Raw genomic sequence first — 110089 nt, 5'->3', positions numbered from 1 at the left:
ACGCCGAAAAGGCGTTCGACAGAGTAAACTGGGGATTCTTGGAAGCGACACTAAAACAAATAGGGCTGGGCCCCAGGTTCCACGAGTGGATCCTGGCTCTCTATAATAACCCCTCTGCAAAAGTGCGAGTAAATGGGAAACTATCAGAACAAATACAGATTAGGAATAGAACGAGACAGGGGTGCCCCCTGTCCCCCTTCCTATACATCTTAGTAATGGAGGCCCTGGCGAATGCCCTCCGGGCCAACACTGATATCAGGGGGGTCCAGGTGGCGGGCGGGGAGCAGAAAGTGGCCCTGTATGCCGATGATCTGCTAATCTACATCTCAAACCCTAGAATAGCACTACCGAGTGTCCTAGAGGAGTTCCGCAAGTTTGGTTGCCTCTCTAACTTTAAGGTCAATCTGAGCAAATCAGAAATCCTTAACATCAATATACCTGACGTAGAGGAAAAAGCACTGAGAGCTGCTTTCCCGTTCCACTGGAAGGGAGACGGAATCAAGTATCTTGGAGTAACGATCACTCCTAACACAAAAGACTTATTCCAAGCAAACTACAAGCCACTAATAACAAAATTAGAGGAAGACTTAGATAAGTGGCGGACAGTGCCCCTCACCTGGTTTGGGAGGATCAACTCAGTTAAAATGAATGTCCTACCCAGATTTCTGTACATCCTCCAGACTGTCCCGGTGCGCCTCCCAGGAGCGTATATGAACAGGAATTGGAGAGTAATAATGCGGTACGTCTGGGGGGAAAAAGGCCCAGACGCAACTGGAAAACCATGGTAGGCCCCAAGGAGACTGGGGGAATGGGGGTCCCGGACATCTCCCTATATTATAGAGCGACGCTAACTAGACGAATATTAGACCTTCTGGAGGAGAGACCCCAAAAAAGATGGGTGCTCTCGAAACAAGATTCGGTACCGTATAGAGGAGCAGGACTGATATGGATTCCAGGAGCAGGGAAACACAAAAACCTGGGACTTTCACCATTCATAGAAGAGCTCGTATCAACATGGGTGGGACCCGCAACTAAAACAGGAATGATCAAAAGACCGGGCCCTTTAACCCTGATAGTGGGAAATATCGATATCCTGACCTTCTATAGAGGTTCGACAATCACCGACATATTAATAAAAGACCAGACAGCCGATATCCCTAGGATAAAGGACATGTTCGGGACAGGAGGCCTTAAATCCTTAAGGGAAATACTGGGGGGTCACGAGACACCAAAAGGAGCATGGTTCCAATATCTCCAAATTTGCCACTACATTAAAACACTAGGGAGTACCCAAGCGATGAGACCGCCACTAACTACCTTTGAGACACAGTTTATATCCACTAGAACATCTAAAAGGAAAATCTCAGACTTATACAAATTTATGAGAGAAAAGAATAGAACAGAAAACAGACCAGCACTAGAAAGAGAATGGGACAAGGATCTGAGTGCGGTACCCCCCGGGGAGTCATAGAGGAAGGCCTACATCCTTACGCACAAAATAAGCATTTTCAGCAGGCTCCAAGAATTGAATTATAAAATCCTCACAAGGTGGTACAAAACGCCGGCCGGGCTGGCCAGAGCCTTCCCCCAGTACCCGGACACCTGTTGGAGATGTCTGACTGAAAAAGGTACCTTATTCCATATTCCATATTTGGTGGTCGTGCTCCCTGATTGGCCCCCTTTGGCAAGAGGTAGGTGCCCTTTATTCATGGGTAATTAGGGAACATACTCGACTGACACCAGAACTAGCACTTTTGTCCATGTTCCCCGGCTCCTTAGCCCGAACTAAAATGTCGCTACTACGATTCTTTATCATGGCTACTCGACAGGTAATCCCCAGAAAATGGAAGTCCAACTCGCCACCCACCAGGTTGATGTGGATGGAGGCGTTGGACAATATCAGCTATATGGAGGAAATCTGTGCAAAAGATGAACTGAGATACAACGGGTACCTGTCGACATGGTCCGCTTGGGTGACTCACAGAGACTCCCCAGAAGTGTCAACATAGGTCGCAAATGGCCATATCCCAACCCCACAAATAAGCACTCTCACAACGTAGGCAAAAACGTTGACTTTCGGGTCACTTCGTCCTCTCACCCTACCCCCCCCTACCCCTTGAGTCAACCCACCCCCATCCACAAATCTTCTTTCTACTAAACTGTCACTCTCTCTTTCTTCCTATTACTTCTGCATGTCATCCTTTTTCTTGCTAAATTTCTTTTTTCTTACTTCCACGGTTATTAGACAACAAGTTGTACTAGCTATAAATGTTCCTAACAATCTGAACAACATGGCACAGTCTTGCCTCGGGAGCGAGGTAACACGCAAGAATGAGACATCATAATATGGAACACGTATTACTGTTTATTACATGAAACGTTTTAAGGTGACAATGTGACAAATTTCTTTGTCTAGTTATAATTGCTACATTAATATAACTGTACAAATCAAAACAAATAAAACATATTTTGAACCATAAATAGGAAGGCTGAGGCTGCTGCTAAGTTTGTGCAAGGAACTAAAGGGTTAAGGAAAAGAGGTGTTGCCTACAGAGTCTATGTTAGGGCGGACTTAGGGCGACTCTCTCGGTCGTTTGGTTAGTCAGGCACTCTTACATGCAATGGGTGGAATGTTGGGTGGTGGCCCGCCATGGTGGTCGGGCCCTCGGTTTTATGAATATGGAAGTCCATTGGAGAGGCCATATGGGGTCTCAGTTGGGCCAGATTTTTGTCGGAAATTGTGGGTATAAGTCGCCATTCCCTAGGTCGGGTGATATTAGGGATTCAAGTGGGCGGAAATGATTTGGGGAAAGGTTAAAAATCATCGAATTTTCGCCCAATGATAAAACAAGATTTGGGTTGTTTTGGAGATTTGTTTGGGAAGCTGTTTCTCGGCTGGCGAGATATTATAGCCAGAGGTTTCTGGAGGCGTGCCACAAAGCATGCAGCTATCGAGAAATCATGGGTAATGTTAAACGTCAGAGTGCCCAAGTTTGGGTGGCATCGGTCATAGAGAGCTAGAGAGAAAAGACAAAAACTTATTAAGGCGGGATAGAGTTCACTTGAAGCCAATCGGAACAGATAATTTTCCTCTCAGGCCTTCAGGATGGCGTTGAGAGAGCTCTAGTGCTTGCTGGTGGGGTTGGTTGGTGAGCAGTGTCCCCTTCATGTCGGAGTTTTGGTCCATGCCTGGGAGGTTTAAATAGAAGGACCTCAAGGCGGGGCTTTTTAGAAGGGTTCTTCCGTGGCTAAAAATAGTTACAGTTCAATGGTTGGAGGCGTGGATCAAGGATACGTAAAAATGTTTGTTTTAAATAAAGTTAATAAAGTTGTGGCCTACCCCACTTACCCACAAAGTTGGTGTAATGTTTTGCATTTGCAGTACCCCAGAGGAGTACTCCAGACACCTGACATACGTGGGGAGCTGGGAGGGTTAAGTGATGGCTTGTCACGGCGGCACTTACCATACTCTCTTCTCTGAGGGATATCACACAGCCAAGGCCAGTGTGTACCTGCAGAACACCAAAGACACCCCTTGGATATCGAATGCCAATAAATAGTAGGATGGGGTAGTAGTTATCACGGGTGACGCCACCGTTCCAACACACTGGTATTCTACGCGGCGGAGAACAATCACAGACACGGATTTCTAGTACCTTGGGTCCCTAGGAATGGTTAGGGCCCGGTATGAACTTTGTTTGAATTAACTTATAGCAAACAATTATTACACGGCAATCTTAGGTACAATCTTCACAGTGCAGGTAAGATAAGAGATCAGAGGCCAGGGAGGATACACAGGATGAATCCGATCCTGCAGTCCACGTTATCTGTCAGGTACCGCTCCTTGACAGGGAACACTCCGGAGGAGGAAGGGATCACTCCACAGACACATTAGTTTGACTTTCAGTATTTGCATCTCGCACTTGGAGATGCATGGGTGTAACTTGCTAGCGTACTTCTACGCGGGGATCCTAGCTTTGGACAGCCGCATAGGAAACTTGTTAACTTGAATTTGCACCTTTGCAGTGGGCTCGTCTTACAGAATTACTTATAAATGCTCGCTCTCAGATCTGGGCTCACTGCATTCACATCCAGAACACAGTCGCTACGGGATATCTCTCCTCCTCCATCTTCACCACAAGGAAGCTGAAGGTGCTTCCATGTGGCTCTGTGTTAGTTGGCACTACTGCTACTCCAGAAGATGGAACACAGGTTGAAGATAAAGACTCCTTTTCCCGCTCTCAATCACTCCTATTTATACCTTCACTCTTAGCACATGACATGACAAACTGATACATTTACAGACAGACTATGATTTTACAGACGTTAACCTCTCAAGCGCCGTGGCTGTGCAACACACATACTGGAAATGACAAGACAGGCTTGCACGATGCATCTACATGGGACAGACATGTATGACATTTATGGAGGGGACCAGGATGGTGTACTGGGACACAACACTTTCGTTATGGGATAAAGCATCCTCAGAGAAGTGTAAAGTTGGTTAATATACCGGCAGTCATAGACATGGTGTGGAAAGATGGTGGGAATGGAAGGAGGGGTAACAGAGCAGGGTCCATGGTCTATAGAGTTTTTGAAAATGGATTTTCTGAACCAAATAGTCTCTTTGACCACTATATTGTCAGTAGTCAACCTGTTGGCCAAGGCCCATTTTATATGCAGATTCTGTAAGTAAGTCTCCTGAGACCACATTTACTTTACTTGTAATGTACTCAAGCAGAATATTCGCTGGCACAGGCCTACCGCATAGCATATACTAGTAATATCAGTACTGCAAAAAACATGTAGTAGAGCCATAAACCCTGACAGAGGCTCAGCCTGCCTAGATCGGCTCTGAGATCAGCGTTGTCCCCACACCCCGTGGACGCTAGTTTGTACTTATTATTTTCTCTGGTGTGCATAGATTAAAAATGGATGCTGCATATAAGATGTTGGAAACTTTTACGGATATGCCCTTCACAAGGCAGTTAGTCATGTACAGTGCTACATGTAGTCAGAGCTGAAGGTTGTAGTCATCAAACATGGCAGAATTCATAAAGCAAGAGCTCGTTCAAATCGCGTTTGCTGCTGCTAACAGGAGAACATGGGAAGTAACAGCGATGCCTATTCGGCACATGCCAACCATGCTGGACAGATCCCATTGACTATAATGGAATCTGTCCAGTTTCCGCTGTAGTATACTATTGGAAAAAACTATTGCTAGTCCAGTACTTGTAGTAGTGACCTCCAATCCGCAGCTAGAGGAACTAAGGAAAACTGCAAGGAAACTCCATCATACCCTACACAAGGATGACCGTCTGACCAGCATATTCCCGGACCCTCCGCTTCTGTGTTACAGGCAACCTCCAAATCTGAGGAACTCTATAATCAGGAGTGCATTGCCCTCAGACACACAAAAAGGAACTTATCCCTGTAATGTAAGGAGCTGTAAGACCTGCTCGCATACAGTACCATATAAATGTTTTAGGCGGGTGTGAAAAAATTCTGCAAAGTAAGAATGTTTTTCAAAAATAGAAGGTGTCTGACTCCAAATGTATTCTGCATCAGGACAACGGACCTCCAACATCCAGCCAATGTCATGAAGAACTATCTTCAGTGTAAAGAAGAACAAGGAGTCCTGGAAGTGATGACTTGGCCTCACAGAGCCCTGATCCCATCATCATCCAGTCTGTCTGGATATACATGAAGAGATAGAAGGATTGGACAAGCCGACATCCACATCTGTGCTTGCTTCTCCAAGATGTCTACAACACCCTCCCTGCTGAGTTCCTTCAAAAACTGTGTGCAAGTGTACCAAGAACTGATGTTGTTTTGAAGGAAAAGGGTGATCACACCAGAGTGATGATGAATCGTAGTGGCAGTGATAAAGCAGAGGAAGGGGCAATAAAGTAATTTCGGTAATCTATTACTATGTGGAGGGATATGGGTATGACTTATTTTTGCAAGGAGATGAATATAATTGGTTTTATCAGATTGGCCTCTGACACTTTTCTGATTAGTCCATGAATATGTTGTCATGGGTTTACTTTGTTTTTTTCCGATACAAGAGTATTTATCGAAATCACTGGATAGCACAGATATAGCATGTTGTTACCCTGTTTCCCTGAAAATAAGACATAGCATGAATTTCCAGAATTTTTTGAGGATGCAAAATGATTTTTCAAGCCTTTTGAGGATGCTTGAAATATAAGCCCTACTCCAAAATTAAGCCCTGCTAACAGTTAATTAAAAAAGTCAATTTAAATAGTGTCCAGGCAGCTATACATGTAAAAAAGTTAAACCTTTTTGAACAAAAATTAATATAAGACACTGTCTTATTTTGGGGGAAAAACGGTAGATGCTTGTTACTGCTGTTTCAATTGTGGCAATGGATCAGTAGTATGGGACGAAGGTTTGTTACTATGATTGTTCATCCCCATATAGAAGTACATCCTGTTTACACAGGGAGCTGTCCTGCCAGTAAGTAAGCCTTTTTGTGCCCACATAAATGATCCAATCAGATGATAAATGTGTTTCTGCTCATTCATTGGCTGATCATTCAGAAGGACATATTTGTGCCCAAGCACTGACGTCACTGCTAAGTTCTTTAGCGCTTGTGCAGTCCTTTCTGCTTCTTGCTCCCCATTCAGCGCTTCCTATGGGAAGCGTTGTGCTGGAAGTAGAGATGAGCGAGCGTACTCGGAAAAGCACTACTCGCTCGAGTAATTGGCTTTATCCGAGTATCGCTGTGCTCATCCCTGAAGATTCGGGTGCCGCTGCGGCTGACAGGTGAGTCGCAGCGGGGAGCAGGGGAGAGCGGGCGGGAGAGAGGGAGAGAAAGATCTCCCCTCCGTTCCTCCCCGCTCTCCCCTGCAGCTCCCCGCTCCGTGCCGGCACCCGAATCTTCAGGGACGAGCACAGCGATACTCGGATAAAGCAAATTACTTGAGCGAGTAGTGCTTTTCCGAGTACGCTCGCTCATCTCTAGCTGGAAGCTTTCACACAGCACGATTAGCCAGCGAGGTAGTATAAACTGACAGAAAAGTCAGCTTAAACGACTGCTAACAACAAGTGAGCAATAGTTTCACTTTCACACATTATCGCTCACTTCGGCCATTTGGATGAATTTTGAGCGATAATCGTTGCGTGTAAAAGGGCCTTTAGTCGCTGCAGAGGCTGTGTATACCTTTGTCAGCTTAAAGAGGTTATCTTAGAATTATGTTTCATCACCTGTCCCCAGGTGATAAAACTCTAATCTGTGGGTCTCACCATTGAGTCCCCACCAATCCAGAGAACAGGAATCCTGTGCCCCTCCCCTTCCTCACTGCACCCCCTTACACGCACACACAGTAAGGAGGAGCTTGAATGAAGCGATGGCCAATCATGTGCATTGTTGCGCTATTTGTCAGGGTTGTGGTGTTGGGACGTAGATTAAGATATCAAATATTAATGAGAAGCAGCGTGTAAAACCATACTAAAGCACAACAATAAGAACATGACCAGAAATGTACAAATAATGTAGTTAAATAAGGGTTACATCGTAAATGACTGGAAAAGGAGAACACAGGATCCCAAATAGGTTAAATAACCAGACATAACCAGGTCGGCCAAAGAGGAAGAGACAAAATCCCCACGCGTATCGCCCTATGCAAATAGCAGGGTTTCCTCAGGCAGATTAGGATATGAGGCAACAGAAGGCTACAGCGATCTAAATCCGAGGATTATTAGAGCTTTTAGCACAACAAGGACTAATAATACTTTGTATTCAGTACTAAATAATAACAGCGCTAACAAGGCAGTACCAGTAATGCTGTACTCAAGTCAGTTCCGTCTCAATCCACATCCATAAGCTCGAGTCCAGAATTGGTAACAGATCTGTGAATGCCCGCTAATGTCTGTCCTTGATTACAGTAGGCCTGTTGCTTATTTTCTGATCTTCTGTGGTGTGCACACCTAGCAGTTTTACTGAGGCCAGCCTCACTTACAATATGTTGTGCAGGAATCGTGACCTCCACTGACTCATACTTCCTTAGGTCAGGGGTGCAACTCCACCACATCATTCCCTTGATTCTGGTCACAGTCCAGATATTCCACTGCGTTGCCATAGTAAGGTGACTGTTTTTTCTGTTCAGGCTCCAGACAGCTGTCAGACCAAGTGCCGCTGTACAGCGCCCACTGCATATTCCACACAGCTACTTCTGCAGACTATTGCACATCTTTCTCTTGGTAGCCCCCGCAGCAGCACCTCAACTCTATTTCGCAGTCCCTGCTAATGCTCCCACTTGTTCAAGGCTGGCAAGTGCTGTAACTTTTTGTGTTTCATGCACCTAAATTAACTGCTATGCGTCTGATTCTGGCACATGGCTATTTCTTTCACTCCACTCCATTGCCTTGTTTGACAGGGGAGCAGAGCCTTACATGGCTCATGCAGCTGCACGTCAGAACGCCTGCCAGCCGCTGTGGTAAGAGGGGTGAGTGGGGTATTGTTCTCCCTCTTTATATATTCACTTTCAATGAGACTGCTGAAGATAGCACTCGGGTACCACTCCATTCAAGCTCTTCCTCACTACTATGGGTGCAATGAGGCAGGTGTGGGGGTAGGCACAGCTACCTTGTTCTTGGATTGGTGGGTGTCTCAGCTGTGAGCCCCCCTGATTAGAGTTTAATCATCTACTGTATCCTGTGATCCTTTAACTATTGCCTCCACTCTGTATTCAGTGACTTGTTCTCACTTGTATGCACTTATTGGCACCACTGCACTAATGATGTATACATTCATGTTGTTCTGGTATTGTTGGTCCATATGCTATAACTCACTACCAATTACTGATCTCCATATACTGAGGCTTGTTTGGTCAGTATCTACAATCTGATTGCACTTCCTATATAAGCCTAGCCCTGCCACTCCTTCAGTGCGTGATTATTGAGCTCCCAGCCTGTAACCAAGCTCCACTGCTGCCTGCTCCTCTGCTACTACAACCGTGACCACCTGCAAACGACCTGGCTTCCACTTGACTACACTTCCTGCCTCATCTTCTGTACTGCAACCGTGACCACCTGCTAACGACCCGGCTTCCACTTGACTACGCTTCCTGCCTTATACTCTGTACTGCAACCGTTACCACCTGCTAAGGACTCGGCTTCCTCCTGACTACTCTTCAGTCCGGCTCGGTTTATACACCTGGGCTCCAATCTAGTGCCAGTAAGACCTTACACTATGAAAATTAATAAACACAAGAGAGGAAAGGATAGATCTGGATAAGTTGGGGGCAAAAAAGTGACAAATGAGGTTTAACACTGATAAATGTGCGGTTCTGCACATGGGCAGAGAAAATACATGTCACTATTACACACTTTATGGGAAACCACTGGGAAAAACTGACTGTAACAAGGTGGCAATCTCTACGTCTAGAGGAAAGAAGGTTTCTACTCCAACATAGAAGGGGGTTCTTTACTGTAAGAGCAGTGAGACTATGGAACTCTCTGCCTGAGGACGTGGTGATGGAGAACTCACTAGAAGAGTACAAGAGGGGCCTGGACGCCTTTCTTGAGCAATACAATATTACATGTTATAGTCACTAATTACTTCAGAAGGGTTGTTGATCTGGAGTCAGGAAGGAATTCTTTTTTATAAAATGAGAAAAATACACTTCTAGCTCATTGTGCTTTTTTTGCCTTCCTCTGGATCAACATTGGGGGGTAATAGGCTTAACTAGATGGACACAAGTCTTTTTTCAGCCTAATATACTATTTTAATATACATATTGTGTATGAGATGGTCATCTGCTGGTTTCTGTGTATGTACTGAAATTATGTGTTTAAGGGTGTATGGGTTGTGGGGGATACAGTGGGATGAAAGGATCAGCTTCTGATGGAGAATGAGAAGAGGGGTAAATTAAAAAGCATTAGGTTAGGGTATGTGGCAATGCTTCCTAAAGACAATACCACTGAAAATGATATACAAATCGGTAAGAAGAAACCATATCACTGAAAGTGGAAATGCATAGAAATACATTAAAATGTAACCTTCATTAAGACATTAAAAGGTATTGGCCACCGAAAAAGTTAGATAAAATTCCCACAAGGCATTCAGGAGGGGAGAAGGAATAGATGTAGAGTATAAGCCATGCGCTTGTCGTATAAGGCCCTAGCTAGAGATCCCTGATATGCAGTGTGATTGCCCCAAAAAGGGTGGCCACATTTTTTCGTACTTTTTTGGTGGAAATATCTAGCAATCCTTACAACAGTAGTATAGGTCCTCAATCACCGGGGCAGAAAAGATTCAGAAATCGCCAACGAAAACCCAACTCACTGAAATTAATGCTTGAAAATATAAGTTTTATAATAAATCTATTAAACTAGAAGGATTGAGCAGATAAATAGACAAAAGTGAATGACTGCTGTCTATACATAATTCTAGTTTCTGCACAATTCTCGTTCAGTTGCTTCATGTGTTTCCACGGAACCAGGGGTATAACTATAGGGGTGCAGGGGATGCGGCCCAGAAGCCTTAGGGGCCCCTTAAGGCCTCTCTTCTGCATATAGGGAGCCCAGTACTATGAATACAGCATTATAGTTGAGGGCCCTGTTACAGATTTTCCATTTGTAGTGGCCCAGTACAACGGGGCTCCTCCTAAAAAGTGTGTATGCTCAATATTGTATTGTCAGTGTCTTTTGTGCTGTGTGAGTGAAGTGTATTGCCTACTTTGCAGCACTGAATGGGTTAAGTGTCTGGGCAATGTATCTTTTGTCTGTCACGTTACCGTGTATTATTTATTGGTATGAGAGGAGTTGCGAGGGGCTTTTGGTTTTTGGTCACTCCTTGAGCGAGAGAGGGCCAAGGCGGCTGTCTGATACAGATACAGAATGGAGGAGGCCGAGAGGATGGCCTATCGCTTGTGAGAGCAGAGGATGTTTTCCAGAGAATGCAGCGTGGAATAACCAGTGAGTGTGGACCGATAGAGAAAGAGAGAGTGTTGAGGAAGAGTGGAACAGGGCCAGGGCATCCCTATGAAGTCTCCCTGCCACACCACTTGGTAAAGCTGCTGCTAAGTTGTACTCTGTTGGAAGTTCAGTTAAACGACCAGTCGCCCATCCGTTTCTGGAGGCTGTGTCTTAACCAGTGCCCCGGTATGTGTGTGACTTTACTCCACCAACTGGAAATTTCCCCATGAAGGCTGCACAAGAGAGGGTCTACTCCACCATCCCGGAACCCTCCCTCCACTGCAGAAGAAACAGTGGCGTCACGAGTGACAAATTTAACTAAGGTAATTCAGCATTGGGTTCCCTGATTTATCCTCCTGTCCCCGGTCCTTGTTCGTACCTTAGTTACCCTATGGGTGGGAGACGGTAGAGCCACCATGACAAGGCCCAAATTCCCCCCCACCATCTCCTAGGTCGTGCCCCGCTCCTCGGATGCCACAGGGTTCTGCACATTGGGGCCCCTGAATCTTTAAGTTACGCCTCTGCACTGAACAATTATTGTTTAGATTCCCGCGGGAACATAGGAAATTGAATGGTTCTGAACAATAATCGGCCTGTGTAAAAGGCCATTACACGGTATTGTTATCAAGTGTAGTTAGGCAACAAAACCTCACCCAAGGGAGCAAACAATAAATACAGACACAAAAGCACAAGAGCGATAGTCAATGACTGTGCAGAAAAACCTCTTAAATAGTATTTGACATACAGAAGGAAAAGGTTGACAAAAGCGCTCATTGATGGGAGCACAGAATGGCCAATAGTGAGGTTTGATAACACAAACACCAATAAACAGATAAGTTCAAAAGGATGAATCACGAAAGTCCAAAAACTTGTGGATTCTGTTCAGATAATTCAGCCAGATATAAATGCTATAAATCTTATTGTAAAGCTGAATTGTTTACAAATCGGAAAAAAAATAAATTTGGTTTAGCAATTAATGTAACAATATGATTAGTTGCCTATTTTATATGCCGGTTCTTGCTGGAAATTCCAGCAACCAAATACACAGAGAATAGAACCCAGTATTACCAATGGGTTCATTCTCACTAGTATAGTGTATTTGTTGGCGGGAGTTCCAGCACACAAAAACATAGGCACTGATCTATATTTTGGGCGTATTACGCTGGCAAACATGGCCATTTATATGAAAATGGCCATGTTTGCCAGCATAAAAACAGGTGGGGCGCTATGGAGACAGGGACAGGGGATGTGATTGCTATACTTACCGGGGTCCCCGCTGACTGTCGGACCTCCTCTAGAGCTGGCGACATCTCGCTTTAGTATAGTATAGTTAGAAGGCGCTGCTGCAGGGGAGAAGATGGGCTGTCAGGAGGGACCTGATGAGTAAAAACACATCCCTGGGTGCCTGTCATGTCCCCACAGCACCATAGCTTAGATTAGGGGGCTGTTGGGACATGACAGGGTAACAAATGCTGTTTTTTGCCATTGGTATCAGAAAAATTATTTTGGTCAGCCAGACCCCCCTGGCCATGGGTAGGGCTGCACCCTCACCCCCACGTGGGGGGCATAGTCCCACCTGTATATGCGGACAAGCCACACAACCACTACAGCAAGCATAATTCTCAACCGCAGGTAAGACACACCAGAATGATTTACCGCAAAATGATTGTGGAGCATTCCATCCTGCAATGATCTGCCCCATCAATATGGTGGGACATGTACCCTCTGCTCCTAGCAGGTCTGGGTCCATATATAATATGTCACAATGTCGATTAATCACATCAAATGTGGTGAGCAATCTAATGGCTTGTTCAGACTCTTTCCCTCGCTGCGAATCGCTCAGCAGAGTAATCCTGTCCTTTGAAATGATCGGCGCAGAATATGATCGGGGTAACCCCAGTCATGAAATAGCTGTCTCATTTCTGCTGCCCTTTTTCTCAAATCCTTTTCTGGGTATACTCTCCTCAATCAGGGTATTGGTTGTATGGTATCCCTCTCTTCAAAGGAGCAGGGTGACAGCAGCAGCGGTGGAGATTAATATCAAAAAGTATGGATTTCCGTTTTTCCTTACTTGACTATCTGTCTGACCGATGAGGTTGACGTGTCTTGAATACATTTGTGAGTTCTCTTTTTGATACATGATACAATTATGGGATGCTGAGCATAAATAGGAGTCAGTGCTACATTGTAGCAAAGTATTTGTTAGCTTGTATTCACTCCATGCCTGTATCTAACTCAGGGTGGTTTCACAGCTGAGTTGGAACCTCCGATTCAAGGTTCTGCCGCAGAACCAGCTCAAGATTCCGAAAAAAAAGCGCTGCATGCAGCACTTTTTTGTTTCTTTTGTCTAAATGCCGGGCAGCTGAGCAGAAATAGAACAGACTCCATTATAGTCAATTAGCTCCGTTCAGCGCTCTTCGGTTACATCCTAAGACAGAGCCATTCGGCTGCAGGGATTCCCCTTTCCTGATTCCCGAATAGAGCAGGAAACCGAAACCCCCACCGCAGATGTGAAACCGCCCTGTTAGTACAACAAAGGTTTCAGGGTTGGAAGCTGTATATTCTACTGCAGTTATGGAGGACAAGTGATTTGATACTGAGCCAAAACCAATAGCCATTTCCCGTAAACGAGCCAGAAGTAGCAATGAGGAATGACACCACATCACCTGATGTCCTTACAGCAAGAATAAAGACGTAAAAGGCTAAAAGTTCACACATTTATGGGCAAGGATCATTACAGACAAGGGCATATATAAAAAAAACTCATAATGGCTCGTTAATGTCCATCACACTTTCTAATATAGGCTAATAGGAATGAGCTGCGGTTCTTATGTATCCTGCTCCCCTTCACACACTCATATAGTTAAAAGGGTTGTTCCAATATTAGTAGTTATCCTCTATCTTCAGGATAGGGAATAACTTGCTGACTGGTGGGGGTATCACTGCTGAGACTCCTGCCAATTTTGAGAATGAGGGTCCTGTGGGGTCTCCCTCTGCCTGTCACTTCGGAGATTGCTTATCTCCCCACAAGGATGTGAAAATGAATGGCGCGGAGGTCAAGCATGCACAATTGGCACTCCATTCATTATAATGGGGCACAGGGAAATATTCCAGTGCTTGCCACCCGGCTATCTCTGCAGTCCCATTGAAAGTGAATGGAGCGTTAGTGCACTTGCGCAATCAACACTCCATTAAAGGGGTTGTCTCGCGGCAGCAAGTGGGGTTATACACTTCTGTATGGCCATATTAATGCACTTTGTAATATACATCGTGCATTAAATATGAGCCATACAGAAGTTATTCACTTACCTGCTCCGTTGCTAGCGTCCCCGTCGCCATGGTTCCGTCTAATTTCGGTGTCTTCTTGCCTTTTTAGACGCGCTTGCGCAGATCCGTCTTCTCCCTTCTTCTCCCTTCGGCTCCGCTCGGCAGCATCGGCATTTTGGCTCCGCCCCCTTGTACGCATCATCGCGTAGCTCCACCCCATGATGTGTGCCGGTTCCAGCCTCCTCCTCACTGCGACAGTGGAGTAATCCCACAGTGAGGAGGATGGGGGACACAGGACCTCCGTTCTCACGATCAGTGGGGGTCTCATTGGAGAGAATCGAACTGATCAGCAAGTTATTCCCTATCCAAGGTTAGGACATACACTCAACAGGACCTATTGACACCAAAAATCACACACAACAACTTGTGACAGACTTCCATTTATAACCACCTATAATAACCTGAGGCATAAAGGACAGCAATTATTCGGAAACATTGGCCTTTAGTAGCAGATTCTAATTTGGCTGTACCTGAGTTTAGTGGGTTTCCCATGATGGCATATAAGAGGGTCCCAAACATCGGTAATAGATTGGTGCGATCACTTTTCGAGTGTGGGACTAAATCCACACAAAGGGTGCTTGCAACTACCAAGAAGGGAAATTTTCCCTGTCTTAGGCCTCATGTCCATGGGCAAAAGATGATTTTAAATCCGCAGTGGATCACCCGCACGCGGATCCACATCCCATAGGGATGCATTGACCACCCGCGGGTAGATAAATACCCGCGGACGGTCAATAAAAGTGAATTTTAAAAAAATGGAGCATGAAAAAAATGGACATGTTCCATTAACCTAAAATAAAAATAACTTACCCGCAGCAGACCGGGCAGGTCTTCTCTTCTTCACGGCCGGATCTTCTTTCTTCGGCCCGGCGGATGTGCCCGGTGCATGCGCGCAGCATGCTGCCGACGTGCCGAGCACATCCGCCGGCTGAAGAAAGAAGATCCGGCCGTGAAGAAGAGAAGACCTGCCCGGTCCGCTGCGGGTAAGTTTATTCTTATTTTCGGCACTCATGTCCGCTGGGCAGGAGGGATCCGCTGCAGATTCTCCATGGAGAATCCGTAGTGGGCCTGATTTTCCCCGTGGACATGAGGCCTTAGGGCTACTGCACGCGGCGGAAATCCGTGGCGTTACACCACAGCTATTAGGTTCTATTGAACCTAATAGCTGAATGTTCTCGTTGCGGAATTCTGCAGCATGAATTAAACTGCGGTATGTCCTATATGCCCCGGGAATACGTGCGGCCGGCTTCCATTGTAGTCAATGGAAGCCGGCCATCACACTATATTTCGCAGACGGAGTCCGTCATGGCCCTGAGCATGAGCCCTTAGTTGTTCAGTCTGCGGCAATCTCCTGAAGGGGGATAGTTTTCAACATCCACTTTATGGGAATAAGTATTTCATCATAGAACGCTTTTCCTGTGCTTCTAGTTTTGTGGTTTATTTGATCACCTGCCCATGTGGTCTTGTCTATGTGGGCCAGACCACAATGGAGGTTTGTTCCCGCATAGTTAAGCATAAATCAACAATACGCATTGGGAACAAGGATTTACCACTCTCCAAACATTTTAATGAAAGTAATCATGCTGTATGTCAATTAAAATTTTGGGTCATAAATAGGTCTGAGCAAGCATGCTCGTCTGAGCTTGTTGCTCGTTCGAGCATTAGCATACTCGATAGTACTCGTTACTCGAGCAAGCACCACGTGGTGCTCGAGAACATTTCACCCTTTCCACACTAAATTGTTTTCAATGGAGCCGCTGCTGCTGCCGGCAGTTCCATTGAAAACAATGGTCTGCCGACTCCCTGCATTGTTTTTCATGGAAAGGCTTTACATATAAGCCCTTCCCTGAAAAACAAGGATTTTAGTGTAAAACAATAAATAAATTAAAAAATAAACTTACCTGTCCGCCGCTGCCGTGTCCCCCCGTGGGGATGAAGTACACATCTGCTGTATGCGGCGGATGTTTCCTTCACCCCTGCTAGTAAGAAGAATTCCCTGCTGCTACATCTGCCACATCTGTGACAGATGCAGCAGAAGAATTCTTCAATTCCCTACCGCAGCTGTCACAAATGTCAGCTGCAGTAGAGAATTCTGCTACCGGCACCCGTCAATCGATTTCAGGGAAGGGCTTTAAATATAAGCCCTTCCCTGAAAATCCAGTAAAAGTAGTGTAAGAACAAAAAAAATACTCACCTCACTTCAGCTGCTGGGGCTCAGCAGCATCCTCTCCTGCTGTCCCCGGCTCTGTAGTGCTGATCTATCAGCAGGCGGGGATTTTTAATGCCCGCCTGCTGAAAGAGTTGATTGTGATTGGCTGAGGCGCTCAGCCAATCACTGTCAGCTCTCGCCAAAGAGAAGACGTGTTCTTCATCCCCGCGGGGGACACGGCAGCGGCAGATAGGTAGATTTTTGGGTTTTTTTTTTATACTAAGATCCTTGTTTTTCAGAGAAGGGCGTATATGTAAAGCCTTTCCATGAAAAACAATGCAGGGATGCTGGCAGACCATTGTTTTTAATGGAGCTGCCGAATTATACCTGTCTTTTTCACATGTGCTGCTGCTTAGCCCAATTCTTAGCCCTCCCATTCTGTATGTGCTTTTTTCATTTTTCTTGCCCAGATGTAGGACTTTGCATTTCTCCTTGTTAAATACCATTCTGTTAGTCGCTGCCCACTGTTCAAGCTTTTCTAGATCTTTTTAAAATCTCTCTCCTCCCGAGTGTTAAGTATCCCTTCTAGCTTTGTGTCGTTGGCAAATTTGATCAGTTTACCATTAATTTCCTCCTCCAGTTCATTTATAAAAATGTTGAACAACACTGGGCCTAGGACAGAGCCTTGTGGTACCCCACTTGATACATTCTTCCACTTGGATGTGCAGCCATTTATGACCACCCTTGAGTACGATCAGTAAGCCCGTTGTGAATCCACCTAACATTTGTCTTGTTCATCCCATATTTGGTCATTTTTCCAATAAGAATGGTATGAGATGATTTGTCAAATGCTTTACTAAAGTCAAGATATACTATATCCTCCGTATTTCCCTGATCAACCCAGTCGGTGATTATGTCATAGAAGGAAATTAGATTAGTCTGGCAGGGCTTGTTTGTTACAAACCCATGCTGGTTCTGGTTATTTACTCCATTCTCATCCAAGTACTTGCATACATGCTGTTTAATAATTTGTTTAAAAACCTTTCCCGGTATAGAAGTCTTTTTTTGTCCTAGCAGTTAGGGTGAGGTTGTCCCTTCCTCCTTTTGTTTAGAATATATGATATTTTACTCCATTTCGCAGTCTGCTCCCTGTGTGAACAGAGCCTTACGTTCGTCCTGGGCGTGGTGCGTCTTACACTCGAATGTAACATTGATATGGTACGCATTGAGGCATACAGGTTCCGTATGGTATCCTACAGCATCTCAGTCCACATTTTCTAAAACTGAACCTCTAGATCATGCAAACTTGTAGGCTGTCAAAGTTAGCATCCGAGATGGTCCCCTACATGTTCTATAGGTGATAAATCTGGTGACCAGACAACCACAGAAATGTGACAATTTAGTGGAGGCTTCCTGTGACACCCTTGTGTGCGGCTGAGCATTATCCTGCTGCCTCTTGGAAGCCCTGGCATGAGAGGCAAGACACGTGGCTGCAGGATAGAAGCAGAAACGAAAGCAGAAACAGGGCCGCTAGGTGTGGGAGAGAGAAAGACGGGAAGGCCGCTAGCTGTGAGAGAGAGAGAAAGACGGGAAGGCCGCTAGCTGTGAGAGAGAGAGAAAGACGGGAAGGCCGCTAGCTGTGAGAGAGAGAGAAAGACGGGAAGGCCGCTAGCTGTGAGAGAGAGAGAGAGAGAGAGAGAAAAAGACGGGAAGGCCGCTAGCTGTGAGAGAGAGAAAGAGAGAGAAAGACGGGAAGGCCGCTAGCTGTGAGAGAGAGAGAGAGAGAGAAAGACGGGAAGGCCGCTAGCTGTGAGAGAGAGAGAGACAGAAAGACGGGAAGGCCGCTAGCTGTGAGAGAGAGAGAGACAGAAAGACGGGAAGGCCGCTAGCTGTGAGAGAGAGAGAGAGACAGAGAGAGAGAGAGAGAGAAAGACGGGAAGGCCGCTAGCTGTGAGAGAGAGAGAGAGAGAAAGACGGGAAGGCCGCTAGCTGTGAGAGAGAGAGAGAGAGAGAGAGAAAGACGGGAAGGCCGCTAGCTGTGAGAGAGAGAGAGAGAAAAACGGGAAGGCCGCTAGCTGTGAGAGAGAGAGAGACAGAAAGACAGGTAGGCCGCTAGCTGTGAGAGAGAGAGAGAGAGAGAGAGAAAGACGGGAAGGCCGCTAGCTGTGAGAGAGAGAGAGAGAAAGATGGGAAGGTCGCTAGCTGTGAGAGAGAGAGAGAGAGAGAAAGACGGGAAGGTCGCTAGCTGTGAGAGAGAGAGAGAGAGAGAGAAAGACGGGAAGGTCGCTAGCTGTGAGAGAGAGAGAGAGAGAGAGAGAGAGAAAGACGGGAAGGCCGCTAGCTGTGAGAGAGAGAGAGAGAGAGAGAGAAAGACGGGAAGGCCGCTAGCTGTGAGAGAGAGAGAGAGAAAGACGGGAAGGCCGCTAGCTGTGAGAGAGAGAGAGAGAGAGAGAGAGAAAGACGGGAAGGCCGCTAGCTGTGAGAGAGAGAGAGAGAGAGGACGGGAAGTCCGCTAGCTGTGAGAGAGAGAGAGAAAGACGGGAAGGCCGCTAGCTGTGAGAGAGAGAGAGAGAAAGAGGGGAAGGCCGCTAGCTGTGAGAGAGAGAGAGAAAGAGGGGAAGGCCGCTAGCTGTGAGAGAGAGAGAGAGAGAGAAAGACGGGAAGGCCGCTAGCTGTGAGAGAGAGAGAGAGAGAAAGACGGGAAGGCCGCTAGCTGTGAGAGAGAGAGAGAGAGAGAAAGACGGGAAGGCCGCTAGCTGTGAGAGAGAGAGAGAGACAGAGAGAGAGAAAAAGACGGGAAGGCCGCTAGCTGTGAGAGAGAAAGAGAGAGAAAGACGGGAAGGCCGCTAGCTGTGAGAGAGAGAGAGAAAGAGAGAGAAAGACGGGAAGGCCGCTAGCTGTGAGAGAGAGAGAGAGAGAGAGAGAGAGAGAGAGAGAGAAAGACGGGAAGGCCGCTAGCTGTGAGAGAGAGAGAGAGAAAGACGGGTAGGCCGCTAGCTGTGAGAGAGAGAGAGAGAGAAAGACGGGAAGGCCGCTAGCTGTGAGAGAGAGAGAGAGAGAGAGAGAAAGAGAAAAAGACGGGAAGGCCGCTAGCTGTGAGAGAGAAAGAGAGAGAAAGACGGGAAGGCCGCTAGCTGTGAGAGAGAGAGAGAAAGAGAGAGAAAGACGGGAAGGCCGCTAGCTGTGAGAGAGAGAGAGAGAGAGAGAGAGAGAAAGACGGGAAGGCCGCTAGCTGTGAGAGAGAGAGAGAGAGAGAGAGAGAAAGACGGGTAGGCCGCTAGCTGTGAGAGAGAGAGAGAGAGAGAGATAAAGACGGGAAGGCCGCTAGCTGTGAGAGAGAGAGAGAAAGACGGGAAGGCCGCTAGCTGTGAGAGAGAGAGAGAGAGAAAGACGGGAAGGCCGCTAGCTGTGTGAGAGAGAGAGAAAGACGGGAAGGCCGCTAGCTGTGAAAGAGAGAGAGAAAGACGGGAAGGCCGCTAGCTGTGAGAGAGAGAGAGAGAGAGAGAGAGAGAGAGAGAGAGAAAGACGGGAAGGCCGCTAGCTGTGAGAGAGAGAGAAAGACGGGAAGGCCGCTATCTGTGAGAGAGAAGGAAAGACGGGAAGGCCGATAGCTGTGGGAGAGAGAGAAAGACGGGAAGGCCGCTATCTGTGAGAGGGAAGGAAAGACGGGAAGGCCGATAGCTGTGGGAGAGAGAGAAAGACGGGAAGGCCGATAGCTGTGAGAGAGAGAAAGACGGGAAGGCTGATAGCTGTGAGAGAGAGAAAGACGGGAAGGCCGATAGCTGTGAGAGAGAAAGACGGGAAGGCCGATAGCTGTGAGAGAGAAAGACGGGAAGGCCGATAGCTGTGAGAGAGAAAGACGGGAAGGCCGATAGCTGTGAGAGAGAAAGACGGGAAGGCCGATAGCTGTGAGAGAGAAAGACAGGAAGGCCGATAGCTGTGAGAGAGAAAGGCGGGAAGGCTGATAGCTGAGAGACAAAAAGACAGGAAGGCCGATAGCTGTGAGAGAGAAAGACAGGAAGGCCGATAGCTGTGAGAGAGAAAGACGGGAAGGCCGCTAGCTGTGAGAGAGAGAGAGAAAGACGGGAATGCCGCTAGCTGTGAGAGAGAGAGAGAGAGAGAGAGAAAGACGGGAATGCCGATAGCTGTGAGAAAGAGAGAAAGACGGGAAAGCCGATAGCTGTGAGAGAGAGAAAGACGGGAAGGCCGATAGCTGTGAGAGAGAGAAAGACGGGAAGGCCGCTAGCTGTGAGAGAGAGAGACAGAGAGAGAGAGAGAGAGAGAGAAAGATGGGAAGGCCGCTAGCTGTGTGAGAGAGAGAGAGAGAGAGAGAGAGAGAGAGAGAGAAAGACGGGAAGGCCGCTAGCTGTGAGAGAGACAGAGAGACAGAGAGAGAGAGAGAGAGAAAGACGGGAAGGCCGCTAGCTGTGAGAGAGAGAGACAGACAGAGAGAGAGAGAGAGAAAGATGGGAAGGCCGCTAGCTGTGTGAGAGAGAGAGAGACAGAGAGAGAGAGAGAGAGAAAGACGGGAAGGCCGCTAGCTGTGTGAGAGAGAGAGAGAGAGAGAAAGATGGGAAGGCCGCTAGCTGTGTGAGAGAGGGAGAAAGATGGGAAGGTCGCTAGCTGTGAGAGAGAGAGAGAGAAAAACGGGAAGGCCGCTAGCTGTGAGAGAGAGAGAGAGAAAGACGGGAAGGCCGCTAGCTGTGAGAGAGAGAGAGAAAGACGGGAAGGCCGCTAGCTGTGAGAGAGAGAGAGAAAGACGGGAAGGCCGCTAGCTGTGAGAGAGAGAGAGAAAGACGGGAAGGCCGCTAGCTGTGAGAGAGAGAGAGAAAGACGGGAAGGCCGCTAGCTGTGAGAGAGAGAGAGAAAGACGGGAAGGCCGCTAGCTGTGAGAGAGAGAGAGAAAGAAAGACGGGAAGGCCGCTAGCTGTGAGAGAGAGAGAGAGAGAAAGACGGGAAGGCCGCTAGCTGTGAGAGAGAGAGAGAGAGAGAGAGAGAAAGACGGGAAGGCCGCTAGCTGTGAGAGAGAGAGAAAGACGGGAAGGCCGCTAGCTGTGAGAGAGAGAGAGAAAGACGGGAAGGCCGCTAGCTGTGAGAGAGAGAGAAAATCGGGAAGGCTGCTAGCTGTGAGAGAGAGAGAGAAAGACGGGAAGGCCGCTAGCTGTGAGAGAGAGAGAGAAAGACGGGAAGGCCGCTAGCTGTGAGAGAGAGAGAGAAAGAAAGACGGGAAGGCCGCTAGCTGTGAGAGAGAGAGAGAGAAAGACGGGAAGGCCGCTAGCTGTGAGAGAGAGAGAGAGAGAGAGAAAGAGAAAGACGGGAAGGCCGCTAGCTGTGAGAGAGAGAGAGAGAGAAAGACGGGAAGGCCGCTAGCTGTGAGAGAGAGAGAGAGAGAGAAAGACGGGAAGGCCGCTAGCTGTGAGAGAGAGAGAGAGAGAGAGAGAGAGAAAGACGGGAAGGCCGCTAGCTGTGAGAGAGAGAGAGAAAGACGGGAAGGCCGCTAGCTGTGAGAGAGAGAGAGAGAGAGAAAGAGAAAGACGGGAAGGCCGCTCGCTGTGAGAGAGAGAGAGAGAGAGAAAGACGGGAAGGCCGCTAGCTGTGAGAGAGAGAGAGAGAAAGACGGGAAGGCCGCTAGCTGTGAGAGAGAGAGAGAGAGAGAGAGAGAGAGAAAGACGGGAAGGCCGCTAGCTGTGAGAGAGAGAGAAAGATGGGAAGGTCGCTAGCTGTGAGAGAGAGAGAGAGAGAGAGAGAGAAAGACGGGAAGGCCGCTAGCTGTGAGAGAGAGAGAGAAAGACGGGAAGGCCGCTAGCTGTGAGAGAGAGAGAGAGAGAAAGACGGGAAGGCCGCTAGCTGTGAGAGAGAGAGAGAGAGAGAAAGACGGGAAGGCCGCTAGCTGTGAGAGAGAGAGAGAGAGAGAGAGAGAGAGAGAGAGAGAAAGACGGGAAGGCCGCTAGCTGTGAGAGAGAGAGAGAGAGAGAGAGAAAGACGGGAAGGCCGCTAGCTGTGAGAGAGAGAGAGAGAGAGAGAGAGAGAGAAAGACGGGAAGGCCGCTAGCTGTGAGAGAGAGAGAGAGAGAAAGACGGGAAGGCCGCTAGCTGTGTGAGAGAGAGAGAGAGAAAAAGACGGGAAGGCCGCTAGCTGTGAGAGAGAAAGAGAGAGAAAGACGGAAAGGCCGCTAGCTGTGAGAGAGAGAGAGAGAAAGAGAGAGAAAGACGGGAAGGCCGCTAGCTGTGAGAGAGAGAGAGAGAGAGAGAAAGACGGGAAGGCCGCTAGCTGTGAGAGAGAGAGAGAGAGAGAGAGAGAGAGACGGGAAGGCCGCTAGCTGTGAGAGAGAGAGAGAGAGAGAGAGAGAGAGAGAGAGAAAGACGGGAAGGCCGCTAGCTGTGAGAGAGAGAGAGAGAGAGAGAGAAAGACGGGAAGGCCGCTAGCTGTGAGAGAGAGAGAGAGAGAGAGAGAGAGAAAGACGGGAAGGCCGCTAGCTGTGAGAGAGAGAGAGAGAAAGACGGGAAGGCCGCTAGCTGTGAGAGAGAGAGAGAGAAAGACGGGAAGGCCGCTAGCTGTGAGAGAGAGAGAGAGAGAGAGAGGACGGGAAGGCCGCTAGCTGTGAGAGAGAGAGAGAGAGAGAGAGAGAGGACGGGAAGGCCGCTAGCTGTGAGAGAGAGAGAGAGAGAGAAAAAGACGGGAAGTCCGCTAGCTGTGAGAGAGAGAGAGAAAGACGGGAAGGCCGCTAGCTGTGAGAGAGAGAGAGAAAGACGGGAAGGCCGCTAGCTGTGAGAGAGAGAGAGAGAGAAAGACGGGAAGGCCGCTAGCTGTGAGAGAGAGAGAGAGAGAGAGAGAGAGAGAAAGACGGGAAGGCCGCTAGCTGTGAGAGAGAGAGAGAGAGAAAGACGGGAAGGCCGCTAGCTGTGTGAGAGAGAGAGAGAGAGAGAGAGAGAAAAAGACGGGAAGGCCGCTAGCTGTGAGAGAGAAAGAGAGAGAAAGACGGAAAGGCCGCTAGCTGTGAGAGAGAGAGAGAAAGAGAGAGAAAGACGGGAAGGCCGCTAGCTGTGAGAGAGAGAGAGAGAGAGAGAGAGAGAGAAAGACGGGAAGGCCGCTAGCTGTGAGAGAGAGAGAGAGAGAGAGAGAGAGAGAAAGACGGGAAGGCCGCTAGCTGTGAGAGAGAGAGAGAGAGAGAGAGAGAAAGACGGGAAGGCCGCTAGCTGTGAGAGAGAGAGAGAGAGAGAGAGAAAGACGGGAAGGCCGCTAGCTGTGAGAGAGAGAGAGAAAGACGGGAAGGCCGCTAGCTGTGAGAGAGAGAGAGAGAGAAAGACGGGAAGGCCGCTAGCTGTGAGAGAGAGAGAGAAAGACGGGAAGGCCGCTAGCTGTGAGAGAGAGAGAGAAAGAAAGACGGGAAGGCCGCTAGCTGTGAGAGAGAGAGAGAGAAAGACGGGAAGGCCGCTAGCTGTGAGAGAGAGAGAGAGAGAGAGAAAGACGGGAAGGCCGCTAGCTGTGAGAGAGAGAGAGAGAGAGAGGACGGGAAGGCCGCTAGCTGTGAGAGAGAGAGAGAGAGAGAGAGAGAGAGGACGGGAAGGCCGCTAGCTGTGAGAGAGAGAGAGAGAGAGAAAAAGACGGGAAGTCCGCTAGCTGTGAGAGAGAGAGAGAAAGACGGGAAGGCCGCTAGCTGTGAGAGAGAGAGAGAAAGACGGGAAGGCCGCTAGCTGTGAGAGAGAGAGAGAAAGACGGGAAGGCCGCTAGCTGTGAGAGAGAGAGAAAATCGGGAAGGCTGCTAGCTGTGAGAGAGAGAGAGAGAGAGAGAAAGACGGGAAGGCCGCTAGCTGTGAGAGAGAGAGAGAGAGAAAGAGAAAGACGGGAAGGCCGCTAGCTGTGAGAGAGAGAGAGAGAGAGAGAGAGAAAGACGGGAAGGCCGCTAGCTGTGAGAGAGAGAGAGAAAGACGGGAAGGCCGCTAGCTGTGAGAGAGAGAGCGAAAAACGGGAAGGCCGCTAGCTGTGAGAGAGAGAGAGACAGAAAGACAGGTAGGCCGCTAGCTGTGAGAGAGAGAGAGAGAGAGAGAGAAAGACGGGAAGGCCGCTAGCTGTGAGAGAGAGAGAAAGATGGGAAGGTCGCTAGCTGTGAGAGAGAGAGAGAGAGAAAGACGGGAAGGCCGCTAGCTGTGAGAGAGAGAGAGAGAAAGACGGGAAGGCCGCTAGCTGTGAGAGAGAGAGAGAGAGAGGACGGGAAGGCCGCTAGCTGTGAGAGAGAGAGAGAGAGAGAAAAAGACGGGAAGTCCGCTAGCTGTGAGAGAGAGAGAGAAAGACGGGAAGTCCGCTAGCTGTGAGAGAGAGAGAGAAAGACGGGAAGGCCGCTAGCTGTGAGAGAGAGAGAGAGAGAGAGAAAGACGGGAAGGCCGCTAGCTGTGAGAGAGAGAGAGAGAGAAAAAGATGGGAAGGCCGCTAGCTGTGAGAGAGAAAGAGAGAGAAAGACGGAAAGGCCGCTAGCTGTGAGAGAGAGAGAGAGAGAAAAAGATGGGAAGGCCGCTAGCTGTGAGAGAGAAAGAGAGAGAAAGACGGAAAGGCCGCTAGCTGTGAGAGAGAGAGAGAAAGAGAGAGAAAGGCGGGAAGGCCGCTAGCTGTGAGAGAGAGAGAGAGAGAGAGAAAGACGGGAAGGCCGCTAGCTGTGAGAGAGAGAGAGAGAGAGAGAGAGAGACGGGAAGGCCGCTAGCTGTGAGAGAGAGAGAGAGAGAGAGAGAGAGACGGGAAGGCCGCTAGCTGTGAGAGAGAGAGAGAGAGAGAGAGAGAGAGAGAGAGAGAAAGACGGGAAGGCCGCTAGCTGTGAGAGAGAGAGAGAGAGAGAGAGAAAGACGGGAAGGCCGCTAGCTGTGAGAGAGAGAGAGAGAGAGAGAGAGAGAGAAAGACGGGAAGGCCGCTAGCTGTGAGAGAGAGAGAGAGAAAGACGGGAAGGCCGCTAGCTGTGAGAGAGAGAGAGAGAAAGACGGGAAGGCCGCTAGCTGTGAGAGAGAGAGAGAGAGAGAGGACGGGAAGGCCGCTAGCTGTGAGAGAGAGAGAGAGAGAGAGAGAGAGAGGACGGGAAGGCCGCTAGCTGTGAGAGAGAGAGAGAGAAAGACGGGAAGGCCGCTAGCTGTGAGAGAGAGAGAGAGAGAGAGAGAAAGACGGGAAGGCCGCTAGCTGTGAGAGAGAGAGAGAGAGAGAGAGAGAAAGACGGGAAGGCCGCTAGCTGTGAGAGAGAGAGAGAGAAAGACGGGAAGGCCGCTAGCTGTGAGAGAGAGAGAGAGAAAGACGGGAAGGCCGCTAGCTGTGAGAGAGAGAGAGAGAGAGAGGACGGGAAGGCCGCTAGCTGTGAGAGAGAGAGAGAGAGAGAGAGAGGACGGGAAGGCCGCTAGCTGTGAGAGAGAGAGAGAGAGAAAAAGACGGGAAGTCCGCTAGCTGTGAGAGAGAGAGAGAAAGACGGGAAGGCCGCTAGCTGTGAGAGAGAGAGAGAAAGACGGGAAGGCCGCTAGCTGTGAGAGAGAGAGAGAGAGAAAGACGGGAAGGCCGCTAGCTGTGAGAGAGAGAGAGAAAGACGGGAAGGCCGCTAGCTGTGAGAGAGAGAGAGAGAGAAAGACGGGAAGGCCGCTAGCTGTGTGAGAGAGAGAGAGAGAGAGAGAAAAAGACGGGAAGGCCGCTAGCTGTGAGAGAGAAAGAGAGAGAAAGACGGAAAGGCCGCTAGCTGTGAGAGAGAGAGAGAAAGAGAGAGAAAGACGGGAAGGCCGCTAGCTGTGAGAGAGAGAGAGAGAGAGAGAGAAAGACGGGAAGGCCGCTAGCTGTGAGAGAGAGAGAGAGAGAGAGAGAGAGAAAGACGGGAAGGCCGCTAGCTGTGAGAGAGAGAGAGAGAGAGAGAGAGAAAGACGGGAAGGCCGCTAGCTGTGAGAGAGAGAGAGAGAGAGAGAGAAAGACGGGAAGGCCGCTAGCTGTGAGAGAGAGAGAGAAAGACGGGAAGGCCGCTAGCTGTGAGAGAGAGAGAGAGAGAAAGACGGGAAGGCCGCTAGCTGTGAGAGAGAGAGAGAAAGACGGGAAGGCCGCTAGCTGTGAGAGAGAGAGAGAAAGAAAGACGGGAAGGCCGCTAGCTGTGAGAGAGAGAGAGAGAAAGACGGGAAGGCCGCTAGCTGTGAGAGAGAGAGAGAGAGAGAGAGAAAGACGGGAAGGCCGCTAGCTGTGAGAGAGAGAGAGAAAGACGGGAAGGCCGCTAGCTGTGAGAGAGAGAGAGAAAGACGGGAAGGCCGCTAGCTGTGAGAGAGAGAGAAAATCGGGAAGGCTGCTAGCTGTGAGAGAGAGAGAGAGAGAGAGAGAGAAAGACGGGAAGGCCGCTAGCTGTGAGAGAGAGAGAGAGAGAAAGAGAAAGACGGGAAGGCCGCTAGCTGTGAGAGAGAGAGAGAGAAAGATGGGAAGGCCGCTAGCTGTGAGAGAGAGAGAGAAAGACGGGAAGGCCGCTAGCTGTGAGAGAGAGAGAGCGAAAAACGGGAAGGCCGCTAGCTGTGAGAGAGAGAGAGACAGAAAGACAGGTAGGCCGCTAGCTGTGAGAGAGAGAGAGAGAGAGAGAGAAAGACGGGAAGGCCGCTAGCTGTGAGAGAGAGAGAAAGATGGGAAGGTCGCTAGCTGTGAGAGAGAGAGAGAGAGAGAGAGAGAGAAAGACGGGAAGGCCGCTAGCTGTGAGAGAGAGAGAGAGAAAGACGGGAAGGCCGCTAGCTGTGAGAGAGAGAGAGAGAGAGGACGGGAAGGCCGCTAGCTGTGAGAGAGAGAGAGAGAGAGAAAAAGACGGGAAGTCCGCTAGCTGTGAGAGAGAGAGAGAAAGACGGGAAGTCCGCTAGCTGTGAGAGAGAGAGAGAAAGACGGGAAGGCCGCTAGCTGTGAGAGAGAGAGAGAGAGAGAGAAAGACGGGAAGGCCGCTAGCTGTGAGAGAGAGAGAGAGAGAGAGAGAGAGAAAGACGGGAAGGCCGCTAGCTGTGAGAGAGAGAGAGAGAGAGAGAGAAAGACGGGAAGGCCGCTAGCTGTGAGAGAGAGAGAGAGAGAAAAAGATGGGAAGGCCGCTAGCTGTGAGAGAGAAAGAGAGAGAAAGACGGAAAGGCCGCTAGCTGTGAGAGAGAGAGAGAGAGAAAAAGATGGGAAGGCCGCTAGCTGTGAGAGAGAAAGAGAGAGAAAGACGGAAAGGCCGCTAGCTGTGAGAGAGAGAGAGAAAGAGAGAGAAAGACGGGAAGGCCGCTAGCTGTGAGAGAGAGAGAGAGAGAGAGAAAGACGGGAAGGCCGCTAGCTGTGAGAGAGAGAGAGAGAGAGAGAGAGAGAGAGAGAGAGAGAGAGAGAGAGAGACGGGAAGGCCGCTAGCTGTGAGAGAGAGAGAGAGAGAGAGAGAGAGAGAGAGAGAGAGAGAGAAAGACGGGTAGGCCGCTAGCTGTGAGAGAGAGAGAGAGAGAAAGACGGGAAGGCCGCTAGCTGTGAGAGAGAGAGAGAAAAAGACGGGAAGGCCGCTAGCTGTGAGAGAGAAAGAGAGAGAAAGACGGGAAGGCCGCTAGCTGTGAGAGAGAGAGAGAAAGAGAGAGAAAGACGGGAAGGCCGCTAGCTGTGAGAGAGAGAGAGAGAGAGAGAGAGAGAAAGACGGGAAGGCCGCTAGCTGTGAGAGAGAGAGAGAGAGAGAGAGAGAGAGAGAGAGAAAGACGGGAAGGCCGCTAGCTGTGAGAGAGAGAGAGAGAAAAAGACGGGAAGGCCGCTAGCTATGAGAGAGAAAGAGAGAGAAAGACGGGAAGGCCGCTAGCTGTGAGAGAGAGAGAGAGAGAGAGAGAGAAAAAGACGGGAAGGCCGCTAGCTGTGAGAGAGAAAGAGAGAGAAAGACGGAAAGGCCGCTAGCTGTGAGAGAGAGAGAGAAAGAGAGAGAAAGACGGGAAGGCCGCTAGCTGTGAGAGAGAGAGAGAGAGAGAGAGAGAGAGAGAGAGAGAGAGAGAGAGAGAGACGGGAAGGCCGCTAGCTGTGAGAGAGAGAGAGAGAGAGAGAGAGAGAGAGAAAGACGGGTAGGCCGCTAGCTGTGAGAGAGAGAGAGAGAGAAAGACGGGAAGGCCGCTAGCTGTGAGAGAGAGAGAGAGAGAGAGAGAAAAAGACGGGAAGGCCGCTAGCTGTGAGAGAGAAAGAGAGAGAAAGACGGGAAGGCCGCTAGCTGTGAGAGAGAGAGAGAGAAAGAGAGAGAAAGACGGGAAGGCCGCTAGCTGTGAGAGAGAGAGAGAGAGAGAGAGAAAGACGGGAAGGCCGCTAGCTGTGAGAGAGAGAGAGAGAGAGAGAAAGACGGGAAGGCCGCTAGCTGTGAGAGAGAGAGAGAGAGAGAGAAAGACGGGAAGGCCGCTAGCTGTGAGAGAGAGAGAGAGAAAGACGGGAAGGCCGCTAGCTGTGAGAGAGAGAGAGAGAGAGAGAGAGAAAAAGACGGGAAGGCCGCTAGCTGTGAGAGAGAAAGAGAGAGAAAGACGGAAAGGCCGCTAGCTGTGAGAGAGAGAGAGAAAGACGGGAAGGCCGCTAACTGTGAGAGAGAGAGAGAAAGACGGGAAGGCCGCTAACTGTGAGAGAGAGAGAGAGAGAGAGAGAGAGAAAGACGGGAAGGCCGCTAGCTGTGAGAGAGAGAGAGAGAAAGACGGGTAGAACGCTAGCTGTGAGGGAGAGAGAGAGAGAAAGACGGGAAGGCCGCTAGCTGTGAGAGAGAGAGAGAGAGAGAGAGAGAGAAAGACGGGAAGGCCGCTAGCTGTGAGAGAGAGAAAGAAAGAGAGAGAAAGACGGGAAGGCCGCTAGCTGTGAGAGAGAGAGAGAGAGAGAGAGAGAGAAAGACGGGAAGGCCGCTAGCTGTGAGAGAGAGAGAGAGAGAGAAAGACGGGAAGGCCGCTAGCTGTGAGAGAGAGAGAGAGAGAGAGAGAGAGAGAAAAAGACGGGAAGGCCGCTAGCTATGAGAGAGAAAGAGAGAGAAAGACGGGAAGGCCGCTAGCTGTGAGAGAGAGAGAGAAAGAGAGAGAAAGACGGGAAGGCCGCTAGCTGTGAGAGAGAGAGAGAGAGAGAGAGAGAGAGAGAGAAAGACGGGAAGGCCGCTAGCTGTGAGAGAGAAAGAGAGAGAAAGACGGGAAGGCCGCTAGCTGTGAGAGAGAGAGAGAGAGAGAGAGAGAGAGAGAGAAAGACGGGAAGGCCGCTAGCTGTGAGAGAGAGAGAGAGAGAGAGAGAGAAAGACGGGAAGGCCGCTAGCTGTGAGAGAGAGAGAGAGAGAGAGAAAAAGACGGGAAGGCCGCTAGCTGTGAGAGAGAAAGAGAGAGAAAGACGGAAAGGCCGCTAGCTGTGAGAGAGAGAGAGAAAGAGAGAGAAAGACGGGAAGGCCGCTAGCTGTGAGAGAGAGAGAGAAAGAGAGAGAAAGACGGGAAGGCCGCTAGCTGTGAGAGAGAGAGAGAGAAAGACGGGAAGGCCGCTTGCTGTGAGAGAGAGAGAGAGAGAGAGAAAGACGGGTAGGCAGCTAGCTGTGAGAGAGAGAGAGAGAGAAAGACGGGAAGGCCGCTAGCTGTGAGAGAGAGAGAGAGAGAGAGAGAGAAAAAGACGGGAAGGCCGCTAGCTGTGAGAGAGAAAGAGAGAGAAAGAGAGAGAAAGACGGGAAGGCCGCTAGCTGTGAGAGAGAGAGAGAGAGAGAAAAAGACGGGAAGGCCGCTAGCTGTGAGAGAGAAAGAGAGAGAAAGACGGAAAGGCCGCTAGCTGTGAGAGAGAGAGAGAAAGACGGGAAGGCCGCTAGCTGTGAGAGAGAGAGAGAGAGAGAGAGAGAAAGACGGGAAGGCCGCTAGCTGTGAGAGAGAGAGAGAGAAAGACGGGTAGACCGCTAGCTGTGAGGGAGAGAGAGAGAGAAAGACGGGAAGGCCGCTAGCTGTGAGAGAGAGAGAGAGAGAGAGAGAGAGAGAGAAAGACGGGAAGGCCGCTAGCTGTGAGAGAGAGAAAGAAAGAGAGAGAAAGACGGGAAGGCCGCTAGCTGTGAGAGAGAGAGAGAGAGAGAGAGAGAGAAAGACGGGAAGGCCGCTAGCTGTGAGAGAGAGAGAGAGAGAGAGAGAGAAAGACGGGAAGGCCGCTAGCTGTGAGAGAGAGAGAGAGAGAGAGAGAGAGAGAGAGAAAAAGACGGGAAGGCCGCTAGCTATGAGAGAGAAAGAGAGAGAAAGACGGGAAGGCCGCTAGCTGTGAGAGAGAGAGAGAAAGAGAGAGAAAGACGGGAAGGCCGCTAGCTGTGAGAGAGAGAGAGAGAGAGAGAGAGAGAGAGAGAGAAGACGGGAAGGCCGCTAGCTGTGAGAGAGAGAGAGAGAGAGAGAGAGAAAGACGGGAAGGCCGCTAGCTGTGAGAGAGAGAGAGAGAGAGAGAAAGACGGGAAGGCCGCTAGCTGTGAGAGAGAGAGAGAGAGAGAGAGAAAAAGACGGGAAGGCCGCTAGCTGTGAGAGAGAAAGAGAGAGAAAGACGGAAAGGCCGCTAGCTGTGAGAGAGAGAGAGAAAGAGAGAGAAAGACGGGAAGGCCGCTAGCTGTGAGAGAGAGAGAGAAAGAGAGAGAAAGACGGGAAGGCCGCTAGCTGTGAGAGAGAGAGAGAGAGAGAGAGAGAAAGACGGGAAGGCCGCTTGCTGTGAGAGAGAGAGAGAGAGAGAGAAAGACGGGTAGGCAGCTAGCTGTGAGAGAGAGAGAGAGAGAGAAAGACGGGAAGGCCGCTAGCTGTGAGAGAGAGAGAGAGAGAAAGACGGGAAGGCCGCTAGCTGTGAGAGAGAGAGAGAGAGAGAGAGAGAGAGAGAGAAAGACGGGAAGGCCGCTAGCTGTGAGAGAGAAAGAGAGAGAAAGACGGGAAGGCCGCTAGCTGTAAGAGAGAGAGAGAGAGAAAGACGGGAAGGCCGCTAGCTGTGAGAGAGAGAGAGAGAAAGACGGGAAGGCCGCTAGCTGTGAGAGAGAGAGAGAGAGAGAGAGAGAGAGAAAGACGGGAAGGCCGCTAGCTGTGAGAGAGAAGGAAAGACGGGAAGGCCGATAGCTGTGGGAAAGAGAGAAAGACGGGAAGGCCGATAGCTGTTAGAGAGAGAAAGACGGGAAGGCCGATAGCTGTGAGAGAGAGAAAGAGGGGAAGGCCGATAGCTGTGAGAGAAAGACGGGAAGGCCGATAGCTGTGAGAGAGAAAGACGGGAAGGCTGATAGCTGTGAGAGAGAAAGACGGGAAGGCTGATAGCTGTGAGAGAGAAAGACAGGAAGGCTGATAGCTGTGAGAGAGAAAGACGGGAAGGCTGATAGCTGAGAGACAAAAAGACAGGAAGGCTGATAGCTGTGAGAGAGAAAGACAGGAAGGCCGATAGCTGTGAGAGAGAAAGACGGGAAGGCTGCTAGCTGTGAGAGAGAGAGAGAGAAAGACGGGAATGCCGCTAGCTGTGAGAGAGAGAGAGAGAGAGAGAGAGAGAGAGAAAGACGGGAATGCCGATAGCTGTGAGAAAGAGAGAAAGACGGGAAAGCCGATAGCTGTGAGAGAGAGAAAGACGGGAAGGCCGATAGCTGTGAGAGAGAGAAAGACGGGAAGGCCGATAGCTGTGAGAGAGAGAAATACGGGAAGGCTGGTAGCTGTGAGAAAGACGGGAAGGCTGATAGCTGTGAGAAAGACGGGAAGGCTGATAGCTGTGAGAAAGACGGGAAGGCTGATAGCTGTGAGAAAGACGGGAAGGCTGATAGCTGTGAGAAAGACGGGAAGGCTGATAGCTGTGAGAAAGACGGGAAGGCGGATAGCTGTGAGAAAGACGGGAAGGCGGATAGCTGTGAGAGAGAAAGACAGGAAGGCTGATAGCTGTGAGAGAGAAAGACAGGAAGGCTGATAGCTGTGAGAGAGAAAGACAGGAAGGCTGATAGCTGTGAGAGAGAAAGACAGGAAGGCTGATAGCTGTGAGAGAGAAAGACAGGAAGGCTGATAGCTGTGAGAGAGAAAGACAGGAAGGCTGATAGCTGTGAGAGAGAAAGACAGGAAGGCTGATAGCTGTGAGAGAGAAAGACAGGAAGGCTGATAGCTGTGAGAGAGAAAGACAGGAAGGCTGATAGCTGTGAGAGAGAAAGACAGGAAGGCTGATAGCTGTGAGAGAGAAAGACAGGAAGGCTGATAGCTGTGAGAGAGAAAGACAGGAAGGCTGATAGCTGTGAGAGAGAAAGACAGGAAGGCTGATAGCTGTGAGAAAGACAGGAAGGCTGATAGCTGTGAGAGAGAAAGACAGGAAGGCTGATAGCTGTGAGAGAGAAAGACAGGAAGGCTGATAGCTGTGAGAGAGAAAGACAGGAAGGCTGATAGGTATGAGATAGAAAGACAGGAAGGCTGATAGCTGTGAGAGAGAAAGACAGGAAGGCTGATAGGTATGAGAGAGAAAGACAGGAAGGCTGATAGCTGTGAGAGAGAAAGACAGGAAGGCTGATAGGTATGAGAGAGAAAGACAGGAAGGCTGATAGGTATGAGAGAGAAAGACAGGAAGGCTGATAGCTGTGAGAGAGAAAGACAGGAAGGCTGATAGCTGTGAGAGAGAAAGACAGGAAGGCTGATAGCTGTGAGAGAGAAAGACAGGAAGGCTGATAGCTGTGAGAGAGAAAGACAGGAAGGCTGATAGCTGTGAGAGAGAAAGACAGGAAGACTGATAGCTGTGAGAGAGAAAGACAGGAAGGCTGATAGGTATGAGAGAGAAAGACAGGTAGGCTGATAGGTATGAGAGAGAAAGACAGGAAGGCTGATAGCTGTGAGAGAGAAAGACAGGAAGGCTGATAGGTATGAGAGAGAAAGACAGGAAGGCTGATAGGTATGAGAGAGAAAGACAGGAAGGCTGATAGCTGTGAGAGAGAAAGACAGAAAGGCTGTTAGCTATGAAAGCGAAAGACAGACAGGAAGGCTGATCGCTATGAGAAAGACAGACAGGAAGGATGCCGTCCGCTCCGAATCTGTGCAAAGATGGAGCATACTGCAATTTTTCACAATTGATTTCCGCTCGTGTGCAGGAAGAATTGATTTCCCCTTAGCATGCTATGGATTGCATTCTGTGTGGATGCCCGCAGCAAAAATCTGCCTGTGTGCAGGCAGCCTTAATATGTATATTACACTATATACCGTGTTTCCCTGAAAATAAGACCCTGTCTTATATTGATTTTTGCCCCAAAAGAGGCCATAGGTCTTATTTTTGGGGGATGTTTTATTATACTTACCTAGATTGGTCAATTCATAAATCCTACCTTCACAATTTGATGTCTGTGATTGGTTCTTTGACCGCTGCTCAACCAATCAATGCAGTGCTCAATGAACCATTCATAGATGTCGCATTGGTTCATCGAGTGCTGCATTGATTGGTTCTCGAGCGCTGCTCAGCCAATCAGAGCCATTGCTTCCAAGAGATTGGATTTATGAATCCCAAAACTATTTTTTGTGGGCTGAGCAGTACAGGACGCCTGGCGGAGCTCCGGAGAGCAGCGGGAGGGACGTGAACCATTCCTGCTAGGTAATAAATTCCTTTTTTTATGTAATGCAGCTAGGGCTTATTTTCAGGGTAGGGCATATATTTAAAGCCTCCCTGAAAAATTTGGGTAGGGTTTATTTTCAGGGTAGGTCTTATTTTGGTGGAAACAGGGTATGTGTGTAATATAATATATTCGAGTATATACACACAAGTATATGCATATTATATATGTATACTAGCGTACCCGTTGCATGTTGCTGCGATCTCAGAAGAAAGGAAACATTAAATTTACATGGTGTCATTTTTATTGAAACGGATTCATTTTCATATGGAAAACATTTGAGAGTGTAGTTTTAATTCTATATATTTATTCAAGTGCTTGTGGATACACAAAATTGTTTGTTCTTGCGTCTGGTGCGTACGCAAATAAATCTGACGCTTTTCCAACGCGTGAGCTGTTGTCCATGTGAGAAGCATGGATTCTCCATATCTAGCCCACACACTTGCAGTGATTGCCCTTGTGCGTTGTTGATGGTTATTGCAAAAGCGAGTCGCACCGGAAACTGTAAACGTTTGAATTCAAATGGCATATCTGTTGGGATCATTGGAATTCATGGCAACAGGAGATCTTCCCCCTTGAATTTCCCACTCAGAATTGTAGCTTCGATGACATTGTTCATCATCATTTTCACCGAAAGTCTTGTGCCGTTGCAAAGTCGTGGTGGATGGATGTTTCGGAGAAGAATGATAGGCACCCAAGTTTCAATGTTTAAATGTGTGGTGGCATACCAGGAAAATCGAGTGAATTCTAGAATTCCGTTGAGTAATTGACAGCTTCATCTTGGTTCATCACAGTATCGATGGACTTATACGTTGTCGCTTCGCCTGGTATTCCGTTTTGAATGCTGAAATTGCTGGCATTGACATCAATGTTGGTAGCTGCTAATATAACAGTGCGCTGAGCCACTGATGATTTGTGTAATTCCGCCCAATATTTGGGAAAACCTTTTGAATCAATTCGTCTTTGGTCGATGTCATCTTACCAAAGTTGTGGGCAATGTGATACATTGTGTAGATCTGTCGATTGCCATCTTCCTATTCCCAATATCCAGCAATTGTTTTGCGAAACGTTCGGCGGATGCATCATGATGTAGTTGAACACGCATCCCGTTGCTCATCTGTTTCTGAAGCTCGTAATGCCTTTTTCTTTTGTGCTTGAAATGTAGATTGACCAATCAGTTTCCGTTTAGGGGGCATAACTGCCGACGATGCTCGCACGCGCGCCACCTATCATAGGATAGATGTACTATGCCAGAAACCTTTGCAGAAGTGTACTCAACAACTTCCCAAAGTTTCATAGCGATCAGATGAATGGTGTAGTAATGCATAAAGGACAAACAGACAGACAGACTTTATGACTCGCCAAAAGTTCTCCAACTTCCCGATATCGTAGAAACATGAATTTTGGCACGAGCATAGATTATCTCCAAAATAGGAAAACCTAATGGGTCCCAACTCGATTATTCAATTCTAGCGCAAAAGAATTGGCGTCGAAATTTTACGTGCGGAATGTAATTTTTTCACTTTCCGGTGTCATAGAAACGGGAAATTTGGCACGAGCATTGATTATGTCATAAATAGGAAAAGCTAATAGGTCCCAACTCCATTATTCAATTCTATGCGCAAAAGAATAGGCATCAAAATTTTACGTACGGAATCTAATTTTCTCACTTTTCGGTGTCACAGAAACGTGAAATTTGGCACGAGCATTGACTATGTCAGAAATAGGAAAAGTTCATAGGTCCCAACTCCATTATTCAATTCTAGCGCAAAAGAATTGGCGTCAAAATTTTACGTACGGAATGTAATTTTTCCACTTTCCGGTGTCATAGAAACGTGAAATTTGGCACGAGCATTGATTATGTCATAAATAGGAAAAGCTAATGGGTCCCAACTCGATTATTCAATTCTATGCGCAAAAGAATTAGCGTCCAAATTTTACGTGCGGAATGTAATTTCTTCACTTTCCGGTGCCATAGAAACAGGAAATTTGGCACGAGCATTGATTATGTCATAAATAGGAAAAGTTCATAGGTCCCAACTCGATCATTCAATTCTAGCGCAAAAGAATTGGCATCGAAATTTTACGTACATAATCTAAATCTCTCACTTCCCAATGTCATAGAAACATGAAATTTGGCACAAGCATTGATTGTGTCATAAATATGAAAAGTTAATGGGTCCCAACTTGATTATTCAATTCTAAGCGCAAAAGAATTAGTGTCCAAATTTTATGTATGTAATCTAATTCTCTCACTTCCTGATGTCATTTTATATAAAGGAAGCGTTGCATGGTTACCTCCACGTGGTGTTTTCTGGGCAACGCAGAGAACTATGCAAAATGGTGAACATATGTTTTTCCTCGGTATCTCTAAAGTAACCACGACTTCATAAGATTTTCCGTGTGAACACCAGATAAACACCAGTACCAAATTAACTCGGGCGAAGCCGGGTATATCAGCTAGTATATATATATATATGTATATATATATATATATATATATATATATATATATATATATATATATAAAGCTGAAAGCCCTCACTGACTGACTCGCCAAAAGTTCTCCAACTTCCTGATGTCGCAGAAACATGAATTTTGGCGCAAGCATAGATTATCTCCAAATTAGGAAAAGTAATTGGGTCCCAACTCGATTATTCAATTCTAGCGCAAAAGAATTGGCGTCGAAATTTAACATACATAATCTAAATCTCTCAGTTCCCAATGTCATAAAAAACTTCAAATTTGGCACAAGCATTGGATATGTCATAAATAGGAAAAGCTAATGGGTCCCAACTCCATTATTCAATTCTATGCGCAAAATAATTAGCGTCCAAATTTTACGTGCGGAATGTAATTTTCTCACTTTCCGGTGTCATAGAAACGGGAAATTTGGCACGAGCATTGATTATGTCATAAATAGGAAAAGCTAATGGGTCCCAACTCGATTATTCAATTCTATGTGCAAAAGAATTAGCGTCGAAATTTTACGTACGGAATGTAATTTTTTCACTTTCCGGTGTCATAGAAACGTGAAATTTGGCACGAGCATTGATTATGTCATAAATAGGAAAAGCTAATGGGTCCCAACTCCATTATTCATTTCTATGCGCAAAAGAATTAGTGTCCAAATTTTACGTGCGGAATGTAATTTCTTCACTTTCCGGTGTCATAGAAACGGGAAATTTGGCACGAACATTGACTATGTCATAAATAGGAAAAGCTAATGGGTCCCAACTCGATTATTCAATTCTAGCGCAAGAGAATTAGCGTCGAAATTTAACGTACATAATCTAAATCTCTCACTTTCCGGTGTCATAGAAACTTAAAATTTGGCACGGGCATTGAATATGTCATAAATAGGAAAAGCTAATGGGTCCCAACTCGATTATTCAATTCTATGCGCAAAAGAATTAGCGTCCAAATTTTACATACGGAATGTAATTTTCTAACCTTCCGGTGTCATAGAAATGTGAAATTTGGCACGAGCATTGATTGTCATAAATAGGAAAAGCTAATGGGTCCCAACTCGATTATTCAATTCTATGCGCAAAAGATTTAGCATCCAAATCTCACATACGAAATGTAATTTTCTAACCTTCCGGTGTCATAGAAACGTGAAATTTGGCATGAGCATTGATTATGTCATAAATAGGAAAAGCTTATGGGTCCCAACTCGATTATTCAATGCTATGCGCAAAAGAATTAGCGTCGAAATTTTACGTACATAATCTAAATCTCTCAATTCCCAAAGTCATAGAAACATGAAATTTGCCATAAGCATTGAATATGTCATAAATAGGAAAAGCTAATGGGTCCCAATTCGATTATTCAATTCTGGCGTAAAAGAACTAGCGTCCAAATTTTACGTACGGAATCTAATTCTCTCACTTCTTGGTGTCATAGAAACATGAAATTTGGGACTGGCATTGATTATGTCATAAATAGGAAAAGTTAATGGGTCCCACCTCGATTGTTCAATTCTAAGCGCAAAATATATTACAGTATGAAGGGGAGAGATCTGACAGTTATTTTCTGTATACGATATACATTAAACTAGCTGACATACCCGGCTTCGCCCAAGGGCATTTGGTGCAGTTTTGTTTAGTAATATAAACAAATCTTATTTGTATAGCGCCAACTTTCCGCAACCCCCCCCCCCCCCCCCAGCAAGCTGGGTACTCATTTTACTGACCTCGGAAGGATGGAAGGCTGAGTCAACCTTGAGCCGGCTACCTGAACCAGGCGTGAATTGGACTCACAACCTTCTGGTTATGAGTGAGAGTTTAGGACTGCATTTCTGCTGCATTTGCACTCTGCACTACAAAGGGCTCTAGTCATAGGTTTAGATAAGATAGATTTAATTTTACATACCGAATTTCATTTTGATTGAGAATCACGGTTGGACAATAAATTTCTCAAAAAAGGTGTGCTTAGTACATCTTCACAGCTAAAAGGTAGTGGGTGTGCAACAAATCATTTCCCTAGGCTTTATGGCTTCTGAGAAAAGACATATCTTATGTATCATGTTTTTTTGTGGATTGTTCTTATTAGATTTGAATGATCAAGTTGTGACACTTTACTTTTCCTGTTGAGGACCTAAAGAACGATCATCCCAAATTTCATGTTTGTACGACATCAGGAAGTTAGACACTTCCAACACTGTATTGGAAATGGTTACTACTGGCTGTGTAAATCCATGTGATTTGGTTCCCCCTAGTGGGATTTGCATGTAGCAAAAATTTTGGAGATGTGGAGTCGTGTGTGAAAAAAAATCCAGCAACATCTCCCCATTATTGTAATAGTATTATATAAAGATTTCATTTTTAAAACTTTGCTTTTGGTATAACAAAAGTATAAAAACACAATTTCACTTGCTTTACAGGTTTGTCGCTTTCCATTGTATACACTGATCCGGTGTGTTTTTATTTTAATTCATTCATCATGTAGCTCTCCCCCTAGTGTGCGTGTATATGTATATCTCTTAGCTAGTCTCTAGAGATGAGTGAGCACGCTCAGTTAAGGCAGACACTCGAGCGAGCATCGGTCTTCTCGAGTATCTGTATACTCGTTCGAGCAAATGCTGGGGGGGGGGGGGAGCGGGAGAGAGAGATTTTTTGTCTAAAAATCCCAGATTTTTTTTGTTCAAGTGGTCATACGATCTCACTTCTGAGCAGCTCAGATCTACTTGGGGTTATGAATTCAGTTACTAGCCGATTTATCAGCCTGTGTGATGCTGGAACATGACTCCTACCAGAGAGACTGTCTAGGAGGATACGGAATCTCTTCTCACAGTTGCTAATGATGATTAGAGCCTTCTGTCACACATTTCTAATAGAGATCACAGTTCAACCTCCTGACTATATACTTATGGTATGTAGCTTATTTCTGTGAATAAAGAAAGTAAGGATAATTAAACTGTACCCCCAGCAGGCACAAATGGTATAGCCTCAGCTACTGCTGTGCTGATGCATCATGGGATTGATTTGAAAGTGAAAAATAAAAAATCTCACTATCAAGATGGTGCCTGAATGCATAGAATTGGGAGGGACCTCCAGGGTCATCAGGTCCAACCTCCTGCTCAGTGCAGGATTCAGTAAATCATCCCAGACAGATGTTTGTCCAGCTTTTTTTTTGAACACCTCTATTGAACTAGAACTCACCACCTCCCGTGGTAACCTGTTCCACTCATTGATCACCCTCACGGTCAGAAAGCTTTTTCTAATATCGAATTTGTGCCTCCTCCTTTTCAGTTTCATCCCATTGCTTCTAGTCTTTCATTGTGCAGATGAGAATAGGGCTGATCCCTCTGCACTGTGACAGCCCTTCAGATATTTGTAAACCGCTATTAGGTCTCCTCTCAGCCTTCTTTCTTGCTAGCTAAACATTCCCAGATCCTTTAACCGTTCCTCATAGGACATGATTTGCGGACTGCTCACCATCTTGGTAACTCTTCTCTGAACTTGCTCCAGTTTGTTTTTTTTAAGTGAGGTGCCCAGAACTGGACACAGTATTCCAGATGAGGTCTGACTAAGGAAGAGTAGAGGGGAATAATGACCTCACGTGATCTAGACTCTATGCTTCTCTTAATACATCCAAGAATTGTGTTTGCCTTTTTGGCTGCTGCATCACATTGTTGACTCATGTTCAGGCTGTGATCGATTAGTATACCCAAGTCTTTTTTACATGTGCTGCTGCTTAGCCCAATTCCTCCCATTCTGTATGTGCTTTTTTCTTTTTTTCCTCCCCAGCTGTAGGACTTTGCATTTCTCCTTGTTAAATACCATTCTGTTAGTCACCGCTCACTGTTTAAGCTTTTCTAGATCTTTTTGAATACTCTCTCTTTCCTAGTGTTAGCTATTCCTCCTAGCTTTGTGCCGTCAGCAAATTTGATCAGTTTGCTATCATTTCCCTCCTCCAGCTAATTTATAAAAATGTTGAACAACACTGGGCCTAGGACAGAGCCTTGTGGTACCCCACTTGATACATTCTTCCACTTGGATGTGCAGCCATTTAGGACCCCTCTTTGAGTACGATCACTCAGCCAGTTGTGAATCCACCTAACAGTTGCCTTGTCAATCCCATATTTGGTCATGGTTTTCAATAAGTATGGTATGAGATACTTTGCCAAATGCTTTACTAAAGTCAAGATATACTATATCTACCGCATTTCCCTGATCAACCCAGTCGGTGATTCTGTCAGAAGGAAATTAGATTTGTCTGGCATGACTTGTTTGTTACAAACCCATGCTGGCTCTGGTTAATTACTCTATTCTCCTCCAAGTACTTGCATACATGCTGTTTAATAACTTGTTCAAAGATCTTTCCCGGTATAGAAGTCAGGCTCACAGGCCTGTAGTTTCCTGGATCCATCTTCTTCCTTTGAAGATAGGGACAACATCTGCCCTTTTCCAATCTTCTGGGACTTCTCGTTATTCAGAAATTTTCAAAGATTATGGCGACTGGTTCAGCAATTACCTCTGCTGCTTCCTTTAGTATCCTAGGATCTAATTCATCTGGACCTTGAGACTTGAATTCATTTAAGTTGGCTAAGTGTTCTCACCATCTCTGCTTATAGCCTGCATTCTTTTATTCCCCCAATAGCACAGAGAAGATCAGCTGATGTTACATCTACTTTCTGAGAGAAAACATACAAAATAGGAATTTAAAAGTTCGGCCTTCTCAACATCATTCTTAACCAATTCACCATTTTCATCTTGTAAGCATCCAATAGCATCTTTGACTTTTGTTTTGCTTTTGACATACCCCCAAATCCTTTGTTATTGCTTTTGGCCTCTGTTGCAAGCATCAATTCACTATCAGCTTTAGCTTTTCTGACACTTGCCCTACAGTTTCTGCAGACTGCATTATGTTCTTCTTTAGATATTCCCCCCTCTTTCCATTTGATAAACACATTTTTCTTCCTTTTTAACATGTGTCCAAGTTCTGTGTTCATCCATCCTGGTCTCTTTAAATGCTTCCCATTCTTCCTTCTTTTAGGGATTGTTATCGATTGTGCTTTGAGAATCTCATTTCGCAATACTTCCCAACCTTCTTGGGCATTTCTGTCCATCAAATAGGAGACTGCACAGCAGGTAATTGGCACAGAGGAGACCTCCAGCATGTGATGGGCAATCAGGTGAGGGGGTCAGGTATGGAAACATGTATTAGGGTGTGTTCACAAGTCGTTATTTGCTGCAGGTTTTTGTCACAGGTTTCACACCTTCAAATTTAATTCAATGGAAAGGGTAAAATCTGCTGCAGATCAACATCTGCAATGTGTGATCAGAAGAGTTATCCTCTTTGTACAGGATTGGGAATAATTTCTGATCAGAGAGGGTCTCACAGCTGAGACCCCTGCCGATCTCAAGTATGGGACTCCGATGTCCCGCTCTCCTTCCACTATGGAGGTTGTTCCCCCTTCCCTACCCTCCCCAAAGAGATGTCCCTTTGGAGAGATGGCCGCATATGCATGCTCAGCACTCCTTTAAATTTCAATGGGGTTAACGGAAATACTAGGGCGGGTGCCTCTCATATCTTGGCAGTCCCATTGAAAGTGAATGGAGTGCTAGTGTGCTTGCCTGAACGGTGCTTCATTCAGCCTCCTCCTCACTGTAAGGGGTGCAGTAACCCTGCAGTGATGACAGGAGATATGGGACCCCCATTGTTGAGATCAGCGGGAGTCTCAGACCCCCCCTCACCAGCACGTTATCGGTATCCTGTCCATAGGGGATAACTTGAAATTCTGGTAAACCCCTTGTGACTTGTCCTGAAAAGACGTCATCAATATTGTAGTCTCGAAAAGCCCCTTTATAGTCATGTCTGATCAACTTATGCACATTATATAAAATTACACATATATGATTGCCACAATGGACAATTCTATTTTTCCATCTCACTTCTAGCATGTGACTATGAAGATACCCCATGACACCAGATATCACAAATATCTTTAATTAAATATAGTGCGCAAATACATTCGCCATATTACAAAGATACAGCGTAGTACAAGATAAGAAAAAAGTGTTTTCCCCAGAAACAGCGCCACACTTCTTCATGAGTGGCATCTGGTATTACAGCTCAGCACCAATCACTTTAATGGCACTGTATCAATACCAGAGGTAGATCAGGGACAAGAGTGCAAGTAGATCCTTCATCTCATAAAACCCTTTGAAGATATTTTTAATTGCAAAATTGCAGTCAGATCTAAAAGAAATCCCTCCAGAAGTCGTGCGGAGGTTTTAACATACACATTATAGAACGTATAAGGGCAAACATACGCGGTAGAGTTAAGGAAAACTCAAGCAGCCGCCCATCAGTCTACAGCTTTCACTTTTTACAGGGTATGATGGAACATTAAAAAGTGATCTGATCAGTTGCTAGGGCTAACTTCCATTTTTCCGATGCACCAGCTTTTTTATATACCCTCTTCCTCCTTCATTAGTGGTCATCTAATAAGTCAAAGAGATACAGAAAGACTCGAACTTGTTCTGGACATCCCAAAACCTGAGGAAATAAGAACCATTTTGGCAGTCCAGCACCTGAACCGGTTCTTGGTCTTATAGCGGTGTCAGAGCAACTTAAAGGAGAACTCCATCCCAAACCTAAAAGTGACCCTCCGGGCCTGGAGAAACAAAGATGGCCGCACAGCTTCTCTGGCTACCTGATGTACAATAATATGCATCATTAGTCTAAGACACTACACCTGCTTTGATTAACCAGTGCTACCTGCAGGAGCAGTGCTGGCCACTAATACACAGTGTGCATCAGGTAGTCAGAAAAGTGGTGCGGCCATGTTTGTTTCTCCAGGCACCGAGGGCTGCTTTAAAACTTACCAGAGGCCCTGCTTTTGAGATAGGCATGAAGTTTGGAAAATAGTAGGTTTTGCTGATACTTCATTTTCTATAGGCACCTGAAAATCTTAAACTACATTCTATAAGCAAGTCTACTCTTGAACATCACTTTACTTAAAAAAAAAAAAAAAGTCAACAAAGTTCAGCACCAATTAATTTGTTAACCTATCTTTATAGAGCTCTCAATCCCATATAAATAAGTTAAATGATAAAATTCTGCCTGCTTGTAGTCACCACTAGGGGGAGCTCATCACGTACTGTTTATATACACTGGACTCAGTAACACTGTATACTGTTGACTCATAAGCTCCCTATAGGGGTGGCCGCAGACAGCCAGAACATTATGATTTAAAGGGAACTTGTAATGGACTATAAGCAGTATATAATAAGTTATAGTACTTCTAGTTTAGGTGACATGGAGTTAAATAGTGAATGGATGAGCGTCCATTTGGATTTTCTTTATTTTTTAAGCCAATCATATACTGTTGTTTCCAGACATATCTGGTAGCAGCGCAGGGGTCACAACTTTCAGCTGGGAGTGATTTATTATCTACATCCAGTTTTATTGCTGGCTGTCCAATAACGTTCTGGTTTGAATGGAGTTCTCCTTTAATGCAAGTTCCGAGCATGCAGTGTTAACCGGCCATAACCTAAGAATACTCTGGTTACCAGCCCTTTATACACCACAGGACAGAATGATTGGAGAAGTAATAAAACTGAACTAAATAAGTTTAACTCCGGACAACATTGTAATCACACAGAAGTTATAGGAGAGAATAGCGCCCTCTGTCTGCCATCACTTCCTGCTCCACAACCACTTATGCCCTTTTACACAAGCAGATTGTCGTTCGAATGAGGGCAAAAGTGAGTGACGTCACCGCTGATTTGTTCGCGCTTGTGCAAAATGTTTAGATAGGCAGACCTTCAAGTGAGCGAGCAGGCGATGATATTCATGCTGGCTGAATCTGAGCGACAAAAGAAAAGTGCGTTTAGACTTAACGATTATTGCGCACTTTAGTTCGTTTGAGCGAGAATTATTACGTGTAAATGGGCCTTTAAACTGAGTTTTTGCTCTGTGCGCTCCCTGTATTCACTTTGCACATAATGCCACTTAGTGTATGTATCACCCTGCAAAAGATGCACAGAAAATCCACAGTGCGTGATGGTGTGGAAACCCTGACAATGTACCGCAGATTTTTACTCTTAGCATTACAATGGGTGAAATCTGCAGGATAAAACAGACATGCTGTAGATGTAAAATCTGTACCAAAAATCAGTTTATGTTTGTTTTTAGTGCAGGTTTTGCATGGATGAGATTTTAAAAATCTCCTGCACTTTGCTGGTACTGTAAAAGTTACAGATGCTCTGTGCGGAATCTGCAGCCAATCAGCCCCATGTGAATATGGCCTAATACTGAGAAAACTGCTGACTTTCAGCTGCTCCTTCTAAGCAAGAGTAAATGTCTGACAAGAAAGAGCATTTGGTATTTCCGCTATTATATACAGTGCAGGAAGAGCTGGAAATCTGTGAGGCGCAACGTCAGCCACTAGCTGCAGAGCAGGAAGTCTGTGAGGCGCAACGTCAGCCACTAGCTGCAGAGCAGGAAGTCTGTGAGGCGCAACGTCAGCCAATAGCTGCAGAGCAGGAAGTCTGTGAGGCGCAACGTCAGCCAATAGCTGCAGAGCAGGAAGTCTGTGAGGCACAACGTCAGCCAATAGCTGCAGAGCAGGAAGTCTGTGAGGCACAACGTCAGCCACTAGCTGCAGAGCAGGAAGTCTGTGAGGCACAACGTCAGCCACTAGCTGCAGAGCAGGAAGTCTGTGAGGCGCAACGCCAGCCAATAGCTGCAGAGCAGGAAGTGATGTCATAGAGGAGGCGTTGCTTTGGCACTTTCTCCTGCATATCCCAACAACATGCAACAGCAGTTATTTTCTGTCATTTCTACCTATAGTGCGTACAGCACCATGTGGAAACTTGAATTTGTGGGAAGAAAGTGTAAGAACCAACCGCCTTGGTACATTAAACGAGCCAAGGTCATCCATATTACCAATTACAAAATTTTTCTTGGAGTAGCACTTTAAGGTGCTTCCACATGGAACGATTATTGTTCGGATTCTCGCTGGATCCAAACGATTATCATTCAGTGTAAATAAATGCAGCAACTGAACAACGAATGAGAACTCGTTGGCTACTCGTTCGTTGTTTAGTTTCTGCATGCAGAAAACAGAATGACGCATCGTTCCATGTAAACGGGCCGTATTACTTACGAACGACTGCCTGCTTACTGTGAATAGAGGCCGGCAGGTGGGAATGATCCCCGGCCCGCTCCGCCTCCATTCACTACCAATGATCATTGCTGTGTAAATGAGCAGAAACAATTATCACTGGGACGAGCGGTCGGGCATCTGTGCCCCTCAGATAGTGCAGAGGAAAAGCACCCTTAGATGTAGTATTGCTAAGAGAAATAGAAACAAACAGGAGCCTCTTCTGATGAGAAAGCCTCAAACCGGTCACAAGTCATGCCAAGATCATTGAGGAAGTGCAAGTTGGGCTTGTGGAGCAGCCGCTGGAGAGCAAAAGAGAACAATCACAGTAAGAACATTAATTGAGTTAAGAACACATTTTAAGCAAATTTTAATTGTATTAATACACAAATTAACAAACATTGTCCTCCTCTCTATTTAAACTATGTATAGTATATGCAGGGCCAACGTACAGTATATCACAGTGCAGTGCAGGAAGAATACATACTGATGCCTGTTGCAGCACTTACACAAACACTACCGCCATCCGTGCTTGAGTCCACAACAATCTAATACCTATAGGGACTGACAGGTTAATCTTCTTGTCCAAGGGACAATGTACAGCTACAAACGGACCGAGATAAACTGGGGGCTTGGGCAGAAAAATGGCAAATGAAGTTCAATGTTGAAAAATGTAAGGTTATGCACATGGGTAGCAAAAATGGATGTTACCAATATACACTTAATGGGGCACTGCTAGGGAAAAGTGATATGGAAAAAGACCTGGGGGTACTAGTGGATTGTAGACTAAACTGGAGTAACCAATGCCAGTCAGCTGCTGCAAAAGCAAATAAAGTCTTGGGATAGATTAAAAGAGGCATAGGGGCGAAGGACGAGAACATTATCCTTCCACTATATAAGGCACTAGTCAGGCCTAACATGGAATACTATGTACAGTTCTAGTCACCGGTGCTCAGGAAAGATGTTACAGTGCTTGAGGGGGTTCAAAGAAGGGCAACTAAACTAATACATGGAATGACGGGACTGGAATACCCAGAGAGGCTATCCAAATTGGGACTATTTACTCTAGAAAAAAGAAGGTTAAGAGGCGACCAAATAACCATGTATAAATACATGAGGGGACAACACATGGATCTCTCCCGCGATCTGTTTACACCCAGGACTGCGACGGTAACGAGAGGGCATCCTCTACCTCTAGAGGAACAAAGGTTTCATCACCAACACAGAAGGGCATTCTTTACTGTAAGAGCAGTTAGACTGTGGAACTCTCTGCCTGAGGACGTGGTGATGGCAAAATCCTTAGAGGAGTTTAAAAGGGGACTTGATGTCTTTCTGGAGCGGAAGGATATTACAGGATATAAATCTTAGGTTAATTGTTAATCCGGGTTTACAGGCAGGAAGGAACTATTAGGGGTTGATCCAGGGAACAGTCTGATTGCCATTAGGGAGTCAGGAAGGAATTTTCCCCCAAATGGGCTAATTGGCTCCTGCCTCTTGGGGTTTTTTGCCTTCCTCTGGATCAACAACATAGGAGGATAAACAGGCTGAACTAGATGGACATTGTCTTCATTCAGCCTTACATACTATGTTACTATGTAAGTCTATTGTCTGGAAGCCATGTTTACATTCTGCTGTAATGAAATCACAATCCCCCTAACAGGGCTGTCCGGTACTTTCACTACTGATGACCTATCCTCAGAATAGATGACCGCTGGAGGTCTGCCGCTCAGGATCTCCACCAATCAGCTGGGCCGGACAGCGCTGAAAGCAGATAGCGCCGTCAACATTGCAGCGACCTGATTTGGTACTACAGGTACTGCTGCCATTGAATTTGCAGCAATACGAACATTGCCACCTACTTCCAGGCACTGTCCATACTGACAGCAGCTCGGTGACTGGTGCTACTCCACCACTCAGGATCCTCACCGGGCTGCTGACAGTCCTGAAAATAGGTCATCAAAAGTAAAAGTCCGGGCCAACCCCGGTTCAAGCGATGAGTTTACTTGTGTGTCATTTACTAATTACCTGTTATTTTACAGTAAAATTCTTTTGACCCGACATCAAATTATCCATCGCAGCAAATTTCACAGACCAGAATCAGAAAAAAAAAAAAAAAAAGTGTGCCGTCCGACCGCCTCATCATGTATTATACCTGTGTTTCTTGCAAAACTAAACTTGAGGGCGGAACCTGACCGGCATTTTCTTACAGAAATCCCAAGTTTGTCAGTTTAAGAGAGAAGAGTAGATAGATGCACCAAGCCAAGAGAAGGATGGGAATGGATTATGGGGACACCCACTGAGGTCTCGCATCACATGGAGATTGTCACCCAGGTGAATAAGCTCTCATATAGATGTAGTACGTTTAGTTACAGTTTAGTCTATGCAAAACCTCACCTTGATTACTCTGTCCCATTGCAGGGGGAGCAGGGACGGGACCACTAGGGACATCTGGGAGGGCAGACAGAATCCCACTCATGTCCATAGCTAGAAAGACAGAAGATTGCAGGAAAGTGCTTTAGGAGACAGTGCAGAGTATGTCAGCCCTACGTCCAATGGAGTAGATCATCACAACATCATTACGGGATGATGGGACCAGACTATTAGAACCATTTTCTGATGGAAAGCCCCAAATCCTCTACATTGTTATGGAAATAGTGTAACACGCCGGGCTTGGCTGTTTCCAAGACCTTTGCATTCAGTTGCAGCCTGGATGGAGCGGCCATAAGCCACCTCCCCAGGTGTGACAGTCTGGGGACTCCATTGTCAAGATGGTTGCAGGTTCCAGAGATGGGACCACATCTGTCAGACATGTATGGCCTATCCTGTGACTACGCCATAAATGTCTGAGGAGCTGGTCTCACTTCATGCTTTTAATGTACATCTTAGTATACATGTTAAACGTATAGGCAAAAATGTATAGAAACAAATGCAATTTTAACCATATATTTGTTTTTTTAGCACATACATTAAACATATAGCCATACGCCTAGATTCATGTGTAGCAGTTTTTACATTAGAGAAAAAAAATGTTTACTGTAAAGTCTATGCAGAGGTGTAACTTGTAGCTTCTGGGCCCAAATGCAGAATCTGTAACAGCGCCCCAACAATAGTTCTTCATTTATATACTATCCTACCAAAAGTGATTGGACCCCTGAGGAAAAATCTAAAGTATTTATTTCTATATGTTAATACTTAGTGGGGCTCCTTTGGCCCTAATGACATCCGATACTCTGATATATTTCCTACTAATGTCTGATACACTTCAGCTGGTATTTCCCTCCATTCATCCCGCAAACGTCTGTCGAGTTCTCCCGCAAAAAGTGGACACTGTTTATATTTCTGGACCCAACGTTCCAGTTCACCCCATAGATGTTCAGTAGGGTTCAGGTCGGGACTCTGCAGGCCGGTCCAACCGTGGGACATCCGTATCCTCAAACCAACGTAAAACAGCGTTGGATGTGTGACATGGCACGCTGTCTTGTTGGAAGTATGGCCGACCATTCCCAGAGTATTACCACATTGTCAGCAGCACATTATTGTCTAGAATATCAGGGTCACCTCTGTGTTCATGGTTCTTTCCACTACAACCAACGGACTGAGACCGTGCCACGTAACACATCCCAGTATGAGGGTTAAAATTCTAAGTACAGCACCAATCGGGCCCACCCCACTTGCCCCGCTGCCGGCCGTAAGAATAGACACCACACAGAGGTCTGGTATAGTTTCTCACACGGGACATGGCTCTCGGCTGACGTCGACGTGCTTTATTACAGATTACATGAGATCTTATACCCTTTGTCCCCTCCCCACTAGGGGGTGATGGGCTCATAACCATATATGGGAAGTCCGGATTTGCGGACTGAGACAGTGAAAATCATATAACAGTGATTATCTTGATACTGGCGCCTCTGGCTTACGTACAGAAAATCACGTATTCAATTAACTCCAGTACAAAGAATCACCCACTCAATTCTAAGAAGTCCGGATTTCTGGCCTAAGACAGTGAAAGTTATGTACATTTGAACATCTTGATATCTTGTTTCTGGGCTTCTGGGAAAACAGCCAAGTACATGCGTCCTTGTGTCTGGTTCGGTGGTTTTCTCTTAATTTCTAGAACATCTTGGGGTATCTGATGTAAGGCGACATATAAGTTTTTTTCATTTGGAATTGAATAAAACTTGCATACAGGTATAAAGGCATAAAAAAAAACACATATGGCAATATATATATATACCCTCACACCAGGACTATAACAGAGCCTCCGCCGTACTTAACTATTGGCACAACACACCTGGGCAGAAGGTGTTTCCTATCATCCTCCACACCCAGGTACCTCCATCTGATATGAAGATGGAGTAGCAGGATTTGTTACTCTATCAAATGTTCTTCCATTGCTCACCTGTCCAATGATTACGCTCATTGCATCACCAAAGATGGACGGCATGTATGCAGCGGCATAAGCTGTATATCCAATAGTGTGCAGTTCCTGTCGCCAACTATGGCTGACTCCTACAAGGGTCTGCATCTTATGGTTTAGGATACCAAATACTTTTGATAGGATAGTGTATGTCAAGTTTATATATTTCAATACTTTTTTTTGTATTAAAAAGTGTGTAAGTTTGACAGATGGCTATAATGTGATGTGAACAAAACCTAAGATGAGAATAACCCTTTAACTGCTTATCTGCAGTCACCATTAGGGTGAGCTAAGGAGTTTACTACACCCAGTTTTATTATTGAGCTTAATGTATAACAGTGCCTCTAGTGGACAGGCCATGAAAGCATGGCATATCGTGTCCAACCTCTAGGACATCCGCCGCTACTAAGAACGAGTTCCTCGTCATGTCACAGAAATGAATAGAATTGTAGGAAACGGCCAAGCTGTCACATTCACTATGCAAAAATTCTTTAGCCCACTTACAGTCATCTAGTACCTGCAGCTAGTTTACTGCATTGAGAACCTACCTCAGCTCCAGTAAGAGAGGGGAAGGCGAGGAGGAGGTGCCACATTGCTCTTCAGTTTATCATTTTGTGCAGTTTTGACATATATCCTTAGCGGCTAAGTAGAAATAGGAGCATTTGCTCACCTGTATTATTAACCTGATGACCAGCAGGGGGGCGCTGTGGGGATGTAATCAATGGCCCGGTGGGAACCTCTGGAAGGTCCACTTCTTCCGTCTGAAGAATCTCATTCAGCTCTCTCTCCAACTCATCTGTGTCCATATCTGGGATGAGGGAAGATTGAACAAGAGATACAATTAAACCTCACGATCAGTGGCCACAGTTCATCAATAGCAAATGTTATGATATATTAGATGCCACAATTCTGAATGCAACGCCTGGAAGAAAACTGCATTTGTTTGGTGTCACGACAGATAGAGGTTTTCCATCAACAGGTCTTTAACCCCTTAATGACAGGGCCTATTTTGGGCTTAAGGACGCAAGGATTTTTGGCAGATTTTCCTTTCAATTTATCAAAAGCAATAACTTTTTTATTTTTCCGTCGATGCGTTTTTTGCGTGGCCAACTGTAGTTTTTATCTGCGCCATTTTTGGTTACATAGACTATATTGTAAAACTTTTATTATTTTTTTTCATGATAACAGGGAGAGAAAACGCATCAATTCTGTCAGATTTTTTTTTTTTACAGTGTTAATCATGCAGCATAAATGAGACATTCCATTTTTTCTGCGGGCCGGTACGGTTACAACAATACCAAAATTCTTACTTTTTTTAGGTTTTTCTACTTTTCTGCAATAAAAACCCTTTTTTTGGAATTTTTTTTTTTTCTAAATCGCTGCATTCAAAGTCCTGTAACTTTTTTATTTTTTTATGCACGGAGCTCTGTGAGGGCTTATTTTTTGCGAGAAGAGCTGTAGTGTTTATTGGTACCATTTTGGGGTACATACGGCTTTTTTGATCACTTTTATTGCGTTTTTAGTGAGGCAAAATGCTAAAAATTAGCATTTTGCCTCAGTTTTTTTTAACTTTTTTTAAATGTTTTTTTCCGTGCACACTCAAAAGCATGTGCAGCTTATTGTACGCGTCGTTACGGACGCGACAATACCAAATATGTGGGGTTTTAATTTTTTTTTACCTTTTTTTATGCAAATCTGAGAAAAAGCATAAAAAAGCTTTTTTTTTAAACTTTTAACATTTTTTTATTAATTTTTTTAATTTTTTTTTTTTTACAACATTGGTGTCCCTCTGGGGGACTTTCACCACAGCATTGATGATCGTGGTTATACAGCGATCTCAGGCAATGGCAACACAGGACGCTAGTGTCTGGCGTCCTGTTGCCATGGCGACAGGCCGGGCTCTTGCGATAACATCGTGGGAGGCGGACGAAGACACAGAGGGAGCGCGCTCCCTCTGTGAACTAATTCACTGCCGCGATCTACTTAGATCTACTTGTTGCAGCGGTATGCCAGCTATGACTGACAGCCGGCTCCCGCTGCGGGATCGTGCGAGATCACATATGATCCTGCGCTATCCCCAGGACATAAATTTACGCCCTGTTGCGGGAAGTACCCCGCTTCCAGGACGTAAACCTACGCCCTGGAGCGGGAAGGGGTTAATAGTGGTATTGGCAGGGGGCTGCTGGTCCGGATCCCTGCCAATCAGCTGATCCCCATCCCACTGTGCTGGAAGCAGATAGCACTGTCCATATTGCAGTGGCCTGGTTTGGTACTACAAGCACCCATGGGGCCTAGTGTGATCTGTATAATACCTAAATATGGCCTTCTTAAGATCAAATGAGCCCAAGAGACAAGATGATCTGGGTCCATGGCAGCAAAACTGAAGCAATAGCAGCATCTGTAATGCAGGTAATCACCAAGAACCACACTTAACATGGATTTTGAAGCCACCAAAAAAAGGATGCCAACTTTTTACAGCAGTGTGAACTCATATGATGCCTACGGGCCTACCAGATACCAAGAGTATCCTTTTGGTATCCAACAGTCTGAGCTATATATAAGTTTACTTTTTTGGGGATGTAAAGGAAGTGCCTGTAGACGCTGCCAATTACAACAACTGAACAAACAATGAAAGTAAAGCAACGCGGGTTGTTTTCCATAGGCGCTTACAATCTGGACGGGCGGAGGGATACAAACGGTACATGGTGCCCATTTTGTCCAGAGAACCAGCCCCATGTGTTGGAAAGCAGAATATGAATAAAGCTGCATGAACCCGTCACCAGCCGGCGTGTGATCCAACACAAATCCGTGTGGTATACATTTTTTTCTTCCACGGTGACCCATAGGCAACGCATGCAGCTGTGTGGTATACACTTGGCCATTACACGGTGTATAAAGCAAGAGATTTTCCCGATGTATGCGATGAATGTAAAAACTAAAACATGATATGAACAGAACTTAAGACTTTCCAAAAAAAAATCTTCGATGTGGTATTAAAGGGATTTCCCAAGACAAAACTAATGATGAGAGGCCATCAACAGTTGATCGCAGGGGTCTGCCGCTCAGAATCCCCACCGATTAGATGACTCAAGTGACAGTCGTGCTTTGGTGAGCACTGCTGTACATTCAGTCCATACTAGTAATTATTAGGAAATTATAGTACCAGGGTCTCTGGTGGTGCAATGCGCCACACGGCTCTGCTACATGCATGTCACACACACACACACACACAGCTCTGCTACATTGTTTCGCATATAAGCTGCATATAATTTACGAACATCCAGACGGAGTACTGCTGTATCCATAGTAACTGAGGCCATGGGGTTTGTGGGGGATGTAGTCCTCACAATTCCTCATTCAGTGCACAAGGAGGATGAAGGACCTGTGATGATGTCAGTGTCTTGTGATCAGGGGATGGAGGTAAGAGATGGTAACTGATTACATGATGGTGACATCATTACAGGTGCTGTCAGGCTCTGCATGTAACGCACACGGACTGACGGACAAGTGGTTGTTAGCAATTTTTTTAATTAAGCACAGTACTGTAAATTGTACAGTGGTCGTGCCTGGTATAGCAGCTCAATCCCATTTATTTGAGTGGAACGGAGCTGCTCTCAGGCCATGTGACTGATGAATATGTCATCACAGGCCTGAGAAGAAGGCACAACGCTCAATGAGCAACATCGCCTCTGCAATCAGCTGATTGGTGGAGCTCCAGAGCGGCAGACCAGTCAATAAATTATTGGTGACCTACCCTGAGGATTGGTCATTGATAGTATAATCCCAGTAAAACCCTTTAATTCCACTGATGATAATTTTACAGTATGTCTATCTGAACCGAGATGCCATATGTATCTACAAGTGAATTCCTTTTTATCTCAGAGCAGGAAGAAACAGACACTGTCTAAAATACCAAAGACTATTCACAATGCCAAGTTACAATATATTGACAAAAGTATTGGGACCCCCACCAATCTTGTGCTGTCAGACGAAGGGGATATGCATATCGGAGTGTGAGCATTAGGTATAAAGGAGAGGATCACACAGGCAAATCCCAGTACAGAAACCATTAAAATGTCACGAGATGTAGAGATGACAATGGGGTATGGTGGTGGGATGTTGCCTGAACAACCAATCAGTTCGAGACATGGCAGCGCTTCTGGTAATGTTATTCAGAAATGAAAATCATCTGGTGTGTGCAATGAAACCACATTGAGGGAGGCCTGGAAAAGTGACAGAATGTGGACAATGAAGCTTTGTATAAGCTGTGAAGGCATCATTGTCTACCGAAACACTCACTCAGGAAGTCTTCAGGCCATTAGAACACCCATTAGCACCACAGCCATCCATAGGGCACTGTATGCAAAGGGTTTTTATGGACAAGCGGCTGTGATGGCGCTTGGAGCGTCGTTCTTGGACTGTAAATGAGAGGAAGCGAGTGTTGTGGATAGTTGGATCACAGTACACCATCTTCTGATTAGATGGCCGCACTTGGCTGTGGTGGTTGCTTGAAGAGCGGTTTCTATGCAACGGCATCGTCCCAACAGTGAAGTTTGGAGGAAGGTCTGTTATGGTGGTGGTGGTGTTTTTGCTGGGCAGGACTAGGGCCATTGGTACAGCTCCGTGTCTCCACCAACATGACTGAGCACCAGGTCATACACCACGCAGTGTTGAGGCTTGGTTTGGGGAGCAGAGCGCCTGCAAGCTCAATTGGCTCATCCAATGTCTGGATCTCAATCCCATCAAGCATCTATGAGACTAACTAGAATGTCGTATCCGTGCACGCCCATCATCCCCCACATCAGTATCTGAAGCTCTCCTCAAGGAATGGAGGCAAATCCCTCCACACATCAATGGGAATTTGGTGGAAATCCTGCTTAGGAGGGTTACTGCAGTCATTGAGGCTGAAGGCGGTACAATGTGCATAAAATAGAATTTCATCACCTTCTGTGTGTGTCCAATACTTTTGTCAACATAGTACAATTCGGCAAGAGATGAACCTTACTTACCAAGATCGCTGGTTCCTACTCCTGATATGGTCTGGTTGATGTCATCCTGTAGGTCGCAGAACTAAAAGAAAAATAAAAATCCTCATATAATCCAAAATAATTGAAAATGGAAAAAGTTAACCCCTCCACCCCAAGCAGCAGTGATCCCCACCCTTTTTGGGGATGGATCCCTTTATTATGTCAGAAGCCATGGCTTTCTTTAGACCAGAGTTTTTCAATTTTTAAGCTAAGTGTCTGCTACTAAAATGATAGCAAAGCCCGAGAGGACTATGATCATACACTGTGCTGCATATTAAAAGCACAGTAAATAGAGCAAGTACCCCGTAAAGTATGGCGTGCAGCCACGGGCTACACAAACCACAAGGTGAAAATATAGGCGCTAGTCCATTGTTTCTGCACTATATTGAATCAGCCTGTGTAAAGTCAATGCAAACCAGCACCAATCGCAATGATCGTCGCGTGTCCAACACAGCTTATCACTATATGTAAAAGGACCTTCAGGCCACACGGCTGGGCACGGTTACTTTATACAAAGAGCACATGTGATGCATTCCTATCACCTCTTGTATCTGATCTACTAAGCTTTCCGTCTTCTCCAGGCTGACGTCCTTCAGTGCTGAACGTAGAGTGGAGACTCCTATCTGGTAGGCAGAGACCACCTAAGGGGAAGAAATAATTACATCGCTTACTAAGAAGGTAGAGAAATATCAGAGGTGTATTGAAATCGACACAAATCCATCTACTCCTGGCTCTGACCTGCCCCAGTCGGTTATACTAAAGGCAGTGGCAGAGTCCTGGCTGGTTTACACCATGTCATACCAATGAATACAGATGGGTGGTTTCCGCAACGATCTAACCTTCCATCGACATGAGCGATCGGGAAGGTAGATGGTAACGATTGCTAGGCTGATATTTTGTTTACATGAAGTGGACAACCGAGCTGAGGAGATGCAACGACGGTAAATGGATAGCAAAAAGGGTATAATGCTTATTGGTGTGGTCCCTTCCACACCTCCTATGATCTGATTGGACACAGGAGCTAAACCCACCTTCCTGGGCAGTACTCCCTACCCTATATAAGTTGGGCTAAGAGTGCATACTCATTGATGCCTCTAACCTACCACCTGGGTTAGGGGCCATTTTCTTCATCTTTGATTTATTGTTTATCTTTTATTTCTTTGAGCTACTACTATAGACAGGCAGGGGAATGAACTTACCAAGGGGATCCTAGGGAGCTTAAATATTATCAGTGGTTTCACTGACAAGCGATTGAGCTAATGCTATCTCACTAATTTAGCACTATTTAGTTGCTCAGCGGCAGTTTTAGTTGGCTAATGTATCATTCTGCCAATGAAACACAGAGAGGCATGGTGGCAAATTTGCCAGTCATTGATTACCTGATCCAGTATTATTAGTCTGGCAAGTAATTATCCTCTAAGTTTGGCTCCATCTGGCTATTTGCAGTTGTCGATACCAATACTAACTTCCCCTTATCCCAGCTGTCTGTATTGGCATATGGGAAATGTTTGAGATCTAAGTGGAAAATTGCTAAACCATCACATATTGTTAGCACTAGAATAAAGTATTGAGATACTAGTGCAGAGGGATAACGGTTCCTGAGGAACTACCGGATCGGTAGAGAAACGCGTTGAACCCACCCAATAGGAATATTTTCCTGTTTGAAACAAATATTTCATTCTAAAAACCTAATCCCTAAAATAATTCTACCACATCAGCACTTCCGTATGAGACGTCCAGATGGTAGCATATTTATGCAAAACCATATAAGTCGCTCAGAGATAAGTGATCTGGTGGCAGTGGTGGATTTGTGATCTATCTTACTGCCATCTGGTCAGGTAACTGTTTTCACTGCGGTTCTTATTGTAACAGGGTAGTAGCGTTCCTCCTGGGGTCCAACTAAGCACTGGCAATGTCCAATCAGTGCCGACAGTATCAGACTAGGTAAGGGTATACCCTCTTCACAAAAGTTTATGGAAACCAACACTAATCCACCTACTTCTGAACTGCCCCAGTCTATTATATTAAACCCAGTTGTCAATTTACCGCATATACTTGAGTATTAGCCGACCCGAGTATAAGCCGAGACAATAAATTTCACCACAGAAAAACTGGGAAAACCTATTGACTCAAGTATAAGCCGAGCTAGCCGGTGTCTGTGCGACAAGCTGCTTGAATTCTCCCCACTGTCCTCTTTGCTTGGCTCTGTCAGTGCTGTGTAAGAAAGTGCCGTGATTGGATTGAGCGCCAGCCAATCACAGCTGGCGTTAGATCCAATCACAGTGCTTACTTACAGAGCACTGGCGGTAGGGGATTTGAAAGCCAAGCAGGGAGATGACAGCGGGGAGAATTCTAAAGCAGCTTGATTGACTGTGAATGATCGAGCACCGGCTGTGATTGGCTGAAGCTCAATCCAATCACAGCTCTTACTTACACAGTGCTGACGGCGGCGGATGACAGAGCGAAGCAAAGAGGACGGCGGGGGATGGCAGTGGAGAGAATTCAAGCAGCCTGACGCACTGCCGCCGGAGACACAGACATCGGCTGGGAGGTGAGTATGGAGGGGTTTTTTTAAGCCTTCCCTGACTCGAGTATAAGCCGAGGGGGGCTTTTTCAGCACAAAAAAAGTGTGCTGAAAAACTAGGCTTGTACTCGAGTATATACAGTAGTTAGATTTCCAAAAGAAACAGAAAAAAAACCCAACCTGAAATGTTGACGCTTTCCAATTCAATTTCCCTGTCACCCGCACGCACCCGGGTCTGATTTATTGTGGGTGGAAAATTCGTCATGATTTTATTAGCAAATCTTTTGAAAATTAAATGCGAGATATATCACATATTATATATATTTTATTAGTAGATTACACTATGAGAAGAAGAGGTGAAGGGCCGGTGAAGTGCCTTTCTCCTGCATGGTGTTAGAAACCTGTCGGCCCTTGTCTAACATGGGAGCTATGCAGGGAAGTCTCAATGTTGGACGAGACACTGGATTAAAGGGGTTGAGATAGGTCTGAGAATGATCTCCTATCCACAGAACAGGAGATAGCTATCTGATTGGTGGGGCTCCTACTGGTGGGACCGCCGCCAATTACAAGAATGAGGTACAAACAAAACCACATGATAAAAGCACTCAAACATTTTATACGTGAATAAAAATGCATAATTGAGAATATATCCCAATTGGAACCCCTCAAAACTTATTTAGCAAGACTGTCTACTATAAGGCTGTCCTTGTTACCCATACCAACCAATCACAGCGCAGCTTTAATTTCTCAAGCTGCCGAGGTAACATGAAAGCTGCGCTGTGATTGGTCGCTGTGGCAACAAGGACATCTTATTGTTAGATAGTTTTGCTAAATGATGCCCAAGAAGTGTTATTCTGCTGTAGTCATCATTAAGGAAATATTAGACAAAATGGCTGCCAACGAAGAAAGAGCGTTCTGTGTCCTTGATGTTCACGTCTACCGGTCTGTTATTAGCGCACAATGTCATTTTTAAACAAAGTTGGGTGTAGACTCACCCAGCGGCGCACAATTCATAAGCGATACTCCAATTTAAAGAGCAAAAGGTTGTATCTGTAAGCGAAAATCACCCGGCCATCCACCGGTAAGGGTGCCTGTCCAAGGGCGTGATTTCACCGGCGGTAAACCGCCGGCTAATCGCGCCCTCTGAAGCTTTCCAAGCTTTCTATGGAAAGCACCGGTACCTGTCCACGAGCGGAGAATCATTGCGATTCTCTGCTCGCGAGAGGCAATTCGCAGCATGCTGCGAATTGCCCCGATTCTCCGTGGGCAGCCCATCTATCAGATAGGGCTGACCGGCGGAGATTCAGCAGCAGCTCCTGCTCCTGGGTGGCGGCTCCCGCGGCGAAGCTTCGCCGCGGGATCCAGCAACGCCCGTGGACAGGGGGCTTAAGCGTGGAAACAGCGTCATGCAAGATTCATACAAAGTCCTCAGAAATCCACCGTCAGAGCAAGCAGAGAGTTGTACGTCCCGCAGCCGACTGTGTGGGAGATTCTGCGCAAAGGTTTGTCATGTTATCCCCAACGATTGCAGTTGTTACCGGCCCTAAAACCACAAAGCAAGGAGACGTTCTTTCCATGAAAGTCAGCAGACTCTAATGGAAAGTGATGGTTTCATGGAATCTTTAGTGTTTAGTGATGAAGTCGCCTTTCACGGGGTAATGTCAGAATCTAGAGGAGGTAAAACCGACGTCTTTAGGATAGGTCATCAATAGCTAATGGGCCCGCCACTCAGGACCTCCAGTACATGGCTGTTATCGTGTCTGCTGTCAGAGCTGTGGGAGCCAGAAGCCGACAACCACATCCACATTGCAGCAGCCGGGTTGGTAATTGCAGGTACAGCTGCCACTGAATTTAATGGAAGTTACGCATGTAAATAGCAACACAGGCCTATGCATTGTGGATGGAGTTGTCTTTGCAGACAGAGGCAAAAGCCGACAATGGGTACAATCACAGCCAATCACCGGGGGTTATGAACCTCAGACGCCTGCATTTCAACTACACATAGCTTGAAATCCCCTTTAAATGGTGTTTATTAAAGGATTTGTCCAGCCTTTAAAAATTCATGGCCTGTCCTCAGGACAGATACCTGATCGTAGGGGTCAGCTGCTCAAGACCCCCACAATCAGCTGATTGAAGGGGCTATGGCGCTCACATCAACCTCCTCAATGTTACATGTATTACTCCAGTTCGTGATGTTTTATATACTTGTGGTGCCCAGTCCCATATTATTCAATATATTGTCAAAATTAACCTTGCGGTCGGTCTCAGCCATCGATATTCTCTCCAGGATACTCTGTACTGTGTCCAACTTGCTCTGCAGTGCTGATATTCGTTTTTCTGACAGCCTCCTACGGCGCAAGCATCGCAGTGCCTAACGAACAGAGGAAAGTTAAAGGTATTAAAGTATATATTGAGTACGGACAGAACTGAATAATGTACATTTTACCAGCAAATACAAGTCATTGAGATTCCATCTTCTACTAAAGAGTCTTTTCACCAGAAAAACAAGCTGGTCCTGCACCCTCCAAGGGCTCAGGCACACGACCGTATGTTTATCACGTATTACGCACGCAATGTACGTCCGCCTGACATTCGGTGAATGGAGTCAGGGAAAGTAAATGGACTTTCATTGATTAATTCACATTAGTGTGTAAACACTGCGTGTAGATATGCACGAGAGATAGATCGCAGCATGCTCCATTTCTCAATGTGCCACGCAGCGTAAGCCTTTTTATGTTCTATGGGCAGCATATGCAATGCTGTCCATATGTAATACATTGCGTATGGGTAATGATACAGATGCAACCCCGCTATGAAATAGAGTGGGGAATTAAAAAAAAAAAAAAAGGGGACAGAGTCACACTTGGGGCGACCGTGTGGGTAAGATACGGGATGATGCACAGTATACTCAGTTCCATACGCAGTATCTGGCATCATATAGACAGGGTAAAACGTTGCAGGACACCCGCAGTGTTTTAAGCATACGGTCGTTGACATAAGCCCTAAGAGTGCTTTTACATGGGATGATCTGTCGGGCGCTGTTGCCCAACAGGTCGTCCCAGAGATGGTCGTTCCTGTGTTTTTACTCCATTTTACAGCAAACAGGCAATCAGTCATAGATGAACGACTGCCTGTTTACACGGGCGACCCATTGTTCAGTTTGTATGCAGCATAAACTGAACAACAAACAGTTTGTGGTTTAATCGGTGTCCGCATTTACATTGAACTTTAATCTTCAGATTCCCGCTGATTGCGGCATTCTGAACGATATATCAGCCCATGCAGAATATATCAGGCCTTAGTGATTGAACCTCCAAATCCCATATCAAGCATCTTATTTAGTTGAATGGCCAAGGAGCAATATAAAAAGACAACATGATTATAAAAGAGATGGAAATTCAAGTTAAAGGACTTTGATATTGATGACCTATCCTTGGAATACACTACACACTATCCATACACTATCAATACTCCCACCGATCAGCTGACTGAAGGGTCCAGAGTATTGTAACCCCTTTATCATTTACCAGACACAGCACTGTACATTTTACAGTGGCTGTGCCTGGTACTGTGGCTTTTCTCAGCCCAGTCCTATTCATGTTGCAATACCAGGCACAGCTGCTGTAAAATGTACACAGCTATTCCTGGTAAACAATTAAAGGGGTTTTTCAGGCAGCACCTACTGTTAGAGCCTGGACATATTGGGGTTGGAGCGGAAGCCGCTGCTCTGACCCCTGTGTAGTGGCCGGCGCTCGTAATTGCAGATGCAGTGCTCTTTAAAATCAATGGGAGCAGAGTCTGCAATGACAAGTTATGGCCACGGCAAAGCGGTCGAAGCAGTGGCTTCCACTCCGACCCTGGTGTATCCTGGCACTGACAGCAGGCGTTGCCTTAAAAAAAACCCTTTAAAAAGGCACAGCATCTGCTGCAGTGCCACAACCTTTTCAATCAGCCAATTGGTGGGTGTCCTGAGATTCAGATCTCCGCTGATCCGATATAGATGACCTATCCTGAGAACAGGCCATCAATATCAAGAGTCCTGGAGAACCTCTTCAAGGTGAATACCAACTGCAGAACATTCAGTTTGCACCCTACTTTAGAATATTAACTTAACTGCCTGATTGTAGGTAGCAGAACTGTAGAGAATGGAAAAAAAAAAACATTTGTTGGAAAAGCATCCAAAAACTTCTGAAAACTTCAATGACACTTTATCCACAACAATGAAGTAAACGGATGGAAGATCCCCCAATGCATGTACGCACCAAAGTTATATTCAACCTTTAGTTGTTTGTCTTCACAACCTGAATTTCGGTACCCGGGTGAAGGAAGACAAAACAAAATGAGAGACATATGGAGACTGACCTGACGCTTATTTCCAGCCTTATTAAAACTTTTTGCCTCTTCTGTCAGCCTGCAGAAAAATAAAATATATACATTAGGTATTTTTTGAAGAGCCGAGTACAGCACCACACACTGGTCATAGATGGGAAGGAGCGCCCACATATGAATAGTATTCTAACATTTTTCACTTAAGGAGACTATCACCTACTTTTAGCCTATGAGCTAAGCTTATAGGCTAAAACTAGGTGACCCGAGTCTACGCATGTAATTATTATACTTACCTTCTCCTTTGAGTGCTGGAAGCTGCCACTCACTGCATTGAACGGCACTGCTAAGTAGTCCGCCCATTATAAAATTAGAACAGGCGGATTACTTAGCATCAGTATTCAATGCATTGAGTTACAGCTTCCAGTGACGTCACCGGGAGAATGACTGGGAAGGCAAGTATAACATTTACATCCCCGGAGTACATGGGTCACCTCTAGAGATGAGCGAGTATACTCGCTAAGGCACATTACTCGAGCGAGTAGTGCCTCAGCCGAGTATCTCCCCGCTCGTCTCTAAAGATTCGGGGGCCGGCAGGGAAGAGCGGGGAGGAACGGAGGGGAGATCTCCCCCCCCCGCAACTCACCTGTCACTGGCGCCGGCCCCTGAATCTTTAGAGACGAGCGGGGAGATACTCGGCTAAGGCACTACTCGCTCGAGTAATGTGCCTTGGCGAGTATACTCGCTCATCTCTAGTCACCTCCATTCAGTCCATAAGCTTAGCTAAAAGTAGCTGACAGTCTCTTTATGGGAATATGGCTGGTAAAGGGACATGCATTGAGAGGAAGTGAAAAATCACTTCTGGTGTTCCCAAAAAACATGTGCAATAGTTAAAGAAAAAATATGTATCTTTAGAGCTTCTACCCACTTGCGTTTTTTTAACGCTGCAATATCGCTACGTTAAGGGCGATTTCACAATCGAGCATCGCTATTTTCAAGTACCTGACTACTCGGGCGAAAAGATGCGGGGTTGCAGAGGGGAGTGGGGGGGGGGGGGGAGAGAATAAAGAGGTTTGTTAGACTTCCTGAAGGAATATGTGACCTCCAAATACTTCAGGACTGCTCGTCTAACATCTAGATTATGGAACCTCCGTTCCGTGGTGTTACGGGGTTCCTGGCAGAAGGAGGGAAGTACTATTCGCTGTTCCCTGTGAAAGTCTGTGAGAACTTTCAGTTGGAAAAAGGGGGTCAGGCCTGAACTCTATTTTATCTGGGAAGATGGTCATATACGGAGTCCTAATAGAGAGGGATTGGATCTCCCCGATCCGTCTAGCGGATGTGATGGCAACTAGCAAGCAACCTTATAGGAGAGGATCTTAACTGATAGATCTTCCAGGGGTTTAAAGGGGTGTGCGCAGAGGGCCTGTAAAACTAGGTTCAGGTCCCATGGGGGCATGGTTTCCCTTACAAAGGGGTGGAGTCTGACTGCCCCTTTAAGATATTTCCTAATTAGCCTATGGTCGCCTAAGGGGGGAGTCAAAGAAGGCTCCAAGGGCGGCCACCTGGACCTTAAGGGTACTAGGTCTTAGCTCCATATCTAATCCAACCTGTAGGAACTCCAATATCTTGTTAATGTCAGGCTGTTGGAGGTCATGAATACTATGCCCCAACCACCTAGAGACGGTATCCCACACCCTAGTGTATATAATTCTGGTGGATTTCTTGAGGCTCTCACATAAAGTAGTGGTCCCCCTCCCTGATAGGCCCTGGCTCCGGTATTTTACCCGCTCAGCTTCCAGGCCGCCAGTCTGAACTGTCGGACCTTTGGGCATATCAGGGGACCCTGACGAAGGAGGTCGTCTCTCTGTGGCAGATGTAGAGGCTCCTGTGTCGAGAGAGCGGCTAGGAGCGGGAACCAGGGTCTCTTGGGTCAGAATGGGGCCACCAGGATAACGGAGCCTGGGGACTCCTGAATTTTCCTTAGGACCCGAGGAATCAGGGGGATAGGTGGGAAGGCGTATGCACGGTCCCAATCCCAGGCCTGGGATAGTGCATCTATTCCCAGGGAGCCCCCGCCTGCTCCCCTGGAGAAAAACCGGGGACACTTGGTGTTCTCCCGAGAGGCGAACAAGTCCACCTTGGATGTCCCCCATCTCTCTAAAATTAGCTGGAACGCGTGTGGATGTAGAGTCCACTCCCCGGGGTCTATCTTCCTGCAGCCAAGATGGTCCGCCATGGAGTTCTCTGGGCCCCTTACGTGGTACGCTGTGACGGAAGGCGTCCGCTGCTCTATCCACCCGAGAACTTTCGCCGCCAGGTCTTGGAGACGGGGGTTCCGCGTGGATCCCTGGTGGCGGATGAGGGACACAGTTGTTATGTTATCCGAAAAGATCTTAATGTGTCTACCCCTGATCTCGGTCTCGAGGCCCCGAATGGCCTTCCAGACAGCGCAAAGTTCTTTGTAGTTGGAGGATTGAGCAGCTTCCTCCCGGTTCCAGCCCCCTTGGACGTAATGACGGCCTAAGTGGGCCCCCCCCCAACCAGTTGCACCTGCATCAGTAAAGATGGATACTGGGGATGCGGGGTACCAAGCCGTGGCTATGGCCAGGTTGGAGATAGACATCCACCATTCCAAGGAGGATTTTATCTTGTAGGTAAGGACGACTTTCCGATCCAGGGAGGCGGGGGATTTATCCCAGTTGTTTAGGATAAGGTCTTGGAGGGTTCTACAATGTAACTGGGCCCAAGGGACTACCCCGATGCCAGATGTCATGAGGCCGAGGACCCTCATGCCTCTCCTAAGGGAGACTTCAGTGGTTAGCGAAAGTGCCCGACACTCATCCTGGATGGGTTTTTTTTTTGTTTTTGTTTTTCGCCTTTCTAGGGGAAGGGATGAGCACTGATGGTGTGAGTCCAGAATCACTCCCAGAAAAATTTTTATTTTTTTTTCTTCTTCTTCTTCTTCTGCTCGGGCAGAAGACTGGATTTAGAGGAGTTGATGATCCAGCCTAACGACTCGAACGGACAGAGTGAGAGGTTGACCTGGAACTGGAGTTCTGAAGCCGATCCTGCTATAATCAGGAAATCGTCGAGGTATGGGACAATCAACACCTTGTCAGTCCTTAGTGCCGCCACCATCTCTAACACCAGTTTGGAGAACACCCGGGGTGCGGAGGAAATCCCGAACGGCAGGCCGTAAATTGAAAGTGAGAGACAGAGCCATCTATCACCAGGGCAAACCGCAGAAACCGCTGGGAATCTATGTGTATAGGGACATGGTAATATGCGTCCTTTAAGTCCACGGTGGCCATGACACTATCCGGCGCAATTAAGGGGATTGCTGACCGCGCCGATTCCATTTTAAATTTTTGATACGCGATAGATTTATTCAGGAATTTCAGATTAATTATAGTTCTATAGGATCCGTTGGGTTTTTTGATTAGGAACCAGGAGGAGTAGCACCCCTTGAATAGTTCTTCTGCGGGAACCCGAGTGATGGCCCCTAGGGACAACAGCTCTTGCACCCCCAACTGGAGGGCCTGAGCAGACGTAGGTGACTGGCAGGGGGTGACCACGAACCTCCGGGGAGGAGGGGAGGAAATTTCAATTTTGTAGCCATCCGAGACTAGGTGCAAGGCCCAGGGATTGGAGGTCACCTTGTTCCATCTAAGGGCGAACCCCTTCAGTCTACCCCCTACTTGTAGGATCCGGGAAGGCGGATTCTCACCCTTTCCGCCTTTGGGATAGGACCAGCGTCCGGTTTTCCCTTTCCCCTTGTATGCTCTAGAGGGAACAAAGGGAGGAGGGTAGGGGGAGGAAGGCCGCTTAAACGATTTCTCCGCTGGTAGTCCCTGGCTCTTATCCGATGCCTTCTCTAGGAGAGTATCCAAGGAAGGCCCGAAGATTCTGTGTCCTTGGAAGGGCAGGGAACAGAGTCTATTCTTGGAGGCGTTATCTTCTGTCCAGGCCATAACCCAGACAGCCCTCCTGGCTGTGTTCGAGAGGGCTGCTGAACGGGCCCCGAACCTCACTGACTCCATAGAGGCGTCTGCCAGGAAGCCGGTTGCCTCCTGGAGAAGGGGAAGGCAGCTGGAGATGTCCTCCCTAGAGCCCCTCTGAGAAATCAGCGTCTGGAGTTGGTCTAACCAGACCGACATAGATCTCGCCCCAGATGTGGCCGTGCTGTTGGCTTTGACGGTCAGGGCCGTGGTCTCCCAGGCCTTTTTCATAGCAGAATCCACTCTGGTATCTAGTGGATCCCGCAGTTGGAAAATGTCCTCAACGGTGAGGGCTTCTTTTTTTGAGACCCTGGCAACCGCCAGATCCACCATAGGGACGGTTTCTAGGAACTTGATATCTTCCGGTGTGAAGACCATCTGATCCTTGAATTCCTTGGACAGGAAGAATTTCTGATCTGCCTGTTTCCACTCTGTCAGGATCAGCTGTTTAAAAATGTCATTAACTGGAAATGACGGTTTTGGCTGTGGTAGGAGTCCCCGGAACAGGCTATCCTGAAAGGATGGCTGCTGCGGCACCTCTTCCTCCACCTGCATGGTGCGCCAGGGATTGTGGGTTCGAGTCCCATCTGGGGCGGTTGCCCACCTTCCATCAGCATACTGTGCTTTAGATCCAGACAGGCTTCTTTTCTGGATAAGGCACTGGCCTTTTAAGCCGGACTGCAGTTAACAGCTGACCCAAGTCCGCCGATGAAAAGAAATGCTTCCTTGCATCCTCCATGGGCGGCATGGATTCTGAAGGAGAATCTTCTAGGACCTCCCCAGAGTCTGACTCTCCCATTCGTGCCCGCCTTACCCTTCGTGGGGGGCGGCAGAGAAAGAGAGGAGAGCGAGGCTTCAATCTCCTCGCGGACCATGGATCGGATGTCTGACATGCCCGAGGAGCCCTCTTCGCGGATCACCTCTCCGTACCGTCCGCGCATAGTGGCTTGGTGTGGCCCTGTTCTAGCCGCCGCAAGCACTCGCTTTTTGGCCTCTCTAACCTTTTGTGCATCTCTGTCCTAAGAGACGGAGACAGCAAAAAGGACTTCCAGCACCAGATCCTGATGTCTCAATCCTCCCTCCCCGGTACTCCCAAAGCAGTCTACTCACCAGCAGGCTGCTTTCAGCATCCTCTCTGGCTGACATCTTCAGTAAGGTGCAGTCAGAAGAGTTGCAGAGGAATCCAGTCCTTTTAAAATTTTCAAATTTGGCGCCGACACGGCCCCTTTAAGTGAGGCCCCGCCCCCCGTGACGCGGCCGCGCTGACGTCACGCCGCCACGCCGGACCCGGGGGATACGCCGCATACACTGGGACGCCGCCGACCAGCACCCCGTGGGGACGCACGCCGACCAGCACACACGTGGGGACGCCGACCGGACCCGCCGCCTAGGAGACACACATGGCGCCGCGCTCGCTCCGAACGGACCGCCCGAGCGCTGCTGGCATACCTCTCTAGACGTGGATCCCTGGAGACACCGGCGTCCGAGCCTGCGGGTAGCGGGGCTGCTTCCTACCGGTTCGACAACCCCACTGGGCAGCGTACCGGGGGAGGATTTTCCCACTGGGGGAACAGTGCTGGGTCGATCCTGCGGGTGAGGAAGCCCTGCCAGCCCGAACAGAGGGTCGTCCCCCCACGGGCGGACAGGCTGCATGGGAGTCTTCTTTCTTCATTCACCTCCAGCATACACCTGGAGGCTCTGCTTGGACTGTCCTGTAGGGACAGGAAGACACTGGTGAGCCGGTGGTGGGAGTTGCCTTTTGTATTTTCCGCTTCCTGTCCCAACAGGTGTCCAGCAGACAACCTCCAGGTGTATGCTGTCAGGATGACGAGGGGAAATAAAGGTAAACATTAATGATTGTAAGGTGAGAATGATCATATTTGTGCGTCCGTTCGTTCCCAAGAAAAGATCCATATATAATTGCTAATCAACTTACTACATAGTTGATCAGCGCTCATTATGGGCAATTTATCTGCCCATGTCAAAAAAGGACCCCAACACTTAATTGTCAATTTACGTATATATTTCCGAGAGGAGTAACAGAGGAACAGCACTACACAGGTTCCTTAGAAAAGATGCTTTGGAAGTGTTATTTCAAGGGGAATAAAAGTATTTACTGGTCCAGACATGTGAGGAAAGGAAACAGGTCATCTTTAAGACACAGAATAGAAGATTGCTACATAGCCATCCGATAAGATCTAAAGGTGAAGTAGATCCAGTATAAACAGGTGGCCAGAATGTGTGTTACCCACCTAGTGGATTCGTCACATGCGCTCTCCAGCCTCTCAGATAGCAGCTTTTCACTTTTCTGCAATTCGTAAATGCCCAAATCCGTGTCTCCTATGGGGGTCACATTTCCTTCCTTGACAAACTTGACAAGCTGTGAGATAAGAGCAATATCCTCAAGGTTAGGATCTTAGTAAAGAAAAGTAATATGCTAATTAAAGGGGTTGTGCCAAGTTATAAGGTTATTTACACAATAAAGTTATCCCCTATGACCGCTGGGGGTCTGACCACCGGGACCCCCACTGATCCCACAAACAGCAGACAGCACCAGAGATTAATAAAAGCACTTGAACTCGTTAATCTCTGGTGCTGCCTGAAGTCAATGTAGCACCTGCACAACCTCTAATCAATTCATTCAGGGACCGACCAGACCCCCATTATGGAGATCTGTGGGGGGGCTCAGCAGTTCGAACCCCCATTGATCATAAAATTATCTCCTATCACATGGGTAGGTGATAAGTTTATAATTCTGCACAATCCCATTAAAGCAAACCCTTTCGGACACTGGTTTAGAAGAGGATGTCCAGAACTCAGATTGGGTTGCGATTTTCCTCCCACACACATTCTAACAGGAACAACATTAGAGCAGGACCACCACAAGGACCTCCGTTCTGTGATCACTTACCTTCTCGCCGTCTCTCTGTAGAAGACAGATCTTCTTGTCCTTCAACAATTGCAACAGAACCAGCTGAAATGCAGACTGGCTCGGAATCAGATCCTTGCAGAGTCCATGGACGTCCTCCTCACACAGCAGGGGCACAGAGCTCAGAGGAGAGGACTGATACTTCTGTAACACCAGATCTGCCTGTTCCTGGGGACAGGAAGCACACAGCGTTGTATTACCACAATGAACGAACATTCTGCAGTGACAAGTTCAGCTTTACATCAAATGGAAATCTATAGTGTAAAACTGGCCATGTGTTTGAAGCGGTTTTCAAACAGCTGAGAAAATTGTGTGAGATTTGTGCGTTGTGAATGGGGTCATACACATGAGCAATTTTTTTCCCGCATTGCATCGTGGCACAAGAAAAAAAATCGCGACATGTCCTATCTTTGGGCATTCCCTCGGAATATCTCTCATAACATCACTTATTGTTTTCAATGGGGCCGGCACAGCATTGAACATTGGCATTCAAGGTGGACACGAGTGTGATGCGATGTATACCATTGAAAACAAAGGGAAACACTCCTAAAAGCCGCAGCAGAGGATCGCTACATTCCTCAAGTGATGCAAGGTGGTTTTAACACAAAATCACCTTGCATCCGCGGGAACATCGCATGATGGCGAGCGCGATATTGGGCAGAGTTGCACGGCCTAATATCACACTCCCTCGCGTGAAAATAGCCTTAGATAACTGTCAGCCAACAGCTATTCCTCTGGATCCCCTAATATACACGAATACTTGTAGCGGGCCAGCGTGCACATATTCTCAATGAATGAGGGAAGTAAAACGCCAACAGACACCTTTGATAGTAGCTTAGATCCGCAAGAAAAGGATCTGGTATGCTGAAATTCAACAAGCCTAACCCTTCGTCCTCCAAGATAAAACTATAGACATTAGATGGTCGGCGGATTTGGCTAGGTGTATGGCCAATTTAGACTAGCGGCCACCAACCTCTTACAAAGTCTAACTCCCAGCCTGCCCACATCCTGGTCTTCAGAGCAGGCTAGGAGTTGTTAATAAAACTTAAACGGGTTTCCCAGGACTTTAATACTGATGATCTATCCTCAGGATAGGTCATTAATATTAGATCAGTGGTGGTATGCTACTTGGGATAGCTGACTGAAGAGGCTGCAGAACTCGGATGAGCACCGCAGCCTTTTCTCAGGCATGTGACGTCACGGTAAATCACAAACGTGGCCTGAGATCAGCTCAGTACCATTCAAGTGAAAGGGGCTGAGCTTCAATACCAGGCACAGCCTGTATGAAGTGTATGGCGCTGTGTCTGGTATGCAGTAAAGTAACAGATGCATCCACACAAGCCCTGCAGCCACTTTAGACAGCAGATCGTCAGGGGTCCTGAGTGGTGGACCCACACAGATCTGATATTGATGACCTATACGGAGGACAGGTCATCAGTATTGAAGTCCCAGAAGGGAAGATCAACCGTACCAAATACAGATTTTTATGGCTTCAGTGCATCTAAATTGGAAAATGAAGCAAGTCTGCTAATAGTGTTAATCAACAATCTCCTTTGCAGACCTATTGCAAGTCTCCATAGTTACAGTCTACAAGCAAACCCTTTTCAGTTACAAGCTAAGGTCCATTTACATGCAATGATTATCGCTCAAAACTCGGTCAAACGACCGCAAATGAGCAATCATTGTTGCGTATAAAAGCTCCCATCGTTCACTTTTCAGCCAAATGATGATTTTAAGGTGAGCTTAAAATCCATCATTCAGTCGGAGAGACATAACAGGGACCGCACGGTGTGTTCTGCAAGTAGTCAGAGATAACATTGTATTCTGCGGACATGCCGTGTGAGAGCAATAGAGCTGTGTGCAGAGCTCAGACTACATGCTATGCTCTGCAAACAGCTCCCGGAGGCCCTTTTACACGCAAACGAAGATGATAAAGTGTTAATGGGCATTAGTGTCCATTAACACTTTATGCAAAATGATCGCTAAAACTGTTAATATTTCAATCGTTTGAAAGATTACCTTTGCGTATAAATGGGCCTTTACTCCGTTCCATCGGACTCGTCAGCATCCTGTAGTAATGTTGATGAACTGAAGAGCATACTATATCACTGACCTTTATTACTTCAGGAACCACAAATGGCTCATCCAGGTTAAGCTGTCCCCCTAGAACAGAGCCGAGTGTCCAGCGTAGAGGTTTGACAACCAGCTGTCTCAATCCCCACGAGACCCAGCCACTGGTGATACTTGTTGTAAAGTCCGACTCTCTCTGCAGGGAACCTCGCCTGAAAGAAATGATCAGGAACAGTTTGATTACATAAAACTGGGAACTTTATGTGTCTCGTATACGGTTGTGAAATATCAGCCTTAAAGGGGCTGCCCTACAAAAACAATTTATTGCCCATCCATCCGAGAACTGGGGTCCGGAGGATCCCTGGTGGTCGCACATGCACAGCACCACTCCATTCATTTCAATGACACCACCAGACACAAATGACTCCACGTGCTCAGCTATCTCCAGCAGTCCCAATGGAATGGTGATGCACATGTGTAACCACCACTTTCATTCAGGGACACTGCGAACGCTAGTTCTTGGGGTCAATAGGGGTCCTAGCAGTCAGTCCCCCATTGATCAGCTAGTTATCCTGTAAATAGGGAATAGCTTGCTTTCATGGGACAACCTCCTTAACCATAGTATAATGAAGAGTTATTCCACTCTCATAAAATGCCCTTACAACTCATTAGGTATCAAGATCACTGCTTGCTGTCACCTATTGGAGACATTAACAGGCTGTAAACCTCACAGGGGTGCACATTTTTTTTACAGGCATCAGTGGCCTCTGACTGTAAGCAAGAAGGTTTTCATTCATTGGCAGTAAGCAGAGATCTCATAAGAGATTCTGTCATTAGGTTATGCTGTCTGAACCACAGGTAGCACAAACCCAGGACAGGGAAGCCTGTTGCCCTTGTGGGTGCGTTATTCTGGAACGCTGCAGTGTTTTACTTTGGAGTTAGTCTCTGAGCTGCTCTCCGGCGTCACGAAGGTGGCCGTACTGACCTCTCCCCACCCACATCATGCAGAGTGACAGCTCTCTTCCTAAACACGAGCAGGGAGAGGAGCAGTCTGCAGTGGTGCGGACAGGTAGGTACGGCCCCCGTGACGCAGAACTCGGCACCAAGTCAAACTTCAAAGTGTATTTATTCTGCAAAGCCTCACTGTTCCGGAACACCACACCCACGGGAGCAACCGGCTGCCCCGCCCCGGATTCATGCTGCCTGTCGTTTGAAAAAAAAAAGTGAGAAATTGAAACACAAAAGTATTTTAAAGGGGAACGTTTAAGAAAAAAAAAAAATAAATATATCGCATGGGGCAGGAATCATTACAAAAAACAACAAAATAAATTCTACTCACTGGTCTAATCCTTTATCAGTCCAACACCAGCGCTCCGGTCCTGTCTGCTGGGCACTGTTGACATGCTGCAGCACTGATGTGTCCATATACATGTGACCAATGCAGCCAATCACAGGCCTTAGGGTTCATGCACATGACCGTGAATAAACGATGTATGGCCGTGTGATACGCAGTGAATGGAGTCAATGAAAGTACATGGAGTTTCACTGATCCGTTCACATGGGGTGTAAACAATGCCTGTAGATACGTGCGTGAAAAAGATCGTAACAAGCTCTACTTTCCCGCAGCGAGAGCCCTATACTTGTCTATAGGGAGAGAAGACTACAAGGACTGGTGAACAGGCACAACGCACTACATGTCCTTTTAGTCTTCTCTCCCTGTACATTTACGGCCATCTAGGTGGAGCGTCATCTGGCAGGCAGCACCTCTGCCATCTCAAACACCCATCAAGCCTCCACAATCCCAGATCACTTTTTTCTTCCATCTCGGCTATCCTTTTCTACGGGTGACAATTCATACGCAACTGCGCTATCAGACGGAGTGGGGAATTAAAAAAATAAAGATCACACTGCGTATGAGCGCGTTCGGGAGAGAAGCACATTCGCTGTCATATGTGGCTCTCACAGAGCCACACATACGGTCGTGTGAATAAACCCATAGCGGTGTGCGGCTCAGAGCTGCTGAGGCCTGTGACTGGCTGCGGCGGTCATATGTGTACACGGCTATGTCAGCGCTGCCGGACATAAAGACTGGTGGAAAGTGGCAGCATTAAACCAGCGGGAAATCTGATCCTTATGTCACTATTTTCCCACATTCCCTGCCCTCAATGACCTTTAAAAAGTTGAAGAAATTTTCACTATACAATGAATACGTTATATTTAAGACCCATCCAGACGGGCGCATCTGCAGTATTCCACGGACCCATGATAGCCTATGAGGATACACATGGACCAACGGTCTGTGTGACAAAATATTCTCATCACGGATGAGAATACAACATGCAATGTGCATTGTCCATGCAAATCAGACAATATACCGATGGTTGTCCATGCGGTGTCCAATCTGTGCTGCTCCCGACCTTCCGGGATGCAATGCACATAAACCCATCTGAATAAAGCCTTAAGGGCCGCTTGCACCAAAGTTTTGATCTGAGATCAACAAAAGGTGATCTCCAATCAATTCTAAAAACACTAACGCGATTTAGACCACAATTAGGGTTCAAATCTCAGATCAATTTGATCCCCGATTTTGGCGGATCAAACTAGTTGATCCAAGTTGAACTGGCGAAATCCAAGATGGTAGACTAGGCCGATAGCCTAATAGGTTTTTTTTGGGTGGTGAAATTACACCCACATTTGCTGCTGGTAGCGGCCATGTTTTTACTATTGCTATGAATGCTGGGAAGATCACCTGCCTACAATCCCCGTGCACGATACATTTCTTCTAGGTTGAACCTTTGATCGCAGATCAAGTGAACTTGATTTAGCAAATTTTATATGAAAAAGTCTTGGTGCAATGTGTCTTCCTTAGGGTGCATTCAGACAACCGCATAGCGGCCGGGTTTTCACGCCCAGCCAATATACGGCGTCTTTCTCTGCAGGGGGAGGAGGCTGGAAGAGTCGGGAGCAGTGCTCTGAGCTCCCGCCCCCTTTCCACCCCTCTGCACTATTTCCAATGAGAGGAGGTGGAACTGGGAATTAGCTCCGCCCCTCATTGAAAATAGTGCAGGGGGGTGGAGAGGAGGCAGAGAGGGGGCGGGAGCTCAGAGCACTGCTCCCGGCTCTTCCAGCCTCCTCCCCCTGCAGAGAGAGACGCCGTATATTGGCTGGGCGTGAAAACCCAGCCGATATACGGTCGTCTGAATGCACCCTTAAACCAAGTTCAACAGATGATCACGTTTAAACTAAATTGGGATCAACAGCGCGGTTGGTGCAACCGGCCCAAAATAAAAGAAAAGGCGCAGCCAAATACCAGCCGAGGTCCTGTGCTTCACATGGATGGTGGGAAGGGTTTCGTTTGAACAAGTCTACTCAACACCGATGAGCTGAGATTTTCACAGAAACCCAACTTCTCCAAGGTCAGAGCATTGTCGCCCCTGTCCTCACCTCAGCATTTCCTGGACGACCGTTTCCAGACCCAAGGGGGTAATCCCGTTGCGGGTAAAGGCTGCTTGGACTTGGCGTAATGTGATGCTGAGGAGCCCCTGAGCCTTGGCATGTTTTACAATCAGAGGGATCCAGAAAGCTATTTTACTATCCCAATCAGCACTGTCCACATCCCGAGAGCGCTTGAAGGCAGAGAACAAGAAGTACATCCGTTCATCATCGTCCCACTCCAGCGGTAACGTCATCGCCATGGTGACAGGAGCAACTGAAATACAAAAGAATCAGCATTTTACTTCCGATCTGTGTGATAAGAGTACATTGTGGAGATGGAGGGGGGGTTCGGGGGAGAGACCAAAAAAAATCCCAGGTTTTTTTGTAATGGTGTTCACCCCGTGGCATAAATAATGCGGTATTTTATTAAATTGGTCTTTTACATACACTGTGATACCAATTTTTTTTTTTTTTTTTTATTTTTAATGCGTCGACTTGGAAAAGCTTTTTTTTTTACTCTTAATATTCTTAAAATTTATTAATGTTTGGAAAAAAACTTTATAATATTTTTACTTTGTTTTTTTAAGTCTCCATAGGGGACTTGAACTAGCGATTGTCTGATCGCATGTACAATATACTTCAATATTGAAGTACTGTAGTATATTGTAGATTTACTGGCAGTCTATTAAGCCATGCCACAGGCAGGGATTAACAGACAGAAATTCATATCAGCCCTTGATCTGGTCACAGGAAACCCCATTTGGATGACAGAGGGAGTTCTTCCTGCTGTCAGGCCATTTAAATTACGCTGGCAGAACTGACAACATCTAAATGGTTTACACCTGGGATTTGTGTGTTGGGTGTCAGCTACCAAAGACAGCCCTCACCCGCCGAGCATGGAGCGGGCTCAGTCATCAAGCCCAGTCCGTACAACAACATCCGATTAGCTGTACATATTAGGGGTAAAAGAGGCTGACAGGGTTAGAAAAATACAGACGCTTCCTTCCTGGAAACGGCGCCACATCCGTCCATGGCTTGTGTGTGGTACTGCAGCTCAGTCCCACTGTAGTGAACTGGGCAGATTTGCAATACCACACTCGACCTGTGTATAGGTGTGGCACTATTCTTGGAAGAAAGTTTCTCTAATTCTGGACAAACTCTTTAAAAGCTAACCTGTCAGTGCAGGAGGCGGGGTTACAGCACAGCGATCGCAGCTCCGGGACGCCGAAGAGATCATTTACATTGCTTATGAGAAAACTTCAATGGCAGAATAAACGGACGATTTTTATGTGCGCGTTTTTGTTGCATATGTGATTTTTTTTTTTTTACACCCATGTGACTCAGTGTGTCATCTGTTAAAAAAAAAGAATGCAAGAAGGCCAATTGATAGTTTGTTTTTTTGCCATCTCCTGCCAGCATGCCTAAAATCCGCAGGGGCCGTGCGTGTAACATTTGTGTTCGCTACTTTTATTTTTTTTACGCTCCCATAGACTTTCATGGGCGATCTTGGACAGTGAATACGGACCAGAGTAGGGCGGGCTGCAATTTAATCTATTTTTACACAAAGGATTAATCCGCATTAAAAAATGTACGTCTCAATACACCAATTTTAAGGGGTCTGTCCACATTGGGCCGGCTTCACATGGGCAGAAAACAGAACACATTGATTTCAGTTGGTTTGTTCACATTTCCATATTTTACGTGTGCATTTCAATTGCGCGGAAAAAACAAAAACAAAAACAGGTTCTATTTATCTGCGTATTTACACACCAAACGCCCCCATAGAAATCAATAGGGTAGTGGGGGTGCAAATGCACGCACAACACGCTGGGAAAAACAACATCCAGAACTAATTAGCAGTTTCTATAGGCGCATTTGTTTGCAGTGCACAAATGTAGATGCTTCGTGGGCGCAAAAACAACAGTAAACTAAACCGATGTGCGCAAAAAAAAAAAAAAAAGCATAATTTGTTCCGCAAAAACACAGCACTCATGCGCTCACAGATACGCATACGCTCTGTGTTCAATCAGTAAAAAACTATGCTCACGTGACTGGCCCTTTAAGGCAACTTAACATAAGGGTGCGACATTATATAGGGCGCATCGGGCTATAAGAGTCCCTTACAGACTATTACTACTCACAAAACAGGAACCAAAGACCCCATGTGTAGGATAGGAGTAAGGGAGGGGGGCTCCACTGACTCAATAATACTCCCAGAGCTGCCGAAACCATATATATGACACAACAACAAAGAGAAAGTGAAGGAGGAGGAAACCACAAAGTAACACGTCACATAGCCGTCAGGATGGCGACAAGTAACACTATAACAGAAGTGACACATTGTAACAGAAGCCACACAGAAAAGCAGCAAGACAGACAATAACCCACAACAGCCGCCTGCCACACGAACTGTGACCCTTCACAGTCACCGTAGAAGTGAATCCATAGAGGCGAAACAAAATACAGAGCGTCTCCAGGTGGATATCAGCTGTGACTGCGCTTGTCTCGCATGCCACCTGCTGGTCGTGCCTTGGTACTGCCGCTGACATAAAGCTATACTAAACGGTTTTTATCACTATGATTTTTACGGTAATCCAGAATCAGGTACCGCTATAGAGGAAGGGAGTAGTAAGAAGACTCCGGTGAGAAGCTCCGCCCGCCGGTGACGTCATGTGGTAAAGTGGCGGGAAAAAGCGTCAGGACATTGCGCAGCAGGTTCCGGAGCCGCGTGTGAAGGACGGTCCTGGTAAATAGTCCACGTCTCCGGTCGTAGATGGGAAACTAGTGGGGGATGTGTGAAAACTAGGTGAAGAGAAAGTGTTGGCCGTAGCAACCAATCACAGCGCAGCTTTCATTTTTCAAGAGCAGAACGTGAACTGAGAGCTGCGCTGTGATTGGCAGGGTGGATAATGGCTGGGATTGGGGTGGGCACATCTGACTGACTGGAGGCTTCGTTTGGTTCTGTTTATTTGTGGTCTGTTTAACCCCTTCACCACGTTGCTCTTTTTTTTTCCTTTCTGTTTTTTTTCTCTTACTTTCAAAAGCCATAACTTTCCCTATTTTCCCGTTTCCGTCGCTGTAGAAGGGCGTATTGTTGTGTTTCGCGGGACGAGGCGTATTCCACAACATAGTGCGCCATATAATATACCGAAAAACCTTAAAAGACATTCTAAGTGGCGTGAAGTGACGTTCCGCCACCTTTGTGCCCGTCCGGTTTCTGTGGTGGACACGCTGCGGCAGAACTGACCGGATGCATTCATTCTGGGGGGTACGACGACCACCATACCAGACTGAGGGCTAATGCCCACGGCCGGGTTTATCCCGCAGCCATTAGGTTCCATTGTACCTAACAGCTCAATGTTCACATAGCGGAATTCCACGGCGTGAAATAAACCGCAGCGTGTTCTAAATGCCGCGGGAATACGCACGGCCGGCTTCCGTTGATATCAATGGCAGACGGCAGTCACACTATACTTCCGCTGTCAGTGCAATGGAAGTATCGCGTGAATATGTGCCCACGTCATGCACTGCACATGCATGTTGTCGCATCAGGCGGGACGTGCACCGCGGATCCAGAGAGGTGAGTATGGGGGGGTGAGGGCGCTGTGACAGACTCCGCTGCGGTACTCCGCTGGCAGAGTCCGCCACTGTTTGTATTTTTGCTGCGCTGCATTTAAATTAAATAAAATATCGTTGGGAAAAATAAAATGTGTTTTCTGCCGCCATCTTCTGACCGCCATAACTTCATTTTTCTGTCGACCTCGTTGCGCACGGGCGCGATGTTAAAGGACATCCTGTAGTTTTAATTGGTACCATTTTGTAGTTTCTGTGACTTTTTGATCACTTTTTGTTAGACTTTTTTTTTTTTTTTTTTTCTTGGTGCCAGCATGACCAAAAATGCGCATTTCTGTTGCAGTGGGGTTTTTTTGTTTTTGTTTTTCTTTCGTTTTTTTTTTCCTGACATTCACTATGCAGGATAAATAATGTTACTTTGCTAGATCGGACTTTTATGGATGCGGCGATACTAAATATGCTTTTATTTTTCTATTTTTTAAATATGATTCGCTAAGGCCTCATGTCCACGGGGAAAATGAGGCCCGCCGCAGATTCTTCATGCAGAATCCATAGCGGGTCCCTCCTGCCCCGCGGACATGAGGGCTGAAAATAAGAATAAACTCACCTGTCCGGACGATGCGGATCTTCCTTCCTTTGCGGCCGGATCTTCTTTCTTCGGCCCGGCTGGTGTGCTCAGCACGCCGGCAGCGTGCCGCACGCATGTGCCGGGCACATCCGCCGGGCCAAAGAAAGAAGATCCGGCCGCGACGGAGGGAAAATCCGCAGCGTCCGGACAGGTGAGTGTTAATTTTGGTATGGGTCTCCCGTGGATCCGGACGGCTTCCATAGGCTTCAATAGAAGCCTGCGGAAGCCGTCCACGCGGGAGACCCGCACTAAAATGGAGCATGTCACGTTTTTTTTCCCGCACGCAGATCCGCACCTGACGGGAAAAATGACATCTGCAGGTATTTAACTACCTGCGGGTGTCCAATGCATCCCTATGGGGCGTGGATCCGCGTGCGGGAAAAAAACACATCATGCTCTATTTTAGTGCGAGTCTCCCGCGGGGATAATTTTAAATTATCTTTTCCCGTGGACATGAGGCCTTAAAGGGGTTTTCCATGGAGAATCCTACTGATGACCGATCCTCAGGAAATCCCTGAGATCTGTGCCTGCAGTTACCAGCGCCGGCCACTACACAGAGGGGGGCAGCGCAGACACTTCCGCTCCGACCTCTGTGTATTTGCGGTGCTGATCGGCTGGGATCCCTAGTGACGGACCCCTGAGGATTGGTCATCAGTAGTATTCTCCCTGGACACCCCTCTGAACATCCTCCTGCTTGTGTTGTCTGTGTGGTGATGATATGTTCTATGCGTGTTATACTGATGGATGAGTGTCGTGAAATTGGGGGGATTTGTATTGAAAAATATAATTTCAATAAAAATTGTCTATAAAAAAAAAAAACCCGTATGTGAGTGTACAGCCTGGTGTTAAGGGGTTAACGGAGCTGTCTTTAAGCATGTGCTTTTTTTTTTTCTCTTCCCTCTCATGGAGGGAACATTGCAGCATGCTCTATTTTTGAGCGGCTTCCATTGAAGTCAGCCGTTCGACCCGCAGCCATTCTGCAATTGACATTGCGGAAGGGTCATGGATTCTGCATGATTGCTAGGGTTTAAAAAAAAAATAAAATCTGTACTGCGCATGTCTGACAGCCGCCGCCGGGTCCATCTGCAGTACAGAAGAGGAAACAAAGGACAGGTACACGCGGGCGCCGGCCGGGCGCCGGGTCAGACTCCACTGTGGGCTCCAATGGACAACTCTTGAACAGCAATAGCCCAAAAAATGGGGACCGCATCTGTCCGAATCAAAAATTGCCATTCAAATGCGTGGGGGCTCTTTCCGCGCATCTCGATATCAGACGGAACTCGCATGGGAATAACGTCTGCATGAATACACCCTAATAGCAATCGGGTCCCAGTAGTCGGACCCCCAATTAACTTGTGTTTTCATGCTATAAACCCTTTAACCCCTTCAGTGGCAGGTTTATTATTACCATATTATGGCAGGCAAATCTCTGGGGCTTGCTGCACTGAGTATGCAGTAAAAACCCCGGAAGATTTCAGATGACAGCTCAGTGCTCAGCACATTTCAGCACTAGAGCTGTCCACGGAAATCTTCCGGGGTTTAACTGCATGGTCAGTGCAGCAAGCCATGGAGATTTCCGGGCGTGCCACTAAAGAGGTTAAGTGGTATAACCAATAGTGTTAATAGGCGAAACATCCTTTTTGAAGGAGTCCTGCAGTGCCTTTCTGACTTGGGGGGGGGGGGGGGGGGGTCTAGTGATCAGACCCTCATCTGCCGCACCTTTATCACCCAGCCTGTGCTGTAGTTTGAGAGGCTGAGGACATTTGCTAATACTTTGCTTTATGTATCTGCACTTATCACAGGGGTTACATTCAGCTCCATGATGGCCACTGGACCCAGGAGATCAGCAGCGAGAGTGCTGCTAATGACACTCCTAGCCGGGCTCCTGCAGCAATTGTTGGAACTGGGAAGATATCCCATTCCAGCAGTTTAATCGTTTAGACACTACCAGTGTCAGCCCATCATGGATTGCTAATATGTGGCTATGGCAGCCAAGTGAAGGCTTCTGGGTCTGCCATCTACTAGCCTGTCTGTCAGTGTAAAGCTGCAGATATCGCTTGATACACTATAGAATATGATGCAGAAGTATTGCAGTGTATTCTACAGGTGAGCAAGCAATCACATGGTCGAGTCACCTAGCGAGACTAAAAAATGTTTAAAAACAAAAAACGCTATTTTCCCCTGAATGGGAGATGAACCTTTTTTTTTTTTTTTTTTTACTTTTACGTTCTATTATGTAAATAAAACATAAAATAAATCTAATTCGTATCGCTGCATTCGTAACAACACTATAAAATCAATGCATTAGTTATCCTGCACGCTGAACACTTTCATTTTATATTTATTTAAATTTTTTACTATGTTGCGTTTTATCATGTCCTCAGGTGACAGCTGCTTAGCGCATCATGGAAGAGGAGCTGGCACTGTCTGACCAGGGCTCGGATGCCGGCAGTGAAGAGGTCCTGACTCCTGCAGAGCTCATCAGCAAACTGGAGGAGGTGAGAACACAATGATATCCCTCAAGACAAAGGGTCATTTTACACGGGCAATAGTCGCCACATAATTGCCCAAACATGCGATTGCCGGCGACTGTCAGCCTGTGAGCACACGGGACCTGACAGCACTGAGTCAGAAGTCCCTAGATGCTCCATTTCAGCTCACTGAAACAAAGTGATTGAGTTCTGACTGAGTATAAAGAGGCAGTTAAGCTAATTTCACACGGGCGAGTGCGACCGGCCGTGAAATGTGTGATATTTAATTTTACACTTGGTATTTGGGAATTAAAATCATAATGTTGGTGTTATAAATACTAGAGACGGTCCTCATCTTTAGGGCGACACGGGTGCTGCTACAAAGTGAAAAGGGAAAGCTCGATCTGCAAAGTGTGCCATGTGTAGTAAAAAGCTACAAGCTCCCTCCTTGAAGTGAATGTAGCTTCAGCCTGTGTAGCGAGATCCATGTTCCATCGGCTCAGTCAGTAAGTAGTCCATGTGAAGGCTGGCACACCGAGAGAAGATAGTCTAGAATAGCAGAAAGCAACGGGGTTTTTGGCTGATGCTTGTGCTGAGTCAGTTAGAATTGGGGTAAGATCAGCGGGTTTACCCAACACGGGCAGACGCTGCTTATGTCTGAAGATGGGGTCTGGGAATGCGGTCCCCAAAACTAAACTGTGCTCCATTCCCTTCCAAGGGCGAAATGTATTCGGTCCCACACTGGAGAAAGCAAGTAATAAGAAAAAATCGTTACCAGACCGAAGATTGTGAAAATAGAAAAATGTACTTTTTGTCCCATTATGAATCATCTGCAAGGATATAGAGGCAAGGGAAAGTCGGGAAAATGGAGCCTAAAGAGAAAACCAAGAATATCTGCAATCAGGCCAAGTCCAGACAAGACAAGCTGCAACGCCAGAAGAGTTGAGGGAAGGCTGGCAAGATTCAGAAATCAGTGGGAAGACATCGCATCAAATGGATGGAGTCTCGATGCTATAGAAGAAGGCTACAGGTTGGAATTTTCCAGTCGCCCAGACCAAAAATTCAGACTGACATATCTAAATTCAAAACTTAAAAAGATGGAGCCAGTAAAGCCAACGATACCTCAAATAGGCAAGGATTTTGTGATAGAAATTTCCGATAATTTTCATGTATGGGAATAGGACAACAGGCATCCTGCAAATCTAGGGTTGCTGAGTTTTGCACTAATCAAAGGTCAACAAATCCTGCATTTCCAATTTAATGCTTTTCCCTTCAGAATATCTGGGGCACCAAAATATTCCCGAAATTAGGTGCAGAAGTCTCCTGCCTCAGACAGAGGAACAGAACGGTCATTCCTTATCTTGACGATCTTCTACTGATACGTCCTACGGAATATATTCTGTTAGACCGCATCAAAATCTCCTGCTAAACACTAAAGAAAAGTGGGTGGATTGTAAACTACAAAAAGTCAACACTGAGTCACTCAAGAGGTCCTTCTCGGTCTTACTGGATTCTCACAAGCAGAGATCTTATCTTCCGGAAGACAAACAAGGCCAGTGTCCATTCGTCAAGCAATGTCATTATGGGAATCCATGACCGCATGTCTTCAGGCAGCATCCAGGTGTCGCACCCCTACAAGAACCCTCCAGACCTTTGTCTTGTCAGAATGGAACAGGTCCCTTCTTTCTCTAAACAAGATCACCTTCCTAAATTGGTGGTTTGGTGCCAAGAAATTTAGAAAGGGGAATCTTTTGGAACCCACATCCTGTGGTAACCATCACCACAAGCGGGTTGGGCTGCAGTGGTGGTTATTAATATTTTCAGGGCTCTTGGAACAAGAAAGGTTCAGGTTTCGGCCCTGAGTGTTTATTTTGATCAAGACTTGGCAGGACATCGCTGGGTTAAGATTCTTTAATAGGTACTTCCAGAATTAGGCCAAGGGTATTTTATGTCATCCCTCCTTGGGACTTACATTTGGTTCTAAATGGCTGATCCCAACATCCATTCTAACCTTTGTCAGAAGTTGACCCAACGTTTCTTTCTTGTAAGGCGGCTTTTCTAGTTGCAATAACTAAAAGAATTGGGGAGATCCAAACACTTTCAATGGAAGATTCATACTTGACTGCTGGATGATCGTATTATCTCACGCCTAGACCCCTTTTTTTACCCAAAAGTGGTGTCAGACTTTCATATGAATCAAGGCATTGGATAAGGAGGACTCCATAGGCTAGATGTTCGTAGAGTCATTTTGAAATGTTTCTTTTTTTTTTTTTTTTTTTCTGAACCCTTGGAGGACTGCTCACAATCTGTGCAATGCTGTGGACCCAATAAGGGGAAAAGATCTCAAAGTAGATTATCCAATTGAATAAAAAGATGTATTTGTAAAGCCTACGAGATTCAAGGTGTAGCCACTCCACAAAAGTCGAAAGCCCATTCTATGCGAGTGAGTGGAAAAGGCTAGCACTTCAATAGAGCAAACTTGTAAGGTGGCAACCTGGTCTTCTGCACATACCATTGTGAAACATTATAGACTTGACCTATGGTCTAATAGAGACCTTTCACTTGGGAGAAGAGTCCTCCAAGTATTCCTCCCCCCCCCCCCCCTTCCTCTTCCTGATTTGTGTTCATTTAGCATGTCTCCTACGGTGCGATCATGGAAGGCATTAGAGAAATTAGAATTGGTTCTTACCTGTACAATGATACCTCGGGTTGCGAGTGCCTCAGCTTGTGAGCTTCTTGACTTGCGAGCAGGCGCTCTCCCGAATTTTTGCTCTGATTTAAGAGCAAAAACTCGGGTTACAAGCCTGCTTCTGCATTGCAGCATTGCTTTCAATAGGGCTGCTGGCGGCCCCATTGAATGCAATGGGCTGCCGACAACCCCTGCAGTGATTTTTCAGGGAGGGGCTTTAAATATAAGCAATTCTCTGAAAATCATCCCTAGCATGTGTACAAAATATATACTCACCTCCCTGCTGCTGCCTGGGCTCAACCGCCTGTAGCCACTTGCTTGATGAAAGAACTTCAGAGCAGTGCAGGGAGAATAAGCGGCTACAGGCGGCTGAGCCCCGGCAGGGGTGCAAAGGTGAGTATATATTTTTTACACATGCTAGGGATGATTTTCATAGAAGGGCTTATATTTAAAGCCCTTACCAGAAAATCACTGCAGCGGTTGCTGGCAGCCCATTAAATTCAATGGGGCCACTGGCAGCAGCGGCAGCCCCATTGAAAGCAATGGCAGAACGGATTAATGGCATTGCAATTCATTTCAATGAGAAAAATTGATTTGACATGCAAGTGTTTTGGGCTAAGAGCTTTGTCACGGAACAAATTAAACTCTTAACCCAAGGCACCACTGTAATTCGGTTTCTAGGATATCCTTCCATGATTGCACACTTATTGCCCACTGTGTCTTGTTATCCTTTGGTGGAAATAAAGTTTGAAGCATTTTTACTGCTGTGGTCCTTTACAAAACACTGCGGACTGAAGGTGGAGAGGGGATATTTAATCTATTTGAGTTCCTGTCCCTATAGGGCCAGTAGAGATAACTACTATGGTGCTGTCATGGAAGGACGTCCTAGAAACCGAATTAGCAGTAAGCAATTGGACGGGATATGTTGGGCCCAGTAGTCTCTCCAGATTGCCTGCTTTTAGCCTTTGATTCGCCTTGGGGTAGATTCACACAGGACACAAATCCACCCCACACATCTGAATGAGGTTGTTTTTGCAATCGCTTCCTGGAGGTGGGATTTATGAATCCAGTAACCAGGAAGCGATCTTCTGGGAGCCTGCCAGAGCACTGGGAGGGACGCGGACCGAGCCTAGTAGATAGTGTGTTTTTAATATAAAGCAGTTTGGGCTTATTTTCAGGATAGGGCTTATATCTCAAGCTTCCCCAAAGATTTGAAAAAATCTAAATAGGGCTTATTTTCAGGGCAGGTCTTTTTTTTCGGTTAAATGGGGTGGATGAATGACTGCCTGTTTACACTGGCCGATCTGTCGTTCAGTTCTTATGCATGCAGAAACTGAACTACAAATCGTTCGTCGTTCAGTCGCGCATGCATTTAGACTGATGTGATTTCTCATCCCATCTATAAAGGCCCTTAGAATATATCAGTCCAATGCCGTGTTACTTCTCCTCATTGCAGGCCTGGCTCAATGAGAAGTTTGCACCAGAACTCCTGGAGAGTAAATCGGAGATAGTGGAGTGTGTAATGGAGCAGCTGAACCATATGGTAAGCTTTCTGTACTCTGGTTATTGCTGCTCGCTCACATATTACCGCTGTGACATTGTTAGTCGCCTATTTATCTTCTCAGGAACAAAACTTGCAGCGCGCTCGACAAGGGGACCTGAAGATAAGCTTCCATCACATGGAGATAGAGCGGATCCGGTTTATGCTCAGCAGCTACCTGCGCAGTCGCTTGCACAAGGTTTGATAGATACAGTGCTATTTGTATGTAACGCTCTCTCTTTCAATATGTAATAAGAAAAATCCTTATATAGCTTGCAGGATATTAGTGACCCACAGACTTCTCCACCAATCAGCTCTCTCCCTTCACAAAGAAGTGCTCTGTCGTATTTAAAAGTGTTGTCCAATTGGTGCAAAAAATCAGATGGACTTACCCGGGTGTGGAGGAGCCTGGGGAACCCCTATTGCTTGAGTGCGTTGTGCCAACAGCTAAAGGGGTTGTCCACTTAGTGTATGAAGTTGAGAGATTTCACCCATCAATTATATGGGTGAAACCGATACATCGGTCCAACTGCTGGGACTCCCACCCATCCCGAGAATGTCACCCCTAATTATCAGTGCAGGTTCACTTATTGCTAGTTCCCTAATGCTGGAGTGAACGGACCGCTGGTTGCACTTCCGCGGCTACAGCTCCGTTCATTTCAATGGGGCTGATGAAAATAGCCAAGCACAGTGCTCAGCTTTCTGTCTGCGCCATTAAGATAAATGGAGCTGCGGCCTCATACATTGACTCGACAACCCTTTTAAATGTGGGTATAACACCCTCAAGCAAAAGGCGCTCTCCAGGCTCCTCCACACTCAGGTACTTCCATCTGATTTTGAAGATGTAGTAGCGTGATTTCTTAGGGTGCATTCACACAAACGTATATCGGCTCGGTTTTGACGCCGAGCCGATATACGTTGTCCTCGTGTGCATGGGGGGGGGAGGATGGAAGAGCCAGGAGCAGGAACTGAGCTCCCGCCCCCTCTCTGCCTCCCCTCCGCCCCTCTGCACTATTTGCAATGAAAGGAGGTGGGGCGGGGCTAAGTTCAGAGAATTAGCCCCGCCTCTCCCCATTGCAAATAGTGCAGAGGGGCGGAGAGGAGGCAGAGAGGGGGCGGGAGCTCAGTTCCTGCTCCTGGCTCTTCCCTGCACACGAGGACAACGTATATCGGCTCGGCGTGAAAACAGAGCCGATATACGTTCGTGGGAATGCAGCCTTACTCTGTCATTGCCCAATTGTCCAATGATAATGGTTCTTACACCATTGTAGACAGGCCATTGCATCTTTGAGAGAACTCACCAGACAGTTGCAGGATGAATGGGGGGAAATGCTAGCTGAAGTGTTTCAGACGTTATTACAAAGTATCCACGGAGCGTATCCAGTGTCATTAGGGACAAAGGAGGCCTCACTATGCATTAACATATGGAAATTAATACTACCTTTCATTCTTACTCAGGGGTCCAATTCCTTTTGGTAGGAAAGTGTAGATTCCAGCGGCCGAGGAGGACATGACTGATTTCTTGTGCCATCAGTGTTTAGAAGGGAACAGCTGTATTCTAGTCATTTATACAGTTGGTTCTTCTATGCGTTCACAGTATTTGGCCAGTTTATTGATCCGTGTAGGCTATAAATCCATTCTGCTTCCTCTTAGATTGAGAAGTTCTTTCCACATGTCCTGGAGAAGGAGAAGTCAAGAGGAGAAGATGATCCGTCACTGCTGTCCCCGGAGGAGTTTGCCTTCGCCAAGGAGTAAGTGTTGCTTTTCCCTCACATTCACCATGTCTTACAATAACTCCGTACATTTCAATCGATTCTATGTTGAATACCAAAAGTTATAAGATCGGGACAGGAACTTTGATGATCGGTCAATATGGGCTCTTGGTGATGGGACTGAGCCTGACTAAGGCCGCCTGCAGACGAGGGGTCGGACCCGAGCGCCTGCAGAGACGAGCGCGTACTCACCCGCGCCCGGCGGCCCCGGCTCTTTCATGTGCCGGCTGCCGGGTAGCCGGCGCATGCGCAGACCGGAGCCGGCGGCCGCGTGAGTGACGTTTCTGTGCGAGGCTCTGCGAGCCCCGCGCAAAAATAGGACATGCCGCGGTTTGTTTGCCGCGCGAGTTTTCACGCGGCCAAATCGCGGCCGTCTGCATAGGAGTGCGTATTGTAATGCACTCCTATGCAAGCTTTGAGCGGCGGAAATCCCGACGCGAGATTTCCGCCCGTGTGCAGGCGGCCTATGAGTAATATAACCCTTTCTGATCACTGCAGATATATGACAAACACAGAGACGTTACTGAAGAGTGTGGCCCTCCGTCACATGCCCCCAAACCTGCAAACCGTGGAGCTGCTGAAATGCGGTAAGGAGCACCATCAGCAGTTATAGAAAAGATGAAATTGAGATGACCTCTATAAACTGGCCAACATTATATTCTTCTTGTAGTCCCCAAACCAAACTTGGACTCGTTTGTGTTCCTGAAGGTGAAAAAGGCTCAGGAGAGCATCCTGGTGGAGCCGGAGACAGATGAGCAGAGGTGAGAAAGACGTGCGCCATTATTTAAAATGGGTCTGAAAGCTCTTTGTGGAAATCCAATAGCAAAACCTCTTTCAAGTGTACTTCTAGTTACATGTTGCTTGGCAGGTCATCCAATATGGATGATATTGTCTGACAGACCCCCTTTTAAAGGTGTTTTCCTATCTTTATAAAGTGATGGTATATTGCTAGGATAAGCCATGCTGGGAGTCCGACCTGTGGGACCGATCCTGAGAATGAACGGATTTCAGCGGCGCTCGTGTATCTATTGCCTTCACTTCTAAAGTTTTCCTTCATAGAGGTTCAGCTGGCTAAGCAGGGAGCTGCAGCCGACCCTATTCAGTTGAATGGCCGCACTGCAGTTCCCTCTACAGTGTATAACTGAGTGCTGCTGTGTAAGGAAAACGAGCGAAGGGGATGCAGAGATACAGCAGTACTGAAGCCCCTTCATTTTAATCATCGGTTGGACTCCAGAGAAACAACATCCAAGTGCAGGTTTGAGAATTGCACCAGTGTGTGATCTTCACAAACCACGTACCTCAAGGACTTGTTGGTTGGACACCCACTTTCTTAAGGCACTAATCAGCCAATCCAGTTAATAGGTATTTTAATTTGCATTATGTAAGTTAAGGCCCATTTAGACACAATGATTATCGCTCAAAAGCCATCTTTTAAGCGATCATCGTTGTGTAAATGCGCTGCCATCGTGCACTATTCGTTCATCGTTGATTTCTAGCAAGCTAGAAATCACCAATGACTCTTATCAGTGCCACACACTGATTTTCTCAGCTGGTGGCACTGATAGCATTCTTGTGCATCCACCACAGAATCCATCTCTGGCACATCCAACTGAAAACCCAGCAAAGCCAAACAAAGAGTGGGGAGGGCACCTGTACAAATAATTTGCCCCCACCCCCCTCCCCAACAAAAAAAAAAAATCTAGTAATTCCTGAGATATATATATTATCGCCATTCATATTACCTCCATACTGTTACTAAACAAAACCTACTATACCAAAACCAGCATCACCAATAATAGCACTACATCAGGGCCAGATAATACTGTTGTAACATGATCACATAGTATCGCCACACTGTTGGTGAATACCACCATGCTGAATAATGAGCACTACACAAAGAGCATTATTGCCAATAATATATGAGATACTGTCCGCATAATATCACCATGCTGTTATGGAAAAAACGCTCCATAGACCAATATTACCCCCATATAGTGGTAAATACCAACTCTGCGATTGTTTTAGTGATTATAGTACTGTTCTAGCCAGTGATCACAGCTGACAACTTGCCTGACCAGAGTAGTTCACTTTCCATTTTCATCTCCATCCAACCCAGGCCGCTTTGATAAATTCTCCCATTTAAAACTTGTCTCTGCAGACATCTTGCTCCTCCATTTTCCAGAAACTTGCCCTGCTTTTCCACACCTTTACTCAATCTGTTAGTCTATAGTCCCTCAAATAGTCATAATGGAACTCACGGTGCCCCTCACAGTAATAGAATCTCCCCTTTTTGTGCTTCCTGTAGGCCCCATACAATAAGTTCTGCTTTTACTCTCCCCACTCAGTAATGCCAAATCTATGCCCCCACTTAGTCCCAATTGCCTCTTTTATGCCACCACTCAGTCATAATGCTCCTTCTATACAATAAAATACCACCTCATCAATATGGGGGTTGAGGATTGGCCGCAGCAATCGTGTGCTTGTCCTGTGACCACTTGATTTGGAAGTCAGTGGGAGACCAGACTAGCGTGAACTACGGCAGTGGAAGGCGTGAATATATGTGGTGTTTGACTCCTTCCTGACGTGCGCCATACATGTACAGTGCTAATTACTCAGAAGCAGACGGTGAACTGATTCCAAATACAAAAAAAAAATTAAGCCGTCAGAATTGCTGTTTTTGAGCAATTCCTCTCCTAAAAACGCAATAAAAAATCAAAAATGTCTACACCCCCAAAATGGTACCAATGGAAACATAAGCTTATCTGCAAAAAACAAGCCCTCTCACAGTGTTGTAGATGGGAAAATAAAAAATTATGGTTCTCTGACTATTGCGATGAAAAACTGGTCCAATAAAAAGGAAGGGCCCAAAATCCATAAGGTGCTCCTTGATTTGAGGTCTGTGGGCCACATAATGGGGCGTGTCTAAAAACTGCAGATTCAGAATAATAAATATTGAGTTTTCTTTATCTGATAACTTCTGTTGTGTTTATAGAAAAATGTATTCTCCTCTTTGCTTTAGTTCTTGTGAAACACCTAAAGAGTTTTGAAAAGTTTGAGGGGTGATTTATGTGAGTTTATACCATGCAGGCCTCCCCGCAGCGTTTTACCTATTTGGTAACCATACGCTGTGCCAGCTAAGACCGCATATGGGAGTGCGCATTCCCACATATCACACGCGCAGCCTGATATTATTATTTATTTATTCAATTCCTCGCTCTGTTTCAGAGTGAGGATGTGTATGAAAACACTGACCATATGCAAAAGCATAGGCTCGTGCTGTGAGGTATGCAGAGAAATAGAGCATGCTGCGATTTATTTCTTTTGCGTATCGATATGCAGTATCTACATGGAACAATGAGAATCCGTTGGCTTTCATGGACTCCATTCACTGCGTATCACGTGTCTGTGCAACACACGCATAATACGTGGTGAAAACACGGTCGTGGACATGAGCCCTTAAAGCGACCCGTGTCACTGCTCAGGAAGGCCAAAACTTGCTGCAGTGGGAAGAGGTTAATTCATTGCCTCTTCATTGAAAAAAAGCGAAAACTCAGGAAGGGTCCCCTGCCATGCCGAACTGTAAGCCTAATTATGAGGAAACGCCCCAACGATGCCGTGAACTCATCCTTTTATTGTAGTAGACTGTAGAAGCTTCATTTCGGCCACGATGCATCAGAACGTCTTATGCTGCAAAAATCGCACTGTACTTCAGTGTTTGCTCGTTACTACATCAGAACGAACGGCCCAATAGTTATAAATTGGCTCTGTATAATCTTCACCAAGTTGCTGTAAGTTCCCAAACTGCCAAATGTTTAGTAATAATTTGTGGTGTCAAGATGAATAAATGTTACTTGATCTTTTTAATTTTCTTAAACGTTTTATCTGCCCACAGTGAATACACCATAGACATGGCGGCCGGATCTCAGCACCTTATTCGATACCGCACAATAGCGCCTCTTGTGGCCTCCGGAGCTGTGAATCTCATCTGAGTAATCCTCAATCAAGCAGAGTGACGCTGAAGACTTTTGAGAATTCCTTTTTATTGCATAGTGCAATATGAAGTGTGACCAGTAGGAGGCAGGTGTATACTGACCGGTGCTGCCATCAGTGGAAATGAGCTGCCCATGTGATGTATTCCCCCAACACTTGTACAGCTTATACTGTGTGTTCCATTTCTGTAGTTCAGTGTAGAGGATACTACTATTATTGGGAGTCGTCGCTTCTATCTGATGACCACTTTAGAGACCGAATGAAAGGTCATAAATGGCAGAAACAATAAGCGTTTCAGTGCAAATGTAAGAGCCAGTATGAGTAATACTGCGGTAAAGGTAACTAGCAGCATGATCTAGAACTGTTGTTATGGCCAGCTATCTGCTCCCAGTAATGACGTGTGCAAAATGAGGAAGCAAAGAAATAAAATATATTTTGACATTTTCTACATTTATTAGTCCCATCGCTTTGATTTCCTTTGAAGCTGAGCATAGAGTTATTGTCATTCCTCTACTTATGACAGCGGGGTCGGGACCTTCAATCACAGGCTGATTGATTTGGACTCTCCGTGATGAAGTGTAGCTCTGCTGGAAAACATGGGGTCAGGTTGCCACAGGAGGTGGTGAGTTCTCCTTCAATGGAAGTCTTCAGAGGCTGGACAGACATCTGTCTGGGATGATTTAGTAAATCCTGCATTGAGCAGGGGGTTGGACCCGATGACCCTGGGGGTCCCTTCCAACTCTACCATTCTATGATTTTAGTAGAATAGGGCATATTTAGTTAGACCAGAATTTCAGTCCGCAGTCTAAGGGTGCTTTTACATGGGACGTCCATAAGTGATACTGCCTGTTTACATGGAACAATGAATCCAGTTTTCTGCATGCAGAAACTGAATGAGAAGCATTTACACTGAATGATAATCGCTCCGATTCTCGCTGGATCGCGGGAATAGTTCCGCGTAAAAGTACCTTTTAGTTTTCTTTCCATCTGGGTACGGGCTCATTCACACGTGTGTGTGTGTGTGTGTGTGTATGTAAGTAATATATATGCGCTCTGCATTAAACCAGTAATTTGCATTGGGGGACTTAGATCTGCGTTTTTCACATGCATGAAAAAAATAGCAGCATGTCTAATTTTGTTCCGAAACCAAATGGCCCATTGAAGTCAATGAGATTGCATAAATATGCAGTGAATACACACGATACATCTGTATTTATGCATGAAATTAATGGACCCGCTTGCGTTTTTTTTTGTTTGTTTTTTGCACACATGAAAAACGCTGTTAATATGTGCGCAAAAAAAATGATGCGAGCATGGCCAGATATGCAGGTCCATGAAAAGGCAAAAAGACTGCATACGTCCGTGTGAATGAGCCCTTAGTGTGACAAATAAATTAACCACCTGGCAATATCCGACATGCGTGTATGCCAGATTTGCGCAAGCTTTGTATGATGCAGGCTCAGGAGCCGAGCCTGCACAATGTGGTGGGTGTCTGCGGTTTTTTTTACGGCTAATGCACAGCCATTAACCGCTTAGATGCAACTGTCAGTATTAAAAGCAGCATATAAGTGGCCTGACAGGGGGCAGAAGCTCTCTGTCTCCCAAATGCACCCCCCTCACTACTGTGAAATCACAAGGTAGCGCACAAATGAATGTGAGCTTTGTGCTTTCATCCCATTTATTCACACTGGCTCTTTTTGATGGCGCTGCTCCCTGATGCCGTGCTGAGGGGGGACTGAATAGGTAACTGACATGTCAGAAGTTTTGATTGGTCGTGTCTAGGTGCTTTGACTCTCTCCCCTTCCCCCCCACTGATTGCAAAAATGAACTATCGGAAGCGCTCATTTTAGTGCTGCGCCTGTTTGGCCCATTCCACCACTACTTGGAGTGTACTACGAACTTCATAGAAAGTCTATATAATCACTATACACTACTCGCAATGATGGCTGAATGGACACGGCCCTCAGCTGAACGCTTCTGCTCCTTCGTTTTAGCAGTTGGCGGGGGTCTTGGCACACAGCTCCCTCCACCACTAATCAAAGCTATGACGTGTCAAAAGTTTTCATTTTCATCTTTGTGGGCAACCCTTTTGGATCCAGCGCTCGTGCTGCGCGCTCGCCGCTCGCAGGGTTTGCCTTGGAAACGATAATGTAGCTGCATAGAATACAAGAAGTTCTAGGGGGACATTCAGCAAGCCTGCCACTTCTGACATTGGGCTTTTAGTATAACTTCCTCGTCACACAGTGCGTTTAATACATGAAGAGTCGCAGGCCTCCAATGCATTACGCACATCCCTGGCAACTGTATCCCTACACCAGCTTGGTCCTGGCATACATTTTTGTATAATTTATGCAAGTTATACATTGTGTGGTTTGGGATGGCAACACCCTCTCCCAAAAGCCCTACCAACTTTTTGACGGAGCTGGCACAGAATAAAGAAAAGTCACAAATTTTGTGCAAATACCCTTTTGTGCAAAGATGAGCTACTTTTTTACCAGAGGTCTATAAATGTGCGCAAAGTGTCTTATATATGTCTGTATATGCAGTTTGCCCCCAGACTGCAGCGATGAGCGTACAACAACCCAGACGTAAGACAAGTTCATCTTTAACACTTCAGATCCGGGTCCACTGGGGGACAGCAGACCGGCTAGTCAGCACATTGTTTTAATTGTAATAACCTTCAGCATTGTCAGCAGGCTGCGCTCCTCTGAGATCGGGTTGGGTTACCACTGCTATACGATGCCAGGTCCCCCGGGGGGTTCTGAGGAGGACAGCTGGATGTCACCGGGAGAGGAGGTCTGCAATAACGGAGACCAGAATGTAAGGGGGGTGTCGGGCTTAATCCTTAATGTAAATTACTGTGCTCGGAGTGTCAGGGTACTTTTACACGGAGCGCAAAATCATTCGCCCGAGCAAATTATGGCGCAGTTTGCTTGGATGGTCAGTTTAAACAGAAAGTTTTTTGTTCTGTGTAAACGCACCTTAAAGATGTGCTAGTAACGTGGCCTGAGTCGTACCTTGTGGCTCCCCGCCTGTCATGGGGCAGCGGGAGGGATACTGAGGTCTTGAGGAATGTGATACTTGAGTGTCGTTGAGTTCAGACGTGTAACCGGCAGCGAGGCCTTGCATCAGCCGCGCTCTGTGACAACTGCCACTGTCCGTCTTCCATTTATACCTGAGGTTATATGACCCTACTACATCAGCTGGATCTCTACACGAAGCACATGATCCGCACGCTGCTAAATAGAGGCGTTAACACCCCCTTAATCTGCTCGGGCCACAATTACAACTTATCACCTCTATAAAGGATAGAGGACAACTTGCTGATGGGTGGGGGTCTCACTGCTGAGACACTCGCTGATCTCGAGAACGAGAGGCCTGTACCCCTCGCTGCACCCCTGAGGATGAGACTGGTTGAGCAAGTGTACATAGTGCAACAATGCATCGTGCTGCCCCAGAATCACAGCTTAAAGAACTTCTCAGACCAGTATTGTACGCGCTCCTGTGACGGGCCCCGGGGCCTCCAGGAAGAATGGGGAGCTCCTTTTGTGCAAAGTCAATGGCCTTTCATTCTTCCATTCACACCTCGGTGAGGACTGCGTATACCACACGTATTTATGCCAGTCCATTGATTTCAATGGGCTCTTGCGCTGTGCGAATGCGCACCAGATAGGACATGGTGCGTTTTTTTTCACCCAATCGCACATTGCGTAAATTAAAGCTCTTGTGTGTATGAACTCACTGAAAGCGATGGATTCTAATCACGGCGAATTACGGGTGCAAATTTTGCTTGCATAATACGCAGCACAAATATACCCATATGCATGCACCTTAATCTACTCCACCTGCTGGGCTAGCACTGCTCGGTACTGATGGCCATCTTGCTTTATCTGGGACCGGAGGGTCACTTTAATAGAACTGCACAGGAGGCCTTTAAGGAGGGGACAATAGGAGCTCCGCTGGGCGCCGCTTTGTTATGTACTCGATCCCTAAGTGCCCATTGTGTTCCAGTTTTGGGAAGACTTGTATACAACTTGTGAGGATTATAGCCAGAGGTCATGTGTGCGCTCTACTGCCCCCCACTGACACTCTGATTACTGCAGGGTAAAGATGGAATTGTTCTGCAAGGGGTCCACAATGAAAACCAGTGTAGTGACTTTCAGTCTATTTGCACATATATACCCGCCCTTAGCCTTGTAGGAGAGGACAATGGGGCTCCAGTCCTAATATTTACCGTGCAAACTCAAATGGGCCCTTAGGCCCCGTCACACGGACATATTTGTGCGCGCTGCGTGCGGAGCATGCAACCCATTCATTTCACTGGATTTTTTTCTTCTCATTTCGGTCGCACAGAAAAAAATGCAGCATGCTCTATTCTGCTAATTTGCGCACACAAAGTCCCGATAGCGGTCAATGGGGATGTGTCAAACACTGCGTCATAGTGCAGGAAAAAGAAGACATCTGGAACTCATTAGACTAATTAGCCAATTAACTCGGTGCATCTTTGTTTGTTATAATGAACATGCGTTGGGGGCACAAAAACTACTGCAAAATACGCCGATGTGCACGCAAAAAAGCATCATTCAGTGCCCAAAACAGGTTCAGTGCAAATGCGTATACCCTCGTGTGAAGGGGGCCTTAGAGGGCCGGCCACATCAGGTTCAAGTTGATGGATATGGATAATGCCAACTTAAATGATCGTTTGTTGGGTGAAATGTATCGCCGAACGATATTCTACACTCAGCGAGGACAGACCGTTATCGCCGGAAGATAAGCCGGCTGCGCGTGAATTGTTCAAAAGATCACTGATTCAACAGAAAATCTTCAATGCACAAATAAACCAATGATCCGTGTAAGACAAGAGTTGCAGCCGGTCCTATTCTGCTATTCTGCTCCGATTTCTCAGTCACTTATTCAAGTCAAGGAGTGCGCAAAAAGACAGAGCATACATGGATGACAACCGCGAGCGTTCCGTTTTTTTTTTACAGATTGTTACTAAGTAACAGTAGAAAAAAATGAGCCGTCCTTCTGCGGGTTTGTTTTCGCATCAGAGAAAAATGTATCACACATGGATGAAACATGAACATAAGAAAACGGACATGCAGCGCATACAGATGCACAAACTGATTCATATCTGTCCGTTGTGAAACCCGGCTCACCAGTGTGTGATGTCCCGGTGGATGCGAAGCGTTTTTCTATCAAAAACTCCTCTATTCACGTCAGTGAGGCTGCGATCCTCCGGTGCGGCTTTCAGTCGTGTGGGAGGATCCGCAAGTGTTTCCATTGTCTTGCGTCGCACTCGTGTGCACATTGCATGCTGCGCGATGTGTTTTCCTGCCCCACTGAAGACAATGAGCGATCGTTCTGGGGAACGCACAAAGATAGAGCATGCCGCGATTTTCCCCCAAATCTCGTCCGTGTGAGACCTGCCGGAGGGTGAGGACGCATGTAACAGCTGTTGCAAACTACGCCCAGATGCGTTGGTGAATGGCTGCTCAATGTGTCCTCACCCTGAAGTCACTCCTGGTGAGTAGGGTTTCCGCAGAATGTTCTGTCTTGTGCTTCGCTCTTCCGTCTTCTCCATGAGGTCTTCACGAGTCCTGTGATCGCTTCCATCTTGTCCTCTTCCGCTGTTGCATGCAGGACGCTGCCATGGCCACAACTAGAAGCCTACGTTACCCTACATGTTGCCTCTTCTCCTCTCAAGTGACCTTTGTGTCCCTTCTCCTTCCTGGCCAAGATTCCAGTCTCCTGGCACGGAGTTATACATGACTGGTCCCCAGCCGTAGATGTTTAGTTAGTGATCTTGTCACCATGTCATTCCCTGCCCTGTAGATAAAGCCCCTCATTTCCCACCCCTGCCATTACTTCCTGCATTAATGAGTGACAATGGCCGGCTTGTATTGACACAGCTGCTGCGGAGTAAAGGACATGCTGTATATACATGCAGGCACAGCATGGAGTGCCCCGATGGCGCCAGATCTCCTGCCCTCATGCAGAATCCTACAGCCATATCTCTTGGTACCTTCCTGTTTCCCACTATCGCTCCCTGTGTTCTATGGATTCACCTAGAATGGGCCTCACTTATGAGAACTAACAGCAGGGTATGGGCGTAGGGCCGAGTCCGACCTGGCGTTGTCTGGGCATAGTCAGCCTTTAAAACCACAGCAGGTATCCACGGCTGTGTAGCATATTCTTGCAGCAGGTCGGATGCTTTACTGTCGGCATGACAGAGGGATCACAGTGGCGCTCATGGCTTCTTCTCTGGACATTCATTCTTCTCGATGTAAAATAAAATAAATCTTAGTATTTGTATAGCGCCAACTTAAGGCCCTTTTAGACACAACTATTTTCGCTGAAACCCATCTTTTGAGCATAAATCGTTGTGTCTAACTGCACTGACATTGTGCAGTTTTCGTTAACGAGTCGCTGATCATTGTATTTCAGCGTGCTAAAAGAGAACCATCAGGCTTATTAGGAGTTCACAGCGGAATACAGCTGATACTATTATTTCAGCTGTATCCCGCTCCCTGAACACAGGCGGGGTATGAAGAACACAGCCGTCTAGCTCTGTTCTTTATCCCCCGCTCGGAGCAGTCGGCTGTATAACAGCCGGGCGCTCAGAGCAGAGAACAGCTAGATGCAGAAGACAAGCAGCCCCGCTCGTCTTCTGCATCCCCCGCTCGGAGTGCAAGGTGATCACTCAACGTTTGAGCGATCATCTTGCACTGTAAAAAAAAGCACACAAATTTTTTTTGGAGCAATAACCATTGTGTCTTTATTTTGCAGCCCTTTCAGGTAATTTATTTATTTCCTCTCAGCAAGCTGGGTACTCATTTTACCAGCCTCAGAAGGATGAATCAACCTTGAGCTGGCTACCTGACCCACATGGGTATTGAACCCACAACCTTCAGGTCATGAGCAAGAGCTTAGGACTGCATTTCTGCTGCCTTAACACTCCACACCACACAAGGCTCTGAAAACAGCAGTCAAATCATGGCAAAACACAGCGATCAAAATCGCAGCTTTTGGCTGCATTCCCACGAACGTATATCGGCTCGGTTTTCACGCCGAGCCGATATACATTGTCCTCATGTGCAGGGGGGGAGGATGGAAGAGCTAGGAGCAGGAACTGAGCTCCCGCCCCCTCTCTGCCTCCTCTCCGCCCCTCTGCACTATTTGCAATGGGGAGAGGCGGGACGGGGGTGGGGCTAATTCGGGGAACTTAGCCCCGCCCAGTCCCACCTCCTTTCATTGCAAATAGTGCAGAGGGGCGGAGAGAAGGCAGAGAGGGGGCGGGAGCTCAGTTCCTGCTCCTGGCTCTTCCATCCTCCCCCCCTGCAGATGAGGACGACGTATATCGACTCGGCGTGAAAACCCAGCTGATATACGTTCGTGGGAATGCAGCCTTTTGCTGACACTGTGTGTGAGAGTGGCCTCAGGCTACATTTATTAAATCAAAAAGCCTTGCATTAATTCTGTGAAATTGCAGTCCTCAAAGGACTGCAATGGGAAACATCACATTGCACAGTGTGTGAGTGCCACGCAATGTCTTTTAACCCTTTCCAATCCACTGTCTGACGTCTAAAGACATTCTGATTGAAGGCTGTACAGCTCCGATGTCGGAAGACATCCGGCAGGGTATTCTTACTGTAGATTACTGGCCGTTCTGTTGTCGGGGGCCTCTCCAGCATGTCCCATACTGCAGTACTAGCTCCAGCCAGCAGATGGCGCCATTGTATAATGGCAGAAAGAGAAATTCCCCTAGGAAACGCTGAATCCAAAATTGGATTGCAAAGGGTTAAGATCCCATTGAGAACAATAGGCGAGGTGTTCTGTGGGAACCACCAAAAATAAAACATATGCAATTTTTTTTTCTTTGCTCATGTAAGTCCATTCAAAAACATAGCGCACAAAACTCACGCGAGAATATGTAGTGAATAAGCCCTTAAAGGTCTAAAAACACTAAAATCACATTCGCCCGTCTGAATCCACCGAGGCCGATTTCACACGGCTGAAAAACCTGTACGAGATTTGTGCGTTGCGAGTCGCACAGATATGAACCCCATTCTTTTGATACACGAGCTGCAGGTCCCATCTTTTCGTGTTCCTCGGAACGCATCGCCCATTGTTTTCAATGGGACAGTAAAACACATCACATGCCCCGTGGTGTCCACGCAAGTGAGATGCAAGTTTTCCTATTGAAAATAATGGCAAGCACTTGCTGATCCTCCGACACGGCTGAAAGTGGCGCCAGAGAATCGTTACTTTACTGAAGTGATGGGAGGCGTTTTTGCCCAAAAAACACTTTGCATCGCTATGAAAACAAACATTGGCGAGCGCGATATTGGGCCGACTTTCTCAGCTCGATATCACGCTCACCCGTGTGGAGGTAGCCTTACAAGGAAGATACATGCAAGCTGCCAGCAGATACAGACAAGCATATCCGTGGCTTTTGAAAACCCCGTGTGGCTTTAAGATCCTTTTTTTTTTTTGCTGTGGTTCAAAAAAGTTGTGAAAGACGCCAAGTGTGCCTGTAGCCTTCCATCTATAGGGGTAAAGTCTGCTGCAGATCCACGTCACAATCAGCCACGTGTGAATGAGGCCCGCTGCCTGTAAAGCTTGTTAGCTACGACCATTAGCGCTGGCCCCTACTACGTATAAGCGACATAGGGAGGGGGGTCGCGGTCTGTGTGCTGTGGCCGCTAATAACACAGTACTTTGCACATGAATGACCGCCGCTGCGGCACAGCTTATCCTATGCAGCCCGCTCTCCTAATAGCTGCTGATCCCTATTAATCACCATTGTACCAAGCTCTTAGCTAAATGGATAGAAGTGGAATAAGCCCTCTAGAAGCGTGCCGTACCAGGATACTATGGCTAGGGTGGGGGTCTGCTCGCGGCCGTGCTACAACTACAATTTAGTGCTTGGCCACCCGTTCCGCCACAAAGACCCCAATACTGTAGATTAGCCGCAGTCCTTGTGTGACATCTCACGCCGTTCAGCCGTATCTTCTTTCCTTCCATAAGTGACAACACCGGTCCGATCCTTCATTGAGGCTTCTGCCTAGTGGTGCTGGGAATGGGGGTCAAATTCAACTAAGTTCCCCGTCCAGCTCTGCTTTACCTGCTGAAAACACAGTCTTATGCAAAAGTGTACGCCGAGAGGAGGCCAAAGCTTCTCCACTTGGCTGCTGTCCTCCAAAAACAGTGCCACACTTGTCCTCAGGTTGCATTAAGTATTGCAGCTCAGCCCTATTCACCTCAATGAAGCTGAGCTGCAATACCGGATTCGAGCTGTGGACAGGCGTGGCACTGTTTTGGGAAGAAAGCACCCATGTTTTTCAAATTCTGGACAACCCCCTTCAATTCCACCAGCCCATCTTCCATAATCCTCACCCTGATTTGGGGGAATTTTTAGGGAGGCTTGAAATATGAGCGCTACCCCGAAAATAAGCCCTAGCTGCATTAAATTACATAAAAAAGCAGCCTCAGTCCAGGTCCCTCCCGCTGCTCTCCGGAGTCCCGCAGTCCTCAGCGCTCATACAACATCATTTCCTAGTTGCGGGAATCATAAATCCCGCCTCCAGGAAGCGATAGCTCTGATTGATTCTGAAGCGCTCAATGAAGCAATGTGATGGCTGTGATTGGTTCATCAAGTGCTGCATTAATTGGCTGAGCAGAGGTTGAAGAACCAATCACAGCCATCGCGTTGTGGAGGCAGGATTTATGAATTAGCTGATCATTGATCGGCCAATTCATAAATCCTGCCTCCACAACGTGATGGCTGTGATTGGTTGTTTGACCGCTGCTCAGCCAATCAATTCAGTGCTCAGTGAACCAATCACAGCCATTGCATTGGTTCAAGAGCGCTGCTCAGCCAATCAATGCAGCTCTCGATGAACCGATCAGAGCGATCGCTTCCTGGAGGCGGGATTTATGAATCCCGTAACCAGGAAGTGATGTTATGTGGGCGGCCGAGGACTGCTGAAAGCATGCTGGAATTCTGAAGAGCAGCGGAAGGATCCGGACTAAGCCTACTATGTAAGTATGGGGCAAAAATGATTATATGACAGGGTCTTCTTTTTGGGGAAACCCGGTATGTTCCTAGATCGGGTCAGCAGACCTACGTTCAGACCAGGATGCTGATTGGTGTTACAGGTTCATAAATGCACCTGTAGTAAGCTAGTGTGAAACTGGCCTAAGACCATCGGTCCGCACGAGAAATGTCCTGTATATAGCTGCCTAGGCTATAATTGACTGTGCGCTACATATGGAATTACATAGCACACAGCCTTAAAACACACTAATGTGCCCGAGGTCATAGGCCGCTTCCATGTGGGCGAGGAAATCGTGTGAGATTTGTGCGTTGCAAGACGGTGAAAGAGTTTCACGGCCCGATATCACGCTCGCCCGTGGGAAGTTAGCCGCGGAAGATGAATGTAACCGGCCATGGTGAGTCCGGTCTGGTGGACAGCAGCAGGAACAGCACATCACTGACACTGCTCACGGGCACAATCACAGCCTCCCTCCCTCACCTGCCTCCTCAGGTCCTGGCCAGCCAAAGCTATGACGCATGATGCCAGGAGAAGTCTCACTTGTGCCATCCATTATCTATCGGGCATGGCTGCCACGCCATTACATAGACATTTTCCTAAAGGTCCTTTAAGACGAGGCGATTATCGTTTGAGCGAGTGAGTGACGTCCGCATTTTTACCGCAGCAAGACCACCCCATGTGAATGGACCATTTCGGTATGATCACATAGCGGAGTAAATCTGCAATGCTCCGCAACAAATAGAGCGAGCTGCGGGGCCGAAGATCTGCAGTGTCATCCATCGCTGACGATTTACTGCTGTTCCGGCGTTTATTAAGACCGCGTTCCCTCACGCCTCAGTGTATGTTGCTGCGGAATGTTGGCCTGCATTCCACAGTCGGAACACAGCAGCTATTCCTTACAGCTCCTTCCCGTGAATGTTTCTGCGGGGGCGCAGTGGAATTTGCCGCAGGGCTAGCTACGGATTTTGATGCGGAATTGTAGGTTGACTTAAGCCATTTTCATTCCGCGCCAAAATGTAAATTGTGAGGCTGTTGGTGCGGAATTTACCCCAACTTGCAGTGTGGAATACAGAAAATTCTACCAGAGTGAGTTTTAGGCCGGCTCACACGACCGGTCAGATTCCGCATGCGGATTTCCACGGCGGAAGACCGGCAATCCTTCGCGGAAAATATTTGAGAACGATCGCAGATGCGCGCGGTTTTCCGCATATCGTCCGTGTTGAAGATCTCACTCCCCTCCAGCCGGCGTTACTATCTATTCTCCTATTGCGAGCGTTTCTGCCGCTCATACGCAGTGTTAATTACGTATGGGCTGCGTATCGGTCGCATACATGGACATCTATTGCGGCCGTCCACGCTAAAAGAGAGCATGCTATGATTTTTCTTCTGCTTGCGCAATTCGTACCCGCGAGTGTGAAGGAAAATTCAAAAATGCATTCCTTTCAATGTCCGCATTTTACTGCAGATCATCCATGTGGACGGTGAGCGCGGAATCCGCAATTCAAATCCGCTCGTGCGAGACCCCCCTTAGGATGTATTCCCCCTCTCCCCCACATTGGCGTTAGTAACTGAGCCTACTTTTCAGCCTCCCTTCCCCCCACATCTGATCACGTATCGCAGCATGACCGCTAATGCCTGTCAATTCCTGACCGGTTTGTTTAAAAAAGGACATTTTTCCATCTGTCCGTGATTCTTCGTAAACTGGGGGCGCTGGTGCAAGTTGGGGCGCATCAGGATTCTCATGTACGTTCAACGTATACCCTATGTGATAAAAACATACAAATACGCGCCATTTTAAGCGCACCTGTACGTTTACAAAAATTTATTTAATGGATAGCCGTACATTTCTAAGGTCCTTAAGGGGTTAATGAGTTGCTCAGCAACCATTATAGCCCATATATATAGGGGTGTGAGAAGTGCTTGTATGTGCAGAAACAGTTCCCATCTGGAATCTCCCTGACTGTGAAGTTTCCCGCCATGTTTTATTCTGTGCTGCACCAGAACCTTCACCACATGCGGGCATGCTGGGACTTCTAGTCCCCCTTCCCGCTCTCTAACATTACTCTCTAACATTACAGCACTGCAGGCACCCGGCCGCCACGTGCAGCTCACACGGATGACGCAGGACTGCTGCGTGCCCCCTCAGGGCTTCCCAGGTGCTTCATTAGCTCCGCCCCTAGACCTCCCGTCAAGCTTCTTATTGGTTGCTGAAACAACACGTTAGCTATGATTGGTTACAACCCTCTAGGTCACATGATACAACACAGAGACTTTAGCCGGTGTTGGTAGCCGAGGCTGCTTAGTAGGCGCGGGGCGCCGCTGGGACAAGAGGGAGGGTGTTGCTGCTTGATGCGTCAGAAGCCTATGACTTGTGTTATATAGACGAAGTGAGCAGTACTGTGCACCCCTCTGTACCAACCGACCACCGGTGTACACCCACCTGCACTGTGATCACATACCGTCACATCTCTAACACTAGGTGAGTAGCTCGTCTCATCGTGTTCTATGGCTCCAGATTCCTTTGCTTGGTCTTGTCCATGTGTTAGTAAGTCAGTTACAACTTCTTTATAAAAGCCAAGAACTTGTCTCCCTCCTTGTACCAACTACTGATCACATCGGGGCAGATCTACTAAATACTGGTCAATCAGTATTCTGAGTGTTTAACCCCTTGCAGTACTGATCTATCCTTAGGATGGGTCATCAGTGGTTGGGGTCTCCAATTCAGCGCTATTTCTGGCTTTGACCCTTGGGAATGCGTTATTGGTACTGCAAGGGGTTAAATGCTCAGAATACCCCTTTACTGGGCAAACTTGATGCCCTTTTACATGAAATGACTCACTCAAAATTTTGGATTTTGTGAATTTAAACAGTTTTCATTCAGTGTAAAGATGACATTTTTTTTTTAACATGTGGACTTTAAAAAAATCGTTTAGTCATTTGCAAGTTGTGTTGAAAGCGTTCATTCAGTAGTTCCCATTCACTGAGACAATCCCCTGAATGAGCCAATCTGTGTAAGGGGCCGTCCACACCCGACACGCTCATCCATGCAACCCGATAAACTTCATTGGAAAAGTTTATGGTAAACTTTTAATTTTTTTTCTCTCCTTATAAGAATGGATCCAAACTTATACTGCACTAACTTAAAAACGTAATGTATGCTTACAATGCATGTATTTTTACAGGTTTTTATGCTCGGCTTTTAAAATAAAAACCCTTTAAATGTGTTTTTTTTTTTTTTGTTTTGTTTTTTTGGTCTGCTCCTAAACCGGTGGCATTTTTAAAGCGACTGACTCATGAACTTGGAGGAGTTCTTTGCTCTTTGTGAAAGGAGCCTTAAGACTAGCTAATCTTAAACGTTCCAGATTAATCCCAGCTGCTCTCTAGATGACAGATCCGGCGACTCTTTAGACGGTCTATTCTCATGTTGGCTTAGTTTCTGTAAGACTTTTGGTGTGACTTCTGACATGCACCCTTTTCATAAAGTTTTACCCCTTTGTCACACGATTTTTGGTGTCTAAAAACAAACTTTCTGGTGTAGCTTGTACTGAAAACTGTTTTTTTTTTCAGTAGTAAACCTGCAGTCTTCTCTAACGGCTCTGCCCACCACTGCTATTCATGTTCTCATGGCCGTACTCTTCCCTCGCTCTATAGAGTCCAGAGTAGGGCAGACGGGCGGCAACTCTTATTTCATGTCACGGTACGGCTCACTTGTACTGCGATTGCCCTGCTGTAGACGAGACTTGCCGGTCAACACCTACACAGATGAGATGGAGCATCTTCTGGCTCTGATGTGGTCGGATGCCCATTGGTCACAATGACATCAGTAACATGGCAAAATTGCCAAATGTTCATCATGGCTACTTGCTGATGGAAGACCAATGCTGTTCATGTTATAGGGATGATGTACTTGTAGATAATGTGATTGGAAGAGAACGTCCCTTCAGTAGGATGTCTTATAGGTCTTCTAGAACGAACATTCCTTCAATAGCATTGTGGTAACATCTGAGGTCTCTGCTTTCCCTGGATCATTAACATGTCTGTCTCTCTTCTAGGGTTTCTCACTCCTACCTACACAATGCCTGGTGACTTCTCAATGTGCTTATGTCTCAGCCCTCCTCCTCCACACCAATTGTGTTTCCCTTCAGCCAAGTCACTCCGGCCATGTCTAGCACCAACTCCTCGCCCTACACACCCACGTAAGAAGGGTGTAGTGTTTGCAGATGCTGTTGGACTGGCCCTCACCTCAGTCCGTCACTTCTCTCGTCAACTCTTCGATGAAGATCCCCTGGTGCTCGCCTTGGCTTCGTTAAGAGTTCTGCGGCCACTTTCCAACCCTATGTACACTTTGGACTTTCAGCCTCCGACTCAAGACTATTCTGGCTTCCGAGCTAGGCTCGCACGGAAGCATGTCTGTTTGGAGCAATGTGCCGTCCAGGGAGCGGTGGTGGCTGGTACGGTGTGTGTGAACAATATTGGCTATGAGAAACGAGTAACACTCCGGGTCAGCTATGACAACTGGAAAAGTCACTATGACCTTCCATGCTCTTATCTACATGATCCTTATGGTGGCGGGAAGACTGATACTTTCTCTTTCAGATTTCCACTACCTTCAGGCACCCAACAGGCTGAGTTCTGTATCTGCTTCTGGTGCCAGGGCACAGAATACTGGGATAATAATGGAGGGCAGAACTACATTGTGAACAAGGAGACCCGAATCCAAACCTATACACATAATGGCTACTGGTGAATGGGTCGATTGGAAGCCTAAAACTGTAAAAGTGCTCCTTCGCTGGAACAAAGCTGTACAGCCTCCCATTTGTTGAGCAAGAGGGCTTCTGGGACTTTTGACACTCACGATGTGGTTGTAGAATAGAAGCCAGACAACTACTGATTTTGCCATGCAGTGTTGCGCTAACGATGTGCTCCTCGGAGGGTGGGGGGGCTGATGACATCAGGAATCCAACGAGCCCCTGACATGATGTTGTAATAAGACTTCATTCTTCACCGTTCCACTAAACGACAAGGGTGTCCAAAAGTTTTTATATATGGAACTTCTCCACAGTACTGGTGGTCGGACTTTTCATCTGGTGTCGTCCAAGTCCTTGACCACCACCATATGCGATGTATTCATCCTGCTACACATAAACCACAAAGACCACTGGTGTGAAATGTTTATCACTAGTGATGAGCGAGCAAACTTGCTAAGGGCAATTGCTCGAGCGAGCATTGCCCTTAGCGAGTACCTGCCCGCTTGAGAGAAAAGGTTCGGGTGCCAGCGGCGGGCAGGGAGCTGCAGGGTAGAGCGGAGAGGAACGGAGGGGAGATGTCTCTCCCCCCCCCCCGCTCACTGCCACAACTCACCACTCCCCCGCGCCGGCAGCCGAACCTTTTCTCTCGAGCAGGCAGGTACTCGCTAAGGACAATGCTCGCTCAAGCAATTGCCCTTAGAGAGTATGCTCGCTTATCTCTATTTATCACCTATTTTCTAGACTTGTACACACTTTCTGACTGTAATACATGGAAGATTTAACACTTAGGCTGGCTGTCCACGGGCGTTGCAGTGAGCTGCTGCGGGAGAACACTGTCACTGCTATTTTCTGCGATGAACCTATCATGATGGGTTCATCGCGGCATGCTGCGACTTTTATATCCAAGCGGGAAATCGCTGCGGTTTTCCGCTCATGTACATCGGGCTGTGCTTTCCATAGTTATCCTATGGAAAGCATTCATTGTGTAACCCGTGTGCGGATTATCAGTGGGTAACAGTGAGATATCGCCCGTGGACAGCGAGGCCTTAATGTGTAGGTCTTTGGACTTCTGTAAAGACTATGTATTTGAACTATGTCTTGAATGAAACTGCCTCAGGGCAGGAAATGTTTTAATGCTGGTTTTACTGCAGATTCAATAAACTTTGACAAATCTTAAGGTTTATACTTTGCCTTTCTTTAGGAAAACTCTTATGTCCTCCAATGTACTTGATCTGTTTGCCCACCTGCTGTGTCTTCGGTCTGTAGACCTTTAAAGGCTTTATTTCCACGATATGGCACTTCATAAAAGTTCCATCAGACATCTAAACTCCAGTTGAGCCTTGATGAGGGACCATGTGGTACCAATTCATGTGCCTTTTTTAAAATCTAAAGCCCTACATTAAGCTTGTTGCATGCTATTGACCCATGAGATGGGGGTTCCAAGAACTCCTAAGCCTGCGGATCACGCTCTGCAAAGCTTTCCATAGCATTGCTATGGAAAGCACAGCGCCGGCATCCATGAGTGCATAATTGTAGCGATTCTCTGCTCACGGGCATTTAAATCATGGCATGCTGATTGCCGCTATTCTTCACGATGAGCCTATCTGTCAGGTTCATGGAGACCTGTCAGTGCTGCCCTCCTTCCCCCATGGTGGAATATCGCTAGCAATATTCTGCCTTGGCCGTGGACAGGGGGCCAAAGAATTCACTGACCCCTGTTAACATATGTTATGAGCCAGAACCATGCCCATACTTGGAAGCATACTGCTGAGCAGCACTGGAGGGCATACTTGGTATGGTTGTATTGCAGAGCACAACGGCATCAAAATAACATGCCTTCAGAGTATTTGCACATGGTAGGAATCACCAGAATTATCCAGTGACTTTTCCTTTAAACCATGTTTGTTTTTTTTTGTGTAGACCTGCTTATGGAACCTGTCCTGTCAACAGGTAAAACAGAATTTTGACATCACTTAATGCAGAAATGCAATTTTTCTGTGTTTGAATTCCGTACAAGGATTCTACTCACTGACAGGCCTACATCCATGTTAGATGTGATCTTCAGAGGTGGAATTCATGTGAAAAACTCTGCAGTGAAATCCGCTGTGTGAATATACCCTTAGGGCCCATTTACACACAAAAATGATCATTCAAAATTCGTTCAAAAGATAAGGAAATTGACAGTTTTAATGATCGTTTTGCATAAGCTGCTAATGGGCACTAATGTCCATTAGCAGCTTATTACCTTCATCTGCATGTAAATGAGCCTCTGGGAGCTGTATGCAGAGAACATCAGGTCTGTTTCTTTGCATACAACTCCTTTGTCCTGCCACAGGGCTGCAAGCTGAATACAATGTAATCAGCTGCTCCTGTGAAACTGTGCAGTCCCTGCTATCAGGTCTCTGGCTGAATGATGGACTTTATGCTCACCTAAAAATCATCATTTGGCCAAAAAGTAAACTATGGCAGCATTTACATGAAAAGATTATCGCTCAAAAGACATCGTTTGAGTGAATTTTTAGTGATAATTGTTGCAAATGGGCCTTTAGGGTCTAACCGAGTACAGGGGCTAGCTCTTATTTGTAAAGTGCTGCAGAATGATGAAGCTATAAAAACTAGGGGCCATTCACATGGGGCAGAGGGCTGTAGTTGGACCTGCTTGTTCTGGTGAGGAATGGAGCAGCTGTGGACTTGGCTGCAGCATAATTCCATCTCAGGTTCCTTATCGCTGGGACAGCTACCTGGAATAGAGCTAGAGACAATATAGAGCACTAAAGTCTTCAACCCAAGCTTCTTGTAATAAAGGCTCGTTAACACGAGCGGGAAAGCAAAAGTGGTTCGGGTACTCCTATAGAGATAATCTGGGCATTTACATAGTAATATAGTGTTAGGGATCTTTCACAGGGGTGGAGTTGCTCACACAGAATAGAACCCATTGATTTAAACAGTTCATTGACTTTTATGCACATGCACTTGTGTGGCGCAGAATGCAGTCCTAAGCTCTCGCTCACGGCCTGAAGGTTGCAAGTACAATCCCCGCATGGTCCAGGTAGCCGGCTCAAGGTTGACTTGGCCTTCCCTCTTTCCGAGGTCTGTAAAAGGAGTACCCAGTTTGGGGTTAATAAACAAAATTACCTTGAAGCACTGCAGAATAAGTTGGCGCTATACAAAGAAGTCTCTTCCTTCCCCTGTGCATGCAAAAAGAAGATACTCTACTTTGAGCATCAACTGGCTCCATAAATGTCTATAGGGTGCACAAATGCCCATGCAATACATAACAATGTGCTAAATGGTGGGGAAGGGAACACATCTGCACCTCATTAGGTGGCAAATAACCTAAATCCGGGCAGGAGTGTGCCCATGTGAACATGCCCCGCGAGTGCAAACAGTACAGTAGGATGTGTACACAAGAGCCTCATTCATGGCGTAAATAAATGCATACGCCTTTAGTGAAGGAGCCTTTGGGCTGAAAAATACATGTCCATCTAGTTCAGCCTTTTGGTTGATCCAGAGAAATACACCAAAAAAAACATGAGGTAGCCAATTTTCCTCATTTTAGTGGGGAAATAAATTCCTTCCTGACTCCAATCCGGCAATTGGAATAATCCCCGGATCATGGACCCTTCTGTAATCAGTGACAACATAATATTGTATCGAAGAAAGACTTGCAGGCCCCTCTTGTACTCTTCTAGTGAGTTCCCCATCCCCACGTCTTCAGGCAGAGAGCTCCAATGTATCACTGCTCTTACAGTAAAGAACGTCCTTCTATGTCAGTGTAGAATGATTCCTGTACACCATATGAAGTAATTGTATCTGCATTCCTAAGACCAGGCTTACACAAACTGATCAGATTCCTCATGCAGATTTCCGCAGTGGCAGGCTTGCGATCATTTGCGGAATGTTATTGTGAATGATCGTGGATAAGAGCGGATTTCCGTGTGGATGTACGCTAATGCACAGTCTCATCTGCACGGAAGAAAGATCTCTCCCCTTCAGCTGGCATTTGGGCTTTACTAGTTTCTTCTGAAGTTGTTTCCACGCCTCATACGCAATGTAAATGTATATGCGTAACAGAACATTTGTATCCATTGACTTCAATGGGGGCTGTCCGTGCGAATTACGTGCTAAAATAGCAGCCTGTGATTTTTTTTTTTTCTTCCGCTCACGGAATACGCAATTCGTATCTAAGAGTGTGAACGAGAAATCAAAAATGCATGCCTTTCAATGACTGCATTTTACCGCAGACCTTCCATGCTGATGGTGATTGCGGATTCTGCAATTAAAAGCCGCCCGTGTGAGCCCGGCCTGAGCAGAAAAAGTACAGTAAACGACACCAACACAC

At 46.7% G+C, this 110089-nt stretch overlaps 3 protein-coding genes across 9 annotated transcripts; 2 read left to right on the top strand and 1 right to left on the bottom strand.

Annotated features, from left to right (window-relative positions):
• Window positions 1–42373: 42373 nt before the first annotated feature.
• Window positions 42374–76928, bottom strand: CHMP7 (charged multivesicular body protein 7). Of its 6 annotated transcripts, none has more exons than XM_066593437.1 (12): window positions 76887–76928; window positions 74288–74552; window positions 70887–71055; window positions 68756–68941; window positions 68097–68224; window positions 61883–61931; window positions 59772–59891; window positions 55539–55637; window positions 54979–55039; window positions 50640–50777; window positions 47947–48036; window positions 42374–45854 (listed from the first exon to the last, which is right to left on the bottom strand). In XM_066593437.1, exons 2-12 carry the CDS (start codon window positions 74536–74538, stop codon window positions 45817–45819), a joined length of 1329 nt encoding a protein of 442 aa, XP_066449534.1. In that variant the 5' UTR covers window positions 74539–74552; window positions 76887–76928; the 3' UTR covers window positions 42374–45816. The 6 variants fall into 6 exon arrangements, with proteins under 6 accessions (XP_066449534.1, XP_066449533.1, XP_066449532.1 ...); XM_066593436.1 differs by lacking the exon at window positions 76887–76928 and adding an exon at window positions 76667–76735; XM_066593435.1 differs by lacking the exon at window positions 76887–76928 and adding an exon at window positions 76657–76711.
• Window positions 76845–91391, top strand: GINS4 (GINS complex subunit 4). 2 transcript variants are annotated; one of them, XM_066593438.1, is made up of 8 exons: window positions 76845–77024; window positions 80864–80977; window positions 85096–85182; window positions 85265–85378; window positions 86833–86930; window positions 87450–87538; window positions 87622–87712; window positions 90844–91391. In XM_066593438.1, exons 2-8 carry the CDS (start codon window positions 80885–80887, stop codon window positions 90938–90940), a joined length of 669 nt encoding a protein of 222 aa, XP_066449535.1. In that variant the 5' UTR covers window positions 76845–77024; window positions 80864–80884; the 3' UTR covers window positions 90941–91391. The 2 variants fall into 2 exon arrangements, with proteins under 2 accessions (XP_066449535.1, XP_066449536.1); XM_066593439.1 differs by lacking the exon at window positions 76845–77024 and adding an exon at window positions 77066–77084.
• An 11926-nt stretch (window positions 91392–103317) lies between these two features.
• Window positions 103318–106892, top strand: LOC136610846 (protein phosphatase 1 regulatory subunit 3C-like). Its single transcript, XM_066590042.1, has 2 exons — window positions 103318–103478; window positions 105052–106892. The coding sequence occupies exon 2, from the start codon at window positions 105075–105077 to the stop codon at window positions 105744–105746; it is 672 nt and encodes a 223-aa protein (XP_066446139.1). The 5' UTR covers window positions 103318–103478; window positions 105052–105074; the 3' UTR covers window positions 105747–106892.
• Window positions 106893–110089: the final 3197 nt, after the last annotated feature.

The sequence above is a fragment of the Eleutherodactylus coqui genome, chromosome 2, assembly GCF_035609145.1.
Source record: "Eleutherodactylus coqui strain aEleCoq1 chromosome 2, aEleCoq1.hap1, whole genome shotgun sequence".
Lineage (NCBI taxonomy): Eukaryota > Metazoa > Chordata > Amphibia > Anura > Eleutherodactylidae > Eleutherodactylus > Eleutherodactylus coqui.
This window is presented reverse-complemented; position numbering and strand designations above follow the sequence as displayed.

Coding starts and splice junctions, on each gene's coding strand:
- GINS4 (XM_066593438.1), top strand. CDS start 80,885: ATGGAAGAGGAGCTGGCACTGTCTGACCAGGGCTCGGATGCCGGCAGT. Junction 86,931..87,449: donor GAGTTTGCCTTCGCCAAGGA/GTAAGTGTTGCT, acceptor TGATCACTGCAG/ATATATGACAAACACAGAGA. Junction 87,539..87,621: donor CGTGGAGCTGCTGAAATGCG/GTAAGGAGCACC, acceptor TTCTTCTTGTAG/TCCCCAAACCAAACTTGGAC.
- LOC136610846 (XM_066590042.1), top strand. CDS start 105,075: ATGCCTGGTGACTTCTCAATGTGCTTATGTCTCAGCCCTCCTCCTCCA.
- CHMP7 (XM_066593432.1), bottom strand. CDS start 76,510: ATGGTTTCGGCAGCTCTGGGAGTATTATTGAGTCAGTGGAGCCCCCCT. Junction 71,056..74,287: donor GTCGTCCAGGAAATGCTGAG/GTGAGGACAGGG, acceptor CATTTCTTTCAG/GCGAGGTTCCCTGCAGAGAG. Junction 55,040..55,538: donor TAGTAGATCAGATACAAGAG/GTGATAGGAATG, acceptor TTTTTCTTTTAG/TTCTGCGACCTACAGGATGA.